Source organism: Emys orbicularis, chromosome 1 (genome assembly GCF_028017835.1).
Source record: "Emys orbicularis isolate rEmyOrb1 chromosome 1, rEmyOrb1.hap1, whole genome shotgun sequence".
Lineage (NCBI taxonomy): Eukaryota > Metazoa > Chordata > Testudines > Emydidae > Emys > Emys orbicularis.
This window is the reverse complement of record NC_088683.1, coordinates 230280136-230424314: the sequence shown is the minus strand read 5'-3', so window position 1 is coordinate 230424314 and position 144179 is coordinate 230280136. Positions and strand designations below refer to the sequence as shown.

Here is a 144179-nt window from a genome sequence, read left to right as displayed (position 1 = left end):
AGTCTAAGGAGAAAAATCTTTTAGAAAAGGAAATTATTAGCTTCTGTTAATCTAATAAGAAAGAATGAGAAAGAAATACTGGTCATATTTTCTATCCTCCAATACAGTAACAAAACAATAACAAAATAACTGTATTTATAGAGGCTTTATTTTATTTTTAAAAACATTTTATAGCCATATCATCACCGTCATCTCACCACTAGGAAATATGTTTTCAACCATATATATATGTAGGGCCAGCTTAGCGGGGCAGGGACCATATTTTTGTTCTGTGTTTGTACAGCACCCATCACAATGGGGTCCTGGTCCAAGACTGGGACTCCTAGGGGCTAAGGTAATAATAATAATAATAATAATAATTAATAATAGTGTGCAGCTAGGACTATGACATCAGGAGCAGATTCCCTAAAGTTGCCATAAGGAGGTGCACATTGTACTTCCCTGCCCCAGTATGGTCCCTTGTATCTCAGGGAGGATTGTGGAAAGAAGAGATTTTATTTCCACTTGGAACTCCATAGGCGCTCCTGGTGCAGGAGATGCCTTCGGGAGTGCTGAATCAGTGCACCTCCCAGCTGCCCTGGCCATAACCACTTTCCAACCAGTGTCAGTCATCTTTCTGGGGCTGTGTTCATTCCCTGTGCCTCCACTGGAAGAAGGGAGGTTATGGACTCTTTGTCTGACTGCAGCCTCCTCTACAGACTTTGGATCTTGAACCTCTCTGAGAGGGTTTATGCCAGAAAAAGCCAGCCTAGCCCTGCAAATGAATCTAGCTCCCTGGTCACTTGCTGTAGTGGGAGTTGAGTGGATTGTGGAGGCAATGGGCTAAGTTTACTAGGGACTGTTAAACCTCAAATCATTCTAGCACTGACCCATAGCGTTTAGGTTATGTTCAGCTACATTTAACGTTCTAGAGACAGAAACATTCAAGTGGATGTGAAGCAGTTATTGGAAGCTTTGTATGCAATCAGATTTGCATGAGTTGCTACATAAAATTGAGTCTGAAAATGTCTTTAAAATTTAGCTTTTTGATATTCGTATACTTATCAGTAATTCATAATGAAAATACCATTAGAAATACATGAAGGATTAAAATCCGACAGGAATTTAAAGTATATCTGATAGTAGCTGACTTTGTATTCCGAAAATAAAATTCTGGCCCCAGCCTGCTGAGACTCCAGTATCTGAACGTATTTTAGGTGACATTTGTGTAAGCAGCTGTTCTGAGCAAGTAGCACTTGCAGATCAAACTCAAGAGTAAGGGCCCAGATTTACTTCCACTGAATTTCCTGGGCTGGTTAACACCGGCAGTAATTCAGCATAGCGCTGGCAAGTCTCCACACACAAGTGCCCTGGCAGTTCCCCACTGGGAGGATGGCACTACCAGCCCTCATGTGGAGTGAATCCCTATGGCCATGTATGCAGTAATTATAATGCCCAGTATTTATTATTATTTTGCCATTGGTTCCTCCTCATTTTTATGGCTTAGCCCATCCTTCTTAAAAAACAAGTTTTAACATTTCTTCCCCTGTGGTTTTCTAGTGGGATATATTTCCTTCTGCAAACAGCTACCCACAACAGAGTACTGTAAATGTTCATAGTGACATCTGCTGGCTGATCAGAAACATAATTAAATGATTTCCATCTCTATTTATTTCATTAACAGGCAAATGCAATTATTAATATTTTTAATAGTCGAGCAGCAAGACTCATGAAAACAGGTAAATTTTACTTCCTTTGAGCTCCCTGTTATGTATAAAATCCTTGCATGATTATAATCATCCAGAACTTGGCTCCACTGCCACTCTTCATCAACAGAATCTGAGAGTAGCAAATCCTTCTAGGCTTTGAAAAGAATGAAGCTGTTGTTCATGGGAGTTTCAAGTAGGCTGAGTAAATACCAAGATGGACTACAGTGCAACACATACCAGTTCACATATCTTTTCACAGCATGGTTATCATACTCTTATATATACCATTTCCCATTCCCACGTGTGATAATTCATACTGTGCTGTAACATTATATGTAGCTAACAGTCAGAATCTGTTCAGACTGAAAAACTTGCCTTCATTAGTAAATTACCATGATGTAAATTTGTAAACGTACGTTATGATGTGAATATTTTTTTATTAATTGCAACGTTTTATTAAGGTAAAGTTACAATAAAACTGCCTTCTGTGTTAGAAATAGTTAGCAAGTGTCAATATTTTGCCACGGAGATGATAGATGAATCTTAATGTTAGAATGACATACTGGACCAGATCTTAGGACCCACAGTATGTGCACTGGCAAATCTCACCAGTTTTTTTTTTAAATATATGACAATAAATTATTATTCTGTGTATTCTTGTAGCACCTAAGAGCCTTAGTCACGGACCAGGACCCCATTGTGCTAGGCACTGCACAGACACAGAACAGAAGACGTGCCCTGCCCTAAGTGCTTACAATCTAAGTCATAGCTTCCTCCAGATCAGTGAGCAGAAAGGACAAAAACTTGTACGTTTCTTAGTCAGGGGGCGAAGTAACGTCTCTTCTGGGGGAGTTACCGGATTGTCAGGGAATACAAGAAAGGGGCAGGGAGCCAAAAGGCAGTGCAGAGGCACAGAGCTTCTGTGCAGACCCTGTCCTCTACTGGATCATAGGAGAACCACAGAATTTGGGTTCTTCTGAGCCCCTTGCTCTGACATTTTCAAGGCAGCAGACCCTTCTCTCCCCCCCTCCCCCCCCCCTGCAGAACCTTCTGGACACTATGAGGATTTTTCTGTGAAGAGTAACCAGCAGGGCCAAAATACTCCTCTTGACATAATCAGTTCAAATCTGAGAACACACGAACACTTGTAATTCCATTTCCAAATAGTCAAAATATTTTAAATACGGATGTGATCCTTGTGTGGAAGATAGAGAACAAAGTTTGGTTTTGTGTGGCAGGTCAATGAAACATACTGCAGATATTTAAATATAGGTGTGATAAAAGATACAGCAACAACTGATTCTGCTATTTGATTGAAAGTAAATGTTTTCACATTCTTTATGTGCTAAAGATTAACTTGTCTCCAACACAAAAGAGATGAACATTATTTCAAACAAGTCACAGATTAGGGAAACCAGGGTTACCAACACAAATTACAGAGGATCAATTTTTAACACTGTGCGATCAAAGGTTGGTTTATGTAGTTCACTAATGTCTATATTTCAAAGTGAATTACAAGGCCCTATTAAGAAGGAAATCAAGGATTTGTGCCTCTGTTGGAAAAGTTAAACTTTTCAATAAACATTCTATTATTATAGAATACTCAAATGGGTAGCGTGATTTTTCTGTCTCACACAACTTTGTCAATTTAATATGTCTTTAAAGTGTTAAGCACAAATCAGTGGCTTAGTTTTAAAATTCTAGTTTAATAAATTTTAGATTGAAATTTGAATTTAATGGGAACCTGCTCTGACATCCTGACATAAAGTAAAGTCTAAACAGGGCTTAATAGTAACACAGGGGCAGAAATGGGCACCTACTGCTGGCCTATTGCCATTTCCTATGCCAAAAGTTGGTCACCGTAGTGAAGAAAATCCTTTTATCCCTCCTCCAAGAGTCTAGCAAGGGGTCACTTTGAATCCTAGCAGGTAGGGTGTTCTGACTATGCTGATCCACCCACTATTCATCTCTCATGTCCTTGAAGAGTACGAATCAGGTGTGAGAGTTAATGAAGCCCTGAAACTGCTGTAGGAGCTATGTAGCATCTCTCATGCTGCTCAGTGACCTTGTAGCAATGATTCTTTCCCCTCTCAGATCATTCCCCTCTGTGCACAGCCAATATACTTGCAAGGGGAACAAGGATTTGGACCTTCATGCAAAAACGTAATCCTTCAATCATTCTCTGTTCCTGTGATTTCATACATCTTTGATCAATTGTGTACAATGTCTCATATTTGTTTAAATCTAGACCATAACATGCCTCAATGGTAATCAGCTAGTTTTTCTTTTTATGATACTGAGTGACTCATGGTGAATCTTCTACAACCCCTAATGAAAATTCATTGACATTTTGCCAGTAAAATCACTGAAACTGTAAAATGGAATTTAAACAGGTTATCTAATCATATAATTTACTGGCACAAAAGTTACACTGCTATATTAAAAGAACCCTACCCGATAAAGAAAGTGGAAACATTCTGTAACTTCAACACAACATTTTAATTGGTCTAATATGACACATTACAGTACATTGATTCTCCTTTAACAATGTAGCACCAAAGAATTATTCCTTTTCCAATGACACACAAAACCTCACCTCCAAGCAAGCAACAACACTGGCACAAAATGGCACACACCGAGGGGTCGGCAGTACGACCTAGTGATCGGAACAAAAGCCTGGCCTAGTGGTTGGAGCAGAACCAAGGGACAGAGTTGGAGGTATGGTCAGGAGACAGGTCAATGACCAGAGCCAAAACAGAAGCAAAAGGTAGAACTGGGGAGGTGGTCAGGAGATAAGACAGTGGTCGGGGCCAGTTCTGAGGAATGGAGGGACAAGGACTGGAGCAGAGCAGACAAGGTTTGGAGCAAGGGCTGGTGCAGGAAGCAGGTGTGGCACAGCTGCGGGCGTGGAACACATTGTGCAGCCACTGGGCTGTTGTTGCTACAAGCCTTAAATGGTGATCTGTTGGCCCTTCTGTCCAAAAAGGGAGCACAGTCACTTAGTGAGGGTTTTATTGGGCCCAGCCAAGCTCATTGGATTGCTAGGAGGCCACACCTGGAGCTAGCTGAAGTCCTGACACGAAAGTATAGATTATAATACTTTCTGTGGGCCTTGATTCTTTTTTTCACCTACAATGGTATAAATGAGCAATAACTTAATTGAAGTGAATATGGAATTTAATAGAGAATGACAACTGTTCTACCAAGTATATAAATTAATCAATAGGACTCCATAGCAGAAATTCAATTCTGTATTAAAACTGATAGGTAGATTTAAAAATGTCTATGGAAAAGATTTTTTTCCACAAAGGGAATTATTTTGGTGTCAAACTGGCCTAAGTGAAAGGAGAAACTGTCACAGTATTTCCCTACAGACAAGCTAGAAGGGCATATTGAGTGGGGTCCCGCAGGGATCAGTTCTGGGTCCAGTTCTGTTCAATATCTTCATCAATGATTTAGATAATGGCATAGAGAGTACACTTATAATGTTTGCGGATGATACCAAGCTGGGAGGGGTTGCAAGTGCTTTGGAGGATAGGATTAAATTGCACAATGATCTGAACAAACTGGAGAAATGGTCTGAAGTAAATAGGATGAAATCCAATAAGGACAATGCAAAGTACTCCACTTAGGAAGGAACAATCAGTTGCACACATACAAAATGGGAAACAGCTGCCTAGGAACGAGTACTGTGGAAAGAGATCTGAGGGTCATATTGGATCACAAGCTAAATATGAGTCAACAGTGTAACACTGTTGCAAAAAAAGAAAACATCATTCTGAGATGTATTAGCAGGAACGTTGTATGCAAAATATAAGAAGTAATTCTTCCACTCTGCTATGCACTGATTAGGCCTCAACTGGAGTACTGTGCCCAGTTCTGGGTGCCATATTTCAGGAAAGATTTGGACAAATTGGAGAAAGTCCAGAGAAGAGCAACAAAAATGATTAAAAGTCTAGAAAATGTGACCTATGAGGGAAGATTGAAAAAATTGGGTTTGCTTAGTCTGGAAGAAGCCTGAGGGGAGACATGGTAACAGTTTTCAAGTACATAAAAGGTTGTTACAAGGAGGAGGGAGAAAAATTGTTCTTCTTAACCTTTGAGGGTAGGACAAGAAGCAATGGGCTTAAATTGAAGCAAGGGCAGTTTAGGTTGGACATCAGGAAAAACTTCCTAACTGTCAGGGTGGTTAAGCACTGGAATAAATTGCCTAGGGAGGTTCTGGAATCTCCGTCATTGGAGATTTTTAAGAGCAGGTTAAACAAACATCTCTCAGGGATGGTCAAGACTCCAGATAATACTTAGTGCTGCCTTGAGTACAGAGGACTGGACTAGAAGACCTATCGATGTCCCTTCCAGTCCTACACATCTATGATTCTATTTGAACACTAGGTTCTGTAAATTTCCAAGGCAGATAACCTAGTTAATATTAAAACTTAAGCCCATTTGGTATCAGCATCATAATTTTTCTGCTTCCAAGTCAACTTACTATTATTTTTATTGCTATTAGCATGGCATGCAACTAGCAGTGATGTCAGCAGGGGGTGGAGCTTAAATGCTTCTCCCTTGTTTTTTCCCCAGGTGGATGAAATTGCCACAAATTTGAAGAAAAAAATTATGAAAACAGGGTTTGTATCAAAAATAAGTAAGAAGTGAATCTTCATGGACCATAAGTCTCATAAGCTGGAAAAGCGAACAATCCTGAAAAAGCTTTACAGATCACTTTTAATGATTTGTTTACTTCAACTCATTTGCTCTGAGTAGCATTCATGTTGGTTGCAATGATGTAAAATAACAGAAGCATGCTGTCACATGACTTGTTCCTGTGGAACCTGAGGAAAGCAATGGTGGTACATACCAGATATGGCTCTCTAGCTTAAAGGACAGCTTCTTACAAATCAGAATGAAATTGTAATGAACCAACATCTCAATTATGGATGGGGTTTGTTCTATTTAAAACACAGTACTGTAGCTGCAATCAAATATCATATGACTCAGATTAGCTAATCTCTTTGCAAATATGGAAAACGCTTCATCAGACTCAGTGCCAGCCAGGGCCAGCTTTTCTTAAAAGTAAATCTAAAGCCTGGTCTCAGTAATGTACTAGAACTGCCGACATTTCTGTTTATATTCATAAACCAAAAAAAATATAGGATACCAAAATATCTTTATATTGTTTTCATTTCTAAGGAGGAGGTGAGCATATTAAAGACATAGGAACTGCCATACTGACACTGACCAAAGACCTATCTAGTCTAATAGCCTGTCTTATGACAGTAGCCAATACCAGAAATTTGAGAGGAAGTTATAATACTCAATAACATGGGGGAGATTTTCTCCTGACTCCAGCTGGTAATCAGCTTATGCCCTGAAGTGTGAAATCTGAAGCTTTTTCCTGATAGAGTGTAAGGTAATTAGGAAGTTGTACTCTTAGGGTATGTCTACACTGCCGCGCTAGTTCGGCGGCTGGGGATTGAAGTTCCGGGTTCGATTTATCGCGTCTGGTGTGGACGCGATAAATCGAACCAGGAAGTGCTCGCCGTCGACTGCGGTACTCCAGCTAGACGAGAGGAGTACCGCGGAGTCGACGGGGGAGCCTGCCTGCCGCGTGTGGACCGCGTCTGAACCGCGGTAAGTTCGAAGTAAGGTATGTCGAATTCAGCTACGTTATTCACGTAGCTGAATTTGCGTACCTTACTTCGACTTGGGGGGTAAGTGTAGACCAAGCCTTAGGGACAGATAACCCTCCAAATTCTGATAAGTGTGTCATTGTATATCACTCTTGTCTTCTTTTCTCACAAGCATCTCTGTGTCTTCTTGCATGCTGGCCTTTCTGCCATCTTGTCTATGAGATGCAAAGGGGAGCATAGGTAACCAACGACAAAAAAGGGAACTGAGCCTCTATCATCATGCCTACCTGAGAAATAACACTGCATTTCTCATTGCTGCCATCCTTGTCCTTTCTTTCCCCTTCCTCCAACTCTTGGCTGTTCAGAACCTTCACTTATGGTGTCATGTTACATTTAAGGCCAAATTCTCTGCTGGTTTAATAGGTGCAGCTCCACTGAAGCCAACTAACTAATTTACGGCAACAGAGAATTTGGCCCATAGATTGTACACTGCTTGGGGCAGAGATCATAAGCCGCCTAGCACATATTAGGGTGGCAAAATAATAATAATAATGGCATTGCAGTATGCTGGTTCTACATAGTGTTTATTTCTATTACTTCTCTATGTCAAAATAGGTTCCATCATAAGCAATATTGTAAACATGTATATTATAGACTCATAGACTCATAGACTTTAAGGTCAGAAGGGACCATTATGATCATCTAGTCTGACCTCCCGCATGATGCAGGCCACAAAAGCTGACCCACCCACTCTTGGAATAATTCTCTCCCTTGACTCAGCTGTTGAAGTCCCCAAATCATGATTTAAAGACTTCAAGTCGCAGAGAATCCTCCAGCAAGCGACCCCTGCCCCATGCTGCGGAGGACTGAGTATGCACTTACTGAGTTGTTTCTTTGTTGGAATATCTTCTCATTGCAAAAGCCACCATTGCCTTGAACAGATATTCTTCACTTGCATCCCAGGCATACTGTAAAGAAAGATAGAAAATTAACAGTTCTAGCACTAGTACCGGCAGGGAGGGGGGTTGCATGGAGCACTGACCCTGAAACAGTCTATCATTCAAAAAGAAATAAACCTTCCTGATAATGCTATGAAAATAACTTCTTGAATACTGTTTGTTGTGCACAAAGGATTTTTATAGGGCTTGTCAGAAAGTACAATACACAGAACTTTATAACTTTTCAAAAATCTGAATGGACTGAATGCTTACGAAAGTTGCCAGGCTGACAGCATTAGAGATCTAATTTTACTCTTTATCAAAGACTAGGAATACCAGCAGAAGCTTCCCCAAGCTCCACCAAGGTGCCTGGAACCTATCCTGGTCAGATCACCTCTATGAACAAAAGTGAAGTCTACACTCCATGCCCATTCTGTCCTTGGCCTGAACAGGCAGAGAGAGTAGACTTCACTGTCATTCCTAGAGGTGGTCTGAACAGTACAGGGCACAGGCACCTTGGTTAAGTTTGGGGAAGAAGTGCTAGTTGTGATGCTGGTTTCTGAGATATGGACATCCGTACATCATGAAAACAACTCATTTCACACAGGCTATTGAACAGTAATCAGACAGTAGCAACTTTCAGTGAAAACAGACCAGGCTAGATAGTGACATAGAAATGAAGGACCATTGTCTATACCTCTTTTACAATGAATACATTACTATCTGTACATACAGTTTTCCAAATATCAGGATAGGTATATATATGCTCTCACAGGTAGGTATAATTCTAAATTAAGTTGAATGGAGTTGCACCTGCTTACGTAAGGGCTGAGTTTAACCCCTTGTCTTGACACCTGACAGAAAACTGCACTTAACATCATTAGTGTTCTAAGAGCTAAAAACTGAAAGCTTCTAAAAACATTCCTATCTCTGAGTGCATATTAAGCAATAATTGTAACAACGTTCATTGAAACTATAGAACGAAGAGGCTTAAAGTGCAGTTAAACTTCGCAAAATGACTTTGTAAAAAAAAATTGTGTGGGTCCATGTTTATTATTCCTAAATAACTTCATATTGTATTTATTCAGTTTGCTAGTACAACGATTTTTCCCTCTAACTGCCCATTTCTGCGTATCTATTCTAAGATCTGAAAGTCAAGCTGTGTTATTTTTATTCACAAATTATCAACAGGTTATAAAGATTCTGCAACTGGAACGTAGGGCCAGATTCTCAGCTCGTGTAAAGCGGCATACCTCCACTGACTTCCATGGAACTATGCCCAACTTACACCGGCTGTGAATCTGAGCCTTCTTTATTAATTACTGATTGTGTGTCAGACAGAAAAGAATTCAGCTAACCCTTCCATGGATGTATTGGCTAAACAGTGGTAAAGGGTAAAAAGTAGTAAAAATTAACTCTGAGTAAGAAGATGTCATTTTACATAGTCAATTTGCTGATCATAACTGCACTTGGAAAGCAGGGCTGCCCAGAGTATTCAGGGGGCCCAGGGCAAAGCAATTTTCAGGGGCCCCTTCCATAAATACTATAGAATACTATATTCTCGTGGGGGCCCCTGTGGGGCCCAGGGCAAATTGCCCCACTTGCCTGCCTCCCTCCCCCCCCCCCCCCCCCCCGGGGCGGCCCTGTTGGAAAGGATTGCAGAATTAAAGTTAAAGCAAAGAAAATGTTAGGACAGATTAGGATATTCAGCTAAAGGAAAACATATTTTAACCACTGGGCATGTTATTTTACATTTCAATATAGCCACAAAATAACCACAAGTACATTTCTAGACAGTGGGTGAAATCCTAGCCCCATTACATTCAATGGCATACCTCCCAGCGTTTCCAATGGTGTTGGACAGGTCTTGCCCCAGGAGGGGGTGTCAGGCACTGCCCTGGGGAGTGGGAGGCCCTGGCTGGAGGGAGTGGAGTGCTGCCCCCAGTGCGGGGGGGAGGCTTGGGGAGTTGCAGAACAAGTCTATCCTGGACTCACCCCACAGCAGCGGCTCCTGTCCCACAGGTCTGGACCTGGCTCCCTGCACTCTAATGGGGTAGTAGCCATGCCAAATTTGAGTGGTACTGTGACGGGTGCCATGCTGCCCCTCACCAGGGAGGCAGGCAAGCTGAACCTGAACAGCAGTGTGACCCTGTGTGCCAGGACTCAGGTCGCAATGCCTGGAGTGGGGAGCTGGGCCCAGGCAGCCCCTTGGGACAGGAGCCACTGTATCCATGACAGGAGGTTTCGGGGTCAAAGTGGGACAATCCCAGGAAACCTAGGACTGTTGGGAGGTATGTAGTGGGAGGTTTGCTATTTACTTCAATGGGGCCAGGATTTCACAAAGGTTTTCTATATGCAGACTGAGAAATATACTAGCATGACACAACACTTATATATATATTTTTTTTCATTCACAACTCCGTACAGGATAACAGATCTTCGTAGGAGTAATAGCAGACCAATGTGGTGAACGTAACATCCCTGAAAAGCAGCTTTCAGAATCTGCTCTGGAAATACTGCTTTGCGTTCAGTGTATGATCGGTCAGGAGCTTCCATTACTTGGCAGAGGGATAGCTCAGTGGTTTGAGCATTGGCCTACTAAACCCAAGGTTGTGAGTTCAATCCTTGAGGGGGCCATTTAGGGATCTGGGGCAAAAATCTATCTGGGGATTGGTCCTGCTTTGAGCAGAGTCTTGGACTAAGATGACCTCCTGAGGTCCCTTCTAACCCTGACATTCTAATAATGCTTCTCACTGGATGTTTTAGTGGTTGAGGCCAGAACACTGACAAACTTGCATGGACTAGTCACTGAAAAGGTGTTTTGGGTCCTATGGGCATTCATGGCATTTTCTAAAAGGGATATAAGCAGCAACTGAGGGCCAGCAATACCTAGTTGAGAGTGATAAACAAAGAGGCAGGGTCGGAACATGGTTAAGGGCATGTCTGCTAGTATTTTCAAAAGGCCTCACTGGGATTCCATACACTTACACAAGTCCTGCTGGTCTAGACATGCCTTGGGAATGACAATCTTAACACTCACCACACACATCCCTTGGAGTAGGCTGATGCAGCGCACTTGAGACTTTCGCACTGACTATAGCCTGGTTACAAAAAGCATCAAATACACTGCAGATTATTACTGCACATGTCTGATTTTGTAAGCAAGTAGTTTTTAAGTGAAGTGAAACGTGGGGGTATGCAAGACAAATCAGACTCCTGAAAGGGGTACAGTAGTCTGGAAAGGTTGAGAGCCGCTGGTCTAGGAAACAAGAATGGTGTTAACATACTGTGGTGATACGTGCCAATATAGGAACATAGAACAACAAAATGGTAGTCTGAACAAAGGACTCTCTCCCAAGGCCTAAACTTTCTTCCTACAGAACTGATGAAGATGTGAGACAGCAACAACAAAAAGACTGAAGATATAGTATAAAAGAACACTGAATGTAGATGAGGACCATACACCTATTTTTCATCATTTTAAGGACATCCGTATTCAAACAACACAGCACTGTTTACAGTGCTAAAAGAAAAGGTCTTCCTCTCATTTATTCATGGAATTACTGATTGACTCACCACACACTATTGCATTTTTTCAGGACAGCTCCAAGAGGAAAAAATCCCTGTTATATTCATCATTATACCTATTTGCCCAGCTCTCAAGACATCCACATGAGATGCCTTGAAAATAGATGACTATGTAAGCTCTATTGCATGCTAATATAGGTTACAGATGCAGTGCAGCATTACCAAATACATTTATTTTTAAATAGCTGAGTACAAATTTGGTTTGTTTACATACTATTTATGCACATATTGCACTGCTTTGTACAAGAGATATTCTGAACACTTCACTTGCAATTCAGAAAGCAATAGCACACTATCAGTGAAACAGAACTGCAATATTTAAAACTACAGGTTCTGTGCTGATCAGAGAGCTATTACACATACCATCTTCTATATTCTGTAAAGTAGCAGAGTTATACAGACAGATCTAGCATTCAGAAGGCAGTGTGATGCTTTAGCAGTCTGACTCTATGGGTCAAACTGAGCCTAGACATAAGGCCTGGTCCACACTACGACTTTAATTCGGATTTAGCTGCTTTAATTCGAATTAACGCTTGACCCGTCCACACAACGAAGCCATTTAATTCGAATTAAAGAGCCCTTTAATTCGATTTCTGTACTCCTCCTCGACGAGAGGAGTAGCGTCAAAATCGGTATTGTTAATCCGAATTAAGGTTAGTGTGGCCGCAATTCGATGTTATTGGCAATTAGATGTTATTGGCTACCCACAATGCAACGCTCTGGAAATCGATGCTACTACGGTAGCTTGGACGCACACCACCGAATTAATGGTGCCTAGTGTGGCCGAATACATTCGAATTTATAAAATCGGTTTCCTAAATTCGAATTATATAAATTCGGATTAATCCTGTAGTGTAGACATACCCTAAGAAAGCACAACAATCATTGACTTTAACACATATTATATTTATCTACACCTCGGCCAATAGGGTCCTATTAATTTAACTCTACCACTCTAAATATCTATGTGACTGACAGTCATCAAAAGGATTCGAGTACTGCCAGAGTTCTCAGATTATTTCATCATGTTAAAACCATTTTAATGGATTATCTTGCAGATCACCTCCCCTTCACTGTGTGATCACATGGATCACATTCCCTCCATTGGTGATGAAATAACATCTGTGTGTGAGTTACAGCAATTGCTTACATGGAAAAGAAATATTAGTAAAGCATTTATTGTATTTTCAGCTCCCCTTTAGTGTGATTTAGTAGCTAGAAATACAGAGGATATACAGTACCATGTGATCAGAGGCTCTCGGCATCACCAATGGTCTAGACCAGTGGTTTTCAACCAGAGGTACATGTACCCCTGGGGGTACAGAGACGTTTTCCAAGGGGGTACAGCAACTCATCTAGATATTTGCCTAGTTTTACAACAGGCTACATAAAAAGCACTACTGAAGTCAGTACAAACTAAAATTTCATACGAGTTGTTTATACTGTTCTATATACTATACACTGAAATGTAAGTACAATATTTATATTCCAATTGATTTATTTTTAATTATATGGCAAAAATGAGAAAGTAATCAATTTTTCAGTAATAGTGTGCTGTGACACTTGTATTTTTATGTCTGATTTTGTAAGCAAGTAGTTTTTAAGTGAGGTGAAACTTGGGGTATGCAAGACAAATCAGACTCCTGAAAGGGGTATAGTAGTCTGGAAAGGTTGAGAGCCACTGGTCCAGACAACACAGTTTAGGAAACTCAGTAGTAACCTATAATGATCTGAACTAAAGAAAGTAAAAGTATTAATATTATCATATGTATATTACAGTAGCACCAACAGGCCAGCCAGGTCCAGGCTCCATTGTGTGAGGTGCTGTATAAAAATAGTAAATGACGTTCCCTGCACCAAAGAATTAAGTCTCATTCTTGAACATGATAAAGAATGGTGTCTGTCTTTGCTACCATTACAAAATACGTGAAAATAATTGATTACATTATTCTCTATTATTTGTTAGCTCTACTGACCTATATGCTAACCCCCTGGATGTATACATCTTTATGGGTGATACTGCCATCCAAGATTTAAAATGCCAGTACTGCTTATAGTCTTGTATCACTGTATATTGCACATTCATCTGAAAATGAATAAAAGAGATTTAAGTAGCAGAGCATCTAATCAATGATGTAATAGGAGACTAAATATTTTCCATCTGAAACTTATGTGATTGTATTCTCTCTCCTCCATGTTAAAACTGGAAAGAAAGCATTGTGCCCCAAATTATTAAGACTGAATTAATTTTAGAGTATATTGATATATATTTGAATTTAATTTATTTGCAGACGGCATTAGAAGTGCTGTAAAAAGGTAACCATTCATTGTGCACCTAGAGAAGTGATTATTGACCATCTGTTGATACTTCTGTGTGTCAACAAACTATTCTCAGCAGGTTGTTGATGTAAAAATTATCCTAAATTAGATTGTTGCAGGTCTTAGCTTTATTCAAACCTCTCATACTGTGTGAAATAAACTAGAGCTTATTCTGCGTAAAACAACTAGAGGAATACTTTATTATAACAAAAGCCAGAATAAGGGGTACCTTTTTGGGCTACTGCTTCAGGTCTTAGGTGCTTTGTGATGCAGAACTTAGTAAAATAGTAAAGAGCAGAGTAACTGAAAAAAATATTTATTTGACTATAGTCAGAGAGATGATGTTATTGTTAAGGGAGAAAATGTGAACTGTCACTTTCATTCTTTGCTCAGAATGGAAACAGTTGTAATCAAGGTGAGTATCAGGTACAATTTCATCATATTTTCTGCTGCAGGATTGTTATTTTAAATATATTTTTAAAACAATCCAACTTAATCTGTTTTTATTAAAGTTTCTTAGCCAAGGAAAGCTGATTTAAATATTGATTTTCAAAGAGAAATACTTTAACATATATCCTGAGGATCTATTCCCTATTTGTTCTGACTGTTGCACTTTCTATCACAATCAAGTCCCTGCTCACACAGATTTAAATTATTTGACATTTCAGTTTTATTTGGGAATAGCTTCCTGTGTCATAAAAAGAGCTTGAGTATCTGCAACAAATACCTTTTACAACATATTACTGTGGCAGTTTATTTCCCAGGCTTCTAGCATAACTGGGTTCTTGTCTTCCAATAAAGAAAAAGATCAAGACATTTCATATCTAATTCAATGTTGAACCCTGTAACATACAGGAGATATACTGTAAGTATTCGAAACTGGGAATGAATTGATGGGTTCTGTCCATTGATCTGAAAGTCTGAAATAAAATCAAAACTAAGGAAGATCTAAGTCTTTTCCTTCTTATCTGCCACCACTTGCTTGCCTTTACATTTTAGCATTCTCAAGCAGAGCAGCTTTAGCCAAAGTAGGAGAGACAGAATTTGTATTTACATTGCACTTTTCATATTGAAGGTACAATATCTCTAAGTGCTTTCCAAAATAATGTACATGGAACATTCTCGTTATGAAGAGGTATGCTTTATACTTACAGTTTTAAAGGACACTTGTTTTAGACTAATGTTATCCTAACCTCAAGAAACTAATACCTGAATTATGACTTGATGGGCAGTTTATTACAGTGAGGACATCAGTGCAAATTGTCCCCTCAGAGATTTTACCATTTATATTAGCTCTACTTAGTCAGTTATTCAGTCAGAAAGAATACATGAAGATACTTTACTTACTGCATTATCTCCCAAAGCTGTTTTGATACTAAGCCGTACTTTGAAAGCATTCTGTGCATCTGACACAAAGAAAAAGAAAGAAATAAACATAAAAATAATCTTGGAAAATTGGTTTTTAAATTATTTACTTTTCCAACTGTATTACAGAGCATAGTCTTAAAAGCTTCTAAATGTATCTTAACTTATTACATGATTAGGAAACCTCGACTTTGTTAGTGTGAACAAGCCCGGACACCGTGGATTCTCAATATGGTTTTAACCATGATCTCTTCAGAATAGAATAAGATTGGCTTTAGCAACCTATTCACAAACTCACAAAAGAGGTGAAGGTTCAGAGCAAACACCCTCAAACTCTATAAGAAGTGTTACAAAAATAAGTCTAAGCGGCCAGCTTTGAAAGTGTCCACCAAGTTGAGACATTTAACTGATAAAGGATGAGGCTCAATTGCAAAACTTACCTGGCCTGCAGACCTCAGAATGAACAATGGTAACCAAGGAGAACGCAAGCAGCAAAACCCCTAACATCCTTTCAGAGTGGAAAACTTGTGGCAAAAAGAAAAAAAGTCACCACAGTAAAGCAGTCTTAAACTTTCTATGACCCAGGATTAAAGCATGAGAAGAAAAAATGAGCAACTAAGTAAAAGGTTTAATAATTAACCCCATTATTTTAGCTAAAACTGTAATTGGAAAGAACCATTTTCTATTTGCTTTTTTCTCTTTAGCAAAGAAAGAGATAAGACACATTTAATTTTCTTCCTCCAAGCTATTTCCTAAAACAATCAGAAAACTTCATATGCTAGCCATAGCTATACTTTCTGGTCTTTTTGGTCATGATCTCCAACATATACCAAAAATGTCTGAGATCATAAGGTACTTAATTCAAAGCCAACCTGCAGGTCTAGTAGCTGTGTGATGTGCTGTCACTCATAGGATGTGAAGTTGCATTGTGCTGCCATTGTGCAATGTTGACAAGTTCTGAGGGAAACTGCAACCAAGTTTAGCTAGAAGGTTCGATTTGCCTGACAAGTGGCCTTAAGATAAACATAAAAACAGCCATACTGGATAAGACCAATGGGCCATCTAGCCCAATATCCTGTCTTCTGACAGTGGTCAATGCCAAGTGCTTCAGAAGGAATGGACAGAACAGGCAATCATCTAGTGATCAACTCCCAGCTTCTAGCAGTCAGAGGCTAGAGACACCCAGAGCATGGGGTTGCATCCCTGACCATCTTGACTAATAGCCATTGAAGGACCTATCCTCCATGAACTTTAGTTCTTTTTTGAACCCCATTATATTTTTGACCTTCACAACATCCTCTGGCAATGAGTTCACTGGGTTGACTCTGTGTTGTGTGAAGAAGTACATCTTTTTGTTGTTTTAAACCTGCTGCCTATTAATTTTATTGGGAGACTTCTGGTTCTTCTGTTACGTGAAGGGGTGAATAACATTTCCTTATTCACTTTTTCCACACCATTCACAATTTTATGAAACTCTATCATATCCCACCTTAGTATCTCCTTTCCAAGCTGAAAAGTTCCAGCCTTTTGAATCTCTCCTCACATGGAAGCTGTTTCAGACCCTCAATCATTTTTTTTGCCCTTCTCGGTACCTTTTCCAATTCTAATATATCTTTTTTGAGATGAGGCAACCAGAACTGCATGCAGTATTCAAGATATGGGCGTACCATGGATTAATATAGTGACATATTTTCTGTATTATTATCTATTCCTTTCCTAATGGTTCCTCACATTCTGTTAGCTTTTTTGACTACCACTGCATGTTGAGCAGATGTTTTCAGAGAACTATCCACAATGACTCCAAAATCTCTTTCTTGAGTTGGAACAGCTCGTTTAGCTCTGGATTACGTTTTCCAGTGTGCATTACTTTGCATTTATCAATACTGAATTTCATCTGCCATTTTGTTGCCCAGTCACCCAGTTTTGTGAGATCCCTTTGTAACTCTTTGCGGTCTGCTTTGGACTTAACTATCTTGAGTAATTTTGTATCATCTGCAAATTTTGCCACCTCACTGTTTACCCCTTTTTCTTGATCATTTATGAATATGTTGAACAGCACTGGTCCCAGTACAGATCCCTGGGAGACACCACTATTTACCTCTCACTATTCTGAAAACTGACCATTTATTCCTACCCTTTGTTTCCTGTGATTTAACCAGTTACTGATCAATTAAATGACCTTCCATCTTATCTCATGACTGCTTACTTTGGTTAAGAGCCTTTGGTGAGGGACCTTGTCAAAGGCTGTCTGAAAGTCCAAGTATACTATATCCCCTGGATCATCCTTGTCCACGTTTGTTGACCCCCTCAAATAATTCTAATAGATTGGTGAGGCATGATTTCCCTTTACAAAAGCCGTGTTGACTCTTCCCCAACAATTCATGTTCATCTATGTGTCCGAATAATTCTGTTCTTTACTATAGTTTCAACCAATTTGCCTGGTACAGAAGTTAGGCTTGCCAGCCTGTAATTTCCAGGATTGCCTCTGGAGCCTTTTTTAAGAATTGGTGTCATTTTAGCTATCTGCCTGTCATCTGATGCAGAAGCTGATTTAAATAATAGGTTACATACCACACTTAATAGTTCTGCAATTTCATATTTGAGTTCCTTCAAAATTTTTGGGTGAGTACCGCTTGGTTCTGGTGACTTATCACTGTTTAATTTATCAGTTTGTTGAAGCATGAAGGGACATACAAATATTTAGCATATCTGGTACGTAAATATCTTGCAATGCTGGCTACAACAGTGCCATGCAAACACCTGTTCTCACTTTCAGGTGACATTGTAAATAAGAAGTGGGCAGCATTAGCTCCTGTAAATATAAACAAACTTGTTTGTCTTAGCGATTGGCTGAACAAGTGGTAGGACTGAGTGGACTTGTAGGCACTAAAGTTTTACGTTGTTTTGTTTTTCAGTGCAGTTAGGTTAAAAAAATCTATACTTGTAAGTTTCACTTTCATGATGAAGAGATTGCACTATAGTACTTATATGAGGTGAACTGAAAAATAAATACTATTTCTTTTATCTTTTTTACAATGCAAATATTTGTAATTAAAAATAATAATATAAAGTAAGCACAGTACACTTTGTATTCTATGTTGTAATTGAAATCAATGTATTTGAAAATGCAGAAAAACATCCAAAAATATTTATAATATATTTAAATTGGTATTCTACTATTGTTTAACAGTGCAATTAAAACTGCAATTAATCACAACTATTTCTTTTAATCTAGTTAATTTATTTTGCATTACTTGCATGCATTGACTGTTATTAATTGACAGCCCTACTTAAAATATTTCATACTGATAAGCAACTAGCCAAAGACTCAAAAATTATCAAATTCTTTTTAGGCCTGCCTAATTATACTTTTACACTTGAACTGCTCCTTTCTATTTTCCTCAGTAGGATTTAACTTCCAATTTTTAAAGGATGCCTTTTTGCCTCTTACCTCTTCTTTTACTCTGTTGTTTAGCCACGGTGGCACTTTTTTGGTCTTCTTCCTGTGTTTTTTAATTGGGTTATTCATGTAATTTGAGCCTCTATTATGGTGTATTTTAAAAGTTTCCACTACTTTATTCCATGATAAGGAATAATGTGGCCGAAAGGATGGCCTTGCCCAAAGGACCTCTTTCCACTCTCACAAAAGAAACAAGACCACATACCATAAATTACAGATCATATTCCTTTCACATAGACAAGTTATGAAATGTGAAGCTTCAGTCAGCACAACGGCTTAGGACTAGCGTAGAGCAATCACCATGCAGGAGATCTAGCTGATGAAGTCTTTAGGATTCTTGCTGCTGCCTAGTTCAGGCACCTTGCTGAAGTGACATGCTCAAGGCAGGAATTTGGAGGTGAAATGCAGGATTGCATCTGATACCTCCCTGAACTGAAAAAAGCTCAAGGCTGAGAACTGCCTTCCTAACTATTGGAAGACCACTGCAATGGTAACTGAAGTAAGAGAAAAAAAGAAATTGCAGGATTTACATAGGAGAGTATGTATTCATGTTGAATATGTAAATATTCATATTATATATGTATGTATGTATGTATGCACATATGTATGAAAATATTATTGTTATATATTTTCTACACTTTTCCAGGATGTCAAAGAAAGAAATAGGGGATAGATGTGGAATATTTAAATGTGTTACTTCAAGCATTTATGCAATCTTTACAAGCCAGGGAGTAAGAAGGGATTCTTTTATTCCCCCATCCCTTTGCATTCTCCCTGTGGCTGTTCCGATTAATGCTGGGAGCTGGTTCGGCACCCAGTAGGCCCCAGAACTGGGAATGGCAAAAAGATGGCTTAGCGCTGTTTTTGCATTGCTCCCTCAGCACTAAGGATTAAGCCCTGAAACTGTGAGTTCAACGTCTCTCTCAGGAGTTATTAGTAAGGAAAATGTTTACTTCATCACAGTACTGAAATATTGATTATTTTACTGATAGGATACTTGGATTTCCAGATAACTAAGAACTGTCTCATCTATTAATTTAATCTTGTTTTTGGAAATAGCTACCTGCTGCAAAAAAATTGCTTTCCCAATTTCTGAAGCTGTTTACTGTTCCCAGCCAGCTAATTTTGAGTACGCACTTATTGATTCTGTTGTCTGCTCAGATGCATATTTATGCATATGAAAACAAAGGAACTGGTGTATTCATTTTTAATGATGGTTCAGACTAACAGGATTTATGCATGTGCATCAAAAGGAGAGCACACAAAAATTTTCAAAGATTTTCAGTGTCACAGTTCAGGGCAACTGCACCTGTATTTCCCACTCCATGGTCTACCAAAGGCATCCACTCTAGGTTCCTGGCTCCTCAGTCATCACCTCTCTTGGGCAGAGACCTGCATCTCTCTCCCTCTGTGACATTACCCAGGGTACAATCTGGACTGATGAACAGCTGTGTCCCCTCAATTCTCCAACCTGGGGTGCCTTTTACACTGCTTCTCTGTGAGAGCTACCACGCCTGGTCTACTCACACACAGCCTCCAGCATGTAAGTTACCCCCAGTTATATTGTATGAGTGCTATAGCCAGCCATTCATTAATTATGCTGCAGAGCAACACCAGCAAATTTGCAGTCCCACACTTTCCCCAGAAATGTGTGTCTTGTACTGCCCAGTACCCTCCTGGACAATACTAGCTCATATAAAGTTTGTCGCTTTATTAATAGAAAATTATATGCGCGAATCCTGTTATCCCAAATGGAGTTTACCCAACACATCAATCCAAACATACTGACTTAGATGAATCAGTAAAACAAGTTTATTAACTACAGAAAGATAGATTTTAAGTGACTACAAGAAATGAGGCATAAAAGTCAGAACCGGTTACAAGAAAATAAAAGTAAAGTGAAACGAATACCTAATTTATTAAGCTAAGTGAATTCAAAGCAAATGTCGCTTTCATTGAATGTTACAGCTGTCTTACTGGCTGAATCTCCTTCAGTCAGGATCCCTCCCCCAGTCCGATGCGGTTTCCTTTGTTCTTCAAGTGTTAAGTGCCGTAGAAAGACAAGGAGGAATCATATGGGATGTCTCCTCTGTCATAAAATCATAGAATAGGGACCTCAGGAGGTCATCTAGTCCAACCCCCTGCTCAAAGCAGGACCAATTCCCAACTAAATCATCCCATGTCCTCTTATAATTCTTTCTCTTCTTCAAGAACCATCTCCAGCTGATGATCAGGAGACAGAAAGCCTGTGTGGACAGGAAACCCCATCTGTTTCTTTGTCAAGATGTAGATTTTCACCCACATCCTCTTTCCTGCCAAAGAATAACCACTTAACCAGGTGATGGTCCATTTGATTTTGTTGACACCTGGCTTAGGCGTTGGCTAGCCTTTTGTCTCTGAGGAACTTGTTTATGGCTGCTCCCCTCAGACATGGAACATATCTTAATAATACTATATGGAGGACTCTTATAGCTTTACATTTAGTGTTGCCAAACATATTTTACCAGGACAAGAATGATCAGAAAATTATGGGTTTTCAAATGATACCTCACAAGGCAAAATTTGTCCAAAATGTATCATAGTCCTGTGAAAGGGGTGAATATGGGGTTACAGACTGTCACCCTCCTGACCAGGTCTTTTGCCCAGGCTGCGCCTACACTGTGATATCTTCAGCAAATCAGACTGCCTAAATAGGCCAGTGTCTGTGCGTTCCTTTCTTTCCCAAGGCATAAGAGCCGTAACTGCCACACATTATAAGTTACTACACAGCCCTTTCTAAGCAAGCACATTTATTTAACAAGCACATTTATTTAACACTGTTTCCCATTACAGAGATGCCCAACATCATTTGCATGAAGTGGTGGCAGCTCCCAGGACCACAAATCAGACTGATTTTTTTGTTTTGCCTTATCTGTCTGTTTATACATTTGCAAGTCTCATAGATTCATAGATTCTAGGACTGGAAGGGACCTCGAGAGGTCATCAAGTCCAGTCCCCTGCCCTCATGGGTAGAGTCTCCAGTGACTCTGACATCAGGCATTCTTGTTTTCAGTCTTCCATTGAACAAAATGTCAGCAGGTGACAGCCCATGCTTTATTGGTGCCCATTCTGTAATTAAACAGTGTTAAATATGGGTCAGAATCTGACTCTGCATCCCTTTTCAGTAGGCGCTTTATTATTTTGACACCATTTTCCATCAACCAGTTGGACTGGGAATAATGGGAACTATCAGTTATATGTCCAAGCCTGTACTTCACTGCAAACTGCTTAAACTCATGTCCACGAAACTGTGGCTCCCTGACAGACGTTACTATGCCAGGTATACCTTGTCTAGCAAAAACAGATTTGATACGTACAATCACCTGTTTAGTTGCAATATTTTATAGGAAAGCTCTCTCAGGGAAGGGTGAATAAACAGTCCAGAACAAGTACTTTTTTTGTGTGTGTGTTGGCTGGAAAAAACTAACAACCAACCAACAAAACAGCACAACAACACCGGACTACTTTTTTCCAAGGGGTCCATTTTTCCTGTGCCACCAACATGAGCTCTTATTTGACTTGCCATGTATTTTTGACATATGCTGTAAGCTGTAACTGCTTCCTCAGTGTCACTGCTCATTTGAGGCCAGTATAAAATGTCTTTGATGTTCTCTTAGGTTTTTGAATCATGAAATGACCTTCATGTACCCTTTTTAACATATTTTTCTGCAACACCTTAGGACTCACCATCCTGGTGCCTTTAAATAAAATCCCATCTAATACTGACAACTTCCCCTTAAACTGATAAATAGGGGCTGGGAATAAACTGTCCTGGCCACCCTATTAAAACAATGACTTTCTGCAGGGTCTCATCCTGAGCAGTAGCTCTGGCAATCACGATCTACAGTTCGTCTGAGTCCAGACAAAGGGGTGTTGTTTTTTTAAAAGAAGGTTGACATGTACTAACTCTAGCTCTGGACTTTGCTTCACTGCATTTTTGTCAAATGCTCTACAGTGTGTGTCTGCAACCACCTAATCTCTTAGAGGTTTGTATTCAGTTTGAAAATCATACATTTGTGGCTGAAAAATTAATCTCTGTATTCCCAGGGGGATATTTGCAAGTCTTCTTTGGCAACGGCAATGAGTGGGTGTTACGTTACTGACATAACCTGTGCCGTATAGATCATTGTTGCAACCACTGTTATATATTTGCCGCAAATATTGTACAAAGGTTGTCGCGTAAGGTGTCTATGGAAAGGTTATGATTTGCTGGGTATGATTATGCTATCTATATGTGTGTATCATTTTTGTAGTTGAAGTTGTGAATATTGGCTACGTACTTGTATCTCAATGGGTTTTCATTCTAAGTAGCCTCAGTAAAGCATTTGGTCAGCTTCTTGAGGAGGGACTATTCTCAGTAAGTGCCCAATCAAGAAACACTTAACTGACAATGGACTTTGGGAGACGCCAATCCAAATCTGCGCTTTCCTGGGAACGTTCAAACTAACATGTAATCAAGGCGTGGGCCTGCCAACTGAGTCATGCATAGACATGTGACTTGCCCATGTGACTCCAAGCTCCATCTTGCTGCTGTGATTTTCCACAGTAAGAACAAAGAGGGGTCCTTCCATGGGCAGAGAATATAAAAGGCCCTGAAAACCCCTCCATCTTGTCTTCAATCCTGCTTCTGACCTCTGGAGAAACCTGGCTACAAACTGAAGCTCTGAACAAAAGGACTGAATGACCCATCCCAGCTGTGGATGTACTCCAGAGACTTGATTTGTGCCTGCAGTTTATTCAAATCACTGCTACAAGCCTGAGCCAAGAACTTTGCCATTACTGTATGTAATTGATTCCATTTAACCAATTCTAGCTCTCACCTATATCTTTTTCCTTTTATGAATAAACCTTTAGATTTTAGATTCTAAAGGATTGGCAACAGCGTGATTTGTGGGTAAGATCTGACTTGTATATTGACCTGAGTCTGGGCTTGGTCCTTTGGGAATGGGAGAACCTTTTTTCTTTTACTGAGGTATTGGTTTTCATAACCATTCGTCCCCATAACTGGTGGCACTGGTGGTGATACTGGGAAACTGGAGTGTCTAAGGGAATTGCTTGTATGACTTCTGGATAGCCAGCAGGGTAAAACTGAAGTCTTCTCTGTTTGGCTGGTTTGGTTTGCCTTGGTGTGCAAAGGAACCCCAGCCTCAAGCTGTAACTGCCCTGCTCTAAGCAATTTGTCCTGAATTGATACTCTCAGAAGTGGCCCACCAAAGGCAGCATCGTTACAGTGGGTAACGGTCAATTTCAGTTAACGCAGGCCTCCCATAAATAAAGACATGAAACTTTTTAGATCCATTACCTAAGGCCAAAGCCACCTCCTCTATTTGAGCATACTGACACTTAGTTTTTATTAGTGCCTGTGACACAAGCCACTGGTCTCCAGCTTTGGCTACACAGTACAATCTCAGAGTTACAAACACCTTGGAAATGGAGGTTGTATGTAACTCTGAACAAAACATTATGGTTTTTTCAAAAGTTTACAACTGAATATTGACTTAATACAGCTTTGAAACTTTAGTATGCAGAAGAAAAATGCTACTTTCCCTTTATTTTTTTGTTTAACACGGTACTGTACGGTATTTTCTTTTTTTGTTTCCTCTGCTGCTGCCTGATTGTGTACTGCCGTTTCCAAATGAGGCGTGTGGTTGTCTGGTCAGTTTGTAACTCTGGTGTTCATAACTTTGAGGTTCTACGGTACTACTGTAAGAGGATTGCACCTACTCTTCTTGAAGTCATTTGTGGACAACTTACTTTTGTGCTTACTCTCATTGTACCTCAGATGTGGGGCTTCTTTAATTCACTTCTTCAGTTTCTCAAAATCCTTAAGATTTGCATCCCATGTTCATTGGACATCTTTGCACAGGAGTATTTTCAGGTTGCTGGTTCAGGCAGCTAGATTAGGTACAAATTTCCCTATGTAGTTCTGAACTATTAGTTCACCATTCCAAGAAATTGTTGTACCTTGTCCTGGGCTATTTGGGCAGGCATGTTGGTGATGGCCTCATCCTTACTGTGATCTACCTGTTCACTTTGCTGTTCTCTCTTCTCTCCCAGATATGCTATTTCCATTACATGGCATGTATATTTCGGTTATCTTTATCCCAGCATCTCTGGTTCTTTCCAAGGTTGCTTAGAGCCTCTGGTCATGCTCATCTATTGTTCTCTTCCCCCCCAATCAAAACAATTACCTATGTAAGCCTTAGCACCTTCTATACCATGAAAAATTTGCTGTCTTTTCCAGTGAAACACCTTGGGTGTCGAACACAACCCAAATGGCAGTCTGTGGAAACAGTGTCTCCTAAGAGGGATGTTGAATGTGCATAAATGTGTCCTGTTTTTGTAAGGGCACCTGCCAGGATCCTGCTGATGCATCAAACTGAAAAATATCTGGCATCAGCCATCTCCCCAAAAATTTCTTCTGTTGCATGTAGTGGAAAATGTTCCCTTTTACACATTTTAATCCAAAGTGAAGGGCTCAGTCTTTTTTCAGAATGACCAACAAGTGTACCTGCTCTGTTGATTTTCTGTTCATATTATGATTCCTAGAGTAATAAGCCTATCTGGCGCATCTTTTAGTTTCTGCCTGAGGCTGAATGTGGGGTGCATGGGCTCTTTCAGCTCTATTCTGTACTCTGGTGAGAGCTTCTCTATCCCATGGAAGACATCCTCAAACTCTTCTTCAACTGCTTTGGTGTCCAATGAACGCACCATCTTGATGAGACCAAGAGCTTGACACACTTTTAACCCAACAATGGGTGCTGTTTTCCCTGGTACTGCTACAAATTATATCTTTTCCAATTTGTTATTTACCCATACATTTAGTTCACATATACCTCTAGTGGTAACATACTCACCACCGTAAGCCTGGAGTTTCACCCATTTACACTCCACAATCTGTGGCTTTTCTTTTAGAGCTTTTATCACTGTTTCTGGCAACACATTGTCTTGTGCACCAGTGGCCAACTTAAAAGTAATAAATGTCCCATTTTCTTTCAGATTGACAGTTCAATTGTTTTCTACTGCAACAATGTCCACTGCTCCGAAAAAGAAGCTAGTGGTGTGGTCACCGTCCTCTTTGTGCATACTGTGCTGGTGCTTGAAAACTCTTGCAAAGTGATGTAATCAATTTCATGTCTTGTGCCTTTTCCCATATGCTGGGCATTGTATTGACTGTCACAGATTGTACAGCTTAATGTACTGTTTTTGCTGGACTCTGAGCTCCACATGCCTTTCTGCCTCAGGTTTCTTTTCTTGTTATATTTTGGATTCTCTATCATGTCTACAGTATCAGAGCACTGTCCATGCTCCATAAGCTTCATTCTGGACTGAGGGATTTCTGCTTCTTGGCAAATTCTAATTGCTTTGTCAAGTGTTAATTCTGGTCTTTTAGTAGTCTCTCTCTGAGACGTTTGTTCCAGATCCCAATCCCAATCTGGTCTCTTAATAAGGATTCAATGCCCTGTGGTGGGATAGGTTCTCACCCTGGTCAGGAAAGGATTAAAGAGCTCTCTGGGAATGATCAGCCTCAACCTGTTGTACCTATGGGGCCTGTTGCAGCAGGATAGGGGAGGCTCCTTAAAAGGGAGGATCCCAGCCCAGTGCAGGTGGCGCTTAGAAGCAGGGGCATGCGCAGGAATTTAAATTTGACTGCTTGGGGAGGGGCACGTTAAACACCCACATATCATATACATTAAACCCTATTGACACATGCACATACATCATATGCATAGAAATACACAGCAGTACACTCACCATTTCAATGAAAATCCATGTGCTGTGGAGCCATCTAAATAAATGTATCCACAAGTACTTGGCTGCGGTGGGGTCAGACAGCTCCTCTGGCCCCGAAGCCACAGCAGAGAGAGAGAGAGAGAGAGAGAGAGAGTGCGCTCCTCTGGCCCTGGGGCCATGGTGAGGAGAGAGAGAGAGAGAGAGAGAGAGAGAGAGAGCGCGCTCCTCTGGCCATGGGGCCCGAGCTGTGCCCCCACAGAACTCCAGGGCTGGAGGAGCTGTCAGCTCCCATCACGGCCCGGGGGCTGGAGGAGCTCCCTCTCCCTGCTGCAGCCCCGGTGCCAGAGGAACTCTGTGACCCTGCTACAGCTAGGGTTACCACCTGGCCGGTATTTGACCGGACTGGATGTTTTTTTATGGATTTGTCAGTTGCCAGAAAAATAATTTAATCTGCTGTTTTTTTTTTGTTTGTTTTTTTTTTTACGTGGATCTAAAGATTTGCATTACTATCACAATATACTGGGATATCTAATGTTAAAAGTTTCTGCATACAGCTAAAGATGCTGCTGTGTTCCCAGTTCTGCAGTTTAAGCGATAACAAGTGCACTGCACATGTGTGAGAGAGGGGTCTGAGTCGTGTGAGTGAGGAGAATGGATGGTTGCGGAGTTGCCTTGTGATTGGGGGGTTAGGGTTGTGGCAGGCTTGCCTTGTGGTGGGGAGGGATGCCAGGTTTTTTGCATTTCAAATGTGGTAACCCTAGCTGAAGCCGGAAAGTCGGAAGAGTTCTGTGCCCCCGCAGATTAATGGGGGGCCGTGCTCCTGCTTGCCCCCATTTGTGCACACCCCTGCTTGGAGGGAAGCAGAGCTAGAGCTCTCTAGCCCCACAGAGCACAGCTGCTTACTCAAAAAGCTGCTGAAGTGCCTCTGCCACCTGAGCCCTCTGGAGAGGTGTTGAGGGACCATCTTCACTTTCCTTTTCATTTGAGCCCCGAGTGCTCGAACTGGGGCTCTCAGACTGCAGGGGTTAGGAAGCCAGCCACCTTCACAGCACATGCAGAGAAAAGTGAGGTGAGCCCAACTGTTTTGTGGCTGCAGAATTACTTTGTTTGCCTTTTTATTTGTCTGGACTGTGGTCATGCTCGGAAGTGGGGCAGCCGGCTCCCTAAGACATACAGCCAGGAAACTGTATCCTGCACACCAAACAGGCACAACAGCAACCCCTTCAGCCAGAAAGGATGGGAGAGGTGTCCACCCTCATCCCATGAAGGTGCCCCAGAGTTACAATCCAAGGTACCCCCCAAAATTGCATGACTGGCTCTTTCAGCCTTAGATGAGTCACAAATTCTTCTATGGTTTCACCTTCTTTTTGTACTCTTTGTTTTAAAAAAAAAAAAAAAAACCTCGTATGTTTCAATTTTGCATTAAGTGTATTACTCCTCAAATTTCTGTAATACATTTTCTAGTTAGCCTCCTCTACCTGAAGTAACTGAAAACTGTTAAACACATCAAATACTTCAGGATCAGATATTGTCAAAAATAAAGCTACTTTCAGATTGTCTTCCTTGTTTCTGGAACCCATTACGTGTGTACGTACGTACGTACGCACGCACACACACACTGAAGCGCTGTTTAAACCAGTTGTTTTCCAGCCCAGAAAGACACATAACGCTTATGAAGTTGATACAATAGTTTCTATAAACGTTCTATTTTGATATTGTTAGAACAAAATGCTTTGATTTTTCATTTCAAAGTACTTTTTTCAAATTTATTATAATTGTTTTAGAAAGCAGAAATCATAGAATCATAGAATATCAGGGTTGGAAGGGACCTCAGGAGGTCATCTAGTCCAACCCCCTGCTCAAAGCAGGACCAATCCCCAGGCAGATTTTTGCCCCAGATCCCTAAATGGCCCCCTCAAGGATTGAACTCACAACCCTCAGTTTAGCAGGTCAATGCTCAAACCACTGAGCTATCCCTCCCCCCCTCACCCCGTCTTCACCCACAACTACTTCACATTTGGGGACAATGTATACCTTCAAGTCAGCGGCACTGCTATGGATACCCGCATGGTCCTACACTATGCCAACATTTTTATGACTGACTTAGAAGAACGCTTCCTCAGTTCTCGTCCCCTAACGTCCCTACTCTACTTGCGCTACATGGATGACATCTTCATCATCTGGACCCAAGGAAAAGAAGCCCTTGAGGAATTCCACCAGGATTTCAACAATTTCAAAATGAAACATTTTGATTTTGTTGAAACAAAACATTTTGATCAATCCAAGACAAAAAAAAAATTCCTCCGATTTGAAATGAAGCCAAATTTTGAAATCCTTCTAAATGGAACAGTCATCATCCAGCCAGCTCTAAGAGATTTAGGGTATCACAAGTTCATGCCTTTTTATGTTACAAGCTGAGCATATCAGCACCCACCGTTTTGTAATTCTCCTTCATATGTTCTCAATGAGAAATTCAAATGCATGTACAAGTCTTTTTCAAACCCACTCTTCTTCCCTTCTGGTTTGATGTGTAAATCTGCTTGCACATGTGTGTACTCATATGTTTACATATCGTTCATTTGTCAGAAAATTCACATAACATTTTTAGATGCGCATATGGTGCATCTAAAAACCATTTTGAAAATTCAACATACAAAGTTTTGAAACTGTTCATCTTTTGTAATGACTTTACGAGATAAAATCCTTTTTAGCCATCTTTGAATTACAAGAGACAGCAACGCAGAATCTGATATTTGATGAACTTCTTAGAAATATCATTGAACTGGTGCAAATAATTTAGTATGAATCATAGAACTGGAAGGGACCTCGAGAGGTCATCTAGTCCAGTCCCCTGCACTCGTGGCAGGACTAAGTATTATCTGGACCATTCCTGACAGGTGTTTGTCTAACCTGCTCTTAAAAATCTCCAATGCTGGAGATTCCACAACCTCCCTAAAAATGAATATGACTGACTGGTTCAAAATACAAGATAACTGATATTTCTAAATAGTAGAATCCTCAAAAATATCTATACAATCTATAAGTATATACATAAAAGTATAGCTTAAAAATCAAAATGAAGGATGTCGAGGCAAGGCTGAGATATTCATTCAAGTAAGTACATGACTCTGATTTGCAGTTATCTCCTGTGACAATTAAAGTAGATTTAGCAAGGTACTATTCTGCTTTCTCCCCACATTTAAATGTCTTTGAAATGGAAAGTCCCAAGAAACAAGTATTTATTGATATCTGTGTGTAGTGGTGTTGTAGCCATGTTCTTTCTCTAATATCCGGAGACCAAAGTGGGTGAGGTAGTATCTTTGAATGGACCAGCTTCTGTTGGTGAGAGAGACTAAAAGCTTGTCTCTCTCACCAACAGAATTCGGTCCAATAAAAGATATTACCTCACCCCACCTTCTCTCTTTATTGATAGCGGTCATATAAGTTAATTAACAGCCATAGCTGTGCTTAATCCTGTTTTTTCTGTTTGACCAACTAACAGTTTTAAATTCTGAGAAAGTTAATCACTACCACTCAGGACTAAAAATTAACTCTTACGTGCAAAGTATCAATGTGCTACTATCAGCATTTAATCACTCACGGAAATGTAACTACAGGCAGTATGGACCTAACCCTATAAGGTGCCTAGCAGTTCCCACAGAGTTCAGTGGGATCATAGGGCACTCAGCACCTCTTGAAGTACCCAGAAATGTGCAGGATCAGATTCCAAGTGAACATGGGGTCCCCAAGTGATAGGTCAATGTTGGATGATATAGGGCCCAATCCAGCTCCTATTAAATTCAATGAAAAACTCCCGTTATTCAGACAGAAGTTGGATTGGACCCATAGTGACTATCATATTAAAATGATGGAAATGTAATTAAACATACCTTGTCTCTTTTCTTTGTGCTCGTAGAAGTGTGCAGTTTGAGTGATATCAGTCATTCACATCTGCATCTATTTAAGCAGCTCTATATCCATTGTATCTGCAAATGAAGGAAGGAGTGACCCATTTTCAATTATATTAAAAATAAATCATAAATTATTTTTCAACAAATAAATTCTGTAGTGAGAAATTACCATGTGTTCCCTTGAAATCTGCACTCTGCTGTGAAAAAGAGCAGCATTAAGGACCGGCCTCAATGGGACAAACACTAAGGATGAAAAAGAAGTGGGGTAGTGACTTCCCATACATTTGCTGAAGCTGCTCTTCTTCTTTTCCCTGTCACACTTAGTTTTTATAATTTAGCTAAAAAGGCTGATCTGTTACCTCTAATCTGAAATCCATGTTTCAGGAATATTCATATGACCCACCAAAGCAAATCAAAAGGGGTACAAACATGGCAAATCAAAATTTATTTTCTAAGTCAACAAAAGTCACACTATTTACCCAGATTTCATTTCTCATCTATCCTCCCCATCCCACTTCCCACAACTAAAAAAATGACAAGTCTCATGGCTACAGCAGGAGTGAGATCCTGGCTTTACTGAAGTTAATGGCAAAACTTCCATTGACTTTAGTAGAACCAGGATTTCATCCTACATGTTCCCAAATATGCCTATGAGGCCTATTTCAAAATGTATTTGTACAAATAAAATGTAGAGACACAGGGCTTTGGGCACGTGACCACAAAAGTGCAATTCTGTATATACCAGTTCACATGGGCCAAATAATAAATGTGTGCCCCAACAGGTGATTTCTCTACTACATTGTTCATAGGCAGTATATGACACTATCTGTATTGTTATTCACACACAAATTTATAAGGGAACATGTTGTGCAAATGAAATATGATTTTGACTAAAACATTTCCCTACTCTGTTATTTTGCACAGTACAGTATAATCAATGCATGCTGAAATCTACGTTGTATGTTACTGTTTTGTATATACCATACATAGACACAACAAGACCTTATAGCATGTTAGCTTGAATTTTAATCAACATTTCTGTAGTGCATAATCATTGGATGAACAGAACAGTAATCTCTGAAGGGCCATTGTTTAGCACTAGTATATAAAGCAGTATTAATATCAACATTATCTCATTTGTCATGGGAGAAAATCTTAACCACATTCAAAATCAGTTCTGTGAAGGCACATATTAAAATGTTGTATCATAAATATCAGATACCACAGTGATTACTATGGAAAAAGAACCAAAACAGAATTGAAGCAGACTAGAATGTTTGTTACAATACACTTATATTGCAGAGGAATATTTTGCTATATTTAACAAATACCTGAGTAAATATAGGTTTGCACATAGAAGGCAATATAATCTGAAATACAGTAACAACCTGTATCAACCAGCTACATCAAGCTGTTACTTACAAATAAGGATAAACCTTTAAATATTTGTCTCTATTATCCTTTTTTTTTTTGCCATGGATGCTAGTTTTACCATCTAGCTACAAGGAACAATGTCATATGCTTATGTATACAATGGATCTGGAATGCATTACAGCATGACAAAAATATGTTCATGTGCATTTACTGTTGCAACTTTGGAGCTGTGGAGTGTTGGTAGAGGAAGAAAGGGTAGAGTTACTTTCTATGGAAGTCGATGTAAAAGAATTATCTCTAGAAATATACTTTTGAATCTGAATCGTGAAGCAAGCTGGAGAGGTGACTTCTGCAGACCACTGGAAGCTTGCTGCTAAAACGAACTATGTATAGTGGAACTTACGCTCTGTAAAATATGGATGATGAATTCTTAGTGATTGGAAACTTGATTATTTTAGCTACATGAATGGAACATGCTGACCTAGAAGTTATATTTGTCCATTTTTGCACCAATAAATACTTCAACATCACCATATTATTTGGGTTGTATGGAATGAGTTTTGGGGAGTATTTAACACAAAGGATAGAGAATATATATATATATATATTATATATATAAAATAAAACATAAAAGGGGGTAAATTAAATGGTGAAATGAGACTAAACTATAAATGTAATTATTGTACAGACATTGCAAGGATGGATGACTGCTTTTTCACTGGGTGATTGTCCTTACTGCTAGCTACTTGAGACTAATCAGTTACTTGTTTTTTGTGGGCAAAAATTACACTATTATATTTTTCCCAATAAAATAATATACATTCACAGAGAGCACTGTGCAGAATATCATCTTTTTAACAACTAAATATGTTTTGAAGTGTTAGGAGTGATTCTTTCCCAAGATTATAGTGGGTGATCATAATAAACTAATGGATGCTGAAATTCATCACTGAAAGGAATGGAGGAGGAAATTTGCAATATTGCCTTGTGAACAGTGCAAAGGAGGATGGTTCGCAACTATGCCTGATAGTCTATTGTTGAAGGATTTCAGTTAAGAGATTTATCATACTGACTACTATTGTAGCTAGGGTGACCAGATGTCCCGATTTTATAGGAACAGTCCTGATTTTGGGGTCTTTTTCTTATATAGGCTCCTATTGCCCCCACCCCCTGTCCCGATTTTTCACACTTGCTGTCTGGTCACCCTAATTGCAACTCAATAACTAAACAGGAGATACCAGAATTGAGAAATACACTGCATTAGGTCTTTTACAACTTTTCTGAGGCTACGTCTTCACTACAGGGGGGGGTCGATTTAAGATACGCAAATTCAGCTACACGAATAGCGTAGCTGAATTCGACGTATCGCAGCCGACTTACCCCGCTGTAAGGACGGTGGCAAAATCGACCTCCGCGGCTTCCCGTCGACGGCTCTTACTCCCATCTTCGCTGGTGGAGTAAGAGCGTCGATTCGGGGATTGATTGTCGCGTCCCGACGGGACGCGATAAATCGATCCCCGAGAGGTCGATTTCTACCCGCCGATTCAGGCGGGTAGTGTAGACCTAGCCTGAGAGTCTATGGAGTTGATTAGTTCTCAAAAGCACACTACTGCCATCTGCTGCATCTAATGAGCAACAAACTCATTATTTAGATTTAGCTGTTTAGATTCTGTTTGGGAGAACAGAATAACAAAGATGCTGGATGCTGTTGGTTGCTTGCTTTTTTGAAAGACACACTAAAATCTAAAATGTGGTTTGCTAACGAAAGGTACACGATGAGTATTCACTCATCAAATGTGTAGCAAAATACCTCATTGTTGTATGTGGCAGGTGGCTACTTTGCATAATTTTAGAAATTTAGATTATAATTCAGTCCTGATGAGAGGATCATTGTCTGCTGATTACCTATTCCTGGTGGCCAAGATCAAAGACCCAGGCTATACAAAGAAAAGGCTGAACTATTCATGGTAGTTCTAGTTCTGAGACAGTTAAGAACTTGTAACCATAGGGAAAACCCAGTTGTGGGTTTTGAAAGACTGACACCTACCAGAGCCTGAGGTTGGAGTTGGGGCAATCTCTGGCAAGCTTTTTAGCATGTGTGTAGGTTCTTTTATTGTTTTCAATAGGTTTTCTCTGTAATTTTATTTCACTCTAAGAATAAATGTGGTTTAGAGATAGTTGTATGGTAACTTGTAACTGCTTGCAATTACAGCTGTTGATAGTCTTCAAAGAGAAAGCAAAGCACAGATGCTAGTCTGTTTAGGCAGTGTCTTGCTGGGAATATCACAGTGTAGGTAGGGAACTGTGCAGCCTGGAAAAACCCATGGTCAGGAGGGAGAGACACGGGTCTCCACTCAAGAAAGTTGACAGCTGAGGAGCCAGGAGCCTAAAGTGAGTGCTTTTGCTGGACTGGGGGTGGAGTGGGAAGAGGGAGAAATACAAGTGCAGTTGCCCTGAACTATGACAAAGAAAATAATGGATAGCATAGCCATTTAGAATGAATTTATAAAACCTATCACTGGATGCTTCATTGCTAGCAGCTGAGGAAGGTAATTTTGCGCTATAGCTATGGGAATATCAGGAGCACGCATCCACATGTTGATGTATCACAATAGTTTATATCTGAATATTAATCTACACTTTGCAGTGTTAATGGATATTCCAAAGACAGGCAAATGAAACTGATTCATTACTACAGAAGGGGATTTGAATTAGGAGCTTTTCCAAACGCATCTGATCTCCAACATGTGCAACTACAGATCTGATAACTTGCATATTTAGCTCTTGTATATCTGTGTGATAGGTTCTACATGGAACCTCCAATTTCTGCCATCAGGTGAGATGCTGCAGAGATAACAACCAGAATATACAGATTGCTTAGTTGTTGTTGGATTTGGTGATGTACCAGTTTGTTTTTGTCTCAACTGAAATAGATCATAGAATATCAGGGTTGGAAGGGACCTCAGGAGGTCATCTAGTCCAACCCCCTGCTCAAAGCAGGGCCAATCCCCAGACAGATTTTTGCCCCAGATCCCTAAATGGCCCCTTCAAGGATTGAACTCACAACCCTGGGTTTAGCAGGCCACTGAGCTATGAAAAAAGTGACAAACAGTTAAGAACTGGGATCTGGTTTTGATACCATTTTATTAAACCATAATGACTCCATTACGAGGTACCCCAACCCTATATAATGGGAAGTTTCAGCAACTGCTGAAATACAGACACAAAGAAAGGTCTGGCTTTTTTTTTTAAAACATGCTCTTTGACTTTTGAGTGGCTGCTTCCCAAGAGGCCAGATACATATTTTTATTGTGTATTGTGATCCTAGAGGCACCAAGAAGGATTGCATTGTGTGTAGAGCCTGTATACACACATGAGTAACTATGACTACTAGTACCTGTATCAATTGCAAGGATGATAAGTGTGCTTAACTTCTAAGATGGTATGTTAGAGCAGGGGTGGCCAACCTGTGGCTCCAGAGCCACATGCAGCTCTTCACAAGTTAATATGTGGCTCCTTGTATAGGCACCGACTCCGGGGCTGGAGCTACAGCTGCCAACTATCCAATGTGCTAGGGGATGCTCACTGCTCAACCCCTGGCTCTGCCACAGGCCCTGCTCCCACTCCATCCCTTCCCACCCCCTCCCTGCCATGCCCTTGCTCCTGCCCAGAGCCTCCTGCGTGCCACGAAACAGCTGACCGGGGAGGGTGGGAGAGGTGCTGATCGATGGGGCTGTTGACGTATTACTGTGGCTCTTTGGCAATGTACATTGGTAAATTCTGGCTCCTTCTCAGGCTCAGGTTGGCCACCCCCCTTTGTTACTCTAACACGGATCACAGACAGTTTGCCTCACCCCTGTGGATGAGGATGTTGAATCAGGCCAATGGTTAGAATTCATTGAGACCAGATGGGCCTATCTGCTCAAAAATGGAGCAGCTGTCATGGATATGTCCTGCTGGATGTTCCTGCTGACTGGGAGAACAAAAAAAGTTTAAACAATGTGCAAAGAGAACCAGAATGAGAGACCCTCAGACAAACAAGGGGTGAAGAACAGTAGGGTGGGGACCAGGTGGGTCACCAGAAGATCTGGACTTGCCAGAATGTAAATTGGTTCTATTCTGTTCCTGTAACTTAACAGGATAGCTTATTTAACTTAACTTGTAGCAAAGCATAAGGTTAGATAAAACTAAATACACCAGGAGACTGTTGTTTTAAAATACCTTTTTCCCTTCTAATGCCTTATTCCAACTACTATTTTTTTTTAAAGAATGCTGCGGGTCTACATTACTAGTCAAAGGTTCCTGAAGGGAGGAAATGCAGGTGCCCAAAACCCAGTCAGACCTGCAGAGCAATACGTGATTGGTGTACACAGAGTAGTCTGTATCTCGGTCCCGGTCCAACAGTTTAAGAAGATTCCACCCCAAAAGAGGTAAGGACAAGAGACTCAAGACTTGAGGTGGGTGCTCTTGGCAATGCAAAAAGGGACAAAGGTGTAGCTAGTGCCATAATTATAACAAAACACACACACACAGGCTTTTGCCTCCTTTCTTTCAATGCTATTTAGCTAATATTTAGAAAACCACCACCTCAGTATAAACGTTCGATTCCAAGGAGGAAAAATGTAGCAGCCGTAGAAGCTTCCAACCATCCTGACCAGGCTCCATTCCAAGTTTTGGATTTCCTGCACATGCCCAGATCCTGCACTCAGACTTGTGTAGAAGTATGTAGTTCCAGACCGTCTTAACAATAGATATCACCTCTTCCTCCTCCCCCCCAGAGAGACACGTCAAATGTAGTGTCTACCACCCTGTACAGAGCACATCTGTCCAGGACTATAGAATTCCTCTGGGATATTTGGACAGAGAGGATGCCCTGCTGGAAATGTTCTGGGTGTGGAAACCCTCCTCTTGTGTGTGTGAGAGAGAATATGGGGTAAGAGTTGTTAGCACCGGTATAGCCAGGCATTGAAACAGGAAGTACACGCGGAGCAGTTTATGACCAGAATTCAGTCATGCACACGTGCAAGGCAGTAACTTGGAAAGAGGCCCCCGGGCCCCCAGCAAATGCACAGCGTTTTGAGATCCATTCTGTGCAAAATATGCGGCCACAGGCGCTGGGCACAAACAATTCACCTTCTGTAGGTGTGACAATGGCCCCAGCGCACCGCACTTCGCTCGGCCTGTTTTCCGCAGCTCGGCCCCGGCCCCTGCCCGCAAGTCACGGCGGCAGCAGTGACCCGGCGCACACAGGCAGCGGCAGCAGTAGCGGGCGCGCGCGAGCGCAGGGACCCAACCGTCTGGCCAAGCAAAGAGAAGGGGGGCGAGTGGCCGTGACGTGCCAGCGCCTCGCGTCTCTCCGGACCGGCCTGTGCCCGCGCGGCCAACGCCTCCCCACGGGTATTTCTGGCCCTTTGTGACACGCCGAGCGCGCGGAGGGGCGAGGCGCGCGCACGAGCACACCACACCCCGTCTGGGATCAAATCACGGCACCAACCCCGCCTGCCACCCCGTCCCTTCGCTCCGCCCCGCCCCAGCACGCCGCCCACGCGCACCGCAGCCCGCGAGCCAGCGTCCGTGTGTAGCCGACACTACCCCTCCGCATGCGCACGTTTGTCCCTGTGCGTGCGTGCTTGCGTCGTTTTACTCACCAGGCCCTGCTTCCGCCCGACCCAGGAAAACGGAAGGAAGGCGCCGCTTTATCCTCTTCCGGTTTCGTATCATGTGACGTCTCGTTCCCTACACAACATGGCGGCCCCCATGTTGCTGCCCGTGGCGGCTCCGGAAAAGCTGGGGTGAGTCTGGGGGCGTTGCCGTGACGCCCCCTCGCCCTGCCTGACGCTGGCGCTACAGGGGGGCCGCTCCCCGGTGCCGGGCCCGCCTGGGCCGCTGCGCCGGCGGGAGATCCCACCCCCCGTGCTGCCATTAGCAACCGTGAGCCTGGGTAGTCCCTTCCCCGCCAGGGTCGGCAGCGACATAAACACGATCCCTGCCTCGCGCTGCGCCTGTCTCGTCTCTGGGTGTCGTGCAGTTAGTCAGCGCCCCTCTCTCCCCCGTAGATGTGTTATGGAGAATGAAGCAACAGCAACAACATTTTTGGATCCTGCCTGAATATTTGGGGCAAGAAAGAGAGAAGTCAGAGATGATTCTTCTCTCTCTCTCTCCCTCTCTCCAAAAGGCCCCATTACAGGCCTGAATGAGAGGAAGGCTGGAGATGGTGGTAACAGTGGCAGGAAATTGGAGAAGGGGAGAAGCTTTCAGAAGGAAATTATCATGAGTTCAGTTTTGGCTGCAGTAAATTTATCTTGATGGAGAGCCACATTGACAAGAGCTGTCAGATGCAGGCTGAGATGTACTATTGGCTAAAAATTAGAATTGGAAAGGTCGATCTGAGAATTATCTGTAGTATTTATACATCGATACAATATTTAGAGGCGGAAGAGGGCAAGTACAGAGTTTTAAGGGCCCCACAGATAACAGAAGAGAGGAGGAAGAGGACCTACCAAAAGAGATGCCGGAGGAATAACTGGGGAGATGTGAAAATAATTGAAAGAAGGTGGAATCAAAAACTGTCAGTGCAAGCCTCATCTCCCCCATGTCATAAGCCAAAGAAGAATGTGATAAGGCGTGTGTGATCAGCATTATCATGTCAAAAGCAGCAGAGAGCTCAAGGATGAGGTTCTCATTTTTTTAGCCCAACTATGATTATTATTAAGGCTGCGAGTTTGTCACGGAGGTCACAGAAGTTACGGATTCTGTGACCTCTGTGACTTCTGCAGCGGCAGGCCGCTGCTGGGGCAATCTTAGGCCACTGCCCCTCCCCCCACTACCACCAGCAGCAGAAGTTTGGGTTGGGAAATGGGATTTGGGGCACAGGAGGGGGGTGAGGGCTCTGGGTGGCGCTTACCTCGGGGGGGCGGGGGTCCCTCAGAAGTGGTGACATCCCTCGGCTCCTAGGAGGAGGCATAGCCAGGGGACTCTGTGCACTGCCTCCATCTGCAGGCACCGCCCCCACAACTCCCATTGACTATGGTTCCCGGCCAATGGGAGCTGCGGAGCCGGTACTCGGGGAGGAGGCAGCATGCAGAACTGTGTGGCCACACTGCTGCCTAGCAGCTGAGGGATGTCGCCACTTCCGGTGCGGCGCAGAGCCGGGTAGGGAGCCTGCCAGCCCCGCCAACCCCCGCTTTCCCCCAGCACCAGCGTGGGTCCCGGCCGCTCTCCTCCCTAATATTTAGTCAGGGATATATAGTACAAGTCACAGGCTGTGAATTTTTGTTTATTGCCTGTGACCTGTCCATGACTTTTACTAAAAATACCCATGACTAAAATGTAGCCTTAATTATTACTACTGTCCAGACAGAGTTCTAAAGACAAGTTTTGGTGCTTTTTTTAAACTAATGTCTGAAACTTTTATAGAAATACTGCTTCTGTGAATATTTGGTGTTATTTAGCGTATTTGATTTTATGACTTTTGTGTTGATGACAAACTTGAAATTTTTAACTATACAACAAAAATGTTCTGATGACCTTCCATAATACAAGTGATGTACTTTACCATCTTTAGCCATAAAAAATACAAAGCTATTCTGAAGAAAGAAAAACGAAAGAAAAAGAGACAAGCACTTGCCAGATTAAGAGATTCAGGTAATAGATAAGTCTTTTTTGTTGTTACTTTGTAAGGATGTACCAGTTATTTTTTCTTGTCATAAAGAAAAGGAAAGGAACATTAAAATGTGAGCCACATTATCTGAAGGACCAGAAGACACAATTTTAATGATGCTCCAGAAGAATGAGATTTATAAAATAGAAATTTCCTTTAGGCGATCTGAGCATGTAGTGCATTATTACTCACATACAGTGTCAGATGACTTAAAACAATATGTAGTAAATATTTTTGAAGGTTCTTAAAGGTTTTTTTAAATGAATCTTAAGTTTAAGTCTACAAAAGTAAAGGAAAGCATGTACACTAACACAAGAATATCTCTGAAGAAATGGCATTTTTGAAGTTTACTAATTTAAAAAAAAAAAAAGAGTGTAGCTCTAATTTGAACGTTTATATTATAGCATTTCTGTTATATATAGTGGTGAAGCCCAGGAGAAAAATTATATTTAGCTTTAGCTGCATGTACAGGGACATGTTACTTTTTCCTCAGAAATCACAGAAAAAAGTGAACCATTGCCTGAAGAGGAGGAACTAGAAGAAGAGGAAAAACAACTTGAGGCTGAAAGGTAAATAATCTAGAGTTTAAAATAATATCTGCAGTTGAAAAATTGTTGTTTAGTCTTTTATTTAATTTCATGTTGAAATCTCTGACAATTATATATTTTGTAAATCAAAATCTATTTTTATCCATATTATGTAGTGTACAGTCAAATTTCTCTGAAAAATTAACTTTGAATCCAACTGAGTTTCCTGTGCTCAGCAATTTCAGATAAACTGGACTTCCTTGTATCCATAACATATGCAACAATTTATCCAAAATCACTAAATTGGAAAATTTAAATCAGTGTATTTTGCCTAGTTTTAGCTCCTAGGATAAGCAACAAACATATGGCTGAGTATTATAGCCCGCAAACATATGGCTGAACATATTATATTATGTTCTAGTCCTGCCCAGAATTAATGTTGATCTATTTGGAAGCATATCCCAAGAAACTCGTAATCTGGCAACAGAATAAAAACGGAAGTATAACTCTCTAAAATTCTGTTCAATTCTCCTACATTTTTCCAGAATCAAAACGGCACTTTGGTATCAAAAGAACGTGACTAAGCATCTTTTGGGGGAAATGTAATGTTAAGAAAAAAAATTGTAATATCTTGCTGTGTTAAATAATTATAACTATGTTTAATAAGTCTGCAACCATGGCTCCTGAAATATAAACAAAAGTATGTCTACAAATCACTGATGAACACTGGACTTCTCTTGCTAATTAGCATCTGATTTTATTGGTAGGCAAAAACTACATGAGGAATGGTTGCTGAGAGAAGAAAAGGCTCAAGAGGACTTCAGGCTCAAGAAGGAAAAGGAAGAGGCCATGAGAAGACTTCAGGAGGAAGAGGAGGTGAAGTATAAATTGAGAACAGTGTTTCACTGTACTATACTGCTCATCATTTGGGGAAAATATTTGTGTTTTTCTGTTGCATGGAAGCTACACAATGCTTAGAAGTCTAGTATGTTTATTTTTTTCAGTTTTGATCTTAAAAAACATACAAATCATTCCTCACCAAAGGATATCTATCCAATGCTCTGGCCACCCTTGACATAAATCTAAAAACTCAGTTCTGGCAAGGTTACAACATGTAGCATGGTTGATGTCAGGATGGATAAAATTCAATTATTATTTTTTAAAAATTAAAAATCAGATTTAAAAAATAAATAAATACAGGTTTATTGTTAAAAATTGTGCTGAATTAAAATTAAAATTTGAAATGAGAATATCAAATATGTTAAGGCCTATTTGTGACAGGTTGGACTCCCTGAGATGTCACCTGGTGTGCTGGGACATCACTGAGTCAGACTATTCTGCCAGCTTGGGCCCCTTTTTACCTGGTCTTGCTGGGCTAGGCTCCCCAGCCTTTTCCAGCCCAGCACACCTGCAGGGCCACACCCAGCTGCACAGAGAGACAGAGATCTGCTCTGGGAAGGCTCAGCTTAAGGGGCTTGCCACAGTACCCAGATGTTCACTCCTCCCCTCCCCCTTGAAGTACAAACCCAAAATTATATGAAATGCGCTTCTTCCCTCAATGTGGAGAAGGGTCTGCACAACTTCTCTCCCACCCATTTAGAAATCACATAAACTGGATTATATTGTAAACCAGAAATAAATGTATTAACTATAACAGGTGTATTTTAAGTAGTTAAGGAGGTAGCAGATAAAACAAGGCAGATTACTAAGAAAATAAAACAGAGCACACAGACTAAGCTTAATACACTAAAGAAACTGGTTATATGTAAGTTCTCACCCTAAATATGGTTCTAATAATCTTCTTCACAGGTCAGACGCCCTTCCAGCCTGGGTCCAGTTCTTTCCCTCATTTCAGTCTTAGTTGTTTCCAGTAGTCATCTTGGGTGGGGAGCAGGGGAGAACTGATGACCTGGCTTACCTCACTCCCCACCCTTAAATAGGATTTGCATAAGGCGGGAGTCCTTTGTTTCCTAGTTTGACCCCCCCTTCCCAGATTCTCCTGAAAAAGTACAGAATTCAAGATGGATTCCAGTATCAGGTGACATGGTCACATGCCTCTGTAGGGCCCCTGTAGCCATTCTTCACAGGCTGACCCACATGTTCACAGGAAGACTAAGCTCTTTTACAGTCCATTGTCTCTTGCTGATGGGCCATCAGCACTGTCTGGCTTTTTCATTGTTGTACCTGAAGTGTTAGCTGGGGCATCATCCAAAGTAGCATAGTTGAAATACAGATACATAGTCAATATTCCTAACTTCAGATACAGAACTGATACAGGCATACAAATTGGATAATCACATTCAGTAAATGATAACCTTTCCAATAATATCTCACATGAGCCATCGTGCATAAAGTATATTTCAGTTATGTCACATTCATATCATAAGCATATTTTCATAAAGAATATGGAATGACCCATCACACTAGTTTTATTGTAATCTATTAAAATTTAAATTAAATAAAAATATTTAAGCAATACATGTTTGCTGCCAAGTTTTGAAGAAAGTCAACCAGTGGAAGTCACTGGCTGAGCACCTGGAATCAGAGTTTGCTGAAGTACTGAGCCAGCTTTTGATAGCAGTAGCTCTTCTGCAGATGCATAGACAATATTGTCTTCATCTCAGTTTATTCAGCAAATTCAGTTACATTATTGTAGTTCATTCAGAGTTAAGAAACCAATGGGGAGTTGAAAAAGCATGAAAGCTTATTTTCTTCTACCAGTCTCGGTGTGAGAGGATAAGATCGACTACTTCTAAAATCTTGAAGGACTTGGTGATCAGTTCAATTCACTCTTTTCCTCCTTTGGTATAACCCCTTCTTGTCGACTGTTGAGAATAGGCCAATTCCACCTTAATTGAATTGGCCTCCTTAGCACTGACCCCCCACTTGGTAAGGCAACTCCCATGTTTTCATGTACTGTAATATTTATACTGCTCACTGTATTTTTCACTCCATGAATCTGATGAAGTGGGTTTTAGCCCACAAAAGCTTATGCCCAAATAAATTTGTTAGTCTCTAAGGTGCCACAAGGACTCCTCGTTTTTGCTGATGCAGACTAACACGGCTACCACTCTGAAATCTTTACAGATTGTTTCCTTTGTTTAATAAATCAGTTTAAATGCAAAACATGTTTTAATTAACCTTTTCCTTATGTATCCAGTGCATTGTAGGTAGTTTTATTTAATAACAAAAATTTTAAAATGCTGTCTTTGTGCATATTTAATTGAATTCAAATATCCATCCAAATAAAGCCTGACACAGATTGCAGGTACAAAATTATCTAGTAAATAAGAAATGCATCACTTACCATTTTTTACCATATAAAAAATGTAAACATTAAGAATCTGAATAAATGTAAGTTAAGCTGTATAATTGCTTAAATGTATATAGATATATATCGTGTATCCTGGTTTGCAAAAAGTACCAAATTTAGTGGAAAGGCTACATTTAGTTGCAAATCAACAAATTATAATGGTTACCAAATAATGAGAATCAACACTTCTTTAGGAAAATAATTAAGATGTATAAATGCAAAACAGGATTAAACTTAAAGATTTAAATCAGGGTTTATTGCTTGGTGATTTAAAACATAATTAAAATTGACAATTTAAGTTGCTTTGATATAAATCAGTCCACCCTGGGTGATGGTTTTGGATTTACCTATAGTTTTCTCATTCACGTACATATGTGTATGTATTGTATTTTTGAAAGAATATTCTTTTAATCACTTACCAAGAAAAATGAACAGTTTATCTTTCTTCTCATAAAGAGAAAGATAAAAGAAGAATGGGAAGAACAGCAAAGGAAGGAGAGAGAAGAGGAGGAGCAGAAGCAACAGGAGAAGAGAGAAAGAGAGGTGATGCCTGCACTAGGAGGATAAACACACTGCATATCCTCTTACAGTACCAGATGTAACAGTCTTGTCTTTATGCATCTGTTTATTGGAGTTAGAAAATGGGGAGTGGAAATAATTGACGGGTGTTTTTCTGAGACCTGGAAGTAGACCCTCTGTATTTTATTTTAATGAAGCCTTATATTGGGGATAAAAATTAAACAAAAATAGTCTTAGTCCTTCAGTTTGTGTAGCAACATATGGCTTCTTGTATTACACTTGCCCTGTAATTATTTGCATTGGGGAAATATGAAGGTATATTGCTGGCATCCGTTCTCTCAGGTGCACTTAACACGTGACACGTTAAAGATAACTCTCAACATAGTATTGTATGTTTTCCCTATCAGACATCTAAGCAATTTTAATGTAATCATTTTAAAAAAGTTCCTTACATTGATCTGGAATTACATTGCTGCTGTTCCTTAACAGTGTTCTTACTCAAAAGATGTTACAGGTCTTCTTTACCTGACTCATTCATCAGGATGTATCTTTTTCGTAACTTGTTGTGTGGGGAAGAACACAATATTGAAAAGTGTTAACAGTTGTATAATTAATTTAACCAAAAAAAGTTATTTGGTAGAGTATCTGCTTAGAATTTAGAGAGATTGTAGCTGCCCCCTGGGATTTCCTCCTACAAAGGTCCAAAGTGAGGTTGACCCACTGCTGTCATCGGGGAAGGATGATCACAACTTTCTGGAGTTCATCCATCTCATTTCAACTTCTCCAGAACAGCAAGAGATGAAAACTGATCTGATCCTACTCAGTTTCATTCAGAGCTGCTTCACCAGAAACAAAGATGTGATTCAGCCCACCGCCATCTTCAAGTAGCTGCCGCAGGAGAGGAGAGAGAACAAGTAGTTTTCCCTCCTGCTTTTAATAATGGAAGATAGCACTGAGGCTACTGTACATAATACATTAACTCCTCGCTTAACGTTGTAGTTATGTTCCTGAAAAAGGCTACTTTAAGCTAATCCAATTTCCCCGTAAGAATTATTGTACATGGGGGCTGGGGGGGAGAGGTTAGGTTCCAGGGAAATTTTTTTCGCCAGACAAAAGACATTATATAAATATACAGTATAAGTTTTAAATAATTTTAAACAAACAATTTAATACCGTACTCAACAATGATTGTGAAGCTTGGTTGAGGCAGGGGCCTAGCGGGTGCGGGGGCTTGCCCTGCTCCGCCCACCTGGCGCTCCTGCTGGGGGTCGGGGCATGGGGGCTTGCCCACTCCCCGGGTGGAGCGGGGCAAGCCTCCGTGCCCTGACCCCGCTCCCCAGCAAAAGTGCTGGGCAGGCAGACTGGGGCAAGCCCCCACGCCCCAAACCTGTTCCCCGCAGGAGCGCCGGGCGGGTAGGCGGAGCGGGGCGAGCCAAACAACCTTATAACGGAACATTGCGCAAATTTAAATGAGTATGTTCTCTAATAGATCAGCAACCTAATAACAAAACGTTAACCGGGATGACTTTAAGTGAGGAGTTACTGTACTTCTCCAGTAGAAGCAAAAGAGTAATACTGACAGGAATTGTCAGTCTCTTTGGAACTACTGAGGAAGTGATATGGGTGGCGGCAGCCACCAAGACATAGATATGATCATCTAGATCAGGGATTCTCAAACTGGGGGTCAGGATCCCTCATGGGGTCGTGAGCTATCAGCCCCCACCCCAGACCCCGCTTTGCATCCACCATTTATAATGGTGTTAAATATATTTAAAAGTGTTTTTAATTTATAAGGGGGGTCACACTCGGAGGCTTGCTATGTGAAAGGGGTCACCAGTACAAAAGTTTGAGAATCACTGATCTAGAGAAAGTAAAATGGGGGTTAGTGGTAGAAGTGGACAGTAGACTAGGAGGATAGAAGACTGATCCAAATGGAATGAAAGAGTGGAGACTGTAAAAGAAGGAAATGATGGTTGGGCTTGGTTCAGCAGTCAGTACTTACCCAGCTGGGGCAGAATGATGTCCCTCATTCCCTGGGTAAACAGGAGCTGGGAATATTGTGCTGTCTGTCTGCAAAAGCAGTTCTATCCACCACTCCCCCTCTCCCTCCACTTAACAGAAAGTAGCTATGATGCAGGTCTTCTGTGTATGATTCTAGATGTCCAAACCAAGATGAAGGTATAAGGAGAACCTCAAACATGGTGTGATAGACTGAAATGGAGAGAAGAGAAAACAATAGAAAGATTAAAATGAGAACTAAAGGGGAAGAGAGTGGTAGAAATAAGGTGTTAGTTGTGAATTCCTGGGATCCAGTAGACCGTGTAGAAGAGCACTACCAAGCTGACAGAATAAATGTCATGCTTAAACTAAAGGGAGTGCATATTTGTTGCTTCTGGCCAGCGGAAATTTGTGAATTGTTAGCTAAAACTGGTTCCAGAATTCTTCGTGGTCACCTGATGGTGGTCCACAGACAATTACGTGGTCAAATGGTGCTGACTCTGCACCTTATTTCAGCTGCTAAATTGCATTAAGATCAATATAAATATATTACATACTCTCCTAAAATTGCTCTTCCATGTAAACGATTGCTGTAATTGCCCAGGAACTGTATCTGATCAACACTCGGAAGAGAAGTGGTCCACATGATTGTGACTGGGAAGGGAGTTGGGTCCATGAGCCATTCGTTATTAATACGTGGTTCAGTCCATAAAAAAGCTTGAGAACACCAGAGCTAAAATAAAATCCAAAACTTTTGCTATAGATGTTACTGAGTGGGCAGTGTGTATGCAAAGAGACCTATGACTAGGAAAATCCAAAGCTAACTTGTTAATATTAAAAATGCATTTTATACTTAAGTGGTCACTTCTCTTGGCTTGTCCTGAATGCCATTTTATATTTATGCCCACTTATCAAGCAGAGTGTCAGTGCCACAGATATGTTTAGGTGTGCAAAGTAACATATAGTTCAGTGGCAGCAAAAGTAGAGAAAGAAAACTACTAGTTTCAAAAGTAACTTTGTGAAGTGCTCTAGCATTTAGATATTAGAAAACACTCATCTACATTGAAGTCTTCTCAGATGTATCCTTTAACAACATTATAGGGGGTCTGACTTATTGCAAAGCAAAACATCATTTTTCAGTGTTTTTAAAACAAACCACCACACTTCTTTAGCGTATATAGTCATTAAATATTACAAATTAGGTTCTTAACTAAAGAAACCAGATGAGTTACCTCCCTTCAGGGTTTTCACTAGTCCTGTGTTTGCACCATTTATAGGAAGCTGTGCAGAAGATGCTGGATCAAGCTGAAAGTCAGGTATGTTCAGTCTCTTTTCAATAAAGAACTGAAAGATGACTATTGACTACCATCTGACTCTTGTCTTCTGGAATGATATTCATCTCTTTTGAAGAGAAGCTAATGGCCTTGTATAATTTAATATGTAATGGTTTCCATGAGCCATAAACAATGTATTTACTAGCTGGAACATATAATTAAGCACATTTGTGGCTACTTGGTAGCAGTGCAGCTGGGCAGGAGAGCCAGGTCTAGAAAGACTTTGGGATTCTGCTTTCTGAAGACTTGATATGATGGCATGTTTTCTTTGAATAAAAGCACTGCAGCAGGAGAGAGTACTGATTCTGAAATAAAGAGGGAACCACTTGGGTACCTGGAAGAGTGCAGATCTCGAATTGGTAAAAAGTATTAAGAAAATCTGCAGAATGTTCTTAAATTAGATCTCAGTGCCTGAATTCAGTCTCTCCATTTCTTTAAAAGAAAACAACTCATTTTATCTCACCCAGGCAGTAAAGGTTTGTAAAGGTTCTTGCACTGAATAGACTCTTGCACCTATCTGAAAAGTAAACTTAATTATAGTTACCCATTTCAGAGTTGATTGCTATTAGCCACATTGGAATAGTGTTGGATTCTCAGTTATATTGAGACTGAGCAAAGGAACTAATTGACAAATTCTGGATGGAATACTGCTTTGACTGTTTTTACTGTCTAAGGCTCTAAATGCACTTCTGGGAGAGAAACAAAGGGGAAATGTAGTATATTGGAGTTTGAAATTGAAAGATATAAGGTTTCAGTTGGTGAGTTCTACCACTGCGGAAGCCACAAATGGCATTCTGCTCCTGCCCCCTCCCAAATGGTGTTATCACCAGTAGAAGTGCCAACTGTACATAATCATAGCTTTCAGTTTATTTGATGTGAGAAGCGCTACTTCAACACTTTTCCAAACTGCTTTGCTTATTAAAATGGGTAAAATTCACCTTTTTAAGGGTGCTTCCAACTTTGCTTCTAGTCAACAAACATTTGCAATTTGGTAATCTCATACTGCATTTTAGAAGTCCCAGGTCAGTGGCTTGAGTACAGAACTAGAAATGGGGAATTCCTGAGTTTTAATCCCAGTCATAGCTCTGGTAGATTTTTTGTGTGTGTGTGTGGCCCTGAGCCAAGTTACTTTAAGTTTAGTACTTCATTTTTCCTAACTGCATTAAAAATTGATACTTGTTTACCTACTTCACTGGGCTGTTGTAAGGATAAATTAATGGACCCAACCCTCAGTTCCTGCCAGAAAGCATTCAGCCCAATTCAGGAAAGGGGGTGCAAAGGTGTCTTTAGCCACTGTTACACTCTCCCGGTCCTGGGGTTGCTTTGCTCTCAGGTGGGTCTCTTCCCTGAGGATCCCGCTATGCTAGGATGGTGGGCTTCCCTAATGCAAGAAAGAATATTTGTAATTCTCTTTGAGGGTGTAAGTCCAGTGTAAGGACTGAGTACTGTCATTGTTTGTAAAAACTTAATGTATCCTGGACTCTGGCAAATGGAAAATTTCCATTTGTGATCTTAAGTTCATTTTGTGTAGAGTTTCCAAGGAAGAGCTGTCCATCTTTGGATAGATTAGAGGCACTTGGATGACCATACAGAGCTGTATTTAAAATACTTGGTTCAAAGTCACCTGGGTGTCAAAGGAGATAACATTGAGTTACATAAGTATTGAATTTGACTCCTTGCTGTCACATTTATTTATTTATTTTTATTTTACTGTGTTCTGCTCGTTAAGGTAATATGTTAATGGTGTTTTTAAACAGCTGGAAAATGGCGCTACCTGGCATAACCCAGAACCCCCAGAGAACATAGGAACGGAGAAAGATAGAGCTAATTGCCCATTTTATATCAAAACAGGATCCTGCAGATTTGGAGACAGGTAACTGGTCAAATGTTGGGAATATAACATGGTTTAAAGGGGTTAGCTCCTTTGGGATTTCTTACAGGTTTGTGATCAGATTATCTTCTCACTATTGCTTGGTGGGTTTCCTGTAGACTTATTGGATAGGAGTCTGTTCTCAGTTATACAGCTGTGAATTGAGAGTAAAAGCAGTGCACAGTCAGAATTGGGTTATCTTTTTTTTATTAGAACATTAAACTGCTAATAGTGTGGTCCCAGTTTTGATCTGACTGACTGATTCAGCAGAAGCATTTGCAGTGGTAGATCATTATGCCATCAGAGTATATCCAGTTTCCTATTATTATTGGTGCAGCTCCAAAAGAATATATCCAGTCAGATGTCTTAATTAATTTGCATACACTGCACCTAAAACAGCTACAAAAGCAAGGTAGTGTACATCTGCATGACTGGATGTGTCATGTGACTTTCCAGTATCTCATTTGTACAGTACACATGATCATTGCACATGGTCCATCTAATTTAGTATCCTTTCTCAAAAAGTGCTCTAATCTCTTACTGATTGCCTCTGAAAACTTAATAATCCCTAATGTGTTCCCATGACTTGAATCACGTGTTGCCTTTCTTTGGCATTCTTCTGTTATGAAATATATAAAATGAATGGTACAGAAGGTCAGTAGGGTGCTCTTACCATCTTGCAATACCAGAAGGGGTCGTACCATCAAATTGAAAGGAAACCAAATTAAACCTGAAATTAAGCATTTTTGTATAATTCATAAATAAGCAGTGGAAGTCTACATGTTGAAGTGGAGCTTAGTAGGTTTCAAAGTTAGACTCGTGTCAAAAATGAAAACATATTTATAGTAGATAGGATCTGAGTATATGTCAATCAGTAATTGCTTGGAGATAGGAAGAAACTCTCTTCCTATGGACAGCCTATTCCATAGTTGTCTGTTACAGGGCTTGTACCTTTCTCTATAGTATTTGCTCTTTACCGCTGTCAGAATTGATACTGAGCTAGATTGACCATTGGTCTGATCCAGTATAACAGAATTCCATTTAACTGATCTAATTGGGACCGGGGCCAGATCGGATAATCAGAAAGTGGGATAATCTGGAGAATGAGAGAGTGCAATGCTGCAGCACTAGCTAACAACACTTCTGGCCCTGGAGTCTTGGTTGTTTGGTTAATGCGACGAGCGGGAAAATGGAGGGTTGGATAAACGGGGTTCTACGTTACTATATCATGAACAAACCTACTAGCTTTATAGTAACATGGTTTCTATATTTTCCAATTTTAGTTTCCTATCATATAAGGTTTGTTTGTATAGAGTTTTAATAAATGTGGTAGTTTGACTGCACAATGTTTGCAGCTTTAGCAGTGTAGCCTTTGCTGAAAGTGGGGTGTTTTTTTCTTTACCATAAATTATATAGGTGTTCCCGCAAACATAACTACCCAACATCTAGTCAGACGCTTCTGATCAGAGGTATGTTTGTTACGTTTGGGATGGAGCAGTGTAGAAGAGATGACTATGATACAGATGCGAGTCTTGAATACAGTGAGGAGGAAACGTACCAGCAGTTCTTAGACTTCTATGAAGATGTACTGCCTGAGTTCAAGAATGTGGGAAAGGTTATTCAATTCAAGGTATGCATATGAGCCCAATGATAATCATCACCTCTCATTGTTCCTTTGCCAGTTTTGACTAGTGTAAATCTCAGTTGTGGAATATGCCATAGCTAAGTTTAATGTACAGTTTCTCAATTCAAACTGCATATTCCTGATGGTACCTGTAAACTAATCTCTGTGTCATCACAGAGGATTGTATTTCTTCAAGTTACAGGTGAAATCCCTCCCAAAACTTATTTTGGGACAAACTCACAACATAGCTATAAAATTACCTTTTGAAACAATCTGCTTATTTCTCAGCCCCCATCTTACTAAGCTTTCGAGCAGTCCAGCAGATTCTCAGATCATTTTCAGGGCTGGAAAATTTTACCAACCACCTACTAGCCCAAGGACTAAGCCTTTTAGCCAAAGTAAAGGTAGCTGTGCTGCCATGGCAGTGCGTCCCTCACCTTCCCCCCCTTTCCCCTTATAAGCTATGCCCATGGCAATTTAATGGAGTAAAATGGTTATATGCTTGGTTTATTTAGAACACAGTCAACTTTCTGTTTAATTCACTTTTAAAAAATGTAACTTGCTACTAGGGCTTGGTGAAGAGCAGAAAAATATTTGTTTGACAAATTGAACTAGTATGAAAGTAAAATGTTTGAATAGTACCTGACCAGTTAGAAATGGTAGAATTTGTTGCAGAAACTGCAGCTTTGACCAAACACCAGCTTTTTATAGTTGCTGCAAGTTTGAGTGGTGGTGGACCACCTGCACCAGGTTGCAGTGCCACTCAATCAAATTTGGCCCGGCTGCCCCTTTGTCATGAGCAGGTGGGGGTGGAGGCCAATGAGGAGAAGGATGGGGCCATGGATCCATGTGGGTTGAGGCCAGGCTTCCCAGGAGGCTTGTCCTGCTCACCGCCCAAGCTCTGTGGTGAGTGCTGCTGCCTGCACTTGGCCCTGCTGGTGCTGGCCTTGCACGTTGTCTTGATGCAGTTTTGCCTCCACCAAGTGATGTGAGCTAGGTCTGCCAAGAAGGAGCTTCTGTGTGATCTTGAGGACTTCGCTTTCTGTGGCTGCCCAGCTGCATCAGAGGATGGGCTTGGGGAGGCCTAAGTGAATGGGGCCGGGCTGGGACTTGTGCCTCCCACAGGCACAGGGCTTGGGACAGCAGAGCCCCAGCAGTTGCAGCCCCCCACAGGCCTTCAGAGGTCTCTGTGCCTGAGGCCAACTCTAGAGCACAGGGCCCTCCACACCAAAACTGCAACTTTAATCAACTCTGGCTACAACCTTTGAACCAAAAAAACCCGTTTTCTTTTCTGACAGCCTTAATTCTGATCTATTCCAAGAAAGAGAAATATCTTCTCGTGACCAGTCCTGATTGTTTTCCATTTTTATCCCTCCACCCTCTTTCCTTTTGTTGGACTCTCTACCTTTCCTTTCCCCAAAAATATTTTTCTCCTGTTGTACAATACACCTGTCCATTGTTGGGAATTGTATTACAAAACAAAATTCCCACCTGAACGCTGTGAATTGCATTGTTGATAATGAGGCTTGGGGGATCAGAAAGCAAGGCAATACACTGACTTTTTATGGGATTTCATTACACAGTAGTATATACAGGAGTTGAGTTAGCTGATGATCTGGCCAAAGTTGGAAGATCCGAAACTCACGTTGGAATGACAATGGTTGAGGTTATTGATGCCTTATCAAGGAAAATATTAGCTGAAATAAATGGTTGAAAGACAAGATCTTCTGATACCAAAGGATTTCAGAAAATAACATCCACTATTGTGAGAGTAAGGACACTGTAGGAATGGACATCAGCAGACACAGGACCAAGATATATGCACTCTGCAAGATGTTTCAGGAGCAGGCTTTCACAACCACCTATGCCTTTGAATGTAGTATTGTATAGATTTGACACCTTGAATCAAGCCCTTACAAAGAACCTTGTAGGAATTCAGTGTTTCTCAAACTGGGGTTGCCGCTTGTGTAGGAAAAGCCCCTGGCAGGCCGGGCCGGGCCTGGCCGGTTTGTTTACCTGCCCCGTCCGCAGGTCCAGCCAATCGCGGCACCCACTGGCTGCGGTTCGCTGCTCCAGGCCAATGGGAGCTGCTGGAAGCGGCGCGGGCCGAGGGACTAACTGGCCACCGCTTCCAGCAGCCCCCGTTGCCCTGCAGCAGCGAACCACGGCCAGTGGGAGCCGCGATCAGCCAGACCTGTGGACGGGGCAGGTAAACAAACCGGCCTGGCCCGCCAGGGGCTTTCCCTACACAAGCGACGACCCCAGTTTAAGAAACACTGACCTAATCCATTCGCAGATTCCATGCCGACATAATTATTGTGGGACAAGACAACAACAAATTCCCACCAGTCCAGGTATAGACAGTGTTCCCAAGGCCAGTCCCAGTTGTACTGCCATGGCAATTAAACCTGCTTTTCATCAGGTTTAACTAACATGGTGATAAACACTTGAAGCTGAAGAGCCTTGTCAACACTAAAGCTACAATTGGTTAACTTGCACTGGTCGGTATTTTTATAAAATTCCCTAGTGTGCACATGGCTTATTTCTTGCATGTCAATGGTGTGATCTGTGGTACACTATTGGTAAAAGCTTGTCTGTATTATGCTGCTGTGGGGCCATTCTATATCTAATGCGGGGTCGGCAACCTTTCAGAAGTGGTGTGCCAAGTCTTCATTTATTCACTCTAATTTAAGGTTTTGCGTGCCAGTAATACATCTTAACGTTTTTAGAAGGTCTCTTTCTATATGTCTATAATATATAACTAAACTATTGTTGTATGTAAAGTAAATAAGGGTTTTCAAATGTTTAAGAAGCTTCATTTAAAATTAAATTAAAATGCAGAGTCCCCCAAACCAGTGGCCAGGACCCGGGCAGTGTGAGTGCCACTGAAAATCCGCTCGCGTGCCGCCTTCGGCATGCGTGCCATAGGTTGCCTACCCCGGATCTAATGGCTTGGAGTTATTTTACAGTGTCTGAGCCAGAAATGTTGACTGTATCACTACTTACTAATAAGCTAATACCACATTCTCTTTATTCAAGTATTTCACCTATATCTGTCTGAAAATTCCTATCCTAAGCATTTTCAACCTGGGAAACTTACGTCTGATCAGTAAGTTAAATCTGAAATAATGTGCCTTTATGTAAAATTTCACAAAGATTAGAGAAATCTATTTGTGCAACAAAACCATGCCAGCAAAAGAGCTTTTAAATCACTTTCAATGGAATGAAACCAACTTTTTGGTACAGTACAGGAAAGAAAACAACAGCAGGGGCTAAATATTTAAGAGCTATTTGCATAATAGCCTTCTTTCTCCTGTCCTTCTCTTTATTCCTAGTCAGATTGAGATGGTTTTATGTGAATTTAGGAATTAGTGCTTAGTGCCCACTTCAGAGCTGGAATATCTCATATTTAAAAGGGTGGCGACCCCAACATTTTTTTACACTTCTGGTGATTTCATTCTTGCTGTTGCTCCCACCACCTCCCAAAATATCAAACTTTTCCAGTGTCAGCATTGCTTGTCTGATGAAATACATGTTGTGGCTATTTTTTCATATCTGATTTTTCACCTCTGTTGTTTTTCTCCGTCTCCTTGTTCATTCTCCTCCGTGTCTTGTCAGTTTTTCCTCTCCTATAAGTGCTATTTGTGTCTAATGATGCGCATTAGCAGCTCCAGCACTTCTAGCATTTATTACTACTATCTTTAGCTATTAAAAGTCCAGCTGGTGTGGACTGCCTTTGTAATATTGGTGATGCCTTCGTACAGTCCAGCTGGCCAGAACACCATGTAATCAGGAGGATTAATCATGTGGTGACACATCAGTGTTGCCTACCCAGGGTGCCCTTCTAGAGAATAAAACAGAACCTGATTAACAGAGCATGAGGTGTAGTATGAGGAGATGCGTGTGTGTGTCTATGTGTTCAACTAAAAGCTGTCAGCTACAGGGGAAAAGAAAACTCCTATGTTTAACATCAAAGCAAACCATTTTAAATGTTGTTCAAACATACCACAAATACTTTTTTTTTTTTTTAAACAAATTTCTATTTAATTAAAACTAAGTGTTCAGTTTTATTAAACCTGTATGTGAAAACCAGGCCAGAAGACTTGATAAATAAAATACTTTTACATTCTTGTCACCGTAGGTATGAGCTAAATTGGGGTGAGTATAGTTCCATCATGAATGAGCCATGCGGATCTCTCAGTTTTTCAGAAGCCTTAATCTAACATTTCATCTCCTCTTAGGTCAGCTGCAACTTTGAGCCTCACCTGCGGGGAAATGTATATGTTCAGTACCAGTCGTAAGTGCCTTGCAGTTAACTCTTTATGACGCTTGAAAGTTAAATACTCCTAGATCATAAGCAGTACCCAAGTAATAAAATTTTACTTTTTCCTGTTGGGTTCTAAAAGGTTTAATTCCATATTTCCATTTTACTTAAATTTGAATGTCACTTAAACCCTATTTTATCTAAGTGATTCATCCCCACACTGCAGTAAGAGTCCAAATTTGGTAGAGAACAGAATTTAAAGGATTGTATGATATCCCACTAATGCTACATGCTGCCTTATCTTTAAATTAAAGGGAGCGAGACTGTCAAGAAGCCCTTACTCTATTCAATGGACGATGGTATGCAGGACGACAGCTTCAGTGTGAATTTTGCCCAGTGACAAGGTGGAAAACTGCTATATGTGGTATGTCAGGGATAAACCTTTATAAAAGGGAAAGTCTCTCATTACTGAAAGGCTTATTAGAGAACTGAAAGATTAAGAAGTGATGTCTTACAGGCTTTCAAATCAGAGAGATCCACATAAAATTACAGTACAGAAACCTTTTGTGGTGCAAGGCGACACACTGAAAACATGCACTAACTCAACTACACAAGCTTTGGGCAGGAAGTGTATATGGTGTCCAACTGACACTGCCGGGGGGATTTAGGAAACTGACTGTAGTTAGGATGCAGTAACACCCTCAACCTTTAGGAAGAGTGCTTTGGGATAACAGATGATTGTAAAATAGGCAGGATATCTGTTTTTATATCTCATTCAAAACCAGCAGCCTAATTGATTCTGAAACGTTAAAACATAGCTTCTTCATTATGATCAGTGTTAACTATATTTAGCTGTTACCTCAGTCTTGCTACAATCCGAAATGTATTTATCTTGAACAGAAAATTCTTACCTCCAGGATAGCATTTAGGCTATAAGGGGCCAGTCCATGCAGATTAATGGCTGGTTTACTCATGCCTTACCTAAAATCCCTGAGATTTAACTAACACCTATCCTGCCCAATTTACATAACTAGGAAAGTTAAGTTATAAAATTACTAGCTCACTTCAGCATAAGACATACTAGAATGTTTGAAAGCTAAAACTAATATCAGGATGGATGTGTCTCATGAGTAAGATTGAAGTATAATCTTTGAAAAGAATTGAAGTGTGTTTTTCCTTTGTAGATGAGGCTGATAGGCGTGGTATGAATATCTATAGTGGAAAAAGCCAAAAGATTAAGTGCAACAAATCTTTTAAAATACATATTTAACTAAAATGGCCATTACATTAAAAAAAATAGAATTGTTGCCTTTATATAATATTACCAGTAACCTTCTTTTTTTAAAAATAAAAATATCTGTTGCAGGTTTATTTGAAAGACAGAAATGCCCAAGAGGGAAACACTGCAACTTTCTTCACGTATTCAGAAATCCACACAACGAGTTTTGGGAGGCCAATAGAGACATACATATTTCTCCTGAACGGACCAATCAGTCAGCCAAAAACTCTGAAAGGAGAAACAGAACAGGCTATCACGAGGACTATTACAGCAAGTCAAGAAGACGGAGCAGCCCCAGCCCAGATCATTCTTACAAAAGAAATGGAGAATCAGAGAGGAAAAAAAGTAGCTACAAGAGCAAGAAAAGACGGCGGTCTAGTAGGTCAAGAAGTTGGGAACGAAGGCGGTCACATAGTAGAGGGAAGAAGAGAAGAGGTCGTAGTCGCAGCAGAAGCCGTAGTTGTACACGTGGTCGTAGTAGAAGCCGAAGTAGAAGCTCCTCTCGGTCCAGGAGTCGGGGCAAAAAGAGGTCAAATAGCAGAGGAAGAAGTAATGAACCCCTCCCCAAAAAGTGAGAATTCTTTGAGGAGTTGCCATTTGAGCAACTGTAGTGTTACCAAAGATACCATGTGTGCAGTAGATGGCTATGTACCAAGAATAATGTTGTACTACATTAGGGTATATCTTGTATTAAAATGAGTATGATCCAAGCAGGCATTAAGAGTTTAAGAAAGATGGTACAGATTTAATTATTTAAATTTACCACAGGGTCATAGGAATTCAATATTTTGTGTAAATCCTTCCTGTTGGACTAGACAACTGAATGTATCCTACGATCAGCTGGAGATCAGGGATCAATTCTCCCCACCGTGGAAGAAAGCTCCCTGTGTTGCTGCTTGCATACACTGCTTGCGCAGCAGGAATATGGGGGTGAAATTAAGATTGTGAATGTCACTTTGCCTCACCTGCGAGTGACACTGAGCCAGTACTGCATGTATGAACAGCACGGAGGTGGTCCTGCTGAGGGAAGAAGGAGAGCTGCAAGCCAGGAGAACAAAAATACCAAGAGGGAGTGCACAGGTGGTTGGTTCAGTGGTAGCCCACTTGATATTCAATACTGTGCTCCTTGAGCTAGCTGTAGAGATTGTGAGCTTGGTTCAGCCAGTTAGCTGGGGCATAAATCAAGGCAGTAATGTTGAGGCATGGTAATCTAAAGTGGGTTGTTATTTTTTTTAAGTGAAGTAAGGACTAAAGATTACTACAGGGATACTATAAACCAGGGGTCGGCAACCTTTCAGAAGTGGTGTGCCGAGTCTTCATTTATTCACTCTAAGGTTTCGCGTGCAGGTAACACAGTTTAACGTTTTTAGAATTTTATAAGTCTATAAGTCTATAATATATAACTAAACTATTGTTGTATGCAAAGTAAATAAGGTATTTAAAATGTTTAAGAAGCTTCATTTAAAATTAAATTAAAATGCAGAGCCCCCCGGACCGGTGGCCAGGACCCGGGCAGTGTGAGTGCCACTGAAAATCAGTTCGCGTGCCACCTTTGGCACGCGTGCCTTAGATTGCCTATCCCTGCTATAAACCAAAACACAGGAGCTATTAACTAAGGAACAGAGTGGCTGAAGAAATGAATAAAGTATGTATAGGAGAGTAATTAATACTTATAGTGCTGTCAGGACTTACATAAGAACGGCCATACTGGGTCAGACCAACGGTCCATCCAGCCCAATATCCTGTCTACTGACAGTGGCCAATGCCAGGTGCCCCAGAGTGAGTGAACCTAACAGGTAATGATCAAGTGATCTTTCTCCTGCCATCCATCTCCACCCTCTGACAAACAGAGGCTATGGACACCATTCCTTACCCATCCTGGCTAATAGCCATTAATGGACTTAACCTCCATGAATTTATCTAGTTCTTTTTTAAACCCTGGTATAGTCCTAGCCTTCACAACCTCCTCAGGCAAAGAGTTCCACAGGTTGACTGTGCGCTGTGTGAAGAACTTCCTTTTATTTGTTTTAACCCTGCCCATTAATTTCATTTGGTGGCCCCTAGTTCTTATATTATGGGAACAAGTAAATAACTTTTCTTTATTCACTTTCTCCACACCACTCATGATTTTATATACCTCTATCATATCCCCCCTTAGTCTCCTCTTTTCCAAGCTGAAAAGTCCTAGCCTCTTTAATCTCTCCTCATATGGGACCCATTCCAAACCGCTAATCATTTTAGTTGCCCTTTTCTGAACTTTTTCTAATGCCAGTATACCTTTTTTGAGATGAGGAGATCACATCTGTACACAGTAGTCAAGATGTGGGCGTACCATGGATTTATATAAGGGTAATAAGATATTTTCCATCTTATTCTCTATCCGTTTGAATGATTCCTAACATCCTGTTTGCTTTTTTGACTGCTGCTGCACACTGCGTGGACGTCTTCAGAGAACTATCCACGATGACTCCAAGATCTATTTCCTGATTAGTTGTAGCTAAATTAGCCCCCATCATATTGTATATATAGTTGGGGTTATTTTTTCCAATGTGCATTACTTTACATTTATCCACATTAAATTTCATTTGCCATTTTGTTGCCCAATCACTTAGTTTTGTGAGATCTTTTTGAAGTTCTTCACAGTCTGCTTTGGTCTTAACTATCTTGAACAGTTTAGTATCATCTGCAAACTTTGCCACCTCACTGTTTACCCCTTTCTCCAGATCATTTATGAATAAGTTGAATAGGATTGGTCCTAGGACTGATCCTTGGGGAACACCACTAGTTACCCCTCTCCATTCTGAGAATTTACCATTTATTCCTACCCTTTGTTCCCTGTCTTTTAACCAGTTCTCAATCCATGAAAGGATCTTCCCTCTTATCCCATGACAATTTAATTTACGTAAGAGCCTTTTGGTGAGGGACCTTGTCAAAGGCTTTCTGGAAATCTAAGTACACTATGTCCACTGGATCCCCCTTGTCCACATTTGTTGACCCCTTCAAAGAACTCTAATAGATTAGTAAGACATGATTTCCCGTTACAGAAACCATGTTGACTTTTGCCCAACAAGTTATGGTCTTCTATGTGTCTGACAATTTTATTCTTTATTATTGTTTCAACTAATTTGCCTGGAACTGACGTTAGACTTACCGGTCTGTAATTGCCGGGATCACCTCTAGAGCCCTTTTTAAATATTGACATTACATTCAGAACTCTTGGGTGAATGCCATCTGGTCCCGGTGACTTGTTACTGTTAAGTTTTTCAATTAATTCCAAAACTTCCTCTAGTGACAATTCCTCAGATTTGTTACCTACAAAGGACGGCTCAGGTTTGGGAATCTCCCTAACATCCTCAACTGTGAAGACTGAAGCAAAGAATTCATTTAGTTTCTCCGCAATGACTTTATCGTCTTTAAGTGCTCCTTTTGTAGCTTGATCGTCCAGGGGCCCCACTCGTTGATTAGCAGGCTTCCTGCTTCTGATGTACCTAAAAAACATTTTATTACCTTTTGAGTTTTTGGCTAGCTGTTCTTCAAACTCCTTTTTGGCACTTCTTATTACATTCTTACACTTAATTTGGCACTGTTTATGCTCCTTTCTATTTACCTCACTAGGATTTGACTTCCACTTTTTTAAAAATGCCTTTTTATCTCTCGCTGCTTCTTTTACATGGTTGTTAAGCCACAGTGGCTCTTTTTTAGTTCTTTTACTGTGTTTTTTAATTTGGGGTATACATTTAAGTTGGGTCTCTATTATGGTGTCTTTGAAAAATGTCCATGCAGCTTTCAGGGGTTTCACTCTAGTCACTGTACCTTTTAATTTATGTTTAACTAACCTCCTCATTTTTGCATAGTTCCCCTTTCTGAAATTAAATGCCACAGTGTTGGGCTGTTGAGGTGTTCTTCCCATCACAGGAATGTTAAATGTTATTATATTATGGTCACTATTTCCAAGCGGTCCTGTTATAGTTACCTCTTGGACCAGATCCTGTGCTCCACTCAGGACTAAATCAAGAATTGCCTCTCCCCTTGTGGGTTCCTGTACCAGCTGCTCCAAGAAGCAGTCATTTAAAGTATTGAAAAACGCTGTCTCTGCATTTCGTCCTGAGGTGACATATACCTAGTCAATATGGGGATAATTGAAATCCCCCACTATTATCAAGTTGTTTATTTTGATAGCCTCTCTAATCTCCCTTAGCATTTCATCGACACTATCACTGTCCTGGTCAGGTGGTCAATAATAGATCCCTTCTGTTATATTCTTATTAGAGCATGGAATTACTATCCATATAGATTCTATGGAACATGTGGATTCATTTAAGATTTTTACTTCATTTGATTCTACGTTTTCTTTCACATAGTGCCACCCCCAACGCACAAGGAATGACTTCCTCATTCCAATTCCTTATACGCTTTCCTATGTGGAGCTTGTGAAGCAGTAATAAAATAACTTCTAGAAATCAAGGTTAATTTTGATAGATGGGGTGCTATTAGTGTTTAAAATCTTCATTTGCATTCCAAATGGATGTTTGAAACCAGTACAATCTTGGGGTATAAATTAGATACAATACTTAAGGAGAGAGTTTCAAAGGGCAATTAGGCACCTAACTCCCACTGATTTTTTCAAGAGGAGCTGGGAGCCTATCTGGTTCTTGAAACTATCCCCCATAATGCAGATACTTACTTATAGCCACACTATTAAATAGAAAAGGAAATATTTATTCCAGCCTTGACTTGAGGGTGCAGCTTCTTCTAAAGCTTTGATCATGCATCAGTGGTTAATAGCAATAGTGCATTCAGCAGGTGCTAACTGTTGTATTTTTCCTCCACATTTAAGCTATTTGGGTATGCATTCAGCACCAAAAACTAGACTGCCACAAGTCTGCTGCTACAGCTTTGAGGTGTTAGCATTCATTTTCCAACTGCTTTCATACCTCATGTTTCAGTACTACTGTTTCCCATAACACCTAAGTGAGGTCTGAGTGATTCTGAAGCCTTCTCACAAATGGTCATGTGCATGGCTTTTTGTAATTACACTACAGGTTAGTGAGTGATTATTTTTATTTGAAATCAAAACCAAAGGTTTTTTTTTTTTTAAATGTAAGCTTAAATTTTGCAAGGGAAATAGCAAAAGGGCTCAACAAGGAACTAAATTCAGAGGATGGATTTTCTGTGATGTGTATATCTACTGCCATTACAGCTCATGAAGATTTTTTACAAAATGCAGTAGTACTGACACAGCTCCTATCATGTGGTATCCTAAAGGAGTATGACAGTAGCACTGAGGGGCCCCAGCGTGCTAGGTACTGTACAAATACAGAGACAGTCCTTGCTCCATGGAGCTTACAATCTAAGACAGACCCCCCCCAGAATAAGGGCATTTCAAGCAGTCTATAGTGAGTGTAGGCTATTGACAAGATCCCACCCCAAAGTGAGACATAATCCTGGTGGAGTGTACTTTAAACAGGGCTCCTGTACTGCTGCTGCATTTCTTCAGAGCATGTCACTAATTTCATGGCTATACTTCAGAGAAAAGCTGAAAGTTGCTGAGCCAGATGCAGGGTAGTGGAAAATCAGGCCCTTCATCTCTTCTGGCCCTCTTGGTTCTCCAGTTCATAGCAGTAGCAGGACAGGTTTAAAACATTTTTGGTAATCTTTCAGGTCTAACTTTTGCCTTTCATGCTTAAAGGCAAGAGTCATTTTCTCAGCACAGATGATGACCATCTTGTGCATTACCACAATTATTGTATTAAAGGCTACACAGTTGTTCAACAGTGAGAGACACCGGTCTCAGTTCTGTGTCATTCACTGTACTCTGCCTCAAAAAATAAAAACTGCAGCTATACTGCATGTCAACAGCTCTCAGAAGCAAAGCTCTCAGTACTATTTCTTGTTCAGCCAATCACTCAAACAAGTTTGTTTACATTTGCAGGAGATAATGCTGCCCACTTCTTGTTCACGTCATCTTAAAGTGAGAACAGGCGTTCGCATGGCATTCTTGTAGCCGGTGTTGCAAGATATTTACATGCCAGATGCGCTAAGATTCATATGTCCCTTCATGTTTCAACCACCATTCCAGACAAAATGTCTCTTAAGTCTTCTGAAAAGCATGCTCCACACCTCGTCCCTCTCAGATTTTGGAAGGCACTTCAGATTCTTAAACTTTGGGTCAAGTGCTGTAGCTATCTTTAGAAATTTCACATTGGTACCTTCTTTGTGTTTTGTCAAATCTGCTGTGAAAGTGTTCTTAAAATGAACATGGGCCAAGTCATCATCTGAGACTACTATAACATGAAATATATGGCAGAATGCAGGTAAAACAGAACTGGAGACATACAATTCTCCCCCAAGAAGTAAAGTCACAAATTTAATTAGCGCATTTTTTTTTAATGAATGCCATCAGCATGTTCTCTGGAATGGTGGCTAAAGCATGAAGGGGCATATGAATGTTTAGCATATCTGGCATGTAAATACCTTGTAATGCCAGCTACAAGAGTCCCATGCGAATGTCTGTTCTCACTTTCTGGTGACATTGTAAATAAGAAGTGGGCAGCATTATCTCCAATAAGTGTAAACAAACTTGTCTGTCTTAGAGATTGGCTGAACAAGGAGGCCTGAGTGGACTTGTAGGCTCTAAAGTTTTGCATTTTGTTTTGTTTTTGAATGCAGTTATGTAACAAACAAACAAAAAAACCCTACATTTGTAAGCTGCACTTTCACAATAAAGAGATTGCACTACAGTACTTGTATGAGATTAATTGAAAAATACTGTATCAGTTTTACAGTGCAAATATTTGTAATCAAAAATAATAAAGTGAGCAGTGTACACTTTGTATTCTATGTTGTAATTGAAATCAATATATTTGAAAATGTAGAAAACCATCCAAAATATTTAATAATTTCAATTGGTATTCTATTGTTTACCAGTGCAATTAAAACTGTGATTAATCAGGATTCATTTGAGTTAATTGCATGAGTTAACTGTGATTAATCAACAGCCCTAGAAATAAAGATGCAATTTTTAACAAGGCAGGTAATTAACCATTGCATAAGTCAGCAAGGCTGTGGTAGATCATCACTAGCATTTTTAATCAATACTCGATTCTTCTGACATATGCTCTAGTTCAAGCAGGAATTAATGCAGGAAAGTGGCATGGCTTGTGTTGTACAGGTCAGGCTAGATACTATAGTCTCTCAAGGCCTTATCTATGAACCTCTTTCAAAAAAAAGCCTTTGTGGGGTAGATTATTAGCAAGCTACAGCACTCCACTTTAGCATGCTGCAAAAATCAGCATCCCTTCTTATAAGCTATGGAGTCCATATGCCCCTCACCCTTGTTCCAGCTTCACAGGATATGAATGGAAGGGAAAGCAAGTAGAGAACACAGTGGTAGAGGAGGGGGACAAGTGGCTAAAGCAACATTTTTTGGGGGAGAGGGTTGCTTTGAGGGAAGAAGAGAAGGAAGGTAGGGTGCAAGGGTGTATGTTCAAGTTCTCTTGTTAATCACAGATAAGTGGCAGCACTAGTTTACCATACCCTGGCCAGAGAAATCTGACACAACCTTGTAAAGATTCTGGTTTATCACTTCACTGAAATATGAATACAAAACAGAACATCCTTCTGCTTTATAAGGCAAGTAAAGTCAAGCAGGCAGAACAAAACTTTTACCGTCCTGGTACCAAATGAGATCAAAAGATGGAGTCCAAACTGCCAGGAAAACTAGATTTCCATGGCAGCTGGCCCATAGAGGAAAATTTTGCAGCATGGCAGAATAAGCAGAACCCTGCTTATAAATTAGAGAAGTGATGTTAGCTTGAGGTTGATTTATACCCCTAAATGCTGTTTCGCAGTCTATCCTTCAACACTTGGGAAAATATTCTGCGAGGCGTTCAGCTTGAAAATTCTTTAAGAGTCCAATGCTCAGTATTCCAAGCACAGCACAGACTGTATGGCAATAGCTGGAGTAGAAAAGGACAATTAAGTAGAGAAACTTACTCTTGCACTTAAGCTTGCTTTCATCTTATCCTTGGCAGAAACCCTTTAAAGTGAGGGTACTAATGATTTTCCATACTTCTTTCTTCCTTCAGGTAAAGCCAAGTGGAATTCAGACAAGAATCTTAGTGCTCCCTTTTTGAAAAATGAGTGGCGGCTTCTCCCAGTTAAGAGAAACACTTTCACTGAAATTAGGACTGTGTATGCTGTACTGAACTGCCCTTTATTATAGTCAAGAAATTGAATGCTAAGTTTGTATATCCAAAACACCTTCAGTTAGTGTGTTTTTGGCTTTAATTCTTAAATGAAATAGCACTATAGCCTAACCTGAATATTCATTTAGATGAAGTTTCTTTACAGTAAAGTGTTTAATGTGATTAAGCTTTCAATTACCTGCTAACTTATTGTTTTCTGTAAAGTTGTTAATAGCTGTAAATAAATGGAATCTTGAGTACACGTTACACTTTATTAAAAAAGTTTGATGGAAATCAAGTGATGTAATGTTTAATTGTACATTATTTTTACCTATCACTAAAAGATTTACCTATCCTCTCCTTCCCCCTGCAAAAATATTAAACCTTTGATTATATATAAGCACACAGCAATGGTGTAAAAATGAACATTTATTACAATTAAATTAATGTGATACTAAGACAGTGGTCACAGGTTTTGACACAATCACAACAAAGCTTAATCCAGCCTAGCACATACAAGTGACAGCGTAAACCTTAGAAACATGTTTGTTTAAACACATATAAAACTGCTTTCAGATTGAAATTCCTTCATTTAAAATGTCAATCACTTCAACAGCACAAACAGCAGGCCATTCCATACCAGTTGTATATCCTCTTTTTTTGCATATTCTACATGAGTCAAATGCAGAACAGGGCTCTTGTGTACCTTATACAAACATGATATTCTAGTGATTTGAGAGGCCTGTGTTCTGTACATGACATGAGTGGATATGAATACTGTAAATGTGTGGTACTGCTTACGCCAAGTGAGCAAACTGAAATGTTATGGAGCCTATGGTCAGTTCCAATAGAACAGCAAGCTTAGAAAAACACTCACCTTGTGATCACTGCAGATACACACAGTAGAACTTTGCTACTCCACATATAATTTGCAGAAAAAATGGCACTAACTTTTCAGGAACAGAACAGAGTTCTGTACAGAGATCTCATAAGACTAAATACTTTAAAGTGTAGACTATATTGCAAAACACCTATAACTGTCAAAATAAATGAACAAAGTACATTTTGTGGTGTATTACCCTTGATTATTTGTTCATTTACATGCTGAAACTCACTCAGTAATTTTCAATAGGACCTCAGTGTAAATTAGGTTGGTGGTACTGTATACAAACACTTGTTTGCTTAAGCTTAGTAATTTCACAATGGATGTCACCTGCATGTACGGTGACAGGACATTAATGTATATCAATGAAGCAGGTTAATAAAATATTTTTAAAATAGATGCTTATGCCCCCATTGAGCATACCATAATATACCAGTTAATGCAAAGCCATTAGTCTTGTTGCTAGGGTTCAAAATAAAAACTTCTAAATTGTTATATGCAGTGTTATAGCCATGTCTGTCACAGAATATTAGAGACACAAGGTGGATGAGGTGATATCTTTTATTGGACAAACTGTGTTGGTGAGAGAGAGAGAAGCTTTTGATCTTACAGGGAGCTCTTCTTCAGATCTGAGAAATGTACTTAAAAGTCACAGCTAAACGCAATGTGGAACAGATAGCATAAGCAGTTAATACATATTTCAATGGACCATTCAAGGTGAAGTGGCCCGTTAACACCCTTCCAGTTCTAGGGGAGGAAGAAATACAGGGAGAGGCAGCTTGGGTAGGGGGGTTGTTAGTGGATATAGATTGTTGTTATAAACCATAAATTCAATGTGTCTGTTCAGTCCATGATTTTTAGTGTCTAGCAAAGTTATGAATTTAAGCTCCCAGGCTCACCTTTTGAAAGTGTTGTGCAGGTTTCCTTTGAGGATGAGGACTGATAGGTCAGATATAGAGTGATCGCTTTGAGAAAAGTTTTCACCCACATTGTCACTGGATTTATGGTTTATTACAACAATCTATAACCCACTAACATCATCAGTGCTGGAATTGGGGGGGGGAGAGGGGCTACGGCCCTCCCACTTTTTGAAAGCAGATGGGCCTGTCCTGTCCACTTTTTTGCCACAGCCCCTGCCCCTCCTCTTGTGCCCAAGGCCCCCCTAGCCAGGGCCAGCAGCTGGAGCCCAACTGGGGAGCCTGCGCAGCAGGGGGTGCTGCACCACTGACTATCCACCCTCCACCTGCCCGGGGTGGGGGGCTAAAGAGAAGCCCTGAGCCCCCCATCCAGGGCAGGTGAAAGGTCCGCAGCTCCTCAGAGCTGATTGGTTCTGTGGCTCTTCCCACAGCCGGGCTGCAGCTCTGAGGCCCTATCCCTTGGCTGGAGCTGGGTTGGGGTAAAAGCCACATGTGCAGTGTGGGGGGGCACAAGCCCTCCACCTATCCTGGGCAGGGGGCCCGCTGGGCAGGGACACAGACCATGGGCTGCTCTAGGGCTCCCCCCCCTCCCCAAGCCCCAGGGAGGTGGAGAGTCCACGGCTCCCAACCTGCTCCAGCTTCGGGCTTGGCAGGGGGCAGGGCTTTGGGCAGAGCCACAGAAGGGGCAGGAGCCCTGGCCCCCTGACTTTTGGGAAGGCTCCACCAGGGCTGACTAACAACCCTCCCGTAGTTGCCTTCTCCCCCTTCCATTTCCCCCTATGACTGGAGGGGTGTTAATGGGCCACTTTGCCTTCAATGGTCCCTTGAAATGTGTGTTAACTGCTTAGCTAAACAATCTGTTCCTCCTGGTATTTAGCTGTGACCCTCAGAGTACATTTCTCAGACCTGACATGTAGAAAGCTCAAAAGCTTCTCTCTCTCTCACCAACAGAAGTTGGTCCAATAAAATATATTACCTTACCCACCTTCTCTCTCTAACTTTTAAATTGCACATTTTTAACTTTCCCTTTAGGTTATCCCCTCCTCTCCATGATGTCAAGTGCTACCCCAGCATATTTTACATTATCTATCTACTCATCTGAATAGTCAGAAGGGCAAAGTACATAATCTAGGTATAAATCCACAGTGGTTAAGCAATAATACTGATGTTAAAGACAGGATGGTTCCAACATGCAGGTTGTAAGAAATAATTTGTATTCCCTTTATAATACCTTAACTCATGTACTTTTGTGTAAAATCTTTGTATTGAATACTTCCATTTCTATCAAATGGTCTGGTTGCAGCTCTGTTGCTAAAAAATGAAGCCACCTTAACAGCTCATACCAGTTTGATATACAGATCATAATAGGGTTCTTTGGTATAATGAAAAAAATTCCATAGTAAACAGTTAATTCCCAATCTTTCTGTATTAACTGAAAAAAGCAGATTTTTCACAAATGTTGACATAAAATGTAGATGAACAAATAAGTCTTTGGTTGCATAAAACCAAGTTCCACATTGTTACATTTCACATTTAAAGTTGTCACATGTACTTTCCTTTCTGTTAAACATGACAATGTACTGAAGCTGATTCATTTGTTTCCTTAAGTCACGGTTGCTTATAAAACAGTATAATTACTGAAGTCAACACCTAGGATTTTCTCAAATGCACCAAAGAGAGAGGTCTTGAATTGAAATCCCTTTCTTTTATCCTTTTTGGAAGTTTTAAATTTTTGTTTCCTTTTTTAAAAACTTTAAATGGGATATTTTCTTGTAGGCCTGAATGAAGCAACTTAGCAAAACAATAATACTGACAAACAGCATCTTACACCATTAGCTAAACATTAAAATGATGGCAGTGAACATTTACAGTATGTGAAACACCAGGAAACTTCAGAGGAGATTTATGTGAGTCCAATTTCTTCAAGTACACTACGTGGGGTCTCTGCTTCCTGTGGAGGGAAAATTTGAGACAGTGGTAAACAGATCCTGTGCTCCTAGCAAACAAGCTCATATGTGGAAAGTTAATATGGAAAGTGCATAATTAAAAAAAATTGTAAGAGAAAATGTGAGAGTTTATATGTCTGACATCAGATGCATTTCTAAAAGGATTATTAAAATAAGTTTGCCATGGTTTATAGGGATGGCTTGTAAGCTTTGTGACCCCTTAACACTAAAAAGAAAGTAAATCATCATGGAACAAGTCACAACTTAGTAAAACAGACATGAATTTTTTTTAAATCTGTAATGGATTCAATATTATTTCATTTTGTGATATTTTATGGAGAGCGCCAAAAAACCCGCAAGTAAAAATGAAATGGCTGATGTACTGTACAGATGCAATATCCTTTAAATCCTTTAAAATTCCTAAGTTTTGGAAGCAACAGGTCCTAGTCATGCAAAATCAAGAGTATTAATTCGCAAAATAGCCCTCCCAGCTAGAGACACTATTGTATACTGGACAAAAACTACTTGAGAAGGATGAAATGGCCAATCTTGAAGTGAAGGGAAGCCCAAGATTTGGGGCTGTAGTATTCTAGGCCAGGTATAAGCTTCTGGAACCAGTTCTTTCCTAAAGGTACTGCACTAAATTTTCAATGAAGACCTTTTCCCTGTACCAAATAAAGCAAATAAGTGTTTAATATATTTATATATACAGTAGCTCCTCACTTAACATTGTAGTTATGTTCCTGAAAAATGCAACTTTAAGTGAAACAATGTTAAACAAATCCAATTTTCCCATAAGATTTAATGTAAATGCGGGGGGTTAGGTTCCAAGGAAATTTTTGGGGAGCAGACAAAAGGCATTATATACTGTACAGTACTGTACTGTGGTTGGGAAGTGCCCCTGGCTTACCCCACACAGGCACAGCCCGCTGCAGGCAAGGACACTAGGAAGCACCTTTGCAGCAGCAGTGGCAGCTTCCCCGGAGAAGAACAGGCGCCAACTTTGCCGGGGAATGCTCCAGGCCCACCTCTTCCTGTCCCCGCTCCACTCCAGCTGTTTGGCGGCACTTAGAACTTTCTGGGAGGGAGGGGGGAGCGGAGATGCAGCGCTTCCCTGCTCCTGCCCCTCCCTCCCAGAAAGTCCTAAGCACTGCGAGGGAGGGGGAGGAGGCGGAGAAGAGGAACTTTACAAGGGAGCATTGCACAAGTTGCTGCTCTTACAAGCAGTGGACAGAGCAGGTAGTCAAATGACGTTATAAAGGAGCATTGCACAACTTTAAACGAGCATGTTCCCTAATTGAGCAGCGACGTAACTTTGAAACAACGTTAAGCGGGAGGACGTTAAGTGAGAAGTTACTGTACTAAAGTCTATATCCGATTTTCATTTCAGGAATTTGAAGAGTTATTTCTAAGCAACTGGAAGAAGATCTAGCCAATTAGAAAAACTGGGCTGTCCATTTCCACAATTACTAGCAACATCATCATAGTCAATGAAAAGAGATACTGTGTCTTTCTGAAACCAAAACCAGTCATTTTAAAGCAACCCAGAGAATGAAAAACAAAACTTACTTTAGCATCCTAAAACAAGGCATGTCATGAAGCAAGGAAAAGAAAGATTACAATTAAACAGCAAATCCTCAGAAAGTTTAGTTTTACAGAATATTTAGATCATTTTAAAAGTAGCCGTGGACTAGTCTAGTACCTATTTGATTCAAGTGGTTTAGTATTGTAACATTAGCACTTCAGAAATGAGTCATTTAATCTCTATATGCGTCATACGTAGAATGATCAAGTTTTTAATCTTCAGATTAACGCATGTGTATACACTGATTTACTATTAAAGGCACAAAATTAAATATTAAGACAGTTCCACTTCACTTGAAACAGGTGTATTTTTGTACTTTGCAAGGACACTGTTGAGTAGCTTAAGCCCAACATTTGACCCAAGAGGTCCATTCTACACTCAATGTATACACAACTCCATCAATAATGTTGGAAATTAAGTACAAAAAGGAGACTAAAATCACTCAACGCTATTACAATCTGATTAGGCAAAATCCTGTGGATTTTTTCTGTCCACTCACTTTTCAATAAAATTAAAATTTCCCCCTTTCTAATAAAGTCAAGGACATAAAATCTCACTTCCAGCCATGTGACACCCACAGATGTGTTTTCCCACTGAAGCAATATTTAAATATTCCCAGACCCGTACTGACATGGAAGCTGGTGTGAAACAGCCTTGGCATACTATCAATTATAAAAATGTTAAAAATACTTATGCAAATTTCTACTCCATAATAGAGGGGGGAAATGAGATTCTAAAACGAAATATCAAAACTGGTGAGAAAAGAAACAGCATTTTCATGCTCTGAGAATATTACAGAACAAAAACAAATTGAAAAGTATATTAAAACAATGAGTTGACAGTGTCTTTTTAAGTATTTGTTTCCCTGTGCACTAATTTTAAGCATTTATTATAATAAATGAGGGTCGAACTTTATTCCTATGGTTGGATTAAGAGAAATAGAACTGTTAAATTCTCATGCAAGCTTGTGGGAGCTTGATGACCAAATTTATCCTGTTTATTTTAATGCAATTTTTCAACATCTGTCAGGGATAGTCTAGGTTTACTTGGTCCTGCCTCAGAGCAGGGTGCTGGACTTGATGTCTGCTAGGTCCCCTGCAGTCCTACATTTCTGTGATTCTAACTTTTAATTATAATGGATTTGAAAACCTACAACTACAGAGGTGAAATTGATTATTTCCTAAATGACCAAAAAATACTTCTTTCACAATAAACTACATGGTAACTATTGATTAATGTTGCCACTTCAATTTTTGTACACCAAGGAACTTTTCTACCACTGTATATTCAAATTCCAGATAATCTTTAAATTGTAAAGGTTTTTACTATCCTCAAAATAAAGTTTCTTCCAGCCAACTGATCCTGTGTAGTTAAGCGCATTGCTTCACTCATGACTCAAATAAAATTAAATGGCATTTGATTGGATACTGTGTTATTAAAAATCTAGAACTAGACCTCACGAGTAAATCTTGATGTATGGTTATTGTACAATAGCGATAAGTGATAGTCTTGTGACAGATACATTTTATCCTGAATTCTTACCAACTGCCTTCATCATTCCAATTTAGGATGCCTTGATATTTTTAAACATTTTGTTATGAACTTTAGGAATCAATTTAAGACTTAAATACAACATGGACAAGATCTATGCTATATTTAGTTCTATTTGTGTTTTTTAGATTTAGAAAACATTTGCATCTGTTTTTATCTAGCTGTTATGGAATTTTTTTTACAACATTTTATAAGGCATCTGCAATACAGAATTTAACACAGGTAACAAATACACATTTGAAATACCAGAACCAAGAGTTGAGAAAAATGCCATTCACATGAGACAGAAATGCATGCAATACTTTATTTCAGACATGCCAGGAAGCTAATTCATTATCTAGTCATTTAAAAGCAAGCAGCTGTATACAGATAACAAGAGAAACAGCATCTCATTACAGCTCAATGCATAGCATTTTAAGCCAACAGTCATGAGAGAATGCAGATTAAAGTAGCATTAACCAAATGCACATGTTCACACAAACTGTTAATGTCTTACAAAAAAGAGTAACAAACTTGGAAATGGAAAACCATCCCTATGATCTAGTTTTCTATAACATATCCCAGAATGCTGCAAATTAAATCCAAAAATTCCCCTTTCATGTCCCCCAATTTTTTTAAAGTCAGATAGACATTTAAAATGTAGTACATAACCATATATGAAATACTTTTGAAATTTTAAACTGTTTGTGGTCGATTTATTTAACCAGTTCCTTTCTATTTAAATGAATGTAATCTTTGCCTTAAAGATAAACCAGCTCTATATAAATGCAACAACATTCACTTTTAGTGGACAATATAGGGTGAAGTATATGTCTTCATCTTGGATCTGCATAACACTCAGGATAGTTATTTTAATAGAAATCTTTAAAGTAGCAGTCTTCCTTTTGTGATTCAATACATCTTATTTCAAACTACAAATACTGATGAATGAGCATTAAGATTTTAATATGTTATTAATGACTGAATATTAAAAGCAAAATGTTACAACTTTGAAGTATTAGGTTGCAAAGGAATGTACTTGGGTAACAATTTTAATCATTACTACGATAAAAGGAGGACAAATGCTCAAGTGTATTCAACCTTTAAACACAAATCAGAATGTTAGAATTCTGAGATTTTGTGATATTACAAAAACATTATCTAGCTTAAATGCCAACGATCAGGCATAACAATTTCTCCCCGCTACCTCTATACATAAAACAGTAAATCACCACTACCCCAACAAATACTTTCAAAAGAAATTAAAAGTAAAGGTAGAGAAAAATGCATTTTACTTTTGCATTTTTCATTAGAGATGTATGCAGTTTTACAACTATACATAAAGCTTATACATATGTATGTATATATTCTATACACACTTTAAAAAGATAAGCCTTACACTATTCCATGGGATCACTAGTTTCTCTGTATAAACTTCTGATGTATACTACAATTTTATATGTATTTTCAAGTAACACCACAGCTGAAATATTTAAAAGATTAAGTAATGTTACACAGTATGTACTTATTCAAATGAATGACTTCCACACAAACGTTAAACATAAGACTTGGAACTTTTCACACAGTAAGAGATCATATGCTGACAGGAACAAGTTATATCAAGATGAGACATGAGAATATACAAACAGAAGGGGTGAAGGAAAGTACAACAGCAAAGATAATGGTTGTGGTATAGTCTATTGTGTTCAAGATGATTGATTTCACCGAGCTGAGGATAAGGTTCTGCCATGAATAAGTCAGGTCTATCTCCTCTCTGAAATGCTGCATGCATGATGAATGAAGTCATTTAGTACACTGGGACATTAAAGTATTCATGACGTGGCTACAAAAAGAAATGTATACATTCTTACACGTAGTACACAGGTGGACAGATATACAATAAATATTCTTGCCAGAAGGTTCTTACAATACTATCTCTAATATAGAACTACACACTAGCCTTGTCTCCACTAGCCCTTTGGGGGAAATATTTTACCATTGTATTACCATTAATGCTCCTCCACTGGTGATATAATGCTGGGAGCATTAAGACAGGGCACAGGCATTTACACCTCTATATCATCTAGACCTAATATAAGCGGATCCAGAAGACATGGGTTACAACATGTTGGAGATCTATCTGCATTAGCTCTTCCACCACTGCTACCAGTAGCAGCACTGTCCCAGTGAGATTTCAAAAAAAGCTTCATGTAGACACAGCACTGTCATCATTATTCCAAGTGGGATTGTTGGGGGTTTTTTGAGAAAAGGTGGCCCTTTTTTTCTTTCCTTTATATAACCACCACACATTTCATTCATAGATTGATGACTGCCTTTCAAACTGTTAGAACAGCTCCTTTATGAATACAACATCCATGTAACAATATGCTGCTAAAATGTTTGTATTTGGATATTGAGAGCTTTATAAACTTATCTGATCTTCTACTGTGCATTACATGTGGAAAGGACCCATATAAACTACCTTAAATCAGATTATGGCTGGTGCTACCAAACAGTTTATCTGCACCAGGTCCAGCCAACAAAGACTTGCCCACACTAGGGCTCTGCATACTAATACCAGTGCATTTGAAACAATGATAGTGCAGATAAGAATTTTCTGATAAAATTCTGTAGTGTAAACCCTGCCTCTGAAGGTACAAATATTTTAATCAGCAGATACTCAAAAAGGAACTGAATTTCAATGAAATTTACCAAAATGATGGCTTGGTATGTTTTTCCTTACAGTTATCTACAGCATAGTACAAATTGTTAAAGGAAGTTAAAGGAATATTCGACAAATATTAGAATTCCATTTGTACTTCCAAGAGGTTCAGCTGCAACAATTCATTTTTCTGTGGTTTTAAAATATGTGCATGTCTCATGAAGAGGGGCCAGATACTATCGAGATTCCCTCCTCTCAAAAGGTCACTTTTGTTTAATGATTGCAAAACTTCCCTAACTCAGTGTCGTGATCAAAAACTTTTCACAGATTAAATCTTACTATTTCACTGAAAATACTCTTGATTATTAACATAACAGTTTGCTCTTGGACTGCATTATGAATATGAAACATTAGAACATTAGAAAAACTGCTTCAGTTGCAGTATATTGTTAAAACCCACACAGCATTCACAACACATGTTCACTTTATGCAATGCATTATGAAGTTTTGAGGACACTTGGATCAGAATTTCAAGTGCTCAAGGGATTTAGGAGCAGAAGTCCCACTGAAAGTTGTCAGGACATTTACTTTTCAGTCCGTCAGGCATTTTTTGAAAATCTCCCCATCAGTTACTACCCTTTACTGTATGCCAATTAAAGACATTATTTCACTTTCCGTTCCAGGAGTCACCAAGAAAAGAAATCTCAATACAAGCAAAATTCTTAAAAAGGGATGGAAATACTTACGAGAAAAGCTTCCGCACTTGCTAATCTTATCTGTAACACCCTCCATATAACTGGTCTTTAAATATCTCCAATTCGGTTTAATGTCAAATGTTTTAACAAATGACAAAAAATAAAAATGTATAATTCCCAATTTCCATGGAAACCATTCTTGAGGAAGTAACATTACTCCGCAGTGTTTGCAATCCAAACATTGCAGCACACCAATTATTTAGAAATTGAATATAAACAAGTGAATTTGACTAATTCTTCACTTCTAAAACTATGGTACATGTACCATTGGTAGGAGAGCAACAACCAAGTGGTATGTGGGTTGGTTTAAACTTATAATGCAGGGGTCGGCAACCTTTCAGAAGTGGTGTGCCGAGTCTTCATTTATTCACTCTAATTTAAGGTTTCACGTGCCAGTAATACATTAACGTTTTTAGAAGGTCTCTTTCTAGAAGTCTATAATATATAACTAAACTATTGTTGTATGTAAAGTAAATAAGGTTTTAAAAATGTTTAAGATGCTTCATTAAAATTAAATTAAAATGCAGAGCCCCCCGGACCGGCGGCCAGGATCCAGGCAGTGTGAGTGCCACTGAAAATCAGCTTGAATGCCGCCTTCGGCACGCGTGCCATAGGTTGCCTAACCCTGTTATAATGGATTCTGATTCAGATATTAACTGCGCTGATTAAATTAGTAAAAATGGTGTGGCATGATAGTTTTCAAACTTCAAGACCTTTCTCATTGCCCAACCCAAAACAGATGTAAACTAACAAATAGTGAAGAGAAAGTTTCAGTCCTGGTCTACACTAGAAAAATCACACTGGTTTACCTAGGTCAGTCAGGCATGTGAAAAAGCCACACCCTTAAGTATTGTTAAACAAATCTAAGTCCTTGCATAGACAGTGCTAGGTCGACAGAAGAATTATTCTGTTGACCTAGCTACCGCCTCTCGAGGATGTGAATTATCTATGCTGATGGGAGGGATTCTCCCATCGGCATAGATACTGTCTACACTGAAGTGCTACAGTGGTGCAGCTGAGATCTTGAAGCATATTCTAGCACTGGCCCCTGGTGCTGTGGCCTTTGGGAAAGGAGGCATAGGCGCTAGCTCTACACCTGCTGAGATCTCCCCCACGCAAGGGGTATTCCCTACAGGGTACTTACGGAAAGTTCCAGCTTCCCTTGTGCTGATTGAGTGGTGCAAGTTAGTGGACTGGGGAAGCACTGCAAGATAGTAGACTGCCTATTTGAATATTTTGTTAACAAGTCTAAAGAAATTGCTTTTTAACAATGGTATATGAATTTTAACTTTACGGTCTCTCTTTAATAAGTACATTTAAATTATCTGCCCCAGTTTAGATTTGGGAAAGGTATGTGGAATAGCCATAAATAATGTATAGCATTTTCTCCTCCTGGGTATAGCTGGAAGGGTCTTGGGCTCACCTCCCCTAGTCCAGCACCTGCCACTATTCCACCTGGCTGGGCTATCCCTCATCTCACAGGCACTTGACAGCTCTTTCTGGTCAAGGAGAAGGAAGATTTACTGAACCCAACAAGACCTCATTTCCCTAACTCTCCTCTGAAGAGCTCACCAATTAATTTAAGATCTTCCCAGCACAGTGCCAACTTCTCTCCAGCACAGGGGGTCACCTCTGAATATAAAGACTCATAATTCAATTTCTTGCAGGATTGGTACATGACAAATAAGAATGCCCTAATCCTTCACTTGATGGTTTATCCAGTTGCTACCTTGCTGTTTTTTGTACTTTCCAAATTAGATTTATTTTTATTTTTGCCTCAGTACCAATATGGAATAAGCCTTAACGTTTGTTTCCTCTATGCTAACCTAAGGGCTTCCTGATGCTGTATTCCAGTTGACTACTAAAAAATAAAAAAATAAAAAGTTACCTTTTCGGTAACTGGTGTTCTTCGAGAGGTGTTGCTCATGTCTATTCCACAATAGGTGTGCATGCTCGCCACGTGCACCGGTGCCGGAAGTTTTTCCCCTAGCAGTACCCGTAGGGGGGAGCCCCCCCCGCGACCTCTGGAGTGGCACCTGCCTGGCATGGTGAAAGGGAAGCTGCGTGCTCCCCCCACCCTCAGTTCCTTCTTGCCAGACAACTCTGACAGAGGGGAAGGGGGGTGGGATGTGGATTAAACATGAGCAACACATCTAGAAGAACACCAGTTACAGAAAAGGTAACTGTTTTTTCTTCTTCGAGTGATTGCTCATGTGTATTCCACAATAGGTGATTCCAAGCTATATCTGTTGGAGGTGGGTAGGAGTTCACAAGTTCCCAGGACAGAGGACAGCCCTGCCGAACCCGGCGTCATCCCTGGTTTGGGAGACGATCGCATAGTGCGAGGTGAACGTGTGAACCGACGACCATGTGGCGGCCCTACAAATGTCCTGGATGGGGACGTGGGCCACAAAGGCAGCCGACGAGGCCTGTGCCCAGGTCGAGTGTGCCCTCACAATGGGTGGCGGGGGAACGCCCACCAGCTCATAACAGGAACGGATGCACAAAGTAATCCAATTGGAAAGCCGCTGAGTGGAAATCGGCTGGCCCCTCGCGCGCTCAGTCGAGGCGACAAACAGTTGCGAGGACTTTCTGAATGGCTTAGTCCGCTCAAGGTAGAAAGCCAGAGCTCACCGCATGTCGAGGCGGCGTTCCTCACTGGATGGGTGAGACTTGGGGAAGAGGACCGGTAGAAAAATGTCCTCACCCATGTGGTAGGCGGAGACCACCTTCGGGAGGAATGCGGGGTGTGGGCGGAGCTGGACCTTGTCCTTATGAAAGACCGTGTACAGCGGTTCGGAGGTCAGGGCCCTGAGCTCGGAGACTTGCCCGACTGACATGATAGCAATCAGGAAGGCCACCTTCCACGAGAGGTGAGACGAGGAGCACATGGCCAGTGGGTCACACGGGGGCCCCGTGAAATGAGCCAACACCAGGTTTGGGTCCCACTGTGGAACCGGGGGGTCTAGAATACGGGAAAAGACGGTCTAGACCCCTAAGGAACCGGCCAGTTATAGCATGGGAAAACACCGTGTGTCCTTGCACTGGCAGATGGAAGACCGATATGGCCGCCAAGTGCACGTTGACGGATGAGGGCGCCAGGCCCTGGGCCCTCAGGTGGAGGAGGTAATCAAGGATAAGCTGGATCGGGGCGGTCACAGGGGAGACACCCTGGTCTGCCACCCACCTAGAAAACTAGAACCACTTTGCAAATAAGCGTGGCGAGTGGAGGGCCGTCTACTTTCAAGGAGGACGCGCTGAACTTGCTCTGAGCACATCCTTTCCTCTCCACGTAACCAATGAGCAGCCACGCCCTAAGGTGAAGAGCCGCTAGGTTGGGATGGAGGAGGCGGCTCTGGTCCTGTGAGAGCAGGTCCGGGCAGAGCGGCAACGGCCACGGCGGAGCTACCGCCAGGCCCGTGAGGGTCCCGTACCAATACTGCCTGGGCCACGCCGGGGCAATCAGGAGAACTCAGGCCTTGTCCGACTTTATCTTCTCCAGGACCCTGCTGATTAGAGGGAACAGGGGGAAGGTGTAGAGAAGCCGGTCTGACCAAGACAGGAGAAAGGCATCGGAGATAGCGCCCTTCCCCAGGCCCCCCCGGAGCAGAACCGGGGGCATCGCCGGTTCTGCCGAGTTGCAAATAGGTCCGCCTGGGGAGTTCCCCACCTTCGGAAGAGCCGGTGGGCCACTTCCAGGTGGAGGGACCACTCGTGTTGCGAGGAGAAGTCCCTGCTCAAGCGATCTGCCCTCTCATTGCGGGTGCCCGGTAAGCGGAAGACCTTCAGGTGGTTGTTGTGGGCTATACTGAAGTCCCACAGACTGAGGGCTTCGAGGCAGAGGGCAGAGGAGCGGGCCCCGCCTTGCCTGTTGATATAGAACATCGAGGCCGTGTTGTCCGTGAGGACCCTGACTACCTTGCCCTCCAGGTGCGAGCGGAAGGCCATACACGCCAGCCGCACCACTCTGAGCTCCTTGACGTTTATGTGAAGGGTCAGGTCCTGGGCCGACCACAGGCCTTGGGTCTGAAAGCTCCCCACATGGGCCCCCCAAACCAGGTCCAACGCATCGGATACCAGCTCCAGCGACGGGGCCCTGTCCCTAAATGGAACCCCTTGGAGCATGTTGTTCGGGGTGGACCACCATCGCAGGGAGGTAATCACAGCATCCAGCACGGTGAGGACCTTGTCCATCCTGTCCGTGGCCTGGTAGAAATTCAAGGCCAACCAGAGCTGGAGAGGCCTCATCCTGAGTCTGGCGTGATGGATCACGTACGTGCACACCGACATATGACCCAAGAACTGCAGGCAAACCCTGACTGTTGTCACCGGGAACCTTGTGACCGAGTCGATGAGACCTTTCAGGATCTCGAACCTGTCTGGTGGGAGGGAGGCCCTGGCCGACACTGCATCCAGGAGCGCCCCGGATAAACTCTATGCATTGGACCGGGACTAACGTGGACTTGGTGTTGATTACCAGTAGGCCCAAGGCGGTGCACATGGACAAGAGGAGCGCCACGTGATCCCTCACCTGCGACCAGGAGGTGCCCGTGACAAGCCAATCATCCAGATAGGGAAATATCTGTACCCCCCACCGTCTGAGGTAGGCCACTACCACCGACATGCATTTTGTAAACGCTCTGGGGGCAGTGGACAGTCCAAATGGAAGGACCGTAAATTGGTAATGATTCTGACCCACCACAAAATGGAGGAAGTGCTTGTGCCCCTCGAATATGTGGATGTGGAAGTACGCATCCTGTAGATCGAGGGCGTACCAATCCCTGGGATCCAGGGAGGGGATGATGGAGGCCAGGGAGACCATGTGGAACTTGAGCTTCACCATGTGCTAGTTCAGACCCTGTAGGTCCAGTATGGACCTGAGATCCCCTTTGGCCTTCGGGATAAGGAAATAACGGGAGTAGTACCCCTTGCCCATGAACTCCTTGGGCACTGCCTCTATCACTCCTAGTCCTAGGAGCCGCCCCACCTCCTGCTCAAAAAGAGCTTCATGCGAGGGGTCCCCCAGGAGGGATGGGGGTGGGGAGTGGTTTGGCGGGGAGGAGGTAAACTGGAGGGTGTAACCCCGGGAGATGGTGTTGGGGACCCACTGGTCCAAAGTGAGCCGAGACCATTCTGGAAGGAAAGCACACAACTGGTTGGAGAAGGGAAGCTTTATTGTGGTTGAATCCCTGATGAGGACTGGCAGGTTGCCCCCGAGCGTCCTCGCCTTTTCCCCCCCGCTTGCCCTTCGAGGGTCCAGGCTGGGGGGCAGGCCGAGACTGCCTGTGAGGGCGTCTCTCATAGTCCCTTGCTTCTTGTGTATGACCTCATACTTCAGGAGGGCGGCCAGGGTCGGAGTCTGCTGCGGCTTGAACTTAGGTTTTGCCAGAGCCAGGACATAGAGACCCAGGGTCTGGAGGGTCGTGCGAGAGTCCTTCATGCCATGCAGCCTTGTATCTGTTTCCTCTGCGAACAGAGCTTTCCCATCAAACAGGAGATCCTGCATGGAAGATTGCGTCTCGCTGGAGAGCCCAGAGAGCAGGAGCCATGACGCCCATCTCATGGACACCGCGGAGGCCACTGGGCGTGCGGCCGTGTCCGCAGCATCTGAGGCAGCCTGCAGGGAAGCCCGAGCTGCCATTGCCCCTTCCTCCACCAGCGCCCTGAACTCCTCCTTATCGTGCTCCTGGAGGGAGACCCCAAATTTAGGCAGGGAGCCCCACAGATTAAATTCATACCGACCCAAGAGGACCTGATGGTTTGCCACTCGTAACTGGAAGCTCGAAGACGAATAAATTTTTCTTCCGAAAGTGTCCAGCCTCCGAGAGTCTTTGTTCTTTGGGGTCGGAGCTGGCTGACTCTGTTGTTCCCTGTGGTTGACCGACTCTACCACCAGGGAGTTGGGCGCCGGGTGGGTATATAGGTATTCATGCCCTTTAGTGGGTACAAAGTACTTACGTTCTGCCTTTTTTGATATAGGGGCCAACAAGGCCAGTGTTTGCCACAGGGCATTTGAAATTTTAGCCACCCCTTCATGGAGCGGCAAGGCCACCCTACCCGGTGCCGATGGGGACAACACATTGAACAGGGAGTCCGAGGGCTCCTCCATCTCCTCTGCCTGGAGGTGGAGGCTTGCTGCCACCCTCTTTAAGAGCTCTTGGTGGGCCCTGCAGTCCTCCTGCAGGATGGAGGGAGGCGGGGCTGCAATCACCTCCTCTGGGTGGGGCGAAGAGGTGCTTTTGGTGTCGGCCGGCACCGGAGGATCCACCACCTGGTCGGAGTCCGGGCACAGTACCGAGGACGAGCATCCCACCGACTCCTTTGTCGGGGGTCTGGAGAGGGAGGCCAACAGTGCTTCCGAAGCTCCAGCCACCGAGCGAGCTCCCATCGGTGCCCACTGGTACCACTAGGCTGGCCACGACGCTGGGTGCCACGGCATCTGCTGTGGCACCGGCTGCCCGGTCTGGCCCGTCGAAGGACGGCTATGAATGGAGACTGGGCTGGTATAGGATCCCCTGCGGTCTCTCAACTGGGAGGAGCGGCAGTGCCAGGATCTGCAACGGTCACGGGACCGCGATCTCGACGTGGAGGACCGGTACCGACGGTAATGGCTGCTCCGCAAACGGCCTCGACGGGCGGACTCGCAACGGCGAGGCGATCAATGCCCGGGGCTGCAGTGCCGTGGCGGAGACTTGGAGCAGGAGCCCGAGCGGGAATGGCGTCGACGACCATGCCGTGATCGACTGCAGTACCCTCTCCGGGACGAGGACCGACGACGACATCCGCCGCGGTCCCGTCGATATCCGCTGTCTGAGGAGCACCGGTGCCGTGAGTCCCGTCCGGACAGAACCCATCCTGAGAGTCTGGTAGGCGTCTAGGGCGATCCACGTGGACTCTGCCTCGAGCAGATGCTGGGCGGTGATCGGCTTCGGGAACTTTCCCTCGACCGAGACCGGTACCGAGCCAGGGGCGACTGCGGAGATCTCAGTGGAGGCTTGCCTCTGGAGCATGGGGCTGACATCGGCGGCACTCTGGGCACTGGCATGGAGAAGATGTCCCGGGCCGCCTGGAGAGCTTCGGGCATGGACAGCACCCGGACGTACGGAGAGGCCTGTTCCGAAGGGGCCGGGCTACTCCTCTCTATGTGAGTCAGACGCCTAGGGCCCGGTGGGAATCGAGGACTGCCCGACATGGGCCTAGCCTCTGTTCCAGACTTCCCTTGGTGCCGCTGCGAAGAGGGAGTCTTCTTGGCCCTCTTGGCGTGTCCCGTAGACGGGGAGCGGTCCTGACTGGTCAATGGCACTGGCGGATCGCCGCTTACCAACACCGTGGTGCACACAGGGCCAGCTCCAGGCACCAGCAAAGGAAGCAGGTGCTTGGGGCGGCCAATGGAAAGGGGCAGCACGTCCGGGTATCTGGCGGCGGGTCCCTCAGTCCCTCTCGGAGCGAAGGACCCACCGCCGAATTGCCACCAAAGAATGAAGCAGCGCGGTAGAGCTGCAGCCGAAGTGACACCAATCACGGCTTTATCTTTTTTTTTCCCTCCTCCCCCGCTTCGAGTGGCAAAAAGCTGGAGCTGGCCCTGGGTGCATGGTACCGGCTCGGAGCGGCGTGCCGGGGGTCAGGGTCAGCGCCGACTCCATCAGAATGGCTTGGAGCCTAAATGTCCCTTCCTCTTTTGGTCCAATGATTTTCAAATCTTGCACCTCTCGCTGATATGGGTTTCTCCCAAGCTGCTCAAACAGTCTGTGTGCGGGTCGCTTCTTGGCATAGAACGCTGACAAGAACTGCACGACTTAAATGCCGGGGCTCGGCGCATGCCCCGGCCCGGGCTCACTGACTAACTAAACTAACTACGGGTACTAAACGAACGAACAGTTCTGGGGACGAGCTACAGCAAAGCTGGAGCAGAGCAGTTCCGACGCACCTTCACTGGCGGCAAGAAGGAACTGAGGATGGGGGGGCGCAGCCCCCCTTATACCACGCCAGGCAGGCACCACTCCAGAGGTTGCGGGGGGCGCTCCCCCCTATGGGTACTGCTAGAGGAAAAACTTCCGGCACCGGTGCACGTGGGGAGCACGCACACCTATTGTGGAATACACATAAGCAATCACTCAAAGAACCCTACTCTGTTTTGAAAAGCAAATATTTGCTGAAATGCATTGGTCCCTGAAGGGAGTAAAAGTCTCTGAACAGGAATCTACTTCAGTGAGACTCGCTGGACATAGCTCACAGTGAGAGAAACAGGAATGCTGGAGCCTAGAAGCACAGTTTTGGAGCCACTGAGGCTATGTGGCCTATCCTTGTGGCAGAGTGTGACCCTTTGGGGGTCTATCACACTGAACATATCCTCCCCTGGGACTATCTAAAGGTTAGGGAATGGCACAGATCCTGTAAATCTATGACATATGGAACTATGAATTTTCTACACAATGGCACTAGCACAGCTGATGGATCTGCAGCTTCTCAGCTTGGCCACATGGCAAAAGAAGAAACATTTAAAGAGCCATTTAAAAAGGGGTGCTGCTCTGAAGCAGGGGGCTTGACCATCACCACATGTAAGCCAGATGTGCAGGAAGGACTCTGCTCAGCTTGAACACTGACAAGTTTCAGACTCTCAGAAGGAACTAGATCAGGCCCGGGAGGGATGTCTCTCAGGCCTGTTCTCGAAGACCTGTAACTCTCAAATACTTTACGAGTAGAGTAACTGCGGTTAAGAAATCCCTTGGCTAAGCCCATGTTCCTGGCTTCCATGCCACATTGTCCCTGAAGCTTGAGTAGCTACTGCCTAGGTGGAACTCTGGAGAGCATGTCTAAGCAACTGGGGGCTCAGAAAGTCTGAGACATTGGTTTCAGGACCTAAGTGGCTGCACTGTGGAGTCCCATGTCCCAAGGAAGGACTCAGACACGAGGTCTGAGCCTGGGAGTGCAACCTAGAGACCCAGAGCTAGAAACAATTAGTAGACTCTACCCAGACCCTGTGGGCTTAGAAGCACATGGAACCCAGCAGGTAGGTCTACTCACAATAGACTTGTATTCGTATAGTTGCAGCACAACTGTCCAGGTTGTGACATTAACCACCCACTTGAAAATCACTAGTCATTTTTGAAAATTTAAACTCAGAGAAACACTTTGCCTGACATCATGAGCTTGGTTTCAGATTGCTCTTTCTCAAATACTTATTTGGAAATTAATGCATCATGACTACTACTTCAAATGACACAGTCTTTCTTAAGGGAAGGTTCAAAGGAACCTAAGCGAGTAAGGCTCCTCTGAAAATCCCAGCCTGTCACTAAGGACTTGTATACATTAGGAAAGTGGTTCAGATGAGATTCATGTTAGCTAAAATATCTAGCTAACCCCTACCTAACCTTAATCTTTTCCCAAGCATAGATATACAGGTTAACAACTTTTGCCTCAATTTAGCTGATTGATGTCCATACTAGCTAAAGTGAGACAATAGTGTGTCTAGATCAGGGAAAAGTTGAGATGAGCTCTCTAAATATGTATGCAGTAAATGATGATGAATACACCATCACTGTAGTATCTGAACACCTTCTACATAAAATCAATAACAATAGTGAAATCCCTAGTGGACTTCATTGAGTCTCTTACTGCTCCATTTTTGGGATCAATATTCTGCGTAGCGTAGAGGATGATTTTTAAGGTTGGGTTTTGTTTTGCTGGTAGGGGTTTAGAGGTAGGAGAGAGAACTGTGTTAAACTGTGAGTGGAAATGTGTTGACTAACCTCAGGCTAAACTTGACCACTTTTCCTAGTCTAAACAAATACAAAACTGGAGCAACAAATCAGTAGTCAGTATAGAATTGGTAATAACTGTAGTCCATTTTTCAGGAGTGTTTTTGGTCCAAGAAGCAAACTACCTTTGGGGGAACAGTAAGAAATTTTGATTAAGATTGAAATCTTCATTAACAACTGTCAACTGGAAAAGATTTCAAGGCAAAACGCACTTGAAGATAAGATTGCAAAATTAATGATTCCACACACACACACACACTATTTATTTAGGAAATATTAACAGGTTTACAGATCCTAGCCATGTAAATATAAGAAACAAAACAATTATTACAACAGTAAGATTTTGTTTAAAGAGACATTATACAGAAATCCATCAGATCTTAGATCAATTTAACAAATAGAGGTTGAGTCACCAGGAAATATTTCATAAGATATTTCTCTATACAAAGCTGCTACTGTTCACTTTCTTTGCGGTTCCATCGTTAGGCAATTAAAGCATTATTTTGCAAGAATATAAAAATTTTACACAGGCACACAGTGAAGTAAAACTGTCATCTCCCCAGCCTTCACTTCACCAGCCAAGGAAAGCGTGAGAGACAACAGTAGAGACCCCTCTCCTCCTCCACTCTCAACTGGGGAAGCAAAAGTACCAGCTGAACCTTCATTCACTGTAATCAGACTTCAGTGGGTGTCTTTCTTCCCCCTCACCCACTCCCACCTCTTCCCTGATCTGGTTGGAACAAAGGTGATAATCCCTTTAGAATGCAACACTTCACACCTGCCAGTTAATTGATAAATGGTGTTTTCCAAAGGATTTACACAAGCTTTACAGTTAGGGGAGTAAACATCCACTATATCACACTAAAGCTTTCCAAAAATTTTATTCCTCGTCATCATAGATACCCCCCACTGTGATTGTTATGAGATATATTACTAAGCAATGCACGTAGGGTAAAAATCACACTCAGAGTGGAAACTGACACTATCATAGGACCTAATCACATCAGCCACGCCATTAGGGGCTCGTCCACCTGCACATCTACCAACGTGATATATGCCATCATGTGCCAGCAATGCCCCTCTGCCATATACATTGGCCAAACCAGACAGTCTCTACGCAAAAGAATAAATGGACACAAATCTGACATCAGGAATCATAACATTCAAAAACCAGTGGGAGAACACTTCAACCTCTCTAACCACTCAGTGAGAGACTTGAAGGTGGTAATTTTGCAACAGAAAAGCTTCAAAAACAGACTCCAAAGAGAGACTCCTGAACTTGAATTAATATGCAAATTAGATACCATTAACTTAGGTTTGAACAGAGACTGGGAATGGTTGGGTCATTACACTAACTGAATCTATTTCCCCATGTTAAGTATCCTCACACCTTCTATGGGCCACCTTGATTATCAATTCACAACTTTTTTTTCTCCTGCTGATAATAGCTCATCTCCATTGATTGGTCTCTTACAGTTGGTATGGCTACTTCCACCCTTTCATGTTCTCTGTATGTATAAGTATCTTCTTGCTGTATGTTCCAGTCTATGCATCCGATGAAGTGGGCTTTGGCCCACGAAAGCTTATGCTTAAATACATTTGTTAGTCTCTAAGGTGCCACAAGTACTCCTGTTCTTTTTAAGTCATGACCATTACTCTAACATTTGCAAATGCTACCCTCAGATATGCAAGCACAACTTCTACTGCATCTAACGGGAGCTGTATGCATCTAACGGGAGCTGTATGCATATTTACTGCATACATATAAACTCAAAATCATCTAGTGCACATCACCTGGATGGGTCACTACAAAAAGTAATTTTCCCTCTGCTGATACTCACCCCTTCTTCTCAACTATTGGAAATGCGCCACCTTGATTGCATTGGCCTCGTTAGCACTACAAAAGTAATTTCCCCTCCCTTGGTATTCATCCCTTCTTGTCAACTGTTGAGAATAGGCCACTTCCACCTTAACTGAATTGGCTCATTAGCATTGACCCCCCCACTTGGTAAGGCAACTCCCATCTTTTCATGTGCTATACTATATATTCTGCTTACTGTATTTTTCACTCCATGCATCTGATGAAGTGGGTTTTAGCCCACGAAAGCTTATGCCCAAATAAATTTGTTAGTCTCTAAGGGTGATACAAGGACTCCTCGTTGTTTTTCCTATCACTATTTCCCTTATGTTTTCTGACTATTCTTTACAACTGTAGCCTCGTCTTAAATTTGACTAAGTTCTTCATGGCAGAGACTGTCTCTTAACATGTGATTGCAGAGACCTAGCACAATGGGGCCCTGATGGGGCATATGCATACTACTGTAATACACTGAGTAAAAACAACAAAAGGAGAAATTCTGCATCTATACTATAGAATATGCTCTCTCACACATACCCCTCAAGAACATAGATTACATTCCACTTAATGACACTCAGATTATGCAGTGCCCCAGTTACTACATGTACGAATATGCATCAGACCCTAGAAACATTGCATAAAGTAGCCAAACAGGACAACAAATTATATAGGTTCCTCAAAAGCCCACAGTCTAACTGCCCAACATAGATCGGAACAGAACATTTTTGTAAGTCTCCACTTGAGAAAAACATAAATCAGGGATCACCAAAGTTTTACAATCACAGAATTAACACTAGCAAAGCCATAAGGGTCACATCCTTATATAGGACTTCTGTTATAGTGGAGAGATGGGAAAGTACAACAAAGTACAAAAAGAAAAAGAAACCTGATACTCATGTTTGGCGGACCAAGTTCTCCTAGCAATACTTACAAAGGTTGTTGGTTGTGCTCAATGAATGTATTACAAGACTCACTTCTTATAGTTTAATTTCAAACAAAAAAGTGACTCTCGTCACACATCAGTATTTTAGGACGTGCAAAATGTCTAGGTTAGTAATACTCAGCATCTGCCACACTGTAGCCCCAAACTACCTCTAAGAATTCCCATCCATCCCAGGTACCCAGGATCTAGTCAAGACCCATTTATTATTGAGCAATATAATATGGGAAAGGCAGGGTGATCGCACAACCCCTAATTTGAGTACCTGTGTCCCAGATGAATGTCCTTCAAATATAAATTTAGTATGCAACTTCTATATCATTATAAATAACTACGCTCCTATGATGTGTAGGACTATATAAAGGCCACACTGGAGGTTGTTTTAATAAGATATAGTAAGTGCCAATAATTCTAATAAGAGCTCCATCCCATATGGCAATTAATTAACTGCATGAAAAAAGTGCTGTACGGCTTTCACATGGAGCTCCACCCAACTAAGTTTCAAAAATATTCCCAGCAAACAAATGCATTGTTATGGTTTATTCTCTATTTCCCTTAAACCAGCCTATCATAATTATTTTATTGAATTAATCCAAGTTTTTGTTTTTATGTGCCCTAAGTCTTCATCCTACACAATTTATCAAGTACCCTTCCCTCTTCCCACACACTTTACAACACTGAACTCACTCACACTTTCAAAAAAGTAAAAAGACTCCCTTCCTCCAAATAAATTTCAAGTGAAAGTCATTAATAATGTTAAATCTAAATAAGTAATAATTGAATCTATGAGGTCCACAAGATTTTTACAGTTTAAACACAGATGCCAACAATTGTGTTTAACTGACATGATTTTGAATGCAATTTAGTGGTCATTGTAGACCAGAACAAACTAACAGCATTGTAGTCAGCTGACATGAAAAAACGTTTTGTCCTTGTCTACCCTGACCATTAAACTGCATTCAGCATCATATAAATCATAATTGCTGGCATTCATGTAGGATAAAATATTGTAGTGCAATCCAGCCCATTTGATGTCAAAACTTTACCAGCACTCTTGGATGCCATCACAGGAGTCATCAAATGAACAGCAAGCAAAATTTTATTTAAAAGGCAAAAAAAAGACATCATATAAAGAAAATTTAACTATTAAAATAATTATGTATCATATACATAAACCAGAATTATGACTCATCACAAAAGGCAAGCTGAGCATCTGAACTCATTCTTTGCAAAATGTATTTTCTTAAAGATGAAATTTCCTTTCATTACTTGCAAAATTTGTGTACATTTACATTCAACTGGTCTAATGAATTAAGTCTTAATCTTTATACATCTCAAACTACACCTGAAATAAAATATTCCCTGTGGCATTTGTACACAATAAAAGTTGATATATTTAACTACATTTATGTAATGTAACTGATTTAAACACTAAGACCTTGACTAATAGGTTTTCAAAGTGACCCATTTTTCGTGTGTGCGCTTTTTGAAGACAGTCTTACCTTTTCTTTGTAACACTGCCACAATGTATTCCTCTCTTAGGGGCCTGCACAAAAATATGTTGCAATGCACTATATATGCAAATAAGTTTGTTCTCTCATGCAGCATCACCCAGTATTAGATATACAGTCAATTGCAGCAGCACCATTCTATACAGGGGCCCATGTCATTTGCCTACCAGAGGTAACAGCGCATTTTCCAGTAAACACATGTTTAAGCGGGTTGCTTACAAGTAAACAAAGCCAAACATCTGTTTAGTAATTAGTTTTGGTATACCACTTCTCTAAACTCCATTAACCCACTTAATTACCAACACCAAAACAAAGCTCAGGAAAAAAAAAATCACACTTCAAACTGATGCTGTTAGTATAAAAATGAAAATAAAACAGAACACCCAAAGCACTCTCCAAATACCATCATGCAAATGTTGCAGAAGATTAAGCCCATCACCCATAATTTCTGTGTATATCCTTTACTCATCAGGCAAGGACTTCATTACACGTGCAACAGTCTCTGCATAGCACCCATTTAATCCATGCCACCAAAATGGTAAATCTGGTAGTTACCAATTTAGAGGGGGGTCAAAAGGGCTAAAGCCTTAGACTGCTCTTAAATCATAAGATATCCTCAGACAAACCTCCCCAGTCTTCATTCTGGCTCTACAAACACAAAATCAAGCAGCAGTGAAAATTTCATAGTTACTACACTTTAACAAATTATTTGTAGGTGGGTTTGTCTAGATACACTAAGAAAAATATTCTGAACTTCACACAAAAAATAGAATCAGTTACTTATAACACTAGTGTACTTCAGCTGCTATTGATTTTCAAGAAAACAAATAATTTCATTAGATTAACTAAAGTTCACTGCTACGAAAAACGCAACTAGCAAAGATGAAGAACATCTGTTTGAGGATCCCAATAAGTTGCATTGTAAGAAAAAGCTCACTGTGGTTTGATTTTGATAATTTTTTTAACAGAAGCATGAAGTTTAAGTATAGAGGAGTTTTAAATCTTAAAAAAAAAAAAAAAAAAAAAAGGGAGCTTACTGAAAGTTGTTTAGAAACCCACATTTAAAATTAACCACCACCCAGGAACCCAACTGAGCTTTTTCTTACAAGAAAGAACTGTAATATCAATTGTTCACTACTTATAACCGTAAGATTTATAAAATATCAGTAGGAAGCTATAGCAATTTTGTGTATATATTTAATCCCTGTGGTTGTATTTCACACAGAAAACTGATTTTTTAACCATTAATACTGCTCTGTAATTAGAGCAAAATTGGTGTTTTATGCCTGTATAAAGCAAAAGTTACATCATAGGTTCACTTATTAGCTACCATACTCTCTCTGTTGCAATTTAGTGCAAGTATTTTAATACAGAATTCACTCAACCACATTTTTATATCACTTCTCCTCTGGTTACCATCATCAACAATTGAATTCTGTATGGTAATAATTCATAGCAATTATTTTCAGGTCGCATTACTATATGCAAAATGTTAAAAACAGTAGATGGATTAAGTACAAATGTCAATGGATTATCAAATTTATTTAGATTACTGATTTTAAAAAACATTCTTTCTATATTCAATCATACAGATTCTCTGGCATAACATCTAAAAAAAATCTCTGCAATTATTTGTTACGAACCTTAAAATTCAGCATTAGAATTTATATCTTCTTGGTCAAAATTTCTTCTTTTGTGTAGAGATAGACATGACATAGAAGCTATTGCTAAAAGGGCACCAACAATGTGCTTGGTACTGTACAAGACAGAGAAAGATAGTACCTAACACAAGGAACTTGCAGTATAAGACACACAGAACAGAACACAATGGGAGGGCAGATGCAGTGTTAACTTAATTCTTTTTTGCCCCTAGTGCTTTGAAGCCTCATGAAACACATCTTTAGCAGTAATGTGAACAAAGAGAGGGTGAGAACACTACATGGCAAGCTGTTCCATGCAACTGAAAAGCCTCTGTACATATGGAACATTATATATTACTCTCTTCAGCATGGTGTTGATTCAAGGAAAGTATAAAATATACTGAAATGTAGATTATAAGAAAGTCTCTGAACAGGAAGCACAGGATTTGAGAGACAAGATGTAGTAGCAGCTTTATTGTAAAGCAGAGAGTATTCTCCAGTTGTTCAGTGAACTTACTGTGCATATTGACGGATAACCCTAGTAGCTAAAATCCTCAAAATAAGTATGATACATGCAATGGCAATGCAAGCTTCTTCACATTGCCTTGTCACAGCATGCCTCAAGCCTGTTCTGGAATAGAGCATATCTAGGGATGAACTGGTAGTTTAGATTGCAGATATACTGATTCCTTGGCATGTCTGCAGAGATTGTTGATAATAATTACATGATAATAGTTTTGTAATGTGGATGCTGTTCACTAGACCTCATATTACAGAGGCTACTGAACAGCTATCAGATGGTAAGGACTCCCAATTAGTATTAATGAGTCTGAGAGCCTCTAAATAGGAAGCATTATCATTGGGATTTCTTGTAGTACTTTGAACACAGCTAGCTGCTCTAGAACACTAAATCTAGCACTAGTGAGGAAGAAATTTTCCAGCTGGCATATGTGACATTAAGGATTTATTTTGTAATATATGAAGCTTTTGAGGACACAGCTCCTTTTTATAATGTCCTTCATAAAAAGACATTTACATTTTGTATTCCCCTATCCAATTCCATGTGAACAAAATTGAAGAAAAAAAAAAAAGAGGGGGAGGAGTATTGTTACACAGCTGAACAAATTTTTTGGGAGGCAGAATTGGTGAAATGAGGAGATTTTAGGGATCTAGGGAACTGCCTGAAAACCTGAAGCAGCACACATTAAGTGAAAATTCTCTGCAATCATGTTTCCTAACTAAAAAACTTATTTTCTATTTAGAGAAATTCGCACAGCAGCTTTTCATCTACCGTGGTTCCCATTCCTCCAAAGACACAAGAGAAAGAGTTTGTTGGTTGTTCATGAAGAAAGCATGGTTAATGGCATTAAAAGGCTGATTTTACTTTTAAATAACTTTTATAATATAGATTCCACACTAAACTAGCAATACCAGCTTAGCCTGCCACTATTCTAACAAACTGAGAACTTGATCTCTATTGTTTTAAGTAATACTAACCAATAGGGTGATGTTCCAATATTCCTGCAGTTTGCGCATATGCATACTTTTGTAATTTATTTATCACAAAGCCAGCTCTACTTCTATATGTTTAGGACATTTTAACAGTAGCCTCAAAAACAGTTAATGAAAAGTATAATAGTGAATTTATATACTTTTTTTAAAGTTTTACGCAAATCCAACTATAAACAGAGTAGTCAAACATCCAGCCAATCGTAAAACAAATAATATAAAAACAGGATATAAAGATTATAAATCATACTTTATGCTCAGATATAATGCTATGAAGAGTTAACTAATTATAAAACAGACACATATGAAGAATACATGATAACGTGGCATGGTTTAGAAGTTTCATTAACATAATTTTGGGATGGCCATATTTCTGCAAGTCATTGCAAATAAGTGCTGATCAAACCTCGATACCACACTACCATGTATCCCATATATGCCATGTTACCGAAGAAATTATCTTAGAAGTGTTTTATTTATAAATTTGGTACAACCCAATGACAGCACACAGTATAACTGAATGACAATTAGTTCAACCCACATGACACAAAATTTGACTAAACATGAATTGTTCATAAAAGTGATATCCATGTTTTAGCAATCTCTTCTTGGCCCATAGGGGACAGATTTAAAAATATAAACATTTACTTCCATCATAAGTAATTAATCGGGCAGGAAAGAATATAATAATTTATGTCTATTCAAGTTATAAGCTTGAAAACAAACATTTAAATAATTGACTTAATTTGGGTTAAAGCTGCATTCTTCACCCTCCTGACATGTTGGAACAATGGTTCAGTATTAGGTTTAGGGGAAGACTGCTGTCTACTTAATCAACACCACCACTTCCTACATCTCCCTGGGACTTTAAGGTCTCCCAACCAATATATAGATTTCCATTGTTGCCCAATCTTCAGACACTTCATTAACTGAATGCCTCCCACTGACACACACAGTATTGCTTTTCCACCAGTGTTCCTACAATACAGCTTACTGGATATACTCGTTCATAAGCCGATTTTTTTTTAGTAAAAAAAGGAAGCACCAGAGAAGGGGGTTGGTTTATGAACGGGTAGAGAGAGGGAGAGGTGGGACACAGCCCCTCCGCCCAACAGAGGGAGCAAGGAGAGGCAGCACAGCCAGCAGAGCCAGAAGGGAAGAGGCGGGGCCAGAGTCTCTCTGCTTCTGGCCACGCTGCTCTCCCCACAGCCTCCGAAGCAGCTGCAGCTCCGGGGCTGGCAGACTGCAGCCGTGCCACTTGGCCCCGCCCCCCCCCCGAGCAGGCTGCGGCCGCGCCGCCCGGCCCAGCCCGCCGGAGCACGCTGCGGCCATGCCACCCAGCCCAGCTCGCTGGGACATGCTGCGGCCATGCCGCCAGGTCTGGCCCAGCAGAGCAGGCTGCGGCTGTGCTGCCCAGCCTGCCGGAGCAACTCCAGCCAGGTCAGAGACATCCTCCCCAGCCCTCCCCAGATAAGGTGGGAAGGGATGGGATGAGGAGAGTGTGGGGGTCGCGGGCTAGGGGTGGGGTCATGTGGGGGTGGTCACAGGGGTTACTCCCCTGACCCCCAGCTTCTCCCCCCCCCCCAAAAAAAAATTTCCTCACCAGTTGCTGTCCTCGGCCCGTCAGGGTAAGCAGCTGGCGCACCGGGACACTTTGTTTACTTAGGTTTACCTCTGTGCCTGCGGACGCTCAAGGTAAACAAACCATCTCGGCCCACCAGCGGCTCATCCTGATGGCCTGGGAGCCAAAGTTTGTTCCATTTTTACTTATCCATCTTGGGGGGCGGTCGGCTTACAAACGAACAAGCTTATGATTGAGTATATACAATTTATAAAATACAAATAAAATGTTCAGTGAAAAAGAAATCCTTGCATGAAATTAAGCATATATATAAAGTTTCTAAAGGATTGAGGTCTAAAGGTATGATGGTGAGATGTATCCCATACACAACTCCCACTGATGTCAGTGGGAGTTATGTATGAAGAACACATTTCCCAATAATACTGTCATGATATGCAGGCTTGCATTAATTAGTCAAGAATGCTATTCTCATTAATTCTTTTGCTTTTGTGGAATATGAGCAATAGCAGAAACACCAAATCTGACAACAGTTAGGACGACAGTATTTCATTGGTTTATACTTTAGGATTATGTTCATAACTATAAGGACTAGAAACATTTTTAAATGAAAGATCAGATTCTGCAGAAACTGAATGTGAAGTCACCACATTCACACTGAAAGTGCTCCACTCACCAGTGGCTGAGTTTTTCAGCCTCTGTTTACTAGGACACAGTAAAACTATCTTAAGCAATCAAGGGGGACAAACAAAAGCAGCTGCTTACAGAGGTGGTCTTCTAATAGAGATGGTGAAAAATTATGTTCTCACCCACTTGTGGAGATCCCTTATACAGGTTAAAATGTTTGGGGATTTTTATTTTTAAAAATTGCTATTGCTAGCATTTTTTATATGCACAATGGTTATATACTACTAAAGGCATATTACAGCCTTTAGAACCATACACAATCCTACAGTCTACATATAGCTGCTCTTTCAAACTGACAGTTTCCAGTGGAGAAGTTCTTCCTCTGATAGGAAATTCTCATGGCAGTTCCAAAATAGCCTCCACTTCCATACACAAATTGCTTATCTCAGTGGGGATGCAGGTTTTTAATACCCCAAAAAAAAAAAAAGTATTTACCTTCAAAAAAGTAGACAGATGAATAACATTGAAAATACACTTATTCTTCCTCATATACAGGGACAAGAGATCACTAACTGAAATTAGGATGCAAGATATTTTAAAAAGATGAAAAATACAACTAATTGTTGATTTTAATGAAGCACATACTTTAGTAATATTTAGTAAAGGATTAGACAATTATATGAATAAAAATATGGAAACAAAAAGTAACCAATTGTGATTTACCAACAGACCTTTTGTCCAGACTGTTGGAATTTCCACTGAACATAAATATCAATATTTACAGTGAAATATCCATCTGTTCTGCTGAAGACCCCTGGAGGAATAAATAACCTCCAGTGATAATACGTGGGTTGAACAAGATTTGGGAAATTCTAGTGAAAGAAAAATTCACCTACAAAAAAAAAAAAAAGATTACAAAACTATTTTGAAATGTGGTTACTAGAAAAAAGAATCAACAGAAAAAAATCTCACCAGCTGGCAAGCCTTTAACAGTTATGTTCTTTCTTTAGTAAACACTGATGGTAACTGTTTTGTTTAATTAGATTAATTCTTTATGTATTATTAAATGTATATAATAGTATCTGTAACTATACTTGTATTGGGACTATTATGTAGGTTTGCACAGTATTAGTCGGAGACAGTATCTCATACTAATGGCCATCATTGAATTACTGAATGGCAATTCCTATAGTCCTAAGTGAAAAACTGATACTTTATTATTGTTCTGTACTATACTCAGAGATACAAGGTGGGTGAGGCAATATCTTTTATTGGACCAACTTCTGTTGGTGGGAGACAAGCTTTCGAGCTTCACAGAGCTCATCTTCAAGTCTGAAAAAGGTAGCCAGAGTATCACAGCTAAATACAAGGTGGGACAGATTGTTAAGAATAAGAGATTAACACACGTTGCAAGAAACTTCTTAAAACGGAATAGGCAATTAACCTTTTTCAAACCTGAAAGAGAGGTCTGTGGAGCTCTAAAGCTTGTCTCTTCCACCAACGGAAGTTGGTCCAATAAAAGATGTAAACTTACCGACCTTGTCTCTCAAATCCTGGTATCACCATGCTACAACAACAATGCAAACTATATTGTTTGTGTTATTTATTTGTTACGATGTCAAGTATTATTAAAAACAATTAGCAGTTTTAGCTGGAATTGTAAACAATCATGGAATTGGCCACATGACCTTTACTCATCCACAAAAATATGATGCATAAGTAAAATTACTTTTCAGCTGTTCAATATGAGATACATAAATGAGCACAAACGCCATAGCATTTTATGCTTATGGAAGAAAAAAGTCACCACAGGCAAAGAGTTGAGCTATGACCTCAAAAGCAAAATGTCATCTTTTAACAAAAGTATGCCTCAGTAACTGTTTTGAGTTACAAAATAGACTGGTAACTGCAATAAAACAGGCAGTGGATTATCAAATAAGGCCCTGATTCAGCAAAGCATTTAAACACTTCCTTAACTTAAAGTGAACCACAATACTTAAGTGCTCTACTAAACCAGGATTTACTTAAGATTGTGCTTAAATGCTTTGCTGAATTGATGCTTACATCAGGAAACAACAAAGATAAAATATAAAATGAAAAAAGCAATATCCACACAGAAGAAAAAAGTGCATACAGAGATTAGAAATTGCTACAGATTTTCTGGAATACCGTACTAATTTCAATGCCAACCCGAGAAAAGAATAGAGGGAAGTGGCATGGAAAACTGGCTCTTGTAAATATAATTACAATGCAACATGGTTAATTGAGCACATCAAGACCTGAAAAATTTTATTTCGCAGTTCCATAATATGACAAAAAATGTATTCTTCTCAAATGGAAACGCATGTGCCCCTCTGCACCTCCACACACAGAATGTCAAACTACCGTCAGGGTTGCACCTCTTTTAAAGATGAGGGTGAGCTGTGTATCACTGATAACTTTAGTGGCCAGCACCAGATACAAAAACACTCAATGTGTTGTCAGTGTGAAGGGAGCTAAGAAGAACACTAAAGAAAAATGAGCATCAAGTACACATGAAACCACAGCATGTAAGTCTCCAAAATCAGTACATTAGTGAAAGGAGCGCTAACTGAACTGAGGACTGCTCTATACTAGGAAATTACATTAGTATAACTACGTTGCTCTTGGGTGTGAAAAATCCACACCCCTGAGCAATGCACTTAAACCGACCTATCCCCTGGTGTACACAGCAATAGGTCGATGGGAGAATTCTCCCATCAACTTTGCTACTGCCTCTCAGGGAGGTGGAGTACCTACGCTGATGAGAGAAGCCCTCCTGTCTTCACTGAAGCACTACAGAGGCACAGCTGCAGCATTTTAAGTGTAGAGAAGCCCTGAGTGTTTGTAAGTGATTATAACAGCATAGAAAGGTTAAGTACATGATACTCTAAAAAGGTGCTCTACAGTATAAAGCATCTCCTGGAAAACTGCCAGGGGAATACAAACGGACAAGCCTATAAGAGGCCAATTCACTCTTCAAACAACTCTTGCCTGTGCATGTTTTCCTTTTAATATTACTCACAACAGCCATTGCTTCCTCCCACTTAAGATCTGTAAAATGATGTTCCTTTGTGTGATAAACATTTCTGAACAGCTAATCATCATCAAAATGTGTTAGAAACACTAACCAGTTAATGATACATACATTACATTTAATGTATTAAAAATACAGTACTTAATTTTTTTTTTAAATGACTGTCAAGTAACAATCCATTTAGGGCTCAAAGAAAATCTTTAGCTTTGAGATATATTGTGCATATGAAGAGTGGATCTGGTGAGAAAAAAAGCATACTGATGTTTGAAAAAACTTGGGATTGGTAGAACTGAAGAATGTATTCTATTCTTGTGGACTTTTTCTGAACTATTCAGAGAAACAGAAATTCACTGAAATAAAAAGATCCTCCAATGGTGACATATGAATTCAACATTTCAGTATTCTTCATTGTCAGACTCTGGATTCACTTTGCATCAACTAGCATGAAAGGAAAGATCCTACACTAAAATATATAATTTTGTGTTAAACCTCTTTAAAATCCTGAAGTCCTTAAACTGAACTCCCACTGAAGTAAAAAAGCAGCCATATAAAGAGTGCCATTTTATATTTAATTGACATCATTAATCTATCAAACGGTGACAAAAATCTCAATTACATTTCCACCACAATGTAAAATAAACTTCAAAAGCAACAAGGATACAGATTTTTGTTACTTATTGGTTACAATCAGGAAAAATAGTTAACCCAGAGATCATAAAAGAAATCAGAAGGCTTGGGGGGGGGGAAATAAATAAATAAATAAAACACTGTTTCAAAGAAGCAATGTCCACATTTAAAAAGAAAATGGAGGGAAGGAGAAAATTTCCCATTGTAAAAAAATTAAAAAGGGAGGCAATTTTTTTATTTTGTATTATTTATTTTTAGTGTCAAAATAATCTAGGGGTAGTAGAATGAAATTAAAGGTAAATTTTAGGCAGAATATCAGGAATTATTTCTGACTGTAGGATACAATAAAACAGCCTCCCAAAGGAAGTTTCATTGCTTGTAATTTTTAAAACTAGACTGGACAAAATGCTGCAAAATGCTGACATTGTAGGGAACAATCATGCATTTGCAGGGAGACCGATTATTTACTAGGGCACTTCCCATTTGTAACTTCGGCAATTCTTTGATTCTAGGAAAGAAAAAGCTTTAGATGAAAAACCCCATGGAACATTTTCTGTATGCCATAACAATATATAGCATTAGTAGAGTACCAAACAGCTAAAATTTCAGTAGGCCTGTAATATCCACCTCATTAGGAAATTCCCCTCTTACCACAATAAAGGAGTGATGAGAGGAAGGTTTCAGAGCATCCTTTGAAAATAGGAATAATTAAGCTTCCCAAACCAAAAAAGGATACATCACACAGTTTATTAGCACCTCTATCTATAAATGAGTCTTAGCTGGTATGTCATCCTCTTACTTTCACCTCAAGTAATAGGATTACAAAATGCAACTAAACTATGAGAGTGGAGAATAAAGGATGGGATGATTTTTCAATCCTATAATTTAGCAATAAGATGTTCCTGGGGCAATAGCAAGGATGGCAGAAGGAGAACCTCAGAAATATGGAGTGCTCACATGACAGATCAAGAGAAACAGATCTCACAAGACAAAATAATAACCCATTAAAATGTTCATAGGACAAAGCTCAAATACTATTTTGCATTTATATAGCATCTTTTACCAGTGACCTCTAAACATTTTACAAGCCTTAAACTTTAACATGCACATGAGATGGGCAAATTGTACATCCCTGTCACAAATTGGTGCACAGAGAAGTTAAGTGACTTTCCCAAGATCTTACTAGGTGTCATTGGCAGGGTCTGAACTGCTAGTTCAATGTTATAACCTTGAGAACATCGTTAGTAAATAATAAAATACAAAGGGGCTGGTAGAGACAAGAGGGCTTTTTTAAATTTACTTTATTACTAGGGATTTTGCAGTACAATTAAAAAAAATTGCTTTCCGAACTCTGGGTTTAAGATCTGAGTTCATACTTTAACAGCTCTCCAAAGTCAGAAATTAACAGTGGAAATATTTTTATTTCAATAACTGAATAATGGGTGAAGTTTTGAATGTCTTCTACTTCATTCTATATATTTCTATGACTACTGACTAACTATTATTCTAACTTTATAATGCATTTATATTTTAAAATAAATTAAACTATAAGACATAATGCCTTTAGAATAGTTAATATTAACTATACCTGAAAGAGGCTCAAAGAAGAGAGTCTAGCTTCTGGATTTGAGCAGTGAAACAGTAAAGAAGCACACATGCATCAGGTATGACAAAAAACTAGTGATAATTATCAAGATTATTAAAGTGCAAAAAAGAAATCTAAGGAAGAGATATGGATAAATTAAAAAGAGCAACATCTATAAATATTAGGTAGCTTGCAATTCTAGCAAAACATACAACATAGGGACAATCTCTAAATAAATCTAAAGCTTTAAAAAGAAGCTTTACATATGTGTGTACTGAATACAAGGTGAAAAGAATAAAAAAGCTGAAAGATAAATACTGTGGTAGTACATATACTACACAAACAGAAAAACTAACAGGAGATTACATGCTAAGCATGCTAAAAAGCGCTTTCTACCATATTAGAAAAGTGAGAGCCTTCATTAGCCAGAGCACAGCATGCTGGTGCTTAGGCAGGAGAAGTACCATTTGCTTACCTCCTGTAACAGATCTGCCTGCTCAATGGCTTTGAGAACGTTTTTCTTGGAGGTCTCCTGAACTTCCCCTCCCAACAGGAACTCATCCAGAATAAAATAAGCCTTTTCAAAATTGAAGATGATATCAAGTTCACACACCTGAAAAGCACAGTAAATGTTGTGATGGGGGGGTAGCATGCCTTATTAAGGTTGCCCAACACTTCCTATTATTAGATTCTTCTTTCACTTGCTCATAACTTTGCCAAATTAACTGTTTGGGCTGAAAATTTCCATTTCAGGCATTTTCTTAAGGCTGAATTTTTTGTGGAGAATTTCAGCCAAAGTGGTTCCGCCACTTCTGAGAATGAGGCTAGTGAGAAATGCATCTTGCCCATGTTAAAAAATTCTGGGGATCGTTTCTCTGACAAGCTCTGGTACCCCCATGCTTTGGAGCAGGGACTTGAAATTTGGCAGGAGGGAGGCCTGTGTGTCAGGGATGCGCCTTTCACTGTCCCCATGAGAATCCACCCAAACTGGGCCAAATCACAAGCATCTGAAAAACCACAGTTCGCATCTGCTAGTAGAGATTTGCTAGAACTATAGTTAGCTATGTTGAAATTCAATCTGCACTGAGTATGCTCTAGACTGGGGCTGCAGGGGGCTGCACAGAACTTTTCCTGAAATTGCAGCTGAAGGAAAGTAGATTGGGAAGGAGCCTGGGGGGGAGAGAGGAACAGGACATACAACCACCTCCTCCCCTGACAAGGGTGTTGTGAAGATAGGTTAGTTACCAGGTTGGTTTGGCAGAACAAGTGATGTAAGATTTGCCATATATATATCAGATATCCATGTCCAGCAGAAAACATATCACTTTTAAAATATCTTGTACACTAAGCAAGAAGATGATGCACTTACTATATTAACAAAAATACATAATGGAATTTTGTAAAAAACTGAAACCAAAATCAGAGTCACTAACTTACACTGCCAAAATACTTGTCAAGTAGTTCCACATAACGATGAATTATTTCCAGGGTTATCAGTTCATTGTCCTGATCTTCAATAGCACAGCAGAAATAAAGGCTTGCATATCTGCAACAACAAAATTATCTTTATGTTATTATAAAAACACCAGCCCCCATGTCAGTTAAATTAGTGCTCCTGAAAGGTGACAGATTGTTCTCAGTCCTGGAAACTAAGGCTAGGTCTACACTGCAGCGGGGTTCCGACCTAAGATACGCAACTTCAGCTACGTGAATACCGTAGCTGAAGTTGCGTATTTTAGGTCGGCTTACCTAGCGGTGAGGACGCGGGAAAGTCGACCGCTGCCGCGCTGCCGCCGACTCCGCTGCCGCCTCCTGCCGAGGTGGATTTCCGGAGTCGACGGCAGAGCGATCAGGGATCGATTTTACCGCGTCTTGACTAGACGCGGTAAGTCGATCCCCGAAAAACCGATTGCTACCCGCCGGATCGGCGGGTAGTGAAGACAAAGCCTAAGATCTGTGTATCCTCAGAAGTAACAGATTAGAGGCAGCAGCACTGCAAGCTTGCCCACATAGTATGACTGCTGTTCCTTAAAAAGAACTGAGAGCGATCACCTCCATGGATCAAATAATATTTCAGTTTCTATGGCCTTTTTAACCATTGGCTTCTCTCACATCAAACTGAGCTTGTTAGAAAATTGAAAAGGACTTTTCAATTTTTTTTTTTAAGCTTTTTTTGTCAAACCTGATTCAACAGAAATAAAAACAGTAACTCAGAGGATTTTTTTAATGCATTACAAAACAAATTATGTCTTTTATACACAGTTGTTGGGTAAATCACTTTCTACTGGCTTGGTTTTTAAAAGAGTACAGCAAGCATCCAATAGATAAGATTTGAAAATCTAAATTATAAATAAAACATTAACATTAAAACAGTCTGGAAAGAGAAAAATATCTGTGCGTTTTTCTAGCACAACGGTTTGAAGCTTACTCTAATTACTAGCACTCAAAGCAAATCTGTCTGAATACTTCTATTCTGTTACTCAAGGCACATGACTTTCTCCACATTCATTTTAATGTCAGCTGATTATTGCTATGTTCAGCTAAATTGTTTCCCTTCCAATGCTTAAGGATAATTTGAATCTCATGACAATAGCAGACCTTCATTTCAAGTTAAATGAGTAATAAGCTCTTAAAAGGACAGGCCTTAAATATAATTAAACAAACAATTTGACCTGTTTCAGACAAAACAGCTTTTGTGTCACTAAACAAAAGAACAAAAACAAATGAACTCCCACTCCATAACACTTGGTCATAATACAGTGTCCACAACTAAATACAGATTTTAAAACTAAACCCAACCCTTTGAGAGTCCGTTTTAATACATCAAATTACTTTTCAACAATACAAAAGATTATTCAACAATACAAAAGATTATATCACCTGGACCTTTCTTCTTAGAAGACTGTTTGTCCTTCATAACCACATTTAAAGGCAAATTTAAGGTTAGAAATCCTGCTGGCGTAGTATTTTCAACTAGGTTAAAGCAAATGTTAACTAGAATGCATGTTTAAGTTCTACAACATGCAGTTTGGAGGGGGAAATTTAAATATATTTAAGTACAAAAGCTTCTAAGTTGCAACCCCCTAACACAAACTGGAGGCAAAGGTACCTATAATGATATGCTGGCTGGGAAAAGAACATTGTCCTTCAAAACATTCAGCAATAATCATATAATCAAAACAGGAGCAAGCCTGACCTCTTGAAGAAACACACTTCCATATCCAGGCAATGAACAGCAAGCACCTACACCAGATTCAACCACAGTTGTAAGGGCCACATCTGTAATCTTTTGAAGGAGTAAACAAAGGCACATGCCCTCGTCAGGCCCCAATGCTTGAAGGCAGTCATATTGGTTCTCCTAGCTTGGACCTCAAAATATCCAAAACAAGCCCTGAGACGGGCAAGCTAAATCTCTTGTCAAGTCTAGAGTGGGTCCTCTGGAGATGAGAATGTGCAAGAGTTTATTTCTGTGTTTTTTCTCACTGACATATGTGAAAATATATTTTCAGATTCTCCTCTTAAAACACTTAATTCAGAGGATGTCTTGCCAATACAAACCATGATGAAGGGCTACAGCCTTGATCGAAGCATTTCAGCTTTCTTGATTTGTGTACACTGAGTATTTCAGGTGATGTATATATGGCACAAGCTATAAGCTTACCAAATTTGTATCTGAGTTTGTATTGCTCTCACAACAAAACGATGTTAATGAGGCCCTGGGACTTGAGCAGTATATGTTTACTGCCAAAGTTTTAAAGAAAGTCAAACCACTGAACTGGTAGACATCGTTGGCTACACATCTGGAACCAGAATCTGTTGAAATACTAAATCAGCTTTGACAGCAGTAGCCTCTTTTGCAGATGCAGAGAGAATAATTTCTTCATTTCAGGTTAACTATTTTAAATTCAATGATTAGTTAATTCAAAGTTAAAAAGCATTTGAACGTTGAAAAGCAGTAAAGCTTGTTTTCTCTTCCAAACTATGAATAAAAACTAAATGTGAGAGGCTGAGATCTGCTATTTCTAAAATCCTGAAGGACACAGTGACCAGAAACAACTAGTTCAATTCACTAACTGCAGGTAACACTTTGTTTAATAAATCAGTTAGTTTTAAGCAGGTTTTGAATAATTTTTTTTTGGTTATGTATCCAGCATATTTAAGGTAGCTTTAGTTTACTAATTAAAATCTTTAAAGTTTTGCTTGCATTTTAATTGCATTTGAGTTCCTATCCAAAGAGCTCAAAACAAACAAGTAAAAGAATTAATCTTGCAAATAAGAAACACATTATTCATTGTTTACTAACATAATACAAAATAAAAAATTAAGCATCTGAATAAATGTAAAGTAAGCTATATAACTGCTTAAATAAATGTGTATAGATATAACATTTCCTCCTAAGTTTGCAAAAAGCAGCACCAAATTTAGTATAAAGGCTGTATTTAGTTGCAAATTAACATGTTTTAAGTATTGTCAATCAGTTAAACAACCTCTCTTTAGGAGTACAAAGGCAAAAACATTAAAATTGATTGCTTAAAATTCGCTTTGATTTAAGTGAACCTACTACCTTGCTCTAATATCTGAAATTCTAACAATTAGGTAGTTCTAGAATAAATAAGTATAAAGCATGCATTTCAGCAATTTAGATTATGAAATAAGAAAAACACGAAGAACTAGCAACACGAAACTAAAAAATGTTAAATGTTTTAAGTTTTTTAACAAGTCATGGTTTTTACCCAATGTGAGTCAAACGGTCCCCAAACTATGGGATAGATTAGGCAGACCTTGGTAGAGGATTGGCTCAGGATTCTCTGTAGCATCCTCAAACTTGCAACCAAGATGAAGCACCTCTTGCTAAGAAGGATTGTGACCCCTGCCAAGGTTTGTCAGTTTCTGTAGATTGTCTGGTTCTCTTTTGGCTAGCTGCCCAGGACAAAGACTACCAGAACTCCCTGAATATGAAGGATTGTTTCCAAGGCTGCTCTTGGACTCTTGGGCCACCCGAGCTTGCTCCTATTCCTTCTGGGTTTCATCGTTATCTTTGGAAGCATGCACTTTCTCCAAGCCCAAAGGCACTATCACACTAAGTGGTTTTTATCACTACTTAAATCCAGTCCTCTTAGTGGTGTTCCCTCAGCTGTGTGATGACCATGACTACCCAAACTTGAAGAAAAACAAGGAAATAAAACAAAGGAAAAATTAAATTACTTTCCCTAACGTCAATTAACTTGCCATTTTTTTTAAACTCCTTTTATAAAATTAGCTTTTAATAGGATGCATTTCCTTCATCTCATTGGAATGTCAATTACAGTAATTTGTGGAGAAAAGCAATTTCACAGCTGTTTTGTATTACATTCAAAAGGTCAGCAGAATCAAAACATTACAGCAGCACAACCTTAGCATTTTGCAAGTAAACAGGTACAAAGAGATTTCTGACTAAGAAAATTAGACAGTACTTTCACCCATAGAAAACTGATCTTGATTTCTCAAAGTGAAAAAATACTTTTTTGTACGGCCAGCAAAAATCTTTTCTTATTCATATATCTGGTGCCTTTGAGCCCAAATTATATTTGTAACCAATTTATAGTTATCCACTGCTTGAGGTAAACATGTTTATAGAATTTAGTCATTTTAAATAGCCATTAAATCATACATTATTTTTCATAGATTCATAGATTCTAGGACTGGAAGGGACCTCGAGAGGTCATCGAGTCCAGTCCCCTGCCCGCATGGCAGGACCAAATACTGTCTAGACCATCCCTGATAGACATTTATCTAACCTACTCTTAAATATCTCCAGAGATGGAGATTCCACAACCTCCCTAGGCAATTTATTCCAGTGTTTAACCACCCTGACAGTTAGGAACTTTTTCCTAATGTCCAACCTAGACCTCCCTTGCTGCAGTTTAAGCCCATTGCTTCTTGTTCTATCCTTCGAGGCTAAGGTGAACAAGTTTTCTCCCTCCTCCTTATGACACCCTTTTAGATACCTGAAAACTGCTATCATGTCCCCTCTCAGTCTTCTCTTTTCCAAACTAAACAAACCCAATTCTTTCAGTCTTCCTTCATAGGTCATGTTCTCAAGACCTTTAATCATTCTTGTTGCTCTTCTCTGGACCCTTTCCAATTTCTCCACATCTTTCTTGAAATGCGGTGCCCAAAACTGGGCACAATACTCCAGCTGAGGCCTAACTGGAGCAGAGTAGAGCGGAAGAATGACTTCTCGTGTCTTGCTCACAACACACCTGTTAATACATCCCAGAATCATGTTTGCTTTTTTTGCAACAGCATCACACTGTTGACTCATATTTAGCTTGTGGTCCACTATAACCCCTAGATCCCTTTCTGCCGTACTCCTTCCTAGACAGTCTCTTCCCATTCTGTAGGTGTGAAACTGATTTTTTCTTCCTAAGTGGAGCACTTTGCATTTGTCTTTGTTAAACTTCATCCTGTTTAACTCAGACCATTTCTCCAATTTGTCCAGATCATTTTGAATTATGACCCTGTCCTCCAAAGCAGTTGCAATCCCTCCCAGTTTGGTATCATCCGCAATCTTAATAAGCGTACTTTCTATGCCAATATCTAAGTCGTTAATGAAGATATTGAACAGAGCCGGTCCCAAAACAGACCCCTGCGGAACCCCACTCGTTATGCCTTTCCAGCAGGATTGGGAACCATTAATAACAACTCTCTGAGTACGGTTATCCAGCCAGTTATGCACCCACCTTATAGTAGCCCCATCTAAATTGTATTTGCCTAGTTTATCGATAAGAATATCATGCGAGACCGTATCAAATGCCTTACTAAAGTCTAGGTATACCACATCCACAGCTTCTCCCTTATCCACAAGACTCGTTATCCTATCGAAGAAAGCTATCAGATTGGTATCCATCATATTTGTATAAATCCTTTTACTTAGACAGCTGAACACAGAACCGGAAAGAATCATTCTTAAGTTTGAGAAAATCTAACCTTTGTTCTTCAGCACATTTCTAAATGCATGAGTGGCTCTTTACGCATGGATGCTTCCTACTAGGTTATCAAATAAGATTTAAGAAAAAAAAGCTCAAAACCAGCCTGTTTTCATCATCATAAGGGAGAAAACATTTCACTTTCATTATTTTCTTTGCTATTCATTACATCTTTTTTGATGTCTAGTAATTACAAGCTTAGTGAGGCAGAACCACCTTTTGTAGACAATCTTCAGGTCTCTCCACTCCAGGAAGCTGCACATTTTCGGTTTACGGGCCAGCACTGTCTGAACAAGTTCCCTTGTGATTTTCTTCTTCTCTTTGTCAGACAACGGGACATACCACTTCTGAAGTCTCAGCTTCCCCTGACGACTAAAAAGCAACATAAACTGCATCTGTTGAATTAACAAATAAAACTGTAATGAATTTGTCCTTCAGCTGTATCAAATGCAAACATTTTAAAATTAGTTTTATTAGTTGAAAAATGTTTTAAAGTAGGAAAAGAAATGAGAAGTGTCAATGACAGCCATCCAAAAGCTAGTATATCTACAAAATACTTTTAAAGGTGTAACCACTGTCTTAACTAAGGCACGTTCTACACTAGAAAAATGAAGCACCGCTGATAACAGATGTCCACAATGAGTTAAACAGTGGGCTACACAAGATTAACGTGTAGACAAAGAAACAGTGTTCAGGAATTTCAGAAACAGAGGTTACCACCACCAGATGCTGAACACATTAGTCTATGCTTTCAGCTAAACTATGCTCAGCACTAGTACACTGGCACCTTTCGCTGATACTCATTGTCACCAACATAGCTGGTCTACTATAGACAAATTAAGAAACTGCACCCTCAGCCCCTTAATGTCAAAACCCATGGTTTCTGATACCAAATTCACTGCCAACTGGATTATAGGCATTGCATTAAGAATACTTTTTTCACCTATATTAATTTATTCCAGAGTATGTCAAAGCACTTTAAAGACACTGATTAAGTTTCCTAACTCCCGGGGAGGTGGCAAGTCTTTCCCCCATTTTACAGATGGGGAAACGGGAATAAAGATGAAGAGATTGGCCAAGCGCTGCTGTCCCTCCCCCACAGTGATATTACTATTGAGTTTGAGAAAGCACTTATGTTAAGCACCTTTTCCTGCATTTTTTTTTTTTTTGGCTCAAATGTCCATTGAGCTTGAAGAGCAAGCGGGAGCACCAGCGAAGCCCAATTAACCTTTCAGGCGGGTCTGCTTCGCTAAGGGTCCTCAGCCCTGACCCGGATCTGCCACCCGCCCACGAAGGGCTCTGGCAGTTGGCCGCCTCGACAGCACTGCGGGGCGGGAGAGCAGGCGGGATCCTCGGGATGCACCGGCTCCTCACGAGCGACGGCAGGGAACCCAACCCGAGGCCGGGCAGCGCCAGCCACGGAGCCGCCCGGGGGCAGAGCGCTGCCTCCGCCACAGCCTCGCCCCGGCCGGACAGGGGAGCCCGCGGCAGGCAGGCGACATCACGCCCCCACCCCCGCCCCTCCGTGCTTAGAGTCCGTTCCCCGGGGTCAGAGCAGCAGTTTAACCGTCGCGCGCACGGCGGAGGGGGGGGGCGCACAGCGCAGTCCCGGGTGCCACCCTCCCGGGGTCCCGTTAAATCAGGGGGCCACACGCGTTTGCGCAGCGGAGGGAGCAGCGCGGAGCCCGGTATCAGCCGGGAAGGGAGGGTCTATACCCCGGAGACGCTCCCCGAGCAGCCCCCCGCCCCGGCCGGACTCAGAGCCGCTTACCGTGCCCGCAGGAGGAGGCAACAGCGGCGAGCGGAGGAGCCGCCGGGAGGCTCCGGCTCGAGCTCTTGGCGCGCGCGCAGCTGGACGAGAAACAACCGCCCCAGGGCCCGAGCCGGGAGGGAGGGGCCTGGCGCGGCGAGCGGCTCCAAGAGGGCGGGGCAGGAGCGAGAGGAGGCGCCGCTTTTCTTCCAACAAAACTTTATTAGCTCGGCGAACACAGGCGGCGCAGGGGCTGGGCGCACCCGGCTTGTGGGGAGGGGACAAACGGTTGGACCAGTCAATCAGCGAGCGGGACATATAAGCAGCTCGTGTGGTAGCCATGCAGCAGCCAATTAGCAGGCCAGGCACACTGGCAAATGAAAGGAGCCAATCAGCATGACAGAACCACAATAGGGGTGAAGTAGGGATTACGGCAGCCAACCAGAAAATCAAACACACATAGCGTTTTTTTACAGTAGCCAATCATCGAGGGAGACACAGATCGGAAAATGGCCTCAATCATTCAGCAGCTTGGCGATAAACCCCTCTAACCCGCCCACAAAGCCGGAAGTGATTGAAAGCTAGAAGTGCTCATTGCGCATGCGCACCCGGTAGCGTTCCCTAGAGTAATCTAAACACGTTTGCATCCCAGGGGTGTTCCCTAAAGCACGTCACGCTCGGATGGGGAGGGTCGGCCAGGCCCGGCCCCGAGGGAGACCAGTGTTAATGGCCGTGGGGCAGGGAGTGAGACACGTGCTTCCTCTGATATGAATGAATGAAATGATACAGCATTTCAGCGGCTGTATCAGGGTGGCGAAGGGCAGTCGGTGGTTTCTAATTGTTCCCCTGGGGGCGGGCACAATCACTGAAGAGGGGATATAGTTATGACCCCCCTCGTGGTACAAGGTTTAGTTGTAGAGAACAAAGACTTCCTTGGTGAGCAGCTGAGTCTAATGCCTTGCACTTTTAATTAAAATGCACAAACTAGTGTTAATGCCACATTAAAGTTTGCGAGATCATCTACTCATAAAGTCAGAAATTTCTAAGAGTTACAGTTGTCCCTACAACTCTATACCATCCACGCTATGCATCTTGTATATTTTATAGTGCAAGTGCCTCCATTTCAGTCTCCTTCCTGAGTCACAGCACGCCGTTCTCCTTTGTATCCCTCCCTAAAATGCACTGTCCCCATATCTTTTATCCCTAGTTTTTTTTCCTACAGAAATATTAACTAAATTCCTTGAAATGAATTTTCTTGGAGATAATATATTCCACTGAAATCAATGGGTTACTGTTTTTTGTTTGTTTGTTTGTTTTGTTTTTTAATAAATAGCTACAGTGAGTCTACAAAACTGGAAATACATTGTGTCCATGTGCAAAACTGCTGAATTTAGACATGCATAATTTTAAACTTACTCAACAGATTTTCTTAAAAGTCACCCTTTTTTTTTGAGTGTCAATGAGCTTCACAAAGTAATCCCAAGGTCCTCTGGTCAGAGGTTTGAATTATGTCAGAGTGCAAAATTTCTGATTAGAGTATGTGGAGGAAGTGTTTTTTCCACACTCACATAGCTCAAACAGCTCAAATTATTTTTCTCACCCCTTCCCCCCTTTTATGCACCTTTGGGCTGAGAGCCTACATGGAAAATTTCAGTATAGAAGGAATGTGAGAAAGCTAAAATGGGGATGATAGAATAGAGGATGGAATTAGTCTTAAACTATAGTCTATAGTCAATGTTACATGTACCTACTGCCCTTCTAAAGCAACTTCTATCCAAGCAACTCAAAGTGCTTTAAGAAACAACTTAAATTTCAACACTCCAATGGCTTTAATAATTATTTCCCCCCAATATTAAATGGAGAAAGCCACACAAAGGTGTGAATAATTTGGCCAACAGTAAATTATTAGCAGAACTAGGGATTAGAATCCAATTTTATGCTCTAACCACTACACATCGCTCACTCCCTTACCAGTAGCTTCAATCACTTTGGAAAGTGTCAGTTTTTGTATAGCTTTTTACTATTAACATACTTTATTTTAATAAATTACATGCTTTTGGAGAGAAAACATTTGTAGCAGCAGAACTGTTACTGAAAACAGTATTTGGAAATGTTTCCTGCCATTTCAAAAGATGTTTGAATCAAAAGTACTTGAGGAAAATTGCAAATATACTACTTTTTCCTTTTATAGCCCAGGTGGCAATTGTAAGACTAGAACCTAACATAGGGAGAGGGAAGAATGTGTGGAACTAAACTGAATGGAAAAGTTGATTACAAGCTTGAAGATTGCAATGCCCAGCATCACAATGTCTAATTTTTAGGTGCCTAGAAAATCATTGGAGCAACACTGGGATCCACAAAGCCTGAGTTAGGCACCTAGACTCCCCATACAATGAATGGGGAGAAATAGGCACCCAAAAATGCAATCCACAAAAGCGAGTGTAACGCTGACAGACCCCGGTCATTGGCGGGCGGGATCAAACCAGGGACTTTTGGAGCTTAGTACATGAGCCTCTACTGCAGGGATGGCCAATTTGAGCCGGAGAAGGAGCCAGAATTTACCAATGTACATTACCAAAGAGCCACAGTAATACATCAGCAGCCCCCACATCAGCTCCCCCCTTCCCCCCGCTCCCAGTGCCTCCCGCCCACCGGAACCCCCGCCAATCAGCGCCTCCCCCTCCCTCCACCTCCCAGTCAGCTGTTTCGTGGCGTGCAAGAGGCTCTAGGGGGAGGAGGGAGGAGCGAGGGCATGGCAGACTCAGGGGAGGGGGTAGGAAGGGGTGGAGTGGGGTCAGGGCCTGTGGCAGAGCCAGGGGTTGAGCAGTGAGCACCCCCCAGCACATTGGAAAGTTGGTGCCTGTAGCTCCAGCCCTGGAGTCGGTGCCTATACATAATACCTGCATATTAACTTCTGAAGAGCCGCATGTGGCTCCGGAGCCACAGGTTGTCCACCCCTGCTCTACTGCATGAGCTAAAAGCCAACTGACTGTTAGCTAAGGCTGTAGAGCAGACTCATTTTATCTCTCTCTCTCTAAGTGGTCTCGGTGCCACTAGATGGGACAGAACACCATACCCAGATGTGTGGGTTATATTCTTCCCCTAGCTGAGGAAGCCCGTCCCGAGCTTCAGAGACTTCCCAGTTGAAATCCCGGACCAGCCCCCACTTGTAACACCAACAGACCCCGGTCATCGGTGGGTGGGACCAAACTCGGGATCTCTGGAGTTTAGTGCATGAGCCTTTACTGCATGAGCTAAAAGCCGACTGACTGTTAGCTAAGGCTGTAGAGCAGACTCATTTTATCTCTCTCTCTCTAAGTGGTCTCGGTGCCACTGGATGGGACAGAAGGTGTGTGGGTTACACGAGCATGCTAGACAGAAAGCTGTCTACACTTACCAGTGGGAGATACTAAAGAGAGCAGTGTGTCCTAAGCCTTCTAAGGAGTTTGGTGCCTAAATCCAGGCTGCAGGGAGTGTCCCTATTTCTGTTTGCAATCCAGAGCTAGGAACCCCTCTCCTGGAGTCAGGCAGTTTAGGTACCTAAATTGTTTCTAGTGAGAATGAGTGAGACACCTGCTCATTCCACAGAAAATGGTCAAAAGAGGAAGTGGTGACCTTATAACTTTTAGCCTATTGATTAAAGCACTCACCTGAGAGGTGGGAGACCCAGGTTCAGTTCTCCCTTCTGCTTGATGGAGGCATGTGCTCAAACCATTAAGTTATGGGCAGTGCTGATGTGGGATTTACTGAATCTTACCTGCTGAAGCTGTTTCACAGTCACCTTTTATAAATAATGAAGGGGTCATTGGAGCAGGGGGACTGAACTCTGTGTCACCCACCTCCCGAGTGGGTGCTCTAACCACCATCTATACAGTCATTCTCAACTCTGGCCTTATGACTGAGTTGTTATTCAAAGTGGAACAGCTTCAACTGGAGAGACTGAGAGAGTCCTGTGATGCTGGCAGACCAGATGCCAGCTCATGCCAAGGTCCCTAAGCCTCAATGAACACTGACAAATGCATAGCTGGAAACCATCCTGGCTTACCTGTTTGTTAGCATTGTTAAAATAGATGTTAAGTTGATAAGAATGTATTTAGTGTGATAAGAATGTGTTTAGACTTGATGAAATGCTTGTAGGATGCTGCATGTATTGATCTTACTTATAACATCTTTAGCACGTAGTATGAAGTTATATTGAGTGTTTGCATTGTAAACCTCTGCAATTGTGTAACTCACCAAACAGGAAAGAAGCATTAATGAATGTGAAGTGGTTTCACAAGAAGGCCTTTTGAAACCAAATGTGCCATTGTGAAATATCAAAGGACAAAGAATTTGTTGGTTGCCCTTCCCTTCCCCCCCCCCCCATACTCATGAAAAGGAAACAGGCACTAACACTTGTCCCATCAATTTGAACTCTGGGGGAAGGGAATAAAAACACTAACCAGAAAGCACTTTATCACTGTGCTGCTTGGAATTTGGAACATAAGCAAGAGTTCCCCAAATTTACTCCTGGGGGAATTCTGCACAATTGCACATGCATAGAATTCAGTTCCCCCGCAGATTTTTTTTCTCTGCAGAAAATACCTTTTGCTTGAGAGGCAGTGCACCACCAGGGCTGCTGTGGTGCCAGAACAGAGGGTAGCTGATTCAGCCAGCCGCGGTGAGAGAGGAGGAGAGGCTGTATTCCTCACGGTGCCCTCCCCGTGGGGCCAGGTAAGGAGGCATGGGATATGGGGGGACAGACAACAGGGCATACAGGGCTGCTGGGGCAGTCACATAAACTGGGGTTCAGAAGGGCTAGTGGAGGGGATAGACTGGGGCAGAGGCTGAATGGGAGTGGGGGTGCAGGGCAACATGGGGATGGGGAAGGGGTAGCTGAGTAGGGGTGCAGGGGCACATGGGGAAAGGGGCGAGGGGATGGATGAGTGGGGGCACAGGGACACATGGGGATGGGGGGGTTGGAGGAGGGTACTGACACATGGGGAATGGGGCAGATGTGCCTGACTGAATGGGAGAGGCTAAGGGTCAGCCAGGAATCCCCAATTCCCTAACAATCTTCTCTCCCCTCCCCAAGAAAAAAATGCTGTTCCATACTTCTCCCACCCACACCCAACAACCCTCCAGGTTCACTCCCAGGGCCCTTCCCAGCAATTTCTTCCCTCTCTCTCAGGTCCTCCAATACCCTTGACTTCCCCAAGCCTTTGCACTGCTTCTGAGGGGTGCGGGAAATACATTTCTGTATTGTAATTTAAATGAATTATTACTCAAAGTTCTGTATTAATATACCTAGTAAGGAATCTATTTGTCAAAAAAAAATTCCTGAATCTTTTTTGTTGTCTGCATTGTTACAGACATACTTGCTGACAAGTATTTTGAAATAAATTATCAAAATAATTGAAACTGGTGTGATTATATTGTGTTATTTTGACAAATAAAATATGCAGAATTTTAAAATATTGTGTGCAGAATTTTCAATTTTTTGGCACAGAATTCCTCCAGGAGTACAAGGTGATTTTTGGGTTAGCCTTAGAGTACATATAGAGCTTGCATATATAGCAGTTATTATCACCTTTTGGAATCTAAGACTTAGGGCAGGTCTACAGATCTAACTAACATCGCTCAGGGATATGAAAAAGACACCCCCTTGACCGACACAAGTTACAGTGACCTAAGTGCGGTCAACACCGGCACTATGTCAGTGGGAGATGCTCTCCTGCTGACATAGTTTCCACCTCTTGTGGAGGTGGAGTAATTATGCTGATGGGAGAGCGCTCTCCCATTGACATACAGTGTCTTCACCAGACAGGCTACAGCAGCACAGCTGTGCCAATGTAGCGCTTTTAGTGTAGACCTGCCCTAACTCATTTGTGTGTGTATGTTTACCTGCTTTAACCTCGTAAATAACTCTAATTTCTTTTTCCTAGTTAATAAATCTTTAGCTAGTTTATTACAGGGTTGGCCAAAGTGTTGTCTTTGAGGAGAGATCTAGGAAATAATTGATTTGGGTAAGTGACTGGTCGTAACCTGAATATTGTTGTGATTTTTGGTTTAAGGGACTATCTATCCTAAAGACAGGCTTGCTTGCGTGGCAAGATATAGAGCAGAGTACCCAGAGGGACTGTCTGTGACTCCATGGTAAGGATGTTTTAGTGCTTTAGGAGTTCACACTTGCTCCTGGGTTGATGAAATCTAATTATAGAACACACAACCAGTTCAGGGTTTGTGCCCTGGTTTGTAACAGTCTGCCCTGAGGTTGGCAATCACGTTTGTGAACCACAGACTAGATCCTGGGTCACCCACTGCCTGAGTGGGTGCTCTAACCACCGGTTATACAGTCATTCTCACTCCCTGGCCCAGTAAGTCATTAATCAAAGTTGAACAACTCTAACAGGAGAGATGGAGGCAGCCCCATGTCAGAATATCCCATAGTTACGGTTTTACCAAATTCACAGCCATGAAAAACACGTCATGGACCATGAAATCTGGTCTCCCACCGTGAAATCTGGTCTTTTGTGTGCTTTTACCCTGTACTATACAGATTTCACAGGGGAGACCAGCGTTTCTCAAATTGGGGCTCCTGACCCAAAAGGGAGTTGGAGGGAGGGTCACAAGGTGATTTTAGGGGTGGGAGGGTCACAATATTGCCACCCTTACTTCTGCTCTGCCTTCAGAGCTTGGCGGCCGGAGAGCGGTTGCTGTTGGCCGGGTGCCCAGCTCTGAAGATAGCATCCCACCAGCAGCAGCGCAGAAGTAAGGGTGGCAATGCCATACCATGCCACCTTTACTTCTGCGCTGCTGCCTTCACAGCTGGGTGTCCGGAGAGTGGCGGCATCTGGCTGACGGCCCAGCTCTGCAGGCAGCAGCACAGAAGTAAGGGTGGCAATACCATACCATGCCATCCTTACTTCTGTGCTGCTGCTGCTGCTGCTGCTGCTGGCAGTGGCTCTGCCTTCCAAGCTGGGCTCCCATCCAGCAACCACCACTCAGCTCTGAAGGCAGTGCCGCCGCTGGCAGCTGTGCAGAAGTAAGGGTAGCAGTACTGCAACTCTTCCTACAAGAACCTTGCAACCCCCCCACAACTCCTTTTTGGGTCAGAATCCCTACAATTACAACACTGTGAAATTTCACATTTAAATAGTTGAAATCATGAAATTAACGATTTTTAAAATCCTATGACCGTGAAATTGACCAAAATGGCCCATGAATTAGCGCAGCCTTGTGAGAACTACCTGTTCAAATCCTTTCTCCCCTGCAAGCAGAAGGGGAAATTGAACCTGGGTCTCCCACATCCCAGGTGATGTGCTAACCATTGGGCTAAAAGTTATAATGTTACCTCCTGCTCTCCCCCCACAGATTAGTTTTTGAACAAGGTTTGATCCCTTAGCATGCTCTGAGCATGACTATCAGATCAGGCAAATAGGCACTCCTCCGCCTATCTTCCCCTGGTTTGTGGATCATGCTGAGGCTTAGGCAGCAGATGGGTGCGCAGAGGCCTAGAGAGAAGCAGCAGTGCACATGCCAAGAGGCAGAAACATAGGTACCTGGGGAACTTCTACCTGGAAAATTTAGGCACCGAAAGCGTCTAGACAACAACAGGGTTAGGCAGCAGCCTAACAGGATTATGTGGATTGCAGTAGACTCTAGCATGATTCCTGGGACTTAGGTGCCTAAAGCTGGGGCTTAGGTGACTAAGGCCTTGGCTACACTCAGGAATTGCCAGCGCTGCCGCGGCAGCGCTGTGAAGCGCGAGTGTAGTCTCGCTGCCAGCGCTGCGAGAGCTCGCAGCGCTGCAAGTACTCCACCTCTCCGAGGGGAATAGCTTGTAGCGCTGCGAGCGAGCGTGCAGCGCTGCAGGCGCTGATTACACTGGCACTTTACAGCGCTGCACTCGCTGCGCTCAGGGGGGGTGTTTTTTCACACCCCTGAGCGCAGCAAGTGCAGCGCTGTGAATTGCCAGTGTAGCCAAGGCCTAAGTAACTTTGTGGAGTTAGGCCAGAGACACTATCTAAGGCACATGTCTCCAAAATATGTAAATGTTTATTTTGCATTCATCATGTCCTCATTTGAACTTGTCTTTCCACGAGTCCAGGATTTATTTATTTTTGATGAGTAAAAGTAAGAGCGAAGTTATATACCAGTTTGTTAAATCACCCAGTACACCTTTTGCTGGTACAGGATTATTCCCTACAATACATTTTATAATATTTTGGCCATTCTAGTTTTAGAAGTCCCGCAGAATAGGGTTTAGCCCCTTTCTTTGGGAGACTGTTCTAGTCTAATATATCTCACTGTTCAGGAAAATGTCCTGATATTGAGCCTAAATTGTCTCTTTCCTAAATTAAATCCCATTACTCCTTTTACTGTCTATACACTACATAATTCCTCTCCATCCTTGCCATATATACCCTTCAAATATTTGTATTTTCTCCTTAGTCATTGCTTAAGCAAGCAATACAGTTTTCTCACTTTTCATCTTTCCTCTTAAATCATCAATCCAACTCCTTGGTCGATTTTGTTGCTTTTCTTTGAACACCTTCCAATGTATTAGCATCTTCTGGTAATACAGTGCTCAGAAGTGAACACACTATTCCAGTGTCACACCAGAGCCATATAAAGAAGATCTATTATCTGTCTGCTCAGTGACTTATCTGCGTGTGCAGACCAAGGTCCTGGTCCTACAAACACTTAAGCACATGCTTTATCTCAAGCACTTTAGTAGTTCATTGAGTATTATTCACAAGCTTAAAATTATGCACACATTTTAGTGTTACTAAGATCAGGCCCCAAAATTTCATTGACTTTTTTAGCTCCCAGGTCATACTCCAAATTAATGTCCGATTTGCTGTCCAGTCTGTTCATGATCTCTTTAAATGGTACTACCCCTGCCTTCTCTCACCCACTGCATGTCTGTTCCTTTGACTATACTAGCTTGCATTTTTCAAGATGAATCTTCTTTTTGTTCTATTTCCTGTCCTTACTTCTCTTCTCTTTAGGTCTCATTGTATTATTTCTCTATCTTGACTGATATTTGCAAATCCTCCCAATTTAGTATTACCTGCAAGATTTCATAATGAGATGCTGACACCCACTTCTAATTAATAATAAAGATATTAATTAAGATCAGGCCTAATACCGATCCCTGCAATAACCAGCTACTGACTCTTTCCATAACTTAGTAATTATTTTTTATAAGTACTTATATAGCAGTGTGCTAGGACTTTTGTAGAATTAAAACCCAGGTCCTGCCCCCAAAAGCTCACAATCTAATTTTAGACATGGCACAATGAGTCTTCCTTTCACTTTGCTCATTTATCATTACCCTTTGTTTACCATCTTTCAGAGTTTGTCTGCAGTGCAGCTGGGAGTGTGCTGGGTAGACAGATATGCTAGCTCTGCTCAAGCTAGTGCGCTTAAAAATAACAGCGTAGCAGGGATAGCAAAGGCAGCAGCTTGGGCTTAGTCACTTGAGTACGTACCCAGGGGGTGGATCTGTACTCAGGCAGCTAGCCCGAGCTGCCACCCCCCTGGCTATATACCTCTTAGACCCCAAGCAGTGCTAGCGCATGTCTGTCTATGTGTGCTGGGAGACACACTGCCAGCTGCAGTGTAGACATAGTCATAGCCAGCTTTAACAAGATGGATTTTTAAAAATGAGTTCAGAACCTCTCGTATTTTTAAGACATTAGTTTTATCCCTCTCTCTTATTAATGGGCCTGCTTTCTCCATAGTATTTATTTTAGTAACCCTAATATACTTTTCCCCTTGTAAAACACAAAGCAAGCCTTCAGGGTATATTCTTCTGGTTGAAGATTGAAGACTACTGGGCAGGAACTAAAAAGAGTATATATGTAGTCACAAGTGTTAGCAACACTTATGGCCCCCTCCAACGAAGCTAGTAAGGACTAAGCAGGCTGCATCTTCCAGCTCCATAAAACAATAATGGCCACACTTTTCTAAACAATCCAAAACGTACAATCAACAAAAAACATTGACTCTCTCCTTCTCATTTCTCATTATTATGTAATATTTGCATCTGGTTCCATAAGTGTACATGGTCCTTCACACGGAGAAGGACGACAGCTGGGGTTCCAGGGCCAGGGGATTTTGCTGTTTAGATTTCATCCAGCATGATGTGATGCAGGGAAAGAAGATAACAGGCCATGGAGAGGGAGGAAGGAGGCTTGCACAAATTAAAGATGAAGTTGCTTGTTTTGCAAGGTATGCTTTATGTTAATTTTTTTAATTAGTTAGAATTTATTAGATTGGACTGGGAATGTGGGTCGTGTACAAAAATTAATAAGGAAAACAACCAACATCCTAGTATCTTGCACTTTATTGCTGTTGCAATGCCAAGTCTGAGGTCCCTAATAGCATTTTGTTGTGTTTTGTTATTGGGAACAGGAATGATTGGTAAACTAAGAGACTTTTATAACCTGAGTTGCTCATTAATTCCAAAGACATGATTGCTTCTTAAATTTTAATAGCTTTATTGCAGCAAAAAAACCACCACAACCCAGCACTTAGAAGAGTAATGGTTCTCTTCCCTCCTCCTTCAGCACAGACTGCCCAGAGCCTTGGGACCAGCCATCGACAGAGAGTACTTCTGAGAAACCCTCTGACCATTATTGCTCTCCACTTGGTATAAAAAACCGAATCCATCCAACTTCAGCTAGTTCCTCTCTCCCTGGAAGTAAGTTAAAGTACTTCCTGCAGGGTGGGACATTAGAACAGCGTAAGGGCTGTAGGTCAGGAACGAGGAGCATACCTGAGCCATGTGGGGAAGTTTGTGTATTGCTCTGGCTCCATTGTTCTAGCCCTGGACAGCATCAACATTTCTTCAATTCCTACCAAACTGATTATTTAAAAAGTCCTTTTCAAATACATATTTGGGGCTACATGGTACATATTCACCACTGTAGTGACTAGCACCATGCAGGTGCTCCTCCTGTGAAACAGAAGAAAGTAGCATAACCCATGATACTACCCATTTTATATCATGCCCCTTACATGCCATGTGCTTCAGAAATACTTTAGATAACTATTGTTAGGCAGCGTAGCTAGAGTACTGCACTGGAACTCAGATCTGCTGTCTGTTTTTTTGCTGAATGACCTTGGGCAAATCACTTCATCTCGCTGTACCTTTGTTTCACCCTTTATCTGATTTCTCTATTTAGACTGTAAGCTTTTCAGGGCAGGGACCATCTCTCTGTTTGTGTTTGCATACTGCCTAGTACAATAGGGACACTATTTTGGTTGGGGCCGCTAGGTGTAACTATAATACAAATTAAGAATAGAATCTTAGTTTTCTAGTTATGGTTTCAATAAGTGGAATACAGTTATTTCAATAAGAAATAGATATTAATATGCAGAGTAGTTTTCTCAACTCTTAATAAAAACAGCCTAAAAATAGCATCTTGGAATACACAACTATTCCAGTTGATGCACATTTATAATTGTATATGTCTCAATGGAGGAGTAGCATGTGGCCATTTTATATTTCTTTTTGGGCATGATTTTAAAAACATTGGAAAGGTATCCCCATGGACACAAATATAATTTATGTGCAATTTGTGCCTACCTGAGATTAGAAGGATCTGTTTGTTATGCTACAGCCAGTTATAAAACAAATGATCCAGGTCCAATATAATGTGAACTGAAAACATGCCAGAGGGAGCCAGCTGTCACTACATTAAAAAGTCATTTTTTTCAGACAACACAGATTTAAACCAATCAGTTTAGAAACATATTTCTTTGCCCAACCAGATTTGTGTAACACTAAGAGTTTGTCTGCTGCATGGAGAAACAAAAAAGCCGCTTTCCCTGAGATGATTTGTCAGAAACTTTTAATTTGGATGAACAGATGGTGCTAAACTATCAAACAAGGATAACAATATTAGCAGCATTTGAGCTACAAAATTAATTCTTTCTACATATTTTTTATGTTTAAAATGAGAACATAAATACAAAAATGCCTTTGGGTATACTCAAGCCAAGGTGTGCCTCCACAGAGGTCTTTCTGGTTCCCATAGTTGAGGAAGTGGTAATCCCTTGGGGACATCTATTCCAAATTCTTGACCAAGAAACTATCATCTTCTCCTGTGACTGTCAGTTAGAGAGAACAGACATCCAAAATTACTCTGACGTTCTGTGGCTGAGTGCTCTATTCAATGCAATACAGGCAGCAAAAAGTGGTTGTTGGAAGGGGGCAATCACAGGAGAAAACCTAGATACCAGGTATTATGATTTTTCTTTCAACAAAATTTCCCACCATCTAGTCTGAAAAAGGGCGGCCATTGGTTAGGGAACAGAGAGTCCCAAGAATGAGGGGTACTGAGACATAGAAGGCATTTATATAAGCTATGCAATTAATGGCAATGGAACAGGTTTGTTCATTAAAAGCGTTCTGCAACATGCTGGCCATTATGCTGAAAGTGTCAGTCATGGATATTTTTGGCTGATGGGCTCTTGCAAAGTAAAATGGACTATGTGCTTTGTCTTTCGTTGTTATTAAATGATCCAGATCGCAGTGTCGCCAGCTCTTGCAATTAATGCAAGTCTCATGACATTTGTTGCCTTTCTTAAAGCAAATGATGGAGGCAAATGATTTTGTGAGAATCATTAAAAAATAAAAGCTACATTTCAAGACCATAGGGTTGCAGAGAAAAACCTTAAAATGTGATCTGAGTGAACTGTAAAGGCCCAGAAACTAAAAGGCAAATAAAAAGGAAATGTATTCTTTTTTTTAATCACATGATTTTTAAAGCCAATCTCATGCCTTTTTGGGTCTAACTCATGGTTTCTGAACACTCGGGGTTGACAATATTGTCCATGGAAATTTTCCTTCTTTCAAACCAGTGTAGGTTCCACAATTTAGTCTTTGGAGTGGCAGGTGGGAGCAGAGCACTGGTATGTTACATTAAAGCACAAAAGAGATTATTACTTCCCCTATCCATTGTGGAAGTTACATTATTAATGGTAATATATATTGGTATATCTTAAAAGTATACATTATTAACACTTCTAATGAAAGCAGCAAAATACATTGTAGCTAGAGCCTATAGTTCTGCTTCTTGCAGATAGCTACAGAGATATTGTTATATGTCAGAGCTCTTCCATAAAGTGGCAAGGCACTGGCTCCTTCCCATATCACTCCAGTGGAAAGATTCACAGTGAAAAATCTATTTGTCTACCGTTTGGGGTGTCTTAGAACCTGACCAGAGCGTGACCTCTTATGCACCTCCCTCTGGCTCTGAACGTGTTCAGGCAGTTTCTTCTGGGAAGTGCTGAGCTAGTCAGGCAGTCTCTTCCTAAACCTGTACAAACAAATTCCTTTTTTAACCTAAATCTGGGTCTGTGCTGGGTCTACTCTCACAACATATCTGCTTTTAATTACACTCCCAGTCACCAAGTAGTGAAGTACCCTATTTTATCCAGTCTGTTAATGAGGATTTATCAAACATACACAAAAAGCAGAATAAAAAGAAGGAATAAAACCAACCTTGCTACCTTTCCCTCAATAGCTTGTTTTTTCACAAATCATCTGAACTTGCTTCAATTCTATTTTAGCTCAGTTTAAGATTCCCTCTTTTATTATGATGCACAGCTACTACCATGGCACCTATGAAGCAGAGTACTGAAGCATATGTATAACTTCTAGCACTAAGCAATGCCATTGAAACCAATGCAACTCATATGCTTAAAGTTAGGCAGATGCCTAAATACCTTGCTGAATGGAGGCATCTGACCCCAAGCAGGCTGTGTAGGCTAAGGCAGATTGTGATGTGAGTGATACTCTGGCCCTAGATTGACTTGCAGGACTGAACTAATGAGAGATTGATCTATTCCTTGCCACATGCTAACATTGGAACAAGACAATCAATTCCAAATTAAATATTTACAGAAGATTAATAGATAAGAGAGGTTTAAAGCAAACATTCATCTGTTTCCATTTTCAAACAGCTGTTTGTTCATTACATTGTCTCTCTCACTTATGATGATATCATAATTGACTTTTTCTTCTATCTCCACTTTGTCCTCAAAAGCAGTGTCTCCCAGATGCATACAGGGACTGGATCTTTCTCTTTACATTTAAATGTATGAGTTAATTTAGTGTTCATGGGAGTAGGGAGCTGAACTGACTTGAATAACTTCAAAGGAAAGTTCACAAGCCTATCACTCCCATATGGCAACTGATCTAACTTTGAGGGTGAACATGTGAGGTATGAGGCCTCCAGTCTGGTAAAATTAAAATAATATAAGGTCACCAGTTCTATTTATGTATTTTCTTTAGCCAAGACAATTGTCAAATGTAAGTGTGCCACAGGCATCCATACTGAAATCCAAATTCACCTGAAGGATAGACTTATATTTAGCTTACTCAGTTTGTGTATTACTTGAAAATAAAAGGGTATAAAAGGAGACATATATAGGCTAATTTGGTTTATCTTCTAAACATACTGCCTTACAAAAAGAGGCAGAAGAGGGACTCTTTCTAGCTACAGTAGGTATTTATACACTCCCTGTTACTGTAGGATAGGCTCTGTATTTGGGGGAGAGAGAAATCCTCCCCAAACTATTTGGTATGCACAAAACCAGCACTGAGAGGAGACATCACTGAGGAGAAGCTGTTGACCATGTTCAGGATATTCTTGCTTTCTGGGTTGTGGAAGAGCGTGGTGTTTTCCGTGTTTTATAACTGTAAGCAGTCAGAATGAGCTCTACCCTGACATCTGGTGGTGAGTTGTGGAAAAGGACTTCAGGGGTTGATCTCGTTTGCATGGGCACAGCCACCCTGCCTAGCATGAAGGGACTGCCTGCCCAAATGATCATTTTGACAGCTGTGGGACCCCCAGTCTCTTTGTTATCGGGGCAGGAGTAATAAAGTGTTGTTATCCTTATCCTGGTTATGGAATCAAGGACAGTAGAACTGTACTTGGCATTTTATGACAGAGGGACTCGCCCTCAACTAAGTAGCACTCGCTAGGCAAGGGAAATGGGTTCCAAAGCCCAGTGAACTGAGAGAGGCTGGGGACAGGTATGTGTGTCTGGTATTGTGGGCCCTAAACATGTTGACTCCTCCTCTCTCCACTGTGTAATAACAGAGCTAATTTTGACTCCATTAGAAGTCTTGTTACATGCTGCAAAGCTGAAATCACTGATTCCTAGGTCTTTAAGCATTAGACCTACTTTGGGCAAGTGGTTCTGAGTGTGCCAGCACTGGGGCCCCCTTGCTAACAGCTGAACTCACTAAAGAGCTGAAGTTACTAAGAGCTGAAATCACTGAGAGCTGTGTTAAGTGGGGTGGGGGGGGCTGAAGACATATTGGTGAGTGGCTAGCAGGATGGCTAGTGGAGAGGAGCGGCCAGCAGGGCGGCTGAAAGTGAAGACTGCAGCAGAATCCTGTGGAGAGGTATGGCCAGCGGCTGTCCACCCGAGCAGCGGAGCATGTAAGATGCCCTCATACCTCCCCCACTTCCACCCAGGCTGGGAGGTAAACTCTGCAGATGAACTTCTGAACTCTGGGGGCTGCACTGACCAAGAACAGAAACTGTGGGTGGGGCGACTGTTGGGTTGCTGGACTTAAGACCCTGAGGGGAAAAGGACACTGCCAAACTTACTTGGGGGTGGGTCTTTTGCTCATAGTTTGTGTTATGAATCCTGTTTGTGGTGTTTCCCCAACATAGTGTCGCATTGTTTCCCTTCTTTATTACACTTTTGGTACACTTAGACTCTGTGCTTGTGACAGGGGAAGTATTGCCTCTTAGAGGCGCCCGGGGGGGGGGTGTTATGTAATTGTCCCAGGTCACTGGGTGGGGGCTCGAGCCGGTTTTGCATTGTGTTATTGAAACGGAACCCCTAGAAACTGAACCCGGCCTTTGTTGCTGCCAACACTGACGGGCAGAAGGGTTACATAACTGCATCTCTTTCCTTTTCTCACTGCTTCACTCTTTGACGAATTACACCACTTGTTTCTGGTAAGGCACGCGGGAGTGGGCTGGAGGAGGAGAGTCATTGTATAAACTGCTGTTTGTTACAGCTTTTTAGTTTGCTGCTTTGAAGCAGACGTATTGATGAAATGCTGGCAACCATCTGTTGCCAACACTTGTAAATAAATAGAAGCTGATTTAAATACTCCCTCTTCTGTTGCTCTGTTTCAGGCAGAGGGCTCTTTTTGAGTATGTTGCAGGTTTTTGTTTTATCTACTTCTGACTACATGGATATTTCTATGGTGATTGCACATAGAGCTCTTTGACACACCTTATTTCAGCTGCTCTCAAGAGTGTATAATCTATTCATTCAGTGACAAAAACTTGTCATTTATTTTCATTTTTGTGGGGTGAATTATAAGATATCTTTACCTACAGCTCATTTCAGAAATGTGTCAAAGTGGGACTAAACTCCACCAATTACAAATAACAATTTATTATTATATTTATGTTGTATTATTGTAGCACCTCAGAGCCCTAGTTATGTGTCAGGATCTTATTGTGCAAGGTATAAAAATAAGGGTTGACATTTTAAAAGGTTTGCATCCTAAGGATTTTTTTTTCTTATTTGATAGGTTACCAAACTTTTTTTGTGGATTGGACCACATTTTAAAACAGAGATTACACATTTTAATACATTTCCCTTGCATTCACGCTCTCATGGACACTTTCCTTCCTAACTGTGACAGTGTAACCTCACTTGTATCTACAACGATTTCTTACAGGGAAAAGTAACATTAGGAAAGCAGTATTAGATATCAGACGGTAGTATTAGATATCAGACGGTAGTGCTTCAAGCACCTATCCCAAGAAGTGTTACTTGTGATCCCTGATACCATCTTGCACCATAATGTCCTAGGGAAACAAAACTCTTGGATCCGGTTTGCCATCTGATAGCCCTTTGTCCACAACAAACACTGCTTCTAAGTGTTCAATGAAAAACCCACGTCTAGGGGAAAAGATTAAATGAAGAAATAAATGAGTGTCTGATTGCCAGGTGTTCCTGCTAAAATGCTGTTAACTTCTGAAACTTTATTAGTAAACCTTTGATTACCCTTAGAATACAAGGACTAGACACATTTCAGATAAATACTTTTTTGTTAGTTTTCTGCTAGACATAATATTGAGAACAGTTATTGCATCTTATTTAGCATTATACACTAAACATTTTTCTGTAACTATAACATTTTTCTGATGAACTTTAATATATAAAAATAAAAAATGCAAACTCTCTTTTTCCACCAGGTATCCTGATCTATGAGACACAAATACAAAGCATGGCTGTATTATTTTACACTGACTGCTGAGGATTTTTTCTTCCAGATGACTGCAGTGCTTATGGAAGCTGCCAAGATAGATTAAAATCATTCATGAATCTGTAATAAGAGTCTTAGGTTCAACTCAGCAAGTAGTCTGCAGGGAAAGGGGTCATTGCCAAAGGACTGAGCCTTCTTAACAGCCTACTCTGTAGTTTTGAAGTACTGGCCTCCCATATTCGACCAAATAATTGAGTCTGTTTCTGACTTTCTTCCACTAGTGATGCATTGGTCAAGGCCTAGTAGCACAGGGCAGAATCATGCGGTCAGATGGGGAATGCAGTCTTCTTAATGGGACTTGCTTCCTACCAAGTTTGATAGGCTAGTGCGTGGATGGCAATGAAAGGAGAGCTTTGACTGTGGTAAGGCAGGCAGTGAAATGGAAAGAATTCCTAAGTTTTCTTCCATTCTTTAAAGCTCTCTAATGGCAAGGAAGCCCAGGTGCATGTTTCCTCACCTGATGGTCATTTTTCCCTGGTAAAGAAGATATCATGGCTCGTGTGCAGTTGCTTTGTGCCAGGACAGTGAGGTTATTACAAAACTGAGCTCTATTATTCAGTAATATTAAATTAATAGAGATATCCTATCTCCTAGAACTGGAAGGTCATTGAGTCCAGCCCCCTGCCTTCACTAGGAGGACCAAGTACTGATTTTGCCCCAGATCCCTAAGTGGCCCCCTCAAAGATTGAACTCATAACCCTGGGTTTAGCAGGCCAATGCTTAAACCACTGAACTACTGACTGCTAGAGGTCTAGAAGGGACAATGCAGATAGTCATTTTGAGAGCTTGACGAAAGAAGTTCTAGTGGATTAAATTCAGTCCCAGGCAGAAGCCAGCACAAAGTCTGTGCACCATCTAAATTCCATTTAAGATTTCAAAATAAGGAGTACTTGGTTCATACGCCTTGTGCTGCCCCACTGCATGAGGGTAAATTTTACTCTCTGTGAATAGTCCAATCAGAAAGAAAAATTGAAAATTGAAGGCCTTGTGTCGTGTGTCTCCCTTGTGTAGTAGTGGAGAGAAAAGTGGCAAATCATTTTATGCATTTTCTAAAAAAAGATTAAATAAGGGAATGTTGGACTAAGTCACACAGAAGGATTTGAAATGGAAGTCTAGTGCAATCCCGGAGGATCATTTTGGAAGACTGGAAGATGTAGGAGACTGGTTATAGGATATGGAGCATTTCAGATCTGAGCTGCCAATTCAAATTCAGCCCAGGGTAGTAATGACAAAAAGTTGTTACCCCCTGATGGTTTTTCGAGGCATGTGTGAAATGAGTCAGTGTTCCTAGTCCAGGTCACATCCCAAAACCACCTTCCACCTTATTGCCACTCTCAGAATAGGCTTGAAAATAGGACTGACCTCTTGCTCCTAGCAGTGGTTCTTCCAGATGTGACATGAGCCACACTGACATGTCAGCACTGAAAAGCTGGCATCATGCTTCATGTACTCTGTGGAGAGGGAACTTTACTGTTCGGGACCGTCAAACTGGCATCTTTCACTGGCACTAAGTTTATACACACAAATACAAGATGGCAAACTCTTCAGGGTAGGGACTGTGCCTGCCTACATGTCTGGACAGCAGCGAATTCAAGGGTCCTTCATCCTTACTAGGAACTCTGGGCTTGGGCACTACTGCAATACTAATAATGAATAACTAACTAATAATAAAAACAATACCTATATCATACAATGGGGCTAATCCTGCTGACTAGACCAGAATAGGGAAATTTGCTAGCTGTCTCAGGTGTGTATTTCTGATCAAATGGCAACTGTGTTGTGCAGCAGGCTCAGACTAGTAAGTTTTGAGAGTAAGTGGGAGCCCCTGGGAAACAATGACTGGCAGCTGCTGTAACACACATGTATAGGGGAGATAGGGTGACCAGACATCCCAATATTAGGGGCTTTGTCCTATATAAGCAACTATATCCCCCCCTAAAAAGTATCTCTATTTTTCACACTTGCCACCCTAAATGGGAGAGCTACACCAAACTCTAATAAAATTATATATATACCCCAAAAATAGTATATGTGAAAACTGACACGTCAGCTTAAACTGAAAGCAATTTCAACCTCTTCCTCTGTTTCTGAAACTCCAACATCAGGAGTGAAACTGTTTCTTTGGTCCCCACTATATTGTTGCTTCTGCCCTACCCATATAGATGATGACTTTGCAACATGTATCTCACAGCACTCTCATCACTGGATCACTAATTAAATCTCTCTGGAGTAAACCTGTGGGGCAAAGCTGTGCTTAATTGATAGATTGGGATGGGCTGAGGTGAGCCCAAAGGACTAATTAGCCCAGAAAGTGGAAAAGGCACAGGAAGGAAGTGGTCAGGTGGGAGGAGAGAGACTAGCAGGCTTTTGACAGTCACAGCCAGGAAAGATCGCTTAGGGGGAAAGATATCTTCTGTCTCCCTGCTCCTTAGCAGTGTGAGCTAAGGATCGTAGGCTTGTAAATACAGAGCTGTACACATTTGTAAAGCTGGTAGGAAGAATGCAGTGAATAAATTGCACAATATGTTTGACCAGTAGATGGTCTCCAACCCGTTTGTGTCTAGAAAAGAGACAGGACCAGGATGATGCCCTGTCACACCCACTTGTAGGGATTTGCTGTTAGTAGAAGACGGATCATATTTAGGGGGAATGCAGATGTCCAGAACCTTCCAACAACCTGCTGTGTTACGTTCACACTTAAGGGCGAGGGAGATGAAGACTCAAGGTAAGTATTGCAAACCAGTGAATCAACAGATATCAACTTACTAGTTTTCACTGAAGTATATTTCACCCTTGTCAAGGAAGATGGCTACATATAAAAAGAGATGCATGGCAACGAAGATAACACTGTAATTTATGGCCTCTATGTATGCTTATTTCCGGCTCAGCTGAAAATAATAGCATTCCATATGAAGCATAATGGTACATTAATAGCTTGGCCAACAGTCAGATAGTAGCTAAGTGAAGATAATTGTATATAATATTACAACATCCTTTTTGCAATCTTAAGAGGCAAAATCTAACAGTAATTACTCACAGAGCTAGCAATTCAGTTCTTACTGCCTTCATAATGACTGCACGGTTATTCAGGCAATGGGAATGTTGTCTGGTATTGTGCACCAAGAAGATAAACTTACAGTAAAATGAGTTTACACACATAACCAGTATCTAGTGTAGTCCAGAGCAGCAAAAAGACAATATGCACATGTCAAGTATACCATCCTCCTCTTGGGGAAGGTGAGCCTAGCTAAAAGAAATGATGTGGCACAAATCAAACAAAATGAGATTGTACTTTGAAAACATTAAAATTGTATCATCAATAAAATCCTCTATTAAGGGGATCAGAGGAAACCCTCTGGGGAAAGGAGTCTCCAGACAAAATGTCTGCAAGGGAAAATGTTTTGGAGGATTCCTCTCAAGGGGGTAGGGGAAGCTCTGCTAAATAAAATGCCTTTTGGTAGAATGATTCTGGGGAGTACCTCTTTTGAGAAACCCCTCCTCTAGCACAGTGTCTCCTAAGCTTACAAAGTACAGCATTTATAATGTTAAACAGAGCCCAGACAGCCCACAGGTTAACTAACCATTCCTATGGCTAGTTAATCTAGCCATTTACGTTTGATCCAACAGGATCCCTTACAAAACTCTCTTAGGGCCTGATCCAATGGTACCTTATTGTCTCTTTACACCAGCTTGAGGCAGAATGGCTCCTGATGCTCCCCCTGGGGCAGTGCACTCAGGCTCTCCTTATCCTGAGTTCTGCTTAAATAGCACAATTTACCTCTTTTGTTAGACTGTCACCTAGACCGTAGACTAGCTGTGAATTTATTAACCTAGATTTTATAACAAACATTCCTTTGAGATACTTTTGGTCTCCTCTTGGGGTATCCAGTGCAGATTATACCCAAAGGCAGGGAAAACAAATTTCTGAACTACGGTAAGAAGCAGAACAGGGACCAAAAAGAACCTGACATAAAATACTTGGGCAAAGGGGTGGGCCAGAAAGAAGTGCATGCCCCTGTATTGTTGTCAAGAAGCTGGCGGTGGTCTGTAAGAAGCTCAGGGAAAGCCTGGTGACAAAGGCAGTGCTATTAAAATACCACAGATTTTCCATTAAGAGGCTTTATTTTCCATGGCAGGATTTTCCCCAGCATCGTGGATGAACTGGGTGTTTTAGGATTTAACTATAGTGCAAGACAGAATAACAATCCTAATATTAAAATAAAAACACACAAATGCAGAGGAAGCATATTGAGAAATTGCCACACTATTATAAGTAAAAAAGTTAATAATTCTGAATATAGTTCTCTTAGCAGTGTTTATGAGAAAGATCTTGATCCAGTATTGTAAACTATCAAAGGATATTCTCAGATGTGAAACTTGTCATAAAGTATAGTCATTGTAGTTACTGAGATTACACTAAGTGTCAGTAATGTCACCCTAGATGTGTTCTAATGTGGAATCGCATCTAGGAGGGTCTCTATAACAATATCATTTTGGGCAGTTTTCTAACAGCAATAGCTCTCAAACAGGTAATTGTTCTGCTTAAATTGCACGTCATTACTGTCCTACTGCAAACAACGGAGAACTCTTTTTAAATGGAACAGATAAAAATGTTTAAGAATTGACAGTATGAAAGGAAAGGGCTGTTTTGATTATTTTCCCCTGATATTTTCTAACCACGGAACCACCCTTCTTATGTGACTATTTCGGCCCAAAAACAGATGTATCTTTTTGGAAACATTATCCACCTTCCATTAGTAATAATGGGAGTTGCACACATCATTCACTGTATTTTTTGGAACAAGAAGTCCCTTATGCAGCTAAAAAAGGGCCCTTGCTTGGGAAAACTATGATGCAGCACTTCTCCAAGCTGCATTTGAAGAAGGCTGCAGCCATAGCACCCTGTGCTTTAGTTTCTTAGATCTCAGAAGCTAATTGCAGCATGAAATATGTCCAGTACTTCAATGAGAGACTTCAGCAAAACAGAGCTGTTACAGGAACCAATGCTGATGATGCAGTAGGTGAACCAATACCCCAGGATTTTATTGGGGACTAAGTTGCTGACTTTCTGATGAGCCATTAAATTGAGTTCCTGACCTCTGATGGTCATTAAAGATCTCATGTCACATTCTGAAAAAGTAGACCTGTTAATCCTGTTTTTGTTCCAGTTTGGATGATTACAGCCTACGTGGCTAAATTCTCCCTGCAGTTTCACTTGGATGCAGTATACTTGCTGTCCTAGACTGTTGTGCAGTGTGCTATTGGGGAAAAAAAAGTTGTGTTTCAGCTTGGAAGGGACTGCAGTTCAGTGGTGGTGAAGTGATGATGCCAACTGGGGCATTTAGCGTGAGCCAGGGGCAGTGCAGACCTGCACCATTACAGGAGTAGTGTGAGGAAGGACTTACTCACAGAGGCACAATCCTTCCCCAAGTGGCCCAGTGTGCAGGGGGGTACACAATCTGCTTCCCCACACTCCCACCAAGTCCAGACAGGGGTTGCAACAGTACCTCTCATGATAGAGAAGAGACAGCATTGAGGTGTAGTAAACACAAAGGGGATTCTTTATTGATTCAGCACGACACACAGAGACCTTATAGTTCCCAAGCTGGCAGACCAACACAGCCCATGCTGTACAGAGTCACCACACAGAATCTGCCTAAGTCCTAGCCCAAATTAAATAATCATGGAATCGCACCACCACATTTAGTCCATAGTTAATAATGTGCTTTGGGATCCTCGAGGTGCTGTATAACTATGATAGGAATAAAACGACTAGAGGCCTTATATTTTAAACAGTGTTTGGTTTAAAGTGTATATAAGTCCCCAGATATTTATCAAAATATTAGAGCCGGTCAAAAAATTTCTCTCGGAACACTTTTCCATCAGAAAACATACCAAAACATTCTGAGCGAATGTGTCGGTTCTGTCAAAACTTATGATGGAAACCAAGCTAGCCACCCTGGTTTCCTGCCAGGCCTAGGCTCTCTGACTCCCCAGGCAGCCTGTTCCCTGAGGAGCTAGGTATCACTGAGAGGAAACTGCTCAGGAAACCACTTACCCAACTCCTTGGCAGCTGCCTCCTGGGCTGCCTGATCCCTGGGGAGTCAAGTAGCATGTGGAGGCAGCTGTGTGGGGAATTGGGCAGGTAGGAGCAAGATGAAAACATCTGTTTTGCTTCTCCTGAAACAAAGTTTTGCATGGCTGAAAAAAATTCAAAATTTTGATTTTTTTCATCCCTAACAAAGACAAAAAGTCTTCCCAATTTTTTTTTTAATTTCCCGGGAGGGAAATTCCATCTTTTTGGTCAGGTCTAATCAAGATAGACTTTAATAAAAACAGCTGATCTTCCCTATTACATCAATTCAAAAGCCAGTGAAACCTGGTACCACAATAATATAATTACAAAACAATAAATTGATCTCTAGTTCTACTTTACATTTCACTGCCAGTTAATGCCTGGAAATTTTGCACGTAAATCTGCCTAATTCATTTTATATTGGATCTGAAGATACTTTTTCAGTCATTGAGAATTATATAGTACTAAAATATTAGGAAGTCATTGCCAACTTTTTACTTTAAAGCAATCCATTACCACAAAGTTAGCAAATAGCTTCTAATGATCAAAATGCCTAAAAATCCTCAAAGTACCCTCATTATATTAATGGTGTGTTCAGACTGCAATTTCAATTTTTGTAAGGGTGGCAATTAAAAACATTAGGACACTATTGCCATTAAAACAATCTCCATTGCTTTGACTTTAGTTATATTTATGTTGGTAATTGCCTAGTTCTCTTTCAAAAATATATTTCCCCTTGCTAAACATTCTGTGATAGTGAGATGCCATCTTGTGGCTAGGTTTGAGAAATAAGTGACTTAATTTTGTCAGTTTCTGAGCTGCTTTAACTTGTTATGGTAAAGCAGGGGTTCTCAAACTGGGGGTCGGGCCCCCTCAGGGGGTCGCAAGGTTATTACATGGGGGGTCGCGAGCTGTCAACCTCCACCCCAAACCTCGCTTTGCATCCAGCATTTATAATGGTGCTAAATATATAAAAAAGTGTTTTTAATTTATAAGGGGGGTTGCACTCAGAGATTTGCTATGTGAAAGGGGTCACCAGTACAAAAGTTTGAGAGCTACTGTGGTAAAGCAATCTAAACATACAGAGGATTCTTTTTCCCTTTTTTTTATTGGATTGCTTACAGTTTAAAAAAGAAACACTAAATTATGTGATCTGGAACTATCTGGCTCAACACCACTGGAAAGCCCTTTCCAATGCTCTTTAGATCTTGTAAGGAGAACAAGTACTTCAAAAATCAGCCTCACTCCTTTTTGAAAGCCTCCTTTTTAATACTTGTCCCAACATTATATTAAGATGGGTCTAACTTACTCAAAATTCAGTGACCAGCAAGGTTGCTTATACAGGGTTATTAATAACCGTGTAGTAAAATTTTTAATTAGTTCCCAATCCAGAATCCTTGTCAATGCAAAATACTTCTGATTATTTACAAATTCTGACAAAACCTTAGTACATGTTGTGACACTGCACCCCATATTCTTCATAGTGATATTATTATGATATGGTTACAGCATAATTATGATGCATTTTATGCAAGAGAAGTCATGTGAGGTGTCATTGGAAAGTAATGATTTGCTGAATATGAGTATCCTATTTGTATGCATGTATCATTTTTGTATCTGAAGTTATGACTATTGACTATGTATTAGGGATGTAAAATATTAACCCGTTAGCTGGCAAGCATTAGTCTTACTGGTTAACCTGCCTTAACCATTAACCCCCCAGGTGGGCCAGCTGGCCAACCCCAGCAGCCATGCACCAGCCAGCTGGCTGACTGACCCCAGCAGCTCCGTGCCGTCCAGCCTGCCAACCCCAGCAGCCCTGCACCGGCCGGCCGGAGCGGCCCCAGCCTCAGCCATGCCGGCCAGCCGTAGTGGTCCCAGCCCGAGCTGCACCAGCTGGAGTGGTCCCAGCCCCTCTCCCTTTAATCAGTTAACAATTTAAATGATATAATTTTAATCATTTAAACGGTTAACTTTTAAAATAATATTTACATCCCTACTATGTATCTCTATTTCAAATGTAGTTACACCTGGGTAACACCCACTAGACAAGATACTTTCAGTCTAGATAGCTGGTTGGGAAGGGCCTATTCAGGGCAATGGGCCATTAGGAAAAAACAATAGGCCTTAGGAGAAGCTTATCTCCCACCTGAGGAGCCTTTCTGAGAATGCTACAGACAGCCTCCAAGTAATGGCTGCTATGACTCTCTAAGGATGTGTGACCAGACCACATGTCTCTGGACTCCATCTTGGGATGTCAGTATTTTTCCACAGACTGTCTGGGAACCAAGCTTTGGGAACAAAGAGTTCCCGCCATATGCAAAAACTATATCAGGCAGGGAGTGACATCATCTGGGGTTCTTCACTCCCCAGAAGACTCCTGGAATCACCTGAGGAACAAAGACTGAATTGGGAGAAGTGCTGGACCCAGGCTAAAGAGATTTCTAGCCTGTGAATGAAACACATGGGGATTCCAAGCTGTAAAGCAAATGCAACTTGCCCCTTAAGAATCTGCATCCTGCTTGTATTTTTGTTTATTTGCTAGGTAATCTGCTTCGATCTGTTTGCTATCACTTATAATCACTTAAAATCTATCTTTTGTAGTTAGTAAACTTGCTTTTGTGTTATCTAAACCAGTGAGTTGGAGTGAAGTGTATGGGAATCTTAGCTCAAAGGACAAAGACTGTTGCATATTCCTCTCCACGTTGAGGGAGGGGGCCAACTTTATGAGCTTATGCTGTACAGTTCCCTGTGCAGCGCAAGACAGCTTAATTTTGGGTTTATACTCCAGATGGGCTGCGTGCCTGGGGAGCTGGGAGTTGCCTTGCTGTAGCCTTTCTATTGTTGGTTCATTACAGGGGCTGGACAGATAGCCTCCATGTAACTGAAGCTGGATGTGTTCCTATCTGTATGAATGCTGGTGAAAGTGCAGGCTGGAGGGCTTTGCAGCTTGTCACAGCAGTACCGTGCGAGAGGGAGCCCAGGCTGGTGGGACAAGGGGCTCAGTGGTACCCCAGTTCCAGGTGGCACCCTGGGGGGAACATGTCACACATCTTGGTAAATGACTACTGCAGAACTGACACAAATTAATTTCAGTTATTGCAAAATATGGGGACAGTGGCAACATGATAACAGAATGACTTAATCACATAAAAGTAGGAGAACTCTTGTCACCACAGTAAATCTGTTCTTTCTCTGGTTATATAGGCAATGTTTTTGTCTGCAGTTGTTTGTATATAAAGCAGCACTTTAACAAGCTGTAAATATGTGGATGGCAGAATCTAGTTCTTTCAATAAACAGTGAACTAAAATGGAGGCATAAAAGAAAGATGAGACTCCCATTTTTAAAAATTAATGGCTTTTATTTTTTATATTTAAATCACCCACATAGTTTAAATGTGTCATCTTTATTCATTCCTTAGGCATCTATTGTAAAAATGGTAATCATGTAAACTCACCTAGTAATACTGTAGATGTAACATGTAATTGCATAGGACTCAGCATATAAGACTTGCTTCCCATGGGATCTTACCTACCAACTCCCTGGGTTTGCTAGTCTGCCTTGAAATCCATTGTCTTTATTTTGCTGTTTTCCCTCCTACCATTCCTTAGAATCATGAACTCTATCATTTCATGATCACTTTCACCCAAGCTGCCTTCCACTTTCAAAATCTCAACCAGTTCCTCCCTATTTGTCAAAATCAAATCTAGAACAGCGTCTCCTCTAGTAGCTTTCTCCACCTTCTGAAATAAAAAATTGTCTCCAATACATTCCAACAACTTGTTGGATAATCTGTGCCCTGTTGTGTTATTTTCCCAAACGGTTGTCTGAGCAGTTGAAATCCCCCATCACCACCAAGTCATGTGCTTTGGATGATTTTGTTAGTTGTTTAAAAAAAGCCTCATCCACCTCTTCTTCCTGGTTAGGTAGTCTGTAGTAGACCCTTACCATCACACATGGATATATCCACCCTTCGTTCTTCCCCTATCTGGAATGCACGTGGAGCCCAGGCCGGGCAGGGGAGCCTGTGCCTCCAGTGGCCACCTATTGGCCAAGTAGGGCAAGGCAGGGAAGCTGAGTGGCTGCTTTGTCACTGAAGATCCATCTCAGACTTTCAAATGCTGTCCTGCTCTACAGGTTCACCAGCGGAGCTGGGCTGCAGGCATGCTGTGGGTCTGACCAGATTGCCTTTTTGGAGTTCAGGAAGGAATTTTTCCAACAGGGGGAAGATTGGCAAGATGTCATGTGTCTTCCCCCACCCCCTTCTTCTCACAGCACCAGGAGGTTGCTTGGTGGAATGATAAGGACAGAGAAAGCAACAACAAAAAAGTAGTATAATAATGAACAACTGTTGTTGCAGCCAGTGTGGGGAAAATGCTTTGGAGACCACCTGTTGGGGTAAATCCATGCACAGGAGGCAGCTGGCATGGAACTCAGCAGCTGGAGAGGTTGAGAAGGTCATAACTTTGCTGAGACTGAGACACCCTTCATCTGTACCCCTGTCTGCCCTGGTGGGAAGAGTCAGCAGCTGAACTGAAGCTTGCCTTTCCTTCAAAAAGGTTGGGCTAAGGCAGCTGACTCTCCTTTCTTGTAGGTGTCTGGCTTAAGGCTAGTTGACACCGCACCAAACCCAATTAATGCCTGGTAGTTTGAGGGAGCAGCTGTCCCACAACATTAGTCTGTTTAAGAGTTAACAAAGTTGTAGCCTAATGTGAGGGGACTTACAAACCCCATGCTCAGACCAAGGCAGGGAAAGGCTGGAGCCATACTGGGTCAGGAAAGATCTGCCCCTCAGGCACTGCTGAGCATGCTTGTGGGGAAAGGAGTGGTATAGAGAGAGCTCCGGTAGCCTGGGCATGGGGAGGAGAGAGAGAAACTATTTCTTGGAGGAGTGGTGTCCTGAGATGATGATGATGATGATGACGACGACAGCAGCGGCTCTTACTGAGCAGGTCTGTCTGTAAGTCTTTCTCCCCCTCTTTTGAAACACCGCTCCAGGGATAGGGAGGACCATGTGCAGGACACTATAGGGTTGCCTGCATCAGCCCTGAGACGCTGGGGTTTGGAGCAAAGGACTATAAGTGAACAGCAGCCACACCCCAAACTGAAGCATTGGGTGGGGTATGATGTGGCCCAGGGGAAGGTGAGCAGGAGGTGGGCCAAGTATAGGCCTTCCTGTGCTCTCCCACTGGGACCCAGAGAAGGGAGAGAGCCCCTACCCACCCCAGATTCCCCTACACCTAGCCCTGGGACAGGGGGTTCCTGACAAGGAAGCCGACCCAACTGAACCCATTCAGGTGGTACTGGACACATTGAACTAAAAGAGAGACTAGAGCAGCAGTCCCTGGCATAGGTGCTGGAACTAGGGGTGCAGGGGGTGCAGCCATACCCCCTGACTTGAAGTGTTTTCCGTCATATACATGGTTTACAGTTTGGTTCAATGGCTCTCAGCACCCCCACTATAGAAATTGTTCCAGCACCCCTGGTCCCTGGCCACTAGGTCTGCTGACTGAATAGATAACCCCACTACACCAACCTTTAATGCAGAGGTCCCCAAACTGTGGGACACGCCCCCATAGGGGGGTGCATAGGAACATTTGGAGCGGGGCATGGCGGGGCACGGGTCAGCCCCATGGGTGGCAGGAAGGGAGCGCCACTCAGCCCTGCTCCACTCCCAGCTCTGCTCCGACCTCGGCCTCTGCCCCCAGCTCGGCCATGGCTCCGCACCCAGCTCCAGCCCTGCCCCCAGCTGCAGCCTCAGCCTCGGCCCCCTTACCTCTGTCCATGTCCCCCTCCAGGATCTGCGGCCCTGCTCCCGGCTCTGGGGGAGGTGGGGCACAGACAGGGGTAAGGAGGGTCGCGACCCTGAAAAGTTTGGGGACCACTGCTTTAATGCCATTCCTGTGTCCATCTACATTCTTCTGTTTGGACTAATCAAAAGCAATTTCCTAGTTTGTCCATTCATGTGTAGAAAATACACATATCAATCACACTGGAGACTCATTAGCTATGCACTAATAGCTCTATCATAGCTCATTACTCTTATATACTCTCTTCCTGAAAGTGATTCATAAGGGTAGAAGTTATCTAGTTTATTAACTAAAATGTCCTCTGTCCTTTGAATTGAAATAACTAGTGACCAATGAAGTCTCAGATTCCATCATTACATTCTCTAATAGTTTCTTTAACAAACTGCTGTGGAAGCAATGTTGCTAGGTCTAACTGGTTTTTGCTTAGGGTTCTCAATCCATTTCTAATCTACTGGACAAAGCCTCAGAGACTGACTGGGAAGACATGAAGAAAGAGTTCATTATGTCTCAATTAACAGAAGACAATTCCTGCATATAACCTTTTTGATTTCCTGCTGCTCTTACTCAGTTAAACTATCCAAAAATATAAAATGCAATTAATTAAAATATACATTTTGTGTATGGGATTTTTAAAACAGGCAAAGAATATCAAATCAACTAAGTTGTTAATAATTGGCTTAGTCTGATTAAGGCTACTTGTTTCTTTCTCCTAAATTAATGTCTTGATTATTAATTTTTTTTGATAGAAGTCAGTGGGTGGGGGGGCTGCCATTAACATGTTAAAAACCAAAGTCACATGTCATCAGTGGGGGTGGAGCCACAACCTGCAACAGGAGGTGAAATGTGTAAGCTAAGGTTTTGCATAACTAAAGGGCTCCCCACCAAGCGATGTAACCCACAAGGGGAAGGGGGCTCTGATGGGGAATTGGCCCCACACTGGCCTTTAAGGGGTTAATAGAGCCCTACGCAGAAAGCAGCCAATAGGAGAGGGACTGAGAGGAGCAGCCAATCAGGGCCTGGAAGGCCCATATAAGAAGAGCTGCAGGGTAGAGCAGGGCCAGTTACTCCCTGGAGCTTAAGGATGGAGGAGTGGGTGCCTGGCAGGCAGGCAGGCAGGCAGGCAGGCAGAAAGAAAGAAAGAAAGAAAGAAAGAAAGAAAGAAGCGAGCACCCTGGACAGAGCAGTACTGCTAGCAGGAACCAGGGGAGCAAGAGAGAGCTCCTGACTGGCTGCTGGGATTTGCAGGCTGAGGCCCTGAGGCAAGGACAAAGAGGGTGCTGGGGCCGCGGGGAAGTGGACAGGCAATTGGCTACAGTTGCCACTGGGAAGTGGCGGGACAGTTGGACTGCAGCACTCACCTCCGGAAGAGGGGAGCACAGATTGTGACACAGCCAGAGGGCTGTGTCATGAAAATGATGCTGCGGTCCTTGGAGTGATGTGGGTCCAGGAGCAGAAGTGAGAGCAGGCTAAGCACCATCAGGAGAGGGCGTGCCAACCTGTGGCGCTAATCCCCAGGACGACCAGCAGGAGGCACCAGCGTGGTGAGTGGAGCCCTGTTACAGGGGCTCTCTCCCCAGCCCAGAAGTGGCTGAAGCAGAGGGAGCCAAGGTTTCAAGTGATGTCACTTGCAGGGGAACAGGCTATCCCTCTCCCTCCTGGAATCAGCTGTCAACACAATTTTTAACAACAAATTAGAATGCAAAGTTAGCTTGTTGAAATCATCTAGATCTTATAGGCCACACTATAGGTTCTATGTCTGGCTAGCACAGCTCCAAAAGCAGCTGAAGATCTGTCTACTATCCTCCCCTGGCAACATACCCAGAGGAAGATGATTGTGCAAACACAGTTTACCTCACCTATGGGTGTTTTGTCGTTTGGTACAGCTACAGAATGCATCAAGAAGTATGAGTCACACCTATAAGGAAAAGCATGAAACATACTGCCTAACTGATGCATGACCCTGATTAGTATTACTTATTCATATTTTAGGGTTGATTTGGATAAAGAGGAAAGTAGCTTGGAGAGCAGGGGGTATCTCCTGGAGGAGAGCAGGGATCTAATAGGCATTGTAGATATCCCTAGGTGTGTTGGTACAGGTGGTTTAACAAAAACAAGGCCTAGAAGTAAACAGATAGCAACAGCAATTTAGTGTTGGTTGTCTTACATTTTAAAATTAGATAGGGGCCCAAAGCAAAAGCTCATATTTAAACAACCGATAACGTTAGTGAAATCAGATCCAACAGCAAGCTTCGTGGCTTGGGCTTGTCTCTAGCTAAAATAGAAAAATGGATAGTAAATTGTGACTAAAAAGTATAGCCACAGGGAGGGATAGAAAAAACAACAGTTTTTAGCTAACTAGGTTAGTTCAGATGATTCGATAGGAGTAAGGGATGTATCAAGATGGCTACCTTCAATACACATCAGGGACAGGTCCAGTCCCCAGTTGGAATTCAATTCGTAAAACAGAAAAATAATTCAAAGCTATTTAAATCACTCCACTGATGCAAAAAAATCACTCCACTGATGCAAAACAGCAATAAACCTGGTTTAAGTAGCTGGTTGAACTAGGTTTTCAACTCCTATTTTGCCAAAGCAGAACAAAGCAACCAGAGCATATAACTGAATCTGGCTCAATGTTTTGAAAAATGAATGAATATCAGACAGCCATATGTTGACTTGTCCTGCCCCCTCCGATGAGTCTCTGAACTGACTTGCTTACAGTCATAACTGATCAGTCTGGGAGAGTTTGGCATATGCCTCCCTTTCAAATTTGTTTAGAGCATAATGAATGATAAGTAGATGACAGCTCTGTGTCTGACAGTAATCTAGCAAAATCTGACTTGTAACTTGTGTGGATCAAGGGGAGTGAAAACACTCATAATAGTACCTCTGTGCATTGTGTCTTTTGCAGCTAGAAATGTGGCCTTGAGGATCCCTCCATCCACACCAGAGGAGCAGCTCAGCCACATAAAGAGAAGCAAGAGAATATGGGAGGACACATTCCAAGAGATCCTGCACACCTCTGGTGCTGTGAATAACGAGCAGAGGGCTTGGAGGAACACTCTTTCAGCAGAATGGAAAGGGATGCAAGTGTTCAGGGCCATTAATTGTGTCCTGCTACAAAGGACTGTGACTCTTGGCAACCTGCAGGACATTCTGAATGGTTTTACAGCAATGGGGGTTCCTGAACTGCAGTGGGGTGATAGGTGGCATTCATATCCCTCTTTTGGCACCAGACCACCTTGCCAAAACTGAAAGGGCTACTTTTTTATGGTATTGCAAGCACTGGTGGATCACCGGGGATGTTTTATCAACATGGGCTCGTCATGGAAGGTGCGTGATGCATGCATCTTTAAAACACAGGCCTGTTCAGAAAGATGCAAGCAGGGACTTTCTTTCCAAATGAGTGGATTACCATTAGGTATGTTGAAATACCAATAGTGATCCTGCGAAATCCAACTTATCCCTTACTCCCCTGGCTCATGAAGCCGTACACCAGTCACTTCGAGAGCAGCAAGGAGTGCTTCAAATAGAGGCTCAGCAGGTGCAGAATGACTGTTGAATGTACCTTTGGCCATCTGAAAGGGCACTGGTGCTGTCTATTCACGCAATTAGACTTCAGTGAAAAAAATATCTGTTATTATAGCTGCCTGCTGTGCTCTTCATAATATCTGTGAAGCAAAGGGGGAAAGTTTCTGCAGGGGTGGAGTGTGGTGGGGAAATGCCTGGCTGCTGATTTTGAGCAGCCAGATACCAGGGCAATAAGAGCAGCTCAACAGGGAGATATATGGCTCAAGAAGGCTTTGAACGACCATTTCAGTAGTGAGCCACAGTAATGTGTGTTGTTGTAGTGTGCTCTGCTTGGCATTGTTTTTTAGTACCCCAGTATGAACCATGTAATGAGTGCTGTGTGTAAGGTAATATAACATTGCAAGTGAGAAATTGCAAGGGGGAAAGTGGGGGACATAATATACCTGGACTTTAGCAAGGCTTTTGACACAGTCCCACATGACAAGGTGGAGAAATGTGGGCTTGGCGGAATTACCATTAAGTGGATACATAATTGATTAAATAACCACAAACAAAAAGTAGCTATTAATGGAATGATGTCAGATTGGAAGGAGGTCTCAAGTGGGTTTGCACAGAGATCTGTCCTGGGTCCAATGTTATTTAACATCTTCATTAATAACCTGAATGTAGTTATAGAGAGCATGCAGATGACACAAAGCTGGGGGTGGGGATTGCAAACACTGTGAAGAAGAAGCTAAAATTCAAAGGGATCTTGATAAATTGGAGAGCTACAAAGGCAAATGTAAGTTGCTTCACTTGGGGAAGAAAAACCAAATGTACAAATACAGAATGGAGGATAACTGGCTTGGCAGCAGCACTGCTGAGAAGGCCTGGGGGTTGTGGTGGATTACAACCCCAACGTGAGTCAGCAATGTGATGCTGTTGCAAAAAAAGCAAATGCAATTTTAGGTTGCATTAACAGAGGCAAGTCACGGGAGGTGATAGTACCGCTCTACTCAGCTCTGGTTAGGCCTCAGTTGGAATACTGTGTCCAATTTTGGTCACCAATGTATAGACAAGATGTAGAGAAACTGGAAAGGATCCAGAGACAAGTGACACAGATTATCAAAGGGATGCCCAGTAATGGATAACTGTGGGGATCTCTCCCCTTCTTCTTATGGCCCAGCAAACCTCTGAAATGTGTTCTTTGAAAAGTAAGCCCAGACCAAGTTTCTTTGCCCTGCTGTTGGGGTGTAACATCATTTTGTCTTTTCTCCTGCTTGATAGCTTTGTTTACCTTATATGTAAATTTGCCTTCATTGTTGCTGCCTGATGGCCAGGCTGGTCAGAAAAACAAATACGCATTCCTTCATCTAGGGCGGACTGGACTTATTCATTGCTTGCCGAACACATTTTAAGAATATAATTCTAGCACTTAGTTATAATTCTTTGTACACACCCAATTTGTACAAAACAAAAATTTCCAGGACCAGAGTTATCAGTTTGTATATAATATCTCACATGACACCTTTTTAGTTACAGATTATGAAACCAATGTGTTAGCTGTTGTGAGTATGTCAGGCCTGACAAGAGTTGCTGACAGAGCAGTGAACCACCAATGGGCCTCTGTCACATTGTGATAACACTTCTTGGCATTTGGTGCCCAGCCACATGGTTGGTGAATGCAAAGCAAATGTTTGTGCTCAAATTGCAAGTTTTTCCATGGGCAAAATTGTGGGGTTAGGTATAAAGATTTGGGGCTTGATTCCCTATTACATTATTCCCATTTTACAGAAGTGTAACTCCATTCATTTAGTTCCAGTAGAGCTGTGCCAACTTGAAACTGGACTAACACAATTGTGACTGAAGGCCTTGGGCTTTTTGCCTAACTACATGTGTGCTCTGGATGTGCCTTGCTACTTAGCTTAAAGTTTGGCATATGAAAGATGAGTTGTGCATGTTTTATGTGGATGTGGTATGTGTATTTATTACTAATGTCTCAATTGCTATTGTGCAGATTTTTAATTACATACATTTTACTGGTAAAAAATTAGGCTTTGAATATGGATGCTTTAGCTTATGATGACATCACACACAAGATACATTTTGGAGACTGTTTCATGCATGACAGAATTATCAACATGAGATCATTTCTGCACGGCTCCTGCACTATAAAATTTAGCACTACATCACTGCCAGTGAGTATTTTGTATAAATGTATAAACAGAATTTTTCTGGGTGTGGATAGTCTGCATATTGTTTGTGTGTCTAGGAAAAAGAGAGCATACTCATCTTATCCAAAGGTGGTAAAGGTAAACAAAATCTTCGATGGTTTTTTTTAATTGTGAAGGGAGCTCCTAACCTATTCTTGCACCAGTGCCCTCTAGCCTCGCAGCACCTCTGGACGTGTATACCATCTGGGAAGTAAATGTTTAAACTTCTCTTGTCACTTTCAATGGGTTTTCCATGGATGTTTAAATTTCTGTTCATCATTCTTTCAGAATCCTCTGGGTCTGGCTCTAATATTAAATATTAGGTTGGGTTAGTGATGTAAATTGATGAGACCTTCAAGATCTCAGCAACTTTAGTTTCCTCAATAGGAGAGAATATATTCACTTAGTAAAGAAGACATGACTTTTTCAGAACAGCAACAAACCAATGAATGAAATAAGCTAAAAACAATGGAAGACACAAGATGAAATCCTGAATCCATTGAAGCCAAACTTCTGTTGACCTCAATGAGGCCAGGATTTCATCCACAGTATCTAGGATAGGTTAAAGAGACCAGGTGAAGTAAAATGAGGCCGTGTCTAAACTGACCTTTTTGGGGAAATCTCTTACTATCACACTACCATCAGTACAACTCTACCAGTGGTACCAATGATGGGAATGCTAGAATAGATGGAGCACAGGCATTTCTACTATCATGTCATCAAGAACCCAGCTTCAGTGCTAAGTGGCTTTTTGAGGTATAGAGTTAATTTGTCTTAAATTAATACTTTTCTGAAGCGAGTATATCACTAAATAAATAATTAGAGCTTCTGGTTTTCAAGTAAGTGAATAAATAGCTGGAAGCCTCATGTGTTTTACCTTTTTGTTTTTACTATGTGATCCTGACTCATGGAGCTGCTTAGTGTGAATGAGACTGGAAATAGCATTAATTGACATCTGAGGA

The 144179-nt window shown here is 41.5% G+C and overlaps 3 protein-coding genes across 5 annotated transcripts in view; 1 reads left to right on the top strand and 2 right to left on the bottom strand.

The window, feature by feature from the left end:
- Positions 1-16035, bottom strand: part of CLTRN (collectrin, amino acid transport regulator) — a 22290-nt gene extending 6255 nt beyond the window's left edge. Inside the window, exons 1-3 of the mRNA XM_065423492.1 lie at positions 15969-16035; positions 15511-15569; positions 8201-8286 (exon numbers count right to left, since the gene is read on the bottom strand). Coding sequence (XP_065279564.1) covers positions 8201-8286; positions 15511-15569; positions 15969-16035 — 212 coding nt within the window. The remainder of the gene's footprint in view (positions 1-8200; positions 8287-15510; positions 15570-15968) is intronic.
- Positions 16036-37766: 21731 nt separating this feature from the next.
- Positions 37767-64918, top strand: ZRSR2 (zinc finger CCCH-type, RNA binding motif and serine/arginine rich 2). Its single transcript, XM_065402350.1, has 12 exons — positions 37767-37838; positions 39611-39690; positions 40200-40275; positions 41001-41109; positions 44003-44089; positions 47341-47379; positions 49155-49270; positions 50684-50897; positions 55133-55188; positions 55470-55579; positions 56522-57005; positions 64522-64918. Exons 1-12 carry the CDS (start codon positions 37792-37794, stop codon positions 64523-64525), a joined length of 1422 nt encoding a protein of 473 aa, XP_065258422.1. The 5' UTR covers positions 37767-37791; the 3' UTR covers positions 64526-64918.
- AP1S2 (adaptor related protein complex 1 subunit sigma 2) lies at positions 55078-108398 on the bottom strand. Of its 3 annotated transcripts, none has more exons than XM_065402361.1 (5): positions 108327-108398; positions 106772-106950; positions 101025-101133; positions 100063-100200; positions 55078-55156 (listed from the first exon to the last, which is right to left on the bottom strand). In XM_065402361.1, exons 2-5 carry the CDS (start codon positions 106948-106950, stop codon positions 55106-55108), a joined length of 477 nt encoding a protein of 158 aa, XP_065258433.1. In that variant the 5' UTR covers positions 108327-108398; the 3' UTR covers positions 55078-55105. The 3 variants fall into 3 exon arrangements, with proteins under 3 accessions (XP_065258433.1, XP_065258442.1, XP_065258449.1); XM_065402370.1 differs by lacking the exon at positions 55078-55156 and adding an exon at positions 67446-68371; XM_065402377.1 differs by lacking the exon at positions 55078-55156 and adding an exon at positions 71818-73324.
- Between the last annotated feature and the right edge of the window lie 35781 nt (positions 108399-144179).

Excerpts from the sequence above, each read along its gene's own strand:
- ZRSR2 (XM_065402350.1), top strand. The coding sequence starts at position 37,792 with ATGGCGGCCCCCATGTTGCTGCCCGTGGCGGCTCCGGAAAAGCTGGG. Across the intron at positions 39,691-40,199 it reads TGCCAGATTAAGAGATTCAG|AAATCACAGAAAAAAGTGAA; the intron begins GTAATAGATAAG and ends CTTTTTCCTCAG. Across the intron at positions 55,580-56,521 it reads GTGGAAAACTGCTATATGTG|GTTTATTTGAAAGACAGAAA; the intron begins GTATGTCAGGGA and ends TATCTGTTGCAG.
- AP1S2 (XM_065402361.1), bottom strand. The coding sequence starts at position 106,950 with ATGCAGTTTATGTTGCTTTTTAGTCGTCAGGGGAAGCTGAGACTTCAG. Across the intron at positions 100,201-101,024 it reads TTGACAAGTATTTTGGCAGT|GTGTGTGAACTTGATATCAT; the intron begins GTAAGTTAGTGA and ends TGTGCTTTTCAG. Across the intron at positions 55,157-100,062 it reads AGGCAGATCTGTTACAGGAG|GTGAGGCTCAAAGTTGCAGC; the intron begins GTAAGCAAATGG and ends ATTTCCCCGCAG.